Source organism: Artemia sp. Qi Xiang Cuo, chromosome 15, assembly GCF_049724085.1.
Source record: "Artemia sp. Qi Xiang Cuo chromosome 15, ASM4972408v1, whole genome shotgun sequence".
NCBI lineage: Eukaryota > Metazoa > Arthropoda > Branchiopoda > Anostraca > Artemiidae > Artemia > Artemia sp. Qi Xiang Cuo.
In genome coordinates this window covers 19541321-19685499 of record NC_142808.1, presented here as the reverse complement: position 1 = coordinate 19685499, position 144179 = coordinate 19541321, and the positions used below count along the sequence as shown (strand labels likewise).

General features: G+C 35.8%; 1 protein-coding gene across 1 annotated transcript; it reads left to right on the top strand.

Annotated features, from left to right (window-relative positions):
* Positions 1 to 26730: 26730 nt before the first annotated feature.
* On the top strand, positions 26731 to 100379 carry tup (LIM1_Isl and LIM2_Isl domain-containing protein tup). Its single transcript, XM_089101908.1, has 7 exons — positions 26731 to 26986; positions 29124 to 29313; positions 33886 to 34235; positions 62593 to 62739; positions 67339 to 67487; positions 96748 to 96954; positions 98877 to 100379. Exons 1-7 carry the CDS (start codon positions 26941 to 26943, stop codon positions 99072 to 99074), a joined length of 1287 nt encoding a protein of 428 aa, XP_088958034.1. The 5' UTR covers positions 26731 to 26940; the 3' UTR covers positions 99075 to 100379.
* The last annotated feature ends 43800 nt before the right edge of the window (positions 100380 to 144179 follow it).

Genomic DNA, 144179 nt, shown 5'->3' with positions numbered 1-144179 from the left:
CTTTCTAAAATGTATGTTTTAACTGATTTGGATTCTTAAAATTTCAATATAGCCTAATCCTTTTTAGAATTGAGCACCTTGTCGTAGCTATACTTGCCCTGATTAAATTACCTTCATCAGGAGACTTGTAAATGATAATATATGTTGCCTCATCGGTAATATCTTCGCAATATACAATATTTACATGTATTATATGTTTTTAATATATAAAGAGCTTCACTAAACCAACAGTTGACACGTATAGGAACGATTTCTGAAGAGGATTAGTCTCGAAAATAGAAGTTTTTTAACTTGTTTAGGATGGATTTTAGACACTTTAGTTAATCATAGTTGTCAAAATTAGAGGGATTTCGGTGTTATTGCTGGTACCGCGAACCTTATCATTAAAATCATAGGCAGCGTAATAGCGCTGCCTAAATAAAGAACGATGTTGGCACAATGTATTTTTTTTTTCTTTAGACCAAGGCACTTCATATCGAAGGAGTTGTCGTACAAACTTCAAAAAGGGCTCATTCGATAGGAAATTGGAATGGCTAGTGTCCTTCTTAATAGCCGAAAGTGATTGGAAGGGAGCTAACACCCATTCGACGCCCGCCATTCCCCCAAACACACCCAATCGAAATTTTGAGATGGACATGTTTGTTCAACGTAGTTGGAAGATCTGAAAATTATGTTATGAGGAGGACACTCCCCCCACAGCCCTCAGGGCAAGGGTTGTAAGTTATGCCGATCAACATTTTGATATATTCATTTTAGTTGAACGTAGTTGAAGGGTCCAGAAATTATGTTTTTGAGTATGATAACCCCCTCAGAGCCCTCAGGGCTAAGGTTGTAAGTTATGCCCAGGGGGCATATAATATTTTTATAGAAAGTGTTGTCGTAAAAACTTCAAAAAGGAATCTTTTGATTGGAAATTGAGAGGGTTATTGCCCTTTTCAATAGTCGAAAGTAATCAGAGGGAGAATGCCCCCCGCCCATCATTTCCCCAAACATTTCCAATCAACATTTTGATAAGGCCATTTTGTTCAACGTAATTGAAAGGTCTGGAAATTCTGTCTTTGAGGATGACAACCCTTCCCCCATAGCCCTCAGGACAAGTTTCGTAAGTTATGCCCTAGGGGTATAGAAAGTTTTGTCATAGAAGCTTCAAAAAGGGCTCATTCGATTGGAAATTGAAAGGACTAGTGTCTTTGTTATTAGTCAAAAGTGATCAGAGGGCAAATCCCCCTCCCCTCAGCCTATCAGAAAGGTATCGATATTATGTCTTTGAGGATATAAAGTCACCTCAGCCCTCAGGATAAGGGTTGTAAGTTATGCCCTGGGGACATATAGCGTTTTTATAGAAAGTATGGTCATATAAACTTCGGAGGGGCCTCATTTAATCTGTTATCATAAAATTTACTGTTCTTTGTAAGAGTTAGAGTGATCGAAGGGCAGCTACTCGTCCCCATACACACACCTCATATTGTCCCGAAATGCGTCTAATAGAAATTTTTAAATAGCCATTTTATTCGAAATAGTCTAAATATCACATAACAAGGCCTTTGGGGTTGAAACAAACCCCAGAGATTAGGAGCAAGGATTGTAAGTTATGCCCCGGGGGTATTAAACGTTTTTATGGAAGGGATGGTTTGTTTATCTTTAGAAGAGTCTCAGTCTTTTCCTCTGAAAAAGACAATCTCAATATAAAACGAACAGATATTAATCTAAAACAATTTTTGCACAAAATAAGTTTTTCAAAAAAAAGTAAAGAACTCTATTAAACCAAAAATGAGCACAAATAGAATCAAATAATCTATCAAGCATAGAAGTACCACAAATCAGAATCAATAAGTAAATGAAACCCAAAACAAACAGAAATTAAAATAAGTAAAACTCAAAACGAGTAGAAATTAATCGGATTAGGGTTCTAAACCGTATGCTTTCTAAAAGCCAGAAAAAATTTGTACTTTACTGAAAAAAAAAATTCTTAAAAGTTTTCACTTTTATAACTTTAAGAAATCAAAAATTAATTACGACTTTAAGGACTAAATATCAGCATATGTATATCAAACTTTCCGGGTATATCAAACTAACAATGCCTTTTTTTCAGTAAGTTCATTTGCATTTTTTTCAGTAAAGTACAAATTATATTCTGGCTATTAGAAAGCATAGGGTTTAGAACCCTAATCGGGTTAATTTCTGCTCGTTTTGAGTTTGACTTATTTTAATTTCTGTTTGTTTTTGGTTTCATTTATTTATCGATACTGATTTGTGGTAGTTGTATGCTTGATAGATTATTTGATTCTATTTTTGTTCATTTTTGGTTTAATGGAGCTCTTTACTTTTATTTGAAAAACTTATTTTGTGCAAAAAGTTTTTTCGATTAATTAAGAAAAAAACGAAAGATATGTAGCTTAATATTGATGAACAGAATGTTTTCCCATCTGGTAAAGTGGCTCTTAAATACAGAAGGTCTAATTAGTGAACATCGAAAAGGAGAAGTACCTCTTCCTGTAATAAAAATAACTACTGAAAGAGACAAGTACGCAGATTCTTCAGGCCCCATCCTAATTCTCATAACTTCCTCAGACTGCTCTACAAAAATTCTGTGTAGGTTGTCACCTTTTTTTAATGGAAGGGGGAAGAAATGGGGAGATTGACCACATCGACTGCCTGTAATGTATTCCTTCCTCGAAAACTAATTCATGAGTTTTACTTGGCTTAAAGCAACTTCAGGGTCATATCCTTGCAATGTAAGAATTTAAATTCCAACGAAAATATAGCAGCACCAAGGTGACGGCACACCAAGGCTCACACCAAGGTTCTGGAGAAACTCTTGGCTTGGAAGGTGCAACGCATGATGATTTACTGGGAACCCATCTTGGTATTTTGAAATGGTCGGGAATAAAGGACATTTGTTGTCGTGGCCAAAATTCTGGTCCCAAAAACATTGAAAAATAATTGTCTCAAAAATACAGTTTTTCCAGTTTCGGCACTCCTACCCCTAAATAAAATTCTTTTGTCACCCGAGACAAGTAAGAAAAGCACCCACCTCTCAGATAACGCGCACATCATAGTCAAGCCTACAACCCATAATCTTTATATTTACCGCAAGTTTGGCCCCAGAAAGATTGACATTAGTTGCCTACAAGGCCGTGTCCAGATGGGGAGGGGGGTAGGTAGATTTGCCCCTCCCACTCCAAAATTTTGCCCGATTCGTAGAAAGGTGACAAAATGCATATAAATTAATTTGTGATGCGTTTTGTAAAGTTTTCAGTACCCCCTCCCCGAAAAAATAATCTCGGCCCAAACAAAATCCTGGATAAACCCTTGGTTGCCTAAAATGTACTTTTTCCAATTTCGACAGCCTAACTAAATTTTTTAATAGCGCAATAAAAGAGATAAAAGAAAATCTAAAGATATTTTGGGCGTACGATGCACTTGAATTTATGGTAGAACTGAATGTTTTCAAAACACCTTCTGGCATGCAAAAGCCCTCAAATAGTTTCATTTTTGCTCAACTTTGCTTGGATATCCGTGTTTGAACATTGTCGTTCTGCCATTTGGTGGCGTATTTTGTTCCCAGACACTATTACCGCCCTTATCAAGATTACACTTTATATAAACAATACTTCCAATAGATGGAGATAAAGATAAGATTTACTCATGAAGAGTTAAGCACGGAATAATTACGTAACGCTGTTCCTCATGAAGAGTCCATAGCCTATAAAGGAAGGGGAAGACGCACTCTTCATTTAAACAATAGCTGAGAGAAAAAACAACAAAAAAGAACTGTAAGGATTGTGCAAGGTCACTCAGCAAAACTAAAAAGTTTCCAATGAATCTTAGAAAGAACTAAAAAACATTACAAAAATAAAAATAAAAAAACTAGAGAGAAGCCAAAAATTTTTTTGAGAAAGTTTGCATTTTCCCAAGAGGCCCAACGAGAAACATCTTTGCGCTGCATAAGACTTTATTCATTCGATTATTTGACAGGGTTGAATCAGAAACGTATAAAACAGTTTGTGGTAACGAACTGTGAGTAAGTAACGACTGCTCAGTAGTAACCGAGACTGTAAAAATTGAATGTTGATAACAGTAGAGCACATAAAAAAATTGGCGATTTTTGCTGATTCCAAATAAACAAAATTCATTAAGTTTAATGTTACCCTAAAGAAGCTACGAGCCTGAGAAAATTGGACTCATTTTCGAAAAAGGGTGGAAACACCCCCAAAAAGTAAAGGAACCTTAATGAAAATCACATCTTCAGATTCAGTGTGTCAGAAAATCCAACTATAGAGGTTACAGGCTCCTATCTGGAATTAAATAAAAAAACAGTTTTTTTTAACTGATCGTAAGGAGCGACATTAACACTTAAAACGAACAGAAATTATTCCGTATATGAAAGGGGCTGTCCCCTCCTCAACGCCTCGCTCTTTGCGCAAAAATTTTCTATTGTTTTAAAAAATAGATTTGTGATAAATAGTCAAATTTTAGTTTAAAGAGCGAAGCGTTGAGGAGGGGACAGCCCCTTTCATATACGGAATAATTTCTGTTCATTTTAAGTTTTAATGTCGCTCCTTACTTTCAGTTAAAAAGACTTGTTTTTTTTTATTTAATTTCTGAATGTTTTTAAATTAATGCAAATTTTGATTTTGGCTCACCATACATGAATATTTAAAATAAAATTTGCATATTAATTTTACATTTTTTTGGCTAAACGGCTTTCTCGAAAGTTGTTTAATTTTATTTACGAACGTTTTTATTAGTAATAAATATACGTAACTTACGAATTAATTTACTTAACTAACTTATATATTAGTACTATTTTTTTATGTATATTATTAAGTCCCATCACAATAGTTAATAAATAGCTCTTTACGATAAAACTAGTACTGTGTCCAAATTCTCTAAAAATTGACCCCTTAATAACAAATGCTGGTAATTAGAATAAATGACTTCTATCAAAGTACTAAAAAAATTTTAGCATAAAGAGCGAGGTACTGACTAGGGGAGGAAATCAATCATATACGTAATAATTTCTGTTCATTTTAAGTTTTGATGTTGGTCCTTACTTTCAGTGGATTTTTTTTTCATTTCTGATCGTTTTTAAATAATGCTGGGAAATCTGGCACCCCCTTCATAGAAGTGTTCGTTCCTCCATGAAAACTTCCTCCATGGAAAGATCCTCTCATGTAACCCCCGACCTATCCCCCCATTACTAGAAAAAATCCCCCTGAAAACGTCTGTATTCTTCCCAATAACCATTACTATATGTAAACATTGGGCAAAGCTCATAACTTACAGCCCTTCCCCCGGGTACGGGGGTTTAAGTCATCCTCAAAGACACAGTTATTATATTTTTCGACCATGCTGAACGAAATGGCTATCTCAAAATTTTGATCGGGTGACTTTGGGAAAAAAGGAGCGTGGGAGGGGGCCCAGTTTCCCTCCATTTTTTTCACTTAAAAAGAACACTATAACTTTTAAATTCCGTTCGGATGAGCCCTCCTGCGATCTTCTAGGACCACTGGGTCGAAATGATCACCCCTGGGAAAAAAAACCACAAATAAACGCGCATCCGTGATCTTTCTTCTAGCAAAAATACAAAATTCCACATTTTTGCAGATAGGACCTTGAAACCTCTACAGTAGGGTTCTCTGATACGCTAAATCTGATGGTGTGATTTTTATTAAGTTTATATAACATTTAGAGGGTGTTTCCCCCTTTTTTCGAAAATCAAGCAAATTTTTTCAGGCGCGTAACTTTAAATGGGTCGGACTAAACTTGATGAAACTTATATATTTGAAATCAGCATAAAAATTTTATTCTTTTGCTGTATCTATTGGTACCAAAATTCCGTTTTTTAGAGTTTCGGTTACTATTGCGCTGGGTCGCTCCTTACTTACACTTCGTTATCACGAACTGTTTAATATAGGATAAATCAAAGCATTACCACAGTTTGTGTAATATTATGCTTTGATATATTCCCCACATTTAAATGGAGACCGTATTTTAAATGAATATATTTGAAAAATAAAGTTAGAATTATTAAATAATCCGTTGGGCATTGTTTGACATTGCGGCAGAAACCTTAAATTAATTAAAAATCACCAGGGATGTCAATTGGAAGGAAAAATTGACTCTTTAAAGTTTGAAAATTAACTTCCTCTTCTTACCTTTATTTTTAAAAAACAAATTCCATAAATATTACACACAAGTTTTTCTTGGGTAAATCAGGGTATGGAGGGTATACATTTCCAGAGACGGTTACACTGAATATCGTTTTTATGTCTATAATTCCCTTCACAAGCAAAGCATGGTCTCCTAGTGCTGTGTCATAAAACTGATAACAATAGAAAAAGAGAATGGGTTGGTGCTGCTAATATGTACACACAAAATTTCTATATTGCCCCAAAAAATATACATATTTTGTTTAAATTCATTTTATTTCATCCTCAGAAGACAATACAGCATACTGATGCAGAGTTAAATGTCCCACAAGTAGCCCTGGGGCTGTGTGAAATGCGACTGATTCCAGTCATAATTCTTAGCGCATTTATGTCAATTCTTTTTTGGGAGCTGGTTAAAAGAAATATTTAGAAAAGCAAAAATAGCAGGAAGTCAGCATGGTAATGATAACATATAAATGATACCATATAAATGATACACAATTGATATAAATACCAATAAATACATTTCAATTGTTTATTATTTTTTTGACACTTCGCATGGAAGGGGTTGTCATAAAACTTGGAAGGCAGCTTGTTCGATTGGAAATCAATGGGAGCGATTATTATATTTTAAAGAATTTCGAAAGAGGATCCGAATTGCACATTTCTTATTTGGTATCTGATCTCTGTTTAATATCAATATATTATAATATAAAATGTTACCTTTAGTTGTTTTGAATCGTCTATTGGTATAAATAAATCCTCAAATCTGCTTTGAACTATGAAATGGTTATATTTCAGTCATTGAAATTCTTTTATCAATAGTATGTGAACAAAATATACAAAAAATCAAAATCAAGGGAGGTACAGTTCAAGCCCACGCGTCACCAGGAATGAGGATGTATAAGTCGTTTCTGTTAATTTTTATTTGCGGGTAAGTCTTTTCCAGGTAACAGTTCTTCATGTAATTTTTAAAATTTAGCCCATTTTAAGGGCTGAAGTTGACCAGAAGGTAAATTATTACCTATGTATGATGTATCATTATCTATATGACGTTTGTATTATAATTTTACCATATGACATCATTACGTCACAGTAAAATGTCTCTACATATAAAGTAAATTTCAGTAGGTAATTTTACTTATACTTGTAACGACGTTCCTAGTAAATTGCAATATATTCAAAGCAGAGGGTCGTTCTTTACTAGATTAATTTAAAAACTTTTTCCACAAAATAAGCTTTTAAAAGAAAATTAAAGAACTCCATTAAACCAAAAATTAGCAGAATAAAATCAAATAATCTACCAAGAGTAAAACTACCATAAATCAGTAAATCACCATCAATAAACAAATGAAACACAAAACGAACAGAAATTACAACAAATAACCGTGTCAAACCCATAACAAGCAGCAACCAACATGAGTAGGGCTCAAAACCTACATGCCTTCTCAAGACTATAACATAATTTGAAATTTATTGAAAAAAATTCAAATATTCACTTATCTAATTTTAATAAATTAAAATATTATTAAGACTTTAAGGAATAGATATCAGCAAAAAGATGTCAAAACTTTGACAAAAGCGATTTTTTTTTTATAAATGAATAGATATAATAGCATAAATAATACCCTCCACCCCCTCTTGGAAATCCCTAGTTTTTCCAAAATACGGGGTGCTTCTTATTAATCTTGAATTATTTTGCCAATTGTGAAATAGTATTAAGATGGTTTCAAGCGATAAAAGACAAATACCCTCCGCCCCCCCCCCCCCTCTTGGAAATCCCTAGTTTTTCCAAAATATGGGGTGCTTCTTATTAATCTTGACTCTTTTAGTCTTCTATTATTGCTGAACTGCATTTAGTTAATGTTTCTGCGAGAAAGCGGATATTCTTCACGATGTACCATTTCAAATGGATATGTGAACCTGGCGACATCAATTTGTTAAAACGACCATATTACCAGACGGTAAAATTGTTTGTCCTTTCAAGACAAGATGACCAATTTCGCTAAAAAAAAAAAAATATGTTTTTGCGCAATAACCTTATCATAAATTTTTATTTTCATTTCCTGTATGTTTAATTCTTGTTTTTAATTTTAGCCTTGAATTCTTCGTTTGATTGCTGGTTATTTTATTTGTATCACATAATATGACATTTGTTATAGAATTTTTGTAAAAGAAATTATTACGTATATGAAGGGGATTGCCCCCCCCCTCAATGCCTCGCTCTTCACGCTAAAGTTTTTTGACACTTTAAAAAAAAGCTACGCATCGTTCTGATTAAACCACCTAAACCCCTAATCTTTTTAATGCACACTTGAGTTGTGCATTTTATTTTCGGTTAGGTTTTTTCTCGGCTTGTCTTTGATCAGAGAATTATTTTTCTAGATTTAAATTCAGCTGTCAAATTTCAATTTCAGATTTTTAAATTGAAGACGCAAAATAAAATTTCAAAATTCAAAAAATAAAATTAAGAAAACTTGTCCGAGATTTAAGTAAACAAAGATAGCCAACGAATTAACAGCGCGAAGTTTCAAAACTAGCTTTGAAAAACCATGCTTATTTTAACAATTAGATTTTTTCCTAATAGTACTATATCACAGGCGATTTTTATTTGAAAGAACATACTAAAATAAAAAAAAATGTTCATTCACTACTATTAACTTTTAATGTCACATCTTACTTTCAGTTAAAAAACTTGTTTTTTTATTTAATTTCTGAACGTTTTTGAATTAATGCAGGTTTTGATTTTGGCTCACTGTGCATAAATAATTAAAACAAAATTTGCATATTAATTTTATTTTTTGTTAGTTAAATGGCTTTCATGAAAATTGTTTAATTTTATTTACGAACGTTTTTATTAGTAATAAATATACGTAACTAACGAATTAACTTACGTAACGAACTTCTATATTCATATATTTTTAAATACGTATGTTAGTGGGTTTACCCCCAAGTCAATACCTCGCTCTTTACGCTAAAGTTCGAATTTTGTTCCAATTCATTAAAAATGACTCCTTAATAAAAAAAGGCCGTTAATTAGAATAAATAGCTCTTATGAAAGTAATAAAAAAACGTTAGTGTAAAGAGCGAGGTATTGACTAGGGGGCGAACCCAATCATATACGTATTAATTTCTGTTCGTTTTAAGTTTTTATGTTGCTCCTTACTTTCAGTTGAAAAACTTGTTTTTAAAAATCTAATTTCTGATCGTTTTTTTAAATAATGCTGGGAAATTCGGCACCCCCTTCATAGCAATGTCCCTTCCCCCATGAAAACTTCCTCGATGGAAAGATCCTCCCACGTAACCCAGGAGCCCCCTCCCCACTACCAGAATAAATCCCCCCTGAAAACGTCTGTATATTTCCCAATAACCAATACTATATGTAAACATTGGGCAAAGTTCATAACTTGCAGCCCTTCCCCTGAAGACTGTGCGGGATTACGTCATCCTCAAAGACATAGTTATTATATTGTTTGACCATGTTGGACAAAATGGCTATCTCAAAATTTTGATCAGGTGACTTTGGGAAAAAATGAGCGTGGGAGGGGGCCTAGTTGCCCTCCATTTTTGTCACTTAAAAAGGGCACTAGAACTTTCAATTTCCGTTCGAATGAGCCCTCCCGCGATATTCTAGGAACACTGTGTTCCCCCCCTTTTCAAAAATTAGGCAAATTTTCCACTAGGTCGATAAGATCACCCCTGGGGAAACGAAACAAAAAAAACAAATAAATACACATCTGTGGTCTTTCTTCTGGCAAAAAATACAAAATTCCGCATTTTTTCAGATAGGAGAAAAAGAGAATGGGTTGGTGCGTCTAATATGTACACACAAAATTTCTATATTGCCAAAAAAATATACATATTTTGTTTAAATTCACTTTATTCCATCCTCAGAAGACAGTACAGCATACTGATGCCGAGATAAATGTTCCACAAGTAGCCCTGGGGCTGTGCGAAATGCGACTAATTCTTGTCATAATTCTTAGCACATTTATGTCAATTCTTTTTTTGAAGCTAGTTAAAAGAAATATTTAGAAAAGCAAAAATAGCAAGAAGGTAATGATAGTATGATACCATATAAATGATACCATATAAACTCCAATATATTATAGTACAAAAATGTTACCTTTAGGTGGGCGTGAGAGGAGGCTTAGTTGCCCTCAAATCACTTTCGACTGTTAAAAAGGGCATTAGCCCTTTGAATTTCCAATCGAAAGAGCTCTTTTTAAAGTTTCTACGACAAAGATTTCAATAAAAACTTATACACTCCCAGGGCATAACTCTTAAACCTTGCCCAGCAGACTGTGGGGAGTGTGTTCTGCTCAAAGGTATAATTTCTTGAACTTTAAACTGCGTGGAACAAAATGGCTTTCTCAAAATTTGGATTTGGTGTGATTGGTGAAAAGGTGGGAGTGAGAGGTTGGCTAGTTGCCCTCAAAATCACTTTCGACTATTAAAAAGAGCACTAGCCCTTTGAATTTCCAATCGAAAGAGCCCTTTTCGAGGTTTCTAGGACAAAGATTTCTACAAAAACCTTATGTACCCCCGGGGCATAACTTATAATCTTTGGCCTGGAGACTGTGGGGGGAGTGTCCTGCTCTACGGTATAATTTCCTAGACAAGAAACTGGTGCAACAGAACTGCTATCTAAAAATTTTGATTGAATGTATTTGGGGAAATGGTGTGCGTGAAAGGAGTGTTGGTTGCCTTCCAATAACTTTTGACTATTAAAAAGGGCACTAGCCATTTCAATTTCCAATCGAATGAGCCTTTTTTGAAGTTTCTACGACAGCCCGTTCTATAAAATCCTTATATGCCCCCAGGGCACAACTTACAACCCTTGCCCTGAGGGCTGTGTGGGATTCTCTTCCTCAAAAACGTAATTTCTATCTGGAAATCAACTATCTTGAACAAAATTGCTATTTAGAAATTTTGATTTGATGTGTTTGGGGAAATGGTGGGTGTGAGAGAGGGGTTAGTTGCCCTCGAATCACTTTCGACTATTAAAAAGGCCATTAGCCCTTTGAATTTCCAATCGAATGAGCCCTTTTTGAAGTTTCTACAACAAAGATTTCAATAAAAATTTCTATGCCCCCAGGGCATAACTTATAACCCTTGCCCTGAAGACTGTGGGGGTAGCGTCCTGCTCAAAGGTATAATTTCCTGAACTTAAAACTGCGTGGAACAAAATGGCTATCTCAAAATTTTGATTGGATGTGTTTGGGGAAATGGTGGACGTGGAAGGGGTGTTATATGCCTTTCAATTACTTTCGATTGTTCAAAACGACAGTAGCCATTCCGCTTTATATTCGAATGAGCCCTTTTTGAAGTTTCTACGACAACACGTTCTATAAAAACCTTATATGCCCCCAGGGCATAACTTACAACCCTTGCCCTGAGGGCTGAGGGGGGGGGGCTGTCATCCTTAAGGACCTAATTTCCAGAACTCAAAACTACATTGAATAAAATGGCTATCTCAAAATTTTTATTGGATGTGTTTGGGGAAAAGGTGGGCGTGAGAGAACATCTATATTCATATATTTTCAATACGTATATTAGTGGGTTCACCCCCTAGTCAATACCTCGCTCTTGACGTTAAAGTTCAAATTATGTTCCAATTCTTTAAAAATGACCCTTAATCACAAAGGCCATTAATTAGAATAAATAGCTCTTATGAAAGTACTAAAAAATTGTTGGCGTAAAGAGTAAACTAGGGGGCGAACTCAGATCGCATACGTAATAAATTCTATTCGTTTTATGTTTTGATGTTGCTCCTTACTTTCAGTTGAAAAATTTGTTTTTTTTAATTTAATTTCTGATTGTTTTTTTTAACAATGCTGGGAAATGCCCCCTTTATAACTTTCTTCTGGCTAAAAATACAAAATTCCACATTTTTGCAGATAGGAGCTTGAAACTTCTACAGTAGGGTTCTCTGATACGCTGAATCTGATTGTTTTGATTTTCCCCTTTTTATCGAAAATCAGGCAAATTTTCTCAGGCACGTTACTTTTGATGGGTAGGATTAAACATGATGAAACTTGTATATTTGAAAACAGCATAAAACTCTGATTCTTTTGATGTATCTATTGGTATCAAAATTCCGCTTATTAAAGTTTGGGTTACTATTGAGCCGGGTTGCTCCTTACCTATAATTCGTTACCACGAACTGTTTGATCAGACAACTTTTTTCAGGTTTTTAGCTTTTGATGTATAACATTAAACTGAGTGAACTTTATATATTTGACATTTGAATAAAAAGTCAATTCTTTTGATGTACTAGTTATTATCAAGATTCAGTTTTTCAGATTCAGGGTTTTGGTTACTGTTGGCCCGAGTAGCTCCTTACATTCAGTTCATTACCACAAACTGTTTTATTTAAATGTATAGCATACAGACCAAACAGATGCAGGAACTTGTTTCAGAAGTAACCCTTTAGGGTATCCAAGGTGAAGTAAACGCACAAGCATGTGAAATAGAGGAAATACAAATGATGTTTAATAAGAAGAATAGATGTAAAGGGGAGGGGGGTTCATTTCGTACGTACCCAGAATCAAACAGGGAAAATGAAAAAAGCAGGATATCATTGAGAAACAGAAAATCTAGATGGGTACGTTCGGAGTGTTTTTAAATGGACAATAATGAAAAAAACCTTACTAAAGTGTCTCGTTCAAACCTTGAGAAGAGTCAGGCAGACTTGAAACCGTTCAGAATCTTCAAGAAGGGTGGCTCTATAGCCCTATGGCAATCGAATTAAACAAATTTGTTATATAAACACCTTATGTAAGGTAATAATTTCATGTAAGGTGATAGCATGTCTTGACAAATGTTCAGTAAAAGTTCACTATTGGCAATGAACAAACATTCCGAAAAAGAATATCAATATACTTCAATCTTAAGCAAAATCATGATCTATTCAAAACACACCAAAAGTAAAGCAGTTACGAAAAATATTTCCCACAAAAAAAAAAAGAAAAAAGAAACATCGTTCACATTTTATTTCTATCAATCCCACAAACATACTAAAGAAAATAAGTTTAGGAATAAAAAAGAAAGACTTGGAGAAGAATTTTTCCTTTGAGCTTTTTTCGCTTGATCAATAGCAAACAATTGGATCTAGCATTAACAGAACAAAAATATTTACAAGGAAAAAATGGAAATATTTTTCCATTTTAAAGGGAGTTATAAGGAAATACTTTTCAGTAAAAATATCTTTCATTTTGTATTTGACATTTTTTTCCAGTTTGATTTCACGCTGTTTCTCATGCAAAAAAAAAAGAAAACAAAAAACAAAGAACGATCAGAAAATGACATTTTCTGGGAATTCGGAATTTCCTGAAGATTTTCGGTAGTTTTGGTATCTTATTTTGTGGGAGATGGCTTGGAAATTCGGTACATCTCCCAAAAAATCGGTTGAAGTGGTAACAACAAAACAACATTCTATCGAGAAGTTTGGAGGTCTTAATGGGAAAGGGAGGAGGTCTTAATGGGGAGAGGGGGTGAAAATAAAAAAAAATAACCAAAACTTAATTTAATTAAGATTGGATTTTTGCGTTGGGGAAGGGGAGAAAGAAAGCCCAGAAAAGTATGTCTAGTTCGAGGACTCAGAATTAAGTTGGAAAAAGTTCAGAAGAAAGCTTTCGAAACAAAGACCCGAAAATAAGCGAATATTCAAAATTGTTAGAAATTAGCTCCATAATTTTGATTCTTATTAGAAGCAACATTAAAAACATTTAAATGTCAAAACATGCATTCAATTGTTTGCTGTCTACTTAAAAAACGGAAATAGGACTTCACTTTTTTCGATTCTGAACAGCTGACATGTGTAAGACAATTATAAGATTTAATTTTCATGACACGAGTGCTTTTTCAAACACTTTTTGGTAAGAAACTCTAAAAGCAAAGCGTCCTGTGTCTAAAGAAACCAAAACTCCAAAAAAGTAATTTTGATAAAGCATCCGCATCAATGGATTTCTTTTTTTGTGCGGATTTTCAAATATTTGATATTCATTCCTTGGAAATTTATTCATGTACATTTGTAAGCACAAATGTTTGAATGAGTATAGAAAAGGGGGAAGCAAAGCCCCCTGAAAGCTGTGTAATCACCACAAAATTCCAAACATTTAAGAACCTCAAATCTTGGGTCAAAAGCCCCTATCGACAAAAATAAAAACTTCACAGTTTCCTCGAGAACGACGGTCACGGATAGATTTTTATTTAGTTTTTATTTTTGTACGTATTTTTTTTTCTCAGGACTGATATTGTCAAAAATGTGTTCGTAGAGCATGAGAGTATTGCTTCATGAACGTAAACTACAAGTTTTTGTTCCCTTTTTAAGTAACAATGTAAAAATGTCGTAGAAACAAATTGTCGATTTCTGACATTGTTTAGCGCAAAACAGCAGCTGTGGCCCATCGATGGTAAAAATGCTATCAAACGAAAATTTTGAGATTATAAATTGACTTTTAATTTTCAAGACTATTTATATAGCCTCCCAGTTTCAGAAATCGCAATGCCGCGTGGTCTCTTATTCATCCCTAAAGTCAATCCGTAAAAAAAAAGCGATCCATGGGTCCATACAAAATAAACGATTATGTAAAAATAATTTTTGAGCTTTATTTGTCTCATTCAATGAGTCATTTTGTCTCATTTCCTTGAGGCTTCATTAATCCGGACAGAGGTCTCACGAGCCTTCATTAATTTTGCCTTCATTGAGCTAATTGTGAATGCACAAGTTATTAGCACAAAATTATTTGTTCAATTTTGTAAATAGCAGAAATAATTTTCGAAAAGGGGATTAAATTAATACATATTAAAATTAAGTCACAAAATTCAGTATATTTGAGAACAATCAAAATAGTATTTTACGTATTTGATGGGAAAATGTGTCAATTTTCTTTGCTAGTTTTTATTCATTTTTGGGATAGGCGATGTTTCACCTTCGCTTAGATTTTTTCCTAAACTTTAAGTAATTATATTACTTAAAAAAACGGAAATAAAAACAGAAGTTCTAAGTAGCCCATTTTAAGGGCTGAAGTTGACCAGAAGGTAAATTATTACCTATGTATGATGTATCATTATATATATGTCGTTTATATTATAATTTTACCATATGACATCATTACGTCACAGTAAAATGTCTCTACATATAAAGTAAATTTCAGTAGGTAATTTTACTTATACTTCTAACGACGTTCCTAGTAAATTGCAATATATTCAAAGCAGAGGGTCGTTCTTTACTAGATTAATTTAAAAACTTTTTCCACAAAATAAGCTTTTCAAAGAAAATTAAAGAACTCCATTAAACCAAAAATTAGCAGAATAAAATCAAATAATCTACCAAGAGTAAAACTACCATAAATCAGTAAATCACCATCAATAAACAAATGAAACACAAAACGAACAGAAATTACAACAAATAACCGTGTCAAACCCATAACAAGCAGCAACCAACATGAGTAGGGCTCAAAACCTACATGCCTTCTCAAGACTATAACATAATTTGAAATTTATTGAAAAAAAATTCAAATATTCACTTATCTAATTTTAATAAATTAAAATATTATTAAGACTTTAAGGAATAGATATCAGCAAAAAGATGTCAAAACTTTGACAAAAGCAATTTTTTTTTTGATAAATGAATAGATATAATAGCATAAATAATACCCTCCGCCCCCTCTTGGAAATCCCTAGTTTTTCCAAAATACGGGGTGCTTCTTATTAATCTTGAATTATTTTGCCAATTGTGAAATAGTATTAAGATGGTTTCAAGCGATAAAAGACAAATACCCTACACCCGCCCCCCCCCCCCTCTTGGAAATCCCTAGTTTTTCCAAAATATGGGGTGCTTCTTATTAATCTTGACTCTTTTAGTCTTCTATTATTGCTGAACTGCATTTAGTTAATGTTTCTGCGAGAAAGCGGATATTCTTCACGATGTACCATTTCAAATGGATATGTGAACCTGGCGAAATAAATTTGTTAAAACGACCATATTACCAGACGGTAAAATTGTTTGTCCTTTCAAGACAAGATGACCAATTTCGCTAAAAAAAAAAAAAAAAAAATATGTTTTTGCGCAATAACCTTATCATAAATTTTTATTTTCATTTCCTGTATGTTTAATTCTTGTTTTAATTTTAGCCCTGAATTCTTCGTTTGATTGCTGGTTATTTTATTTGTATCACAGAATATGACATTTGTTATAGAATTTTTGTAAAAGAAATTATTACGTATATGAAGGGGATTGCCCCCCCCTCAATACCTCGCTCTTTACGCTAAAGTTTTTTGGCACTTTAAAAAAAAGCTACGCATCGTTCTGATTAAACCACCTAAACCCCTAATCTTTTTAATGCACACTTGAGTTGTGCATTTTATTTTCGGTTAGGTTTTTTCTCGGCTTGTCTTTGATCAGAGAATTATTTTTCTAGATTTAAATTCAGCTGTCAAATTTCAATTTCAGATTTTTAAATTGAAGACGCAAAATAAAATTTCAAAATTCCAAAAATAAAATTAAGAAAACTTGCCCGAGATTTAAGTAAACAAAGATAGCCAACGAATTAACAGCGCGAAGTTTCAAAACTAGCTTTGAAAAACCATGCTTATTTTAACAGTTAGATTTTTTCCTAATAGTACTATATCACAGGCGATTTTTATTTGAAAGAACATACTAAAATAAAAAAAAATGTTCATTCGCTACTATTTCTCATCTTACAAAAATTTTTTTTTGCAATTTGGTAATTTTTATGATTTTTTTTTTGTTAAAACAAATTAGAGGGCACAAGTTGGCAGCAGGTTGAGCCCAAGAAATGAACTAACAATTTTGTTTTTCCTATATCTTCTCCCCAGGGGCGTAGCTACAGTATTTTTATTGGGGCGGCAAGAGGGGATGCTATTGAAGTAGGTGCTACTCAAGTAGTAGTGAAGAAAAGTAACTATTTAACAAACACACTGCTTTGAGAATTTCAAAACATAATGCAATACATTATAAACAATAAACACACTTTAAAAAATCATAAATATAAGTGCTGGTGCTTGGTTTTTACTAAAATTGTCAGCAATGAGCTGCTGCGGACGACAGTAGTATAGCGTAAACAAGCTTTCAGGTGGGCGAAGGGGAATTTTGCATAGACTCGGCTTTTTCAACGAGATTTACAACTAATGCTGCAGTATTAAAACCCCCTTCACTTCCTCCAGCCCCCCCCTCCCGCCCAGCACAAGATGCTCAATCTCACAATCGAACCAAGGTCTATTCAAATAGCCCTGGGTATCGCACTATTCATTTGCTCGTAATTTTGAATGGATTTTGACTCTGTAAGATTTAATTTTGTACTAAACTTGTAATATATGTGACTTAATCAAATATTATTTATGAATTCTTATTAAATTTATTTGCTTGTGATTTCACCAATTTACATTAATAAATAGCATTGATATCAGTAGGCCACATGATGTCGAAACCAAAATCATAGGCAGCGTAATTGCGCTGTCTAAGTAAAGATTAAATACAAAACCAGTTTTTTTAACTGAAAGTAAGGAGCGACTCATTAAAACTGAAAATGAACAGAAATTATTCCGTGTATGAAATGTGCTGTCCCCTCCTCAACGCCTAACTCTTTACGCTAAAGTTGGACTCTGTCTCGCAACATTTAAGTTTTAATGTCACATCCTTACTTTCAGTTAAAAAACTTGTTTTTTTATTTAATTTCAGAACGTTTTTGAATTAATGCAGGTTTTGATTTTGGCTCACTGTGCATAAATAATTAAAACAAAATTTGCATATTAATTTTATTTTTTGTTAGTTAAATGGCTTTCATGAAAATTGTTTAATTTTATTTACGAACGTTTTTATTAGTAATAAATATACGTAACTAACGAATTAACTTACGTAACGAACTTCTATATTCATATATTTTTAAATACGTATTTTAGGTGGTTTACCCCCAAGTCAATACCTCGCTCTTTACGCTAAAGTTCGAATTTTGTTCCAATTCATTAAAAATGACTCCTTAATAAAAAAAGGCCGTTAATTAGAATAAATAGCTCTTATGAAAGTAATAAAAAAACTTTAGCGTAAAGAGCGGGGTATTGACCAGGGGTCGAACCCAATCATTTGTGTAATAATTTCTGTTCGTCTTAAGGTTTGATCTTACACCTTACTTTCAGTTGAAAACCTTTTTTTTAAAAATTTAATTTCTGGTCATTTTTTTAAATAATGCTGGGAAATTCGGCACCCCCTTCATAGCAATGTCCCTTCCCCCATGAAAACTTCCTCCATGGGAAGATCCTCCCACGTAACCCAGGAGCCCCCTCCCCACTACCAGAATAAATCCCCCCTGAAAACGTCTGTATATTTCCCAATAACCAGTACTATATGTAAAAATTGGGCAAAGTTCATAACTTGCAGCCCTTCCCCTGAAGACTGTGCGGGATTGCGTCATCCTCAAAGACATAGTTATTATATTGTTTGACCATGTTGGACAAAATGGCTATCTCAAAATTTTGATCAGGTGACTTTGGGAAAAAATGAGCGTGGGAGGGGGCCTAGTTGCCCTCCATTTTTGTCACTTAAAAAGGGCACTAGAACTTTCAATTTCCGTTCGAATGAGCCCTCCCGCGATATTCTAGGAACACTATGTTCCCCCCCTTTTCAAAAATTAGGCAAATTTTCCACTAGGTCGATAAGATCACCCCTGGGGAAACGAAACAAAAAAAACAAATAATTACACATCTGTGGTCTTTCTTCTGGCAAAAAATACAAAATTCCGCATTTTTTCAGATAGGAGAAAAAGAGAATGGGTTGGTGCTACTAATATGTACACACAAAATTTCTATATTGCCAAAAAAATATACATATTTTGTTTAAATTCACTTTATTCCATCCTCAGAAGACAGTACAGCATACTGATGCAGAGATAAATGTTCCACAAGTAGCCCTGGGGCTGTGTGAAATGCGACTAATTCTTGTCATAATTCCTAGCACATTTATGTCAATTCTTTTTTTGAAGCTATAGTTAAAAGAAATATTTAGAAAAGCAAAAATAGCAAGAAGGTAATGATAGTATGATACCATATAAATGATACCATATAAACTCCAATATATTATAGTACAAAAATGTTACCTTTAGGTGGGCGTGAGAGGGGGCTTAGTTGCCCTCAAATCACTATCGACTGTTAAAAAGGGCATTAGCCCTTTGAATTTCCAATCGAAAGAGCTCTTTTTAAAGTTTCTACGACAAAGATTTCAATAAAAACTTATGCACTCCCAGGGCATAACTCTTAAACCTTGCCCAGAAGACTGTGGGGAGTGTGTTCTGCTCAAAGTTATAATTTTTTGAACTTTAAACTGCGTGAAACAAAATGGCTATCTAAAAATTTTAATTGGATGTGTTTGGGGAAAAGGTGGGCGGGAGAGGGGGGTTAGTTGCCCTCAAAATCACTTTCGACTATTAAAAAGGGCACTAGCCATTTCAATTTCCAATCGAAAGAGCCTTTTTTGAAGTTTCTACGACAGCCCGTTCTATAAAATCCTTATATTCCCCCAGGGCAAAACTTACAACCCTTGCCCTGAGGGCTGTGTGGGATTCTCTTCCTCAAAAAAGTAATTTCTATCTAAAAATCAACTACGTTGAACAAACTGGCTATCTCATAATTTGGAGTGGATGTGTTTGAGAAGAAGATGGGCTTGAGAGAGATTTCAATTGTCCTCAAATCACTTTCGACTATTAAAAATGGCACTAGCCCTTTGAATTTTCAATCGAATGAGTACTTTTTCAAGTTTCTACAACAAAGCTTTCAATAAAAACTTCTATGCCCCCAGGGCATATCTTATAACCCTTGCCCTAAAAACTGTGGGGGTAGTGTCCTGCTCAAAGGTATAAATTCGTGAACTTTAAACTGTGTGGACCAAAATGAATATCGAGAAATTCTGATTGGAAATGTTTGGGGAAATGGTGGAGGTGGAAAGTGTGTTATATGCCTTTCTATTACTTTCGATTGTTAAAAGTGACAGTAGCCATTTCGCTTTCTATTTGAATGAGCCCTTTTTAAAGTTTCTATGTCAACACGTCTTTTGAAACCCTTAAATGCCCCCGGAGCATAACTTACAATCATTACCCTGAGGGAGGTGGGGGGGGGGGCTGTCATCGTTAAGGACCTAATTTCCAGAACTCAAAACTACATTGAATAAAATGGCTATCTCAAAATTTTTATTGGATGTGTTTGGGGAAAAGGTGGGCGTGAGAGAACATCTATATTCATATATTTTCAATACGTATATTAGTGGGTTCACCCCCTAGTCAATACCTCGCTCTTGACGCTAAAGTTCGAATTTTGTTCCAATTCTTTAAAAATGACCCTTAATCACAAAGGCCATTAATTAGAATAAATAGCTCTTATGAAAGTACTAAAAAAATGTTGGCGTAAAGAGTAAACTAGGGGGCGAACTCAGATCGCATACGTAATAAATTCTATTCGTTTTATGTTTTGATGTTGCTCCTTACTTTCAGTTGAAAAATTTGTTTTTTTTAATTTAATTTCTGATTGTTTTTTTTAATAATGCTGGGAAATGCCCCCTTTATAACTTTCTTCTGGCTAAAAATACAAAATTCCATATTTTTGCAGATAGGAGCTTGAAACTTCTACAGTAGGGTTCTCTGATACGCTGAATCTGATTGGTGTGATTTTCCCCTTTTTATCGAAAATCAGGCAAATTTTCTCAGGCACGTTACTTTTGATGGGTAGTATTAAACTTGATGAAACTTACATATTTAAAATTAGTATACAAATCTGATTCTTTTGATGCATATACTGGTATCAAAATTCCGTTTTTTAGAGTTTCGGTTACTATTGAGCCGGGTAGCTCCTTACTTACAGTTTGTTACCATGAACTGTTTGATCAGACAACTTTTTTCAGGTTTTTAGCTTTTGATGTATAACATTAAACTGAGTGAACTTTATATATTTGACATTTGAATAAAAAGTCAATTCTTTTGATGTACTAGTTATTATCAAGATTCAGTTTTTCTTAGGGTTTTGGTTACTGTTGGCCCGAGTAGCTCCTTACATTCAGTTCATTACCACAAACTGTTTTATTTAAATGTATAGCATACAGACCAAACAGATGCAGGAACTTGTTTCAGGGGTAACCCTTTAGGGTATCCAAGGTGAAGTAAACGCACAAGCATGTGAAATAGAGGAAATACAAATGATGTTTAATAAGAAGAATAGATGTAAAGGGGAGGGGGGTTCATTTCGTACGTACCCAGAATCAAACAGGGAAAATGAAAAAAGCAGGATATCATTGAGAAACAGAAAAATCTAGATGGGTACGTTCGGAGTGTTTTTGGCTGGACAATAATGAAAAAAACCTTACTAAAGTGTCTCGTTCAAACCTTGAGAAGAGTCAGGCAGACTTGAAACCGTTCAGAATCTTCAAGAAGGGTGGCTCTATAGCCCTATGGCAATCGAATTAAACAAATTTGTTATATAAACACCTTATGTAAGGTAATAATTTCATTTAAGGTGATAGATAGCATGTCTTGACAAATGTTCAGTAAAAGTTCACTATTGGCAATGAACAAACATTCCTAAAAAGAATATCAATATACTTCAATCTTAAGCAAAATCCTGATCTATTCAAAACACACCAAAAGTAAAGCAGTTAAGAAAAATATTTCCCACAAAAAAAAAAACAAAAAAAACATCGTTCACGTTTTATTTCTATCAATCCCAGAAACATACTAAAGAAAATAAGTTTAGGAATAAAAAAGAAAGTCTTGGAGAAGAATTTTTCCTTTGAGCTTTTTTCGCTTGATCAATATGAAACAATTGGATCTAGCATTAACAGAATGAAAATATTTACAAGGAAAAAATGGAAATATTTTTCCATTTTAAAGGGAGTTATAAGGAAATATTTTTCAGTAAAAATATCTTTCATTTTGTATTTGACATTTTTTTCCAGTTTGATTTCACGCTGTTTCTCACAGTAGACAGAATATACCCAGTAAGCTTATCGCAGATAATTTCTGGTCTTCGTGAACAAAAAGCTCCTCCCACTTATTTCTGCATTAGCGAGAATGCGGGTTAGTCTGTTTCCGTTTTATTTCCAATGCACTTTGATGGAAACAGACGGAAACAGACTAACCTGCATTCTCCGCTAATCTGACTTCGCCTATGTTTATATCTGCAAAAACGTTCTCACGGAGCACTCACACCCACAGGTCCGGGTTTTTTCCATTAATGGGTGAGATAGAGAATGATCATACTGCTAATTATATAAACTGTGCTGTTTCTCAAGCAAAAAAAAAAAAAAAAAACAAAAAAAAAAAAATAACGATCAGAAAATGACATTTTCTGGGAATTCGGAATTTCCTGAAGATTTTCGGTAGTTTTGGTATCTTTTTTGGGGGGAGATGGCTTGGAAATTCGGTACATCTCCCAAAATATCGGTTGAAGTGGTAACAACAAAACAACATTCTATCGAGGAGTTTGGAGGTCTTAATGGGAAAGGAAGGAGGTCTTAATGGGGAGAGGGGGCTAAAATAAAGAAACAACTAAAACTTAATTTAATTAAGATTGGATTTTTGCGTAGGGGGGGGGGGAAGAAAGCCCAGAAAAGTATGTCTAGTTCGAGCACTCAGAATTAAGTTGGAAAAAGTTCAGAAGAAAGCTTTCGAAACAAAGACTCCCGAAAATAAGTGAATATTCAAAATCGTTAGAAATCAGCTCCATAATTTTGATTCTTATTAGAAGCAACATTAAAAACATTTAAATGTCAAAACATGCATTCAATTGCTTGCTGTCTACTTAAAAACAGAAATAGGACTTCACTTTTTTCGATTCTGAACAGCTGACATGTGTAAGAAAATTATAAGATTTAATTTTCATGACACGAGTGCTTTTTCAAACACTTTTTGGTAGGAAACTCTAAAAGCAAAGCGTCCTGTGTCTAAAGAAACCAAAACTCCAAAAAAGGAATTTTGATAAAGCATCCGCATCAATGGATTTCTTTTTTTGTGCGGATTTTCAAATATTTGATATTCATTCCTTGGATATTTATTCATGTACATTTGTAAGCACAGTAAGTTTGAATGAGTATAGAAAAGGGGGAAGCAAAGCCCCCTGAAAGCTGTGTAATCACCACGAAATTCCAAACATTTAAGAACCTCAAATCTTGGGTCAAAAGCCCCTATCGACAAAAATAAAAACTTCACAGTTTCCTCGAGAACGACAGTCACGGATAGATTTTTATTTAGTTTTTATTTTTAACAAATTGTCGATTTCTGACATTGTTTAGCGCAAAACAGCAGCTGTGGCCCATCGATGGTAAAAAATACTATCAAACGAAAATTTTGAGATTATAAATTGACTTTTAATTTTCAAGACTATTTATATGGCCTCCCAGTTTTAGAAATCGCAATGCCGCGTGGTCTCGTATTCATCCCTAAAGTCAATCCGTAAAAAAAAAAGCGATCCATGGGTCCATACAAAATAAACGATTATGTAAAAATAATTTTTGAGCTTTATTTGTCTCATTCAATGAGTCATTTTGTCTCATTTCTTTGAGGCTTCATTAATCCGGGCAGAGGTCTCACAAGCCTTCATTAATTTTGCCTTCATTGAGCTAATTGTGAATGCACAAGTTATTAGCACAAAATTATTTGTTCAATTTTGTAAATAGCAGAAATAATTTTCGAAAAGGGGATTAAATTAATACATATTAAGATTAAGTCACAAAATTCAGTATATTTGAGAACAATCAAAATAGTATTTTACGTATTTGATGGGAAAATGTGTCAATTTTCTTTGCTAGTTTTTATTCATTTTTGGGATAGGCGATGTTTCACCTTCGCTTAGATTTTTTCCTAACCTTTAAGTAATTATATGGGTATCATTTTATTTCTCCGAAAGTTTTTCCCGGATCATAAATTACTTTAGTTTATTATCAGAGCTTTTTTTCAAAAATAGACCATAATATAACAAAAATATATATATAAGATCTTTTTCTAATAGCCTACATATTTTAAATTCTTCTTTTTTCTTTCTTGTATAAGCCTACCATAGTATTTGGTCCATACTGAAGTATCCTAGACGCAACTTCTTTCCTCGTTCCCTCTTCCTATTCATTTTCTAGAAAATAAATTGGTACTTGTGCACTATTTGGTACACACCGCTATAGACTGTATCAAGGAAACCAGACTCGAAACCCGCAAACGGGTATTAGCAATAGAGAAATGGAATGCAAAGCGTGATTTTCGTTGCGATTACAATATTGAAACTGTTGTTTTTTGGGATTTAAGGGGGGAGGTTACCTAGGCAAGGTTAGGTTACGTTTTTAATATATGCTATGCTTTACCCCCCCCCCCTCCCCACCCCCTAATGTGCAAATATATAGCCCAAATTTGTTTCTAAACTATTATATATTCATCCCATTTTTATTTTATTTTTTATTAGCATTAACCAAACTTGACTTCTTTCGTGTGTACCATTTAGTTCACAAGTACCAATAAATTGATCACCTTCATATATTTCTCACGTAGCTTCACTGCATTTCCTTTTGCTACTCCAATCATAGCCCTTGGCAGCGCTCCCTAAATCTTTTCATTTTTAATTTAATCGGATTAACTTAGTCTATTATAGTTAATCATCGTAAATCGAGGGAAATTGTAACAAATGACTATTAGATATTAACGGACATTAAATGGTGAACTACACGATGCGTTTATTTCTTAGTTCTCCAAAATAAGAAATCCTATGTGAGTTTCAAGGTTCCAAAAAGGATTTGCAGAAACAGCAATTATTTTGCTTGGAAATTGAATGGCAAATCAAATGGCACGTTTATCTTTCAGCTAGTTTAGTAGTCAACTCCCCCGAAAATAACTTGTTGCTTGCTCATATTCTATTTTAAGTGAGATTTCGAGAGCAATATAGCCCATTATAGCCCTGACATTATTTTGAGCGAGACTTTGAGACCAATACAGCCCTTTTTATGTGAGATTTCGAGGAAAATATAGCCCATTATGGTCCAAATTATTTTGAGCTGCCTCATGTTTAGTCCTTTAAATGTATATCTTAACCAAAAACAATGTTTAAACAAAAACAACACGTTCCTTGAAATACAATTTTGAATGCTCTATTTACCAAAAATTATTCCCATCATGGTATAAACAATCTTTTCTAAGGGCTGCGAAAACGCATCGTAATTAAGCTTAGCACAAATACTTCATTTCCGAAACTCAGATGCAAATCTAAGGGCCTATGGTGCAGGTCTGTTTGGTCACATTCAATTTTCAAGCGAGATTTAAGAGTAATATACCCCATTATGGCCCTGACATTAGGTTGCATGCCTCATATATAATGCTTAAAATGTACTTGTCGTCCAAAACATACTCTGTCTACAAAATGTGGTACTGACGCGCTATAGCGACCACCCCAAATAGGTGAGGTTAGGCTAATAATAATGAAATATACCTAAATATAATGCAAATATAATACTTTAATAACAAAATTATGGAAAATGCAGCAGAGAATTATGGAAACCAGGCCGCCCAGAACGCATTATATACCTAACTTAACAACATCTATATACTAAATAATTAATCAAAATATACCTGCATAAGATACCGTTTATCTCACTCAGGCTTAGCTGATTATCCCTGAGTGGACACAGAAAAACAGTTTCATTACAGATCAAAAACAAAGTGTGGTCGCTATAACACACCTATGGTAAAGTACCTATGGTTCCAAGTATAGTATTAAGTAAAAAAAAAAGTTTTTTTCAACTGAAAGTAAGAAGCAATATTAAAACTTAAAACGAACAGAAATTATTACTTATATGAGGAGGTTCACCCCCTAGTCAATACCTCGCTCTTTACGCTAAAGTTCAAATTTTGTTAACCAGAAAGGCCGTTTGATTAGAATAAATAGCTCTTTTGAAAGTACTAAAAAAACAGTTTCCTTTAATGTACCTTTGCCTTTATGGTAGTATATGGCCCACTTTTCGTTTGGTCATTTTCACTTGATTTGATAAAATATTCTCCAAATCCCCTCCCCCCAGGATTGTGACGACAATACGCCTTTGATGTCATTCAAATAAAATTCATTAAGAAGAAAGAAATATTTCTCAGAAATAAAATTTTGGATTCATTATCTGCAAACTGAATCCCAAGTCAACAATCCTTTCTAAGGGCTACAACAGTATATCAAATTACAGAATTCAACTGAGCACAAAACTTTATTTTCAAAATTCAGATATAAATCTAAGAAAGTATGCATGGTGTCGAGTCTTATTTACGTGTTTGTTTGATTATACTCTGTTTTTAGCTGAGATTTGGGGAACAATACAGCCCATTAAGCTCTTGACATTGTACTCAACTGCCACATATATTGTACTTAAGATACTTTAAAAGAAGTTTATAGCTCCTTATAAGAAAGATTACTCCGTCTGGTTGGTTCTAAATATCCTTATTGATTTCCCTCACACACACCCAAAAGTTAATGCTTTGATTTTAGCCAATAGAAACCGAAAGACGGCTAAGATAACATGATCCCAAGGGCGGCGCTTTTGAAACCGCGCAAGCCTAAACGGATATGTGTGCCGTCCCTCAAGTGTCTCGGATGAAGAAGACTCATGGCCGACAAATATCAGTCCGACTGTCAACCAGGGTGCGAGCCAAACCTTTTGTCGATAAAGTTTTCTGCGAGTGTGTCCCTGTGGGATTTTGTCGTATCAAGGGAATAACTATTTCAATCGTCCTGGAGTATGGACAAATTTTGATTGTGTTTAAAAATGATGATGACTTCAACCATGATAAAAGAGGAGCTTATTGATACTAGTAAGTTTGGTTTTTGATAGTTTACCCCCCCCCCCCCTTCACCATTTCTACATTTATCACTGGAAAAAAAACCTTTTTCTATACACGGTTCTATAGATTATTCAGATTAAAGAGCAGCTTCAATCAAACAGTGATCGCGGGCATGGGCGCCCATATAAGGGGGGGGCTCTTGCCCCCCCTGGCTGAATGTTACTGCCTTTTTTTTTTATTTTTGTTCTGAGATTTCTATTATATAGCTTTAAAAGTAGCAATTAGACGAAGTTTGCCCCCCCCTGGAATTCAGCTTATGGGCGCCCATGATCGCGGGCCTTATAAACGAGCAACTAATTGAGTATAACACGGGGCTTTACTATGTTATAGTCAGATTTATTTCAACCTTCTACTCCTTCCTTGGGTATGGAATGTATGAACAATGCACGGATTTAATGTACTCTTAGTAATGGTGTTAAAATGATTTCGTAGTGGTTTATCTTGGGGATTAATACTTAATGCTTTTGTAGACTAGCCATTGTAATTTTTCTATCTGAGGGCTAGGCTTAAATAAACAGATGAAGGCGCAGTTAGAATTCAACGAGTTCCGTGTGCCCTCTGAGACTGATGTGTCACTAGCATAAATATTTTATTCATTCCGGACAAATTTTAGTTGCGTTTAAAGTTGTAGTTGGAGTTCGGACAAATTTTAGTTAGGTTTGAAAATAGGGGTCAGTGCAATCACTACAAGAGAATAACTTTCTCCCCCCCCCCAGGGGCGGATTCAGGATTTCTTTTGGGAGGGGGGGGCGCAAAATAGGTTGATCCGATAAACTTGCGTTGGGAGCTAGTTTAACTAACGTAAACTTGCTTTAATTGGGTAAATTACACTACTTTAGACTACGTTCGGGGGCGCGCCCCCCCCTCGCCCTCCCCCTGGATCCGCCACTGCCTCCTTCCAAAAAAACACATACATGAATGATGGTTTAAACCAACGTCCTCATGCCTTTCCTTCCTGAGGTTGAGTTTGAATAAAATAGATGGGACCGTTGGTGAATTGCCGGTAAAGCCTCGGATATTAATTAGATTAAATGCGCTTTTAAGTGTCAGAGAACATTTACTTCGTTCCCTCTGCTCTACTCTTGGCGTTTGGATAAATTATAAACGTATATACGGTTAAATTTTACTTGTAAAAGTCATAATGACTTCCAAAAGCACTTAGTTAAAGAGAAAATTACAAAATAAAATTAAAGTATTTCGGAAAATAGAACGTAGCATGATTGGCAAAGAGCAATTGTGTTACATTATTGGTAAAGAGCAATATATTCGTGATTGGTAAAGAGCAATTGGGTCTCAAGCAAGGATAAAAAGGTTATTGTTAGTAAGAAAAGCTTCAAACTTGAGCCAACTCCTTTAATGATTGTATTCAGGCTCCTTGGTTTCCTTGTATAACATTCAAATTTCATTGCAAGTTATCTTGAATATTAGGACTCTTAATATATTATTTGTTAATATACGCAATAATTAATAAGTCCCAATTATCAATATAAATGAATTTATAATTTATTATAATAAAGGTAATATAATATACGTTTACTCTTATTCCGAAATTGAAATAATATTTTCGGGATATTATTATAATAAATATTTTGAAGTAAAAGGTAGCATTACAAAACTTTGAAATATCAATTCAAACATATTTCGATAACGCCAGTCAAAATAAATTCTTTCAGCCTTCGAAAATATTGACGAGGGGGAGAAAATATTGCCCTTTTTATATGTTTTTGGTTTTCAAAGAAGAATGGGAGCTCTGACTTAAGCCCCCTTCCCTCTTGGGTGCATTTGCATCCAAGATAAGGGGAGGGGCAGAATAAAAAGAATAAAATAAAAGACCAGAATAAAATGGGGGAAAAGTTTAAAAAACCTTTTACTTAGCTTAGCTACGTCGGCACCAAATTTTTGGAAGTATTCTATAAGATCCAACTGTTGGATTCCAAAAATTTTAAGCAGAGTTTTAAACCCCTAAGCATTTGTTCACAGGGAGGATTTCAACCCAATCCCCCTCCACGCCTGCATCTAGAGCTTATGATTTACTTAAAAAAAAAAAATAAGTAATGCATTTGATATCGGAAATGTGTCAACAACTCAGGTTTAATAAATATTTCAGGACTCCGGCGGCAAAGTTTATGCGCTGGTTGTGGGAACCAAATCACGGATCAGTACATCCTACGAGTTTCACCCGACCTCGAATGGCACGCCACATGCTTGCGATGTGTCGAGTGTCGACAGGTCCTTGACGAGACATGCACCTGTTATGTACGAAATGGAAAGACATATTGCAGAACGGACTATCTAAAGTTAGTAGTTGTTTATTTAACCTATTAGTTTTAAAGCTGCTCGATGTTAACTTCAGGATTAGGATCTTAGGACAAATAGTTCAATGACAGGGTATTATCGATATCAAGTGCTAATAGCTTTAAAAAAATTGTGCAAATTATCCATTGTTCTAAATTAATTGAATTGAACCTAGTTATTGTCCCTGATGTATCAGTTGGTGACGCTTTTGATCCAGTTTTTTTTTTCAATAGATTTAATAGGCAATCCAGTTCACCATTTAAAAGGCATTTCAACTCATTTGTGCATGGCAAGTAGTGCATATGACTGTTACTATAAAACAACCCATTGTAGTATTAACCCGTCGGAAGACAATACAGCCGCAGACGTTCTTTTTTTGCCCCAATTACTTGAAAACTCCATTCTCCCTTTCCTTCCGTGAAATTCCAATATCCTTCAAGAACCTATGCAGGGATAAAATTTTTTAGGAGGAGGTCAATTTGAACAAACGTGAAATCTGAAGATTGGAGCCGATACCCATACATGCCTTTCTCCCCTTGCAGGGCCGTATCCAGGATTTTTTGTTCGGGGGTTGTTTTACACAAGTATTTTTCTTGGAGGGGGGCGTTACACAAAAAAATGTCAACGTATACAAAATTTGTTTATATCCTTTTTGTTACGTTTTTACGAGTCAAACAAACATTTTTTTTTGAGGGGGGGGGCGGAAGGCGGGAGTTCAAACCCCCTAACCCCTCCCCTGGATACGGTCTCTCCCCCTTGTATGCTACTAAGCGATACTGTAATAGCGTAAAACAAGTTGCAATAAATAATATCCAGTGCTTGGTATTAAGTAAAGGAGGGAAACATTCGCCAAAAAAACTAAATAACTGGATACATGCGTATTATGCGGACACAAAAGAAATAATCGAACAACTGTAAAAATTCGGTACTTGTGCATTATAACTTAACCAGTGCTATAGACTGTACAAGGAAACCAGACACGAAACCCGTCAAACGGCTATTTGCAAGAGATAAATGGATTGCAAAGCGTGGTTTCTCATTGATTTTACAATATTTAAACGATTGTTTTTTGGGGTTTAGGGGGGGTTACCTAGGTTAGGAAAGGATTTAATATATGCTATGCTTTACCCGCTGACCCCCCCCCCCCCCTAATGTGCAAATTTATAGCCCAAATTTGTTTGTAAACTATTATATTTTCATCCTATTTTGTTTTATTTAATTAGCATTAACCAAATTTGACTTCTTTCGTGTATAGCGCTGGTTTAGTTATAATGCACAAGTACCAAAATTCTTTGGATTTTTTTTTTTTTTTGTAGGGACAAGAACGAAGGTCACGCTTGCTGGCATTTATGTCTTAAAACTAGTAATATAACTAAACGTAGAGGTTACAGAAAAGACTTGCGAAGTTATAGAATCGGAAAACTGAAGGCGTTTTTGACTAAGTTAAAATCTAATTAGGCCTACTGTGTTGAAGCTTGGGTGTTCAAGAAAACACAGAGCAACTTTTTCGCACTATCCTTTTCAGAACATCAGAACATCTTTCTAAACTTTTTCAGAACATCTTCTTGGGGACGATTTTAGGCATAAAGTTGGTGATGTTGACAAAAGGATAAATAGGCCACTGAGTTCGGAAAAGTTTAGACACTTGTGCCAAAAAAAAAATCAAGATGCGGTTTTTATCATAATGTAAATTGTTATATAATTTTGTGAACAGTCATGTATTTTGCACAACTGCGTTGTTTTTCTTCCCCTTTGGTATAGTTTGAAAGTTATTTTATTTCCTAACAACCCTAAGCTTTAGATTACTTTAGTAGCCTATGTCTAAATGTGTATATTACCGTGGAAGACCGAAATTGGAGAATGTCGACATTCACCGGTGAATATCCCAAATACTTTTTTTCTCCTTGGATTTAGTCAGGTTTGCCAGTCGGCTTTGTCAATTTTATGCGAGGTTTGATGGTGACAAGTTAGTTTAGGGTTTCAACCCATTCCTGAGATTTAGCCTATAACCTAATTTAATCTAAGCTAGCTTTCATTTTACCATCAAACCTTGCATAAGATCGACAAATCTGACTGAATCCAAGCAGGGAAAAAGGAATTTCGGACATTCAACGGTGAATGTCGATAGTAATATCTGTATATATAGTACCAGGAGACCAGGTTTTGATCGGTGAACTGAAGTTTAGATGTGGAAATGGTGCCCAGTGTATCCCCCCCCCCGGAAAAATAACCCACTGTGGGAATGCAAACTCCCATACCCTTATTCACACAAGAAAAAACCTTTTTGTGGAATTTATAGATTTCGTTGCGTTGACCTTAATTTTAGTTTTTGTCTAGTCAACAAAATATAAAAGTTGAATCATTAAAAAAAAAAGTGAAAAACATGAGATTCTATCAATAAAACTTACCAGCTGTTAACCTGGTATATATATATATATATATATATATATATATATATATATATATATATATATATATATATATATATATATATATATATATATATATATATATATATATATATATATATATATATATATATATATATATATATATATATTTATATATATATATATATATATATATATATATATATATATATAAATATATATATATATATATATATATATATATATATATATATATATATATATATATATATATATATATATATATATATATATATATATATATATATATATATATATATATATATATATATATATATATATATATATATATATATTATTTTCTAATTGAGTCACAGGTACTTAAAGATTTTATTAAAATGTATGTAATTTTCTTTAAACAAGCCTTTCATCGCCATTTGGTTCGCGATGCCATCAAAAACAAAATGTTAGAAATCAGCAAACTAAGTGTTTAAGCCCGGTGCCATTTCTAGACACTAGAGAGATGGCTGGGAACACACTACGACAGCTTGAAGGCCTTATTCAGGGGAGTGTTTAGGGGGTTTGACCCCTCCCCCGATATAAGTATGCAACTAGTAAAAACATTATAAAATTACATAAAAAGACATTTTTGATGCTTTTTTAAAGGTTTGTTTTAGCACCTTCCCCTAAAGAAACCCCCGCAAAAAAAATACCTCCTCATCCACCTCATCTTCCATCTCCTCCTCCTCCTAATACTCCACCTCCTCCTCCAAACAGAAATCCTGGGTACAGCTCTGGACAGCAATGACATCATATTTAGAAATAACGGTGAATGGTAAATCAAAATCAAGCTGTATATTTATCTTGTAGTTAGCTAATTAATCAATTCTTTGAAAAAATATTTGAAATATTAAGGGTAAGCAGACTTTTCCTTTTTCCTCTTATGGTTAAAAATTCGAGTTTCTCCTGTACAGGTCACCGAGCCTTTGTCGCGATCAGTGCATTGAATCTGTTTGATGATTTCTGTTTTTTTTTTGTTTTTTTCTGGAAAATATACCTTATCTGACTTTTTCTAGCAAGGAAAAGTAATAGGAACCCTTAGACCTTTAGCATGAGTTTAATAGGTTTAAAAAATGTATTAGCGGCAACTTAATACAATGTAAAGCAGCCCATCTGTAAGGTTAAAAAGGTATCAACATATCTATTGCACTCTTTTGGCAAAAGTGGTTGTTCTGTCTTTGATGCATTATAAAGTAAATGTAATGATTGAGACATATCAAATAGACTCAGCTATCGTTTAAATCTTTATATAATTAACTTTATAATTGTTCTGGGTAATTCTATGTGACGCACATTATTTTTTTCTGAGGGGTACCCACTTTCTGCCACCTGGCATACATCTCAGAACGCCACCTGTACCGTACAATTCTATCACATTTGGCACAATTTTCACCACGTATGGCACAATTTGGGTCCTGCTTGGTACTGTTTCCGCCACGATTCAAACACTTCCGCCACCTTCGACATGTACCACCTGATGTGCGTGATTCCTGAAAATGGGCGCCCACTCGTTTCTTTCCCTAGAGGTAAAGTTTTGCGCCCTCTCCTGTAAGCTCTCCTATTATTCGCAAAACATTGCATTAAGGTTTAACTCTTTATCCAGGAAATATAAAAATTGAATCCTTAAAACTTATGAAATAGAAATTAATTGGAAAAATTAAGATGCGCTTATTCTAGTAAGAACAGCAAAACTGCTCCAGCACACAGCTCTAAGGTTTATTTTTGTAGTTTTTTTTATGTCTATATTAGGGTCAATGCACAGCCGCGGCTTTGCGTTTTGGATTTCTTTTTTTGGTAGTTTTTACTTTTGTTGCTATATTTGTAGTTTTATATGTTCGTCGTTTTGTTTCATATTTTTGCTACTTTGTTATTTTCTTACAATTTTGTATGGGGGGTAAAAAAAAAACTGTTATTATTATAATACAATATAGTAAATTATTATAATAATTATAATCAAAATATATTTATAGTTTTTTAAAAGTTGAGTTAATAGGTAAGTAGTTAAGTGGACTTTCGTGCGACCGCAAACCCTTATAGGTTTTCTCCAACGCGAAATTGTTGTTTAGTTTATTTCTTTGTGAATGTTAAAATAAAAACTTAATCTTATTTTTACAAATTTTCTAGATTTTTTGGAGCAAAGTGTGCCAAGTGCGGTGACATCTTTAAAAGGACTGACCTTGTAATGCGTGCACGTTCAAATGTCTATCACGTTCAGTGTTTTCGCTGTACCTCCTGTTCTCGGCAATTAGTTCCTGGTGACGAATTTGCGTTACGAAGTGACGGACTGTATTGTCGTGAAGACCATGAAACGGATATTATAGGAAGTGAGACAAACAATAATAAAACATTTAGTAGTTTGCAGTTGTCGAAACAAGTTAACGGAAGCTCGCGAGGAACGGATTCAGCCCTTAGTGTCGAAACAGGTGGATTAAATGTCAATAGTAGTAATGATTCTAATTCCGGGTTAGATGACGGTAAGCCTTTTTTTTCTTTTTTTATGATAGCCAATTTAGACAATGTATTTTTCTTATTTTTTTGCTTACATATTTCTATAACGTAAACCCAGAAACCCTTATTGGCAGTACAAATTACACCTTGGAAAAGAAACTAAAGTTGCAGCTAAGGCCTGCGGGCAAAACGAAGAATTGTACTGCAAATGCTTACAGTGCTTTCGTAAACATAACCAGAAATCGTCAATCGCCAACAGTTTTTATGGATTTTTTCTGTGAATTTGGGATTTTGTACTCTACAAAAAAATTAATAATAAAATGGTAATTGATCCTCTTAAATTCAAAGTTCATTTTGACTCAGATTTATTTTGCAAAAGTCAAAATTTAATCAGAACTCTGCGACTTCAGAACTGTGTCCTTCTCTGTCTAATACCTCCTAATTTCTATGATATCCCCCATAACTTTCTGTACAATTATTCACCTTGCCGATTTTGTGGTTCTTTTCGAAGTTATGCAGCCCAAAAAATCACCCTCCTTCCAAAGTGAATTCCTGTATAGATGCTTGTTTTTTGTAATCATTTTAGGCAATATTTTAGTTATTCAGAGCAAGGCCGTATCCAGAATTTTCCTTCGGGGGGGGGGAGGGTAATTTCGTTTGAAGGGGGTTTACAAAAACTTTACAAAACTCATTAAAAATGCATATGTATTTTATTACCTTTTTAAGGGTCGGACAGTAATTTCAGGGGGGGGGGTAAACCTAGTAGCTCCCACCTGGATACGGCCCTGATTCAATGTAATTTTAAAAAAAATTAGAAAATAGCCGATTATAAAAAATTATAATGAAGGTCTACTTTAAATGGACTCCATCTATTTTTAGGGACGTTTGTATACCACAAACCAGTAGGATCTCTTAAATACGTCTAAATAATATTTCACTAGTTCTGAGAATATCTCTCGATAGTATTTTGTTGCTCATTTACCGGCCAAAATACTAAAATTCGGCACTCGGCTCTGGCGTTGTCTCTTTTACTACTTAAAGAGATCTTTAACATTTTCGTCCAAATAAACCCCTTTCAGTAATCTGCAACTACTGGTTTAAAACTATCAGGGATGTCGTTTGAGGGAGTAAGGGAAGGCAGTTGCCGCCCCCCTCCAATAATGTGGTGAAAAAATCATTATACACCCCATACCCCTTGGCTATCCGGAGATGGACCCCTCTTGCCCCCCTCCCCCTATGAAAATTCTGGAGATCCACTCCTGGATAAAAATACAAACAGACACGCGCGACCATCCTTCTCGGGAAAAATAAGGGGTTTCTTATTTTTAGATAGGCCCACTGACTTTAAAGTTCTCATATATGTCCAATTTCATTCCATAAAATTAAAAATTATGCAAATTTTCACTTGCTTCAAGGCTTTGACAAAAATTAAGAAATTTTACGCATTTACAATCTGTAAAAAAGAGTTTGTTGTTGTATTGATTTTAATCCAAACTTCACATTACAGAGTTATGGTTTTTATTTACAAGGAATGTTTTTTACTAACAGTTTCTTACTACGAACTGTTAGACCTGGCGACCTAGTGCTGCTATGAGTTTTTAGTCTTATTAAATAGAAAACAAGCTTTTTTAACTAAGAGTAAGGAGCGACATTAAAACTTATAATGAACAGAAATTATTCCGCATATGAAAGGGGCTGTCTCCTCCTCAACGCCTCGCTCTTTAAATTGTTTAAAAAAAAAAATAGAGTTACGAGAAAGAGTCAAACTTTAGCGTAAAGAGCGAGGCGTTGAGGAGGGAACAGCCCATTTCATATACGGAATAATTTCTGTTCGTTGTAAGTTTTAATGTCACTCCGTACTTTCAGTTAAAAAAATTGTTTTTTTTATTTAATTTTTGAACGTTTTTGAATTAATATAGCTTTTATTTTGGCTCACCGTACATGAATAATTAAAAAAATTTGCGCATAAATTGAAATTCTCTTTGGTTAACTGGCTTTCTCGAAACTTGTTTAATTTTATTTACGAATGTTTTTATTAGTAATAAATATACGTAACTTGCGAATTAACTTACGTAACGAACTTCTATATTTATATATTTTTAATACGTATATTAGAGGGTTCGTCCCCTAGTCCAAGGCCGTATCCACGGGTGGGTGGGGGGTTTAGGGGGTTTGAACCCCCTCCTCCCTAAAATGTTTGTCTGACTCGTAAAAACTTAACAAAAACACATATAAGCAAATTTGGTATGCGTGTTTTGAGGTATTTTTGTGTAAGACCCCCCGAAAATTTTTGTTTTAGCAAAACCCCCTCCGAAAAAAAAATCCTGGGTATGGCCTTGCCCTAATCAATACCTCGCTCTTTACGATAAAATTCCAATTTTGTTCTAGTTCTTTAAAAATGACCCCTTAATAACAAAGGCCGTTAATTAAAATAAATAGCTCTTATGAAATTACTAAAAACTCTTTCGCTTAAAGAGCTAGGTAGTGACTAGGGGGTGAACCCAATCATATACGTAATAATTTCTGTTCGTTTTAAATTTTGATGTTGCTCCTTACTTTCAGTTGAAAAACTTGTTTGTTTTTTATTTAATTTCCGCTCGTTTTTTTTAGATAATGCTGGAAAATCTGGCACCCCCTCATAGCAATGTCCCTTTCCCCGCGAAAACTTCCTCCGTGGAAAGATCCTCCCACATATCCCCCCGACCCATCCCCCCTGAAAACGCCTGTGTACTTCGCAATAACCAATACTATATGTAAACATTGGGTAAAGTTCATAGCTTTCAGCCCTCCCCAAGGGACTTTGGGGGACTAGGTCGTCCTAAAAAACATATTTATTATATTTTCGACCATGCTAAAAAAAATGGCTATTTCAAAACTTTGATCGGGTGACTTTGGCAAAAAATGAGCATGGAAGGGAGCCTAGTTGCCCTCCATTTTTTAGTCACTTAAAAAGAGCACTAGAACTTGTAATTTACGTTCTAATGAGCCCTTCCACAATATTCTAGAGTCACTGGGACGATACGACCACCCCTGGGAAAAAAAATAATAATAAACACGCATCCATGATCTTTCTCCTGGCAAAAAAATACAAAATTCCACATTTTTGCAGATAGGAGCTTGAAACCTCTACAATAGGGTTATCTGATACGCTGTATCTGATGATGTGATTTTCATTAAGGTTATCTTGCTTTTAGGGGGTGTTTCCCCCTTTTTTCAAAAATCAGGCAAATTTTCTCAGGCGCGTAGCTTTTGATTAGTAGGTCTAAACTTGATGAAACTTATATATTTAAAATCAGCATTAAAATCTGATTCTTTTGATGCATCCATTGGTATCAAAATTCCGCTTTTTAGAGTTTCGGTTCCTATTGAGCTGGGTCGCTCCTTACTTACAGTTCGTTACTACGAACTGTTTGATTAGTAGTAGTATTAGTTTTATCCAAGTCTCTCTTAAATCTGAAAAAGGCTACCACTCCCTCCTAAAACCCCCTTTTTCATTGAAGTATAGTATTCGTAGAACAGTATGTCAAGGGTGATAAGAATCCTGATAGAATTATTTCCCTTCAATCATTTCTCAGGAATAAGGGGGGGGGGCTAACTAATTGAAACGGGTCTTAGGATCATAATCATTTTCAAAAGGGATTTGTTTGAATGTTTTTGTAGCGATTTCACCCGTTGATGCCGGCAAAAGGGAGGAACAGGTGGCCCAGCATCCCCCTGGAAAACCAGAAGAAATGTATAAACTAGGAAAATGACAATTATTCCCATTTGAATTTTGGTTTAGCATTTGCCCCTCAGCAGCATTCATAATACCCTCTCTACCCATCCCCTCACCTATTTGTGCAGGTAAGTATGTGAACTTAGTTCATATGCTTTTAGGGAAGCTCCCAGCGCCCATATTACTGGCTTCCAAAAATATTCCTCGAGATGAAAGGTGATTAAAAACTGAATTCCAACCCCCTCTATTCCTCCTTGTCAACTTTATCTGAAGGCTCACTGAATGTTGAAGGGTTGGGATATAAATGTACTTTTGAGATGTCAGGCAAACTACCAGCCCCCACAAAGACCCACTCACCCTCCAGGGTAATAGCTAATGCACATTCTACACTTAAACAACATTTTGTACCAACTACGTGCATCTTTAGGGACGAATGTGCCGCCGGAGGTTAATATGGCCTCTGAGGCTGGGAAGCTCGATATTTTCCAAATAAGGTTCACAGAATTCTAAATCAAATCACTATATCAGAACTCTACCTTGATAATTTTGTTAGACTACATTGATTTTCCATTTACGAGTATACTTAACCTCCGTTTAAACCCAACGCTATTTTGACCCTTTTATTCTACCCAACCCCATTATTCCACCCCATTCCATCAACCATGCAATTCAAGTGTGCTTGGGTCCTGGATATGAAAATAAAAAAAAAAAACAAAAAAACTTCGGTCCAAAGAGTTCTAAAATAATATTATGGTAAAGTTAACGAGAATTTAAGAAAGTTTAAGAGAGAAAAACGGGTTTAATTAAAATCAAGCAGTGAACAAAACTGCTTGATTTAAATTAAAGCCGTTTTTCTCTTTTGAATTTTCATAAATTCTCGTTAACTTTACCATAATATTATTTTAGAACTCTTTGGACCGAAGTTTTTTTTCTTTTTTTTTCTGTTGCATTCCAAATTGAGAGAAATTACCGCTTTGCTGTTGTCGAATCTCTTTTACTTCTTAGAATAATGTAATAGAGTTCTCTGAAACACTGAAGATGGTGTAACTTTCATTGTTCCCATTTCTTAAAAAGTAGGTCATATTTTATCAGGCTCGTAACTTTTACTCTTTCTTCAAGCATGTATTACTGTAAAATCTCCTTTTTTTAGAGTTTTGGTTACCATTAGCCAGAGCAACTCCTTACTTACAACTTGTTCTTATACGGATTATTTGACACAAGCTTAACGCCATATCTCGAAGAAATTTCTACGTACTAAACCGTTTTGTAGCTTAACCCTTTCAGACCTGAACATTGAAGGAGGGCTTGAAAAATTATGAAACCTTGCAATAATAATCAACATAAGCTTCGTTTCATCTTAATTTCAACTTCAATTAATTATTTCATTCACAAACTGAAATAGAAATGGTTACCATATGGCCACCTTAGGATAAAAAAGATTCATTTCACTTAATATGAAAGTTCATAAAACAGTTTCTGTCTTCATTCAGACAAAACCGAACCTTACATTTAACGCAGAGAATTCGGCTAGTTGCAACCCTTGCACATTTTTCGTACCGGCAGCATTCCTTTTCTGTTTCAGGTCCATGGCTAGCAGTTTCATATCGCACCAATTCTGACGGCATGTATGCTTCTATAGTTTTTGTTTTTAGCTATTTAGGAGCACTGACAGAGGGTCTACCAGCACGTGGACCATTGACAACTCCTGACACTATCGAGCATCTTCAAAAATCCATCTTGAAGTACATCAAGGACATATGCAGCTTACCCAGGTCTTCGCACTCTCGCCTATGTAGAAGCCAAGCATTATTCACAGCTAAGTCAAGGAAATAATACACTATCTGCATGTACCATTTCTTGGACCGTATGTCAATGTGGTAGAGCTCCAGAAGCATATCAGACAATTCTACGCCACCCATTGACTTGTTGTACTTATGGGCACACATGGTTGATCTACAACGACATGGCTACGAGTATTTCCATCCCGCCTTTGACACTGGTCGACTGGAGCTACGGCACAGAACGATGAGGCCGTATGCACTGGTTTATTGTCAAACCGCTTTACAATGGAGACTTCTGTGTGCCTCTCAATTCTGTAATCATAGCTTCCACGCCCTTTCTTTTTCAATGTTGCATCACTTTCCGAAACTGAACCTTTCATACCATTACTTCTTATCATCCCACATGATTCAATCCCGTGATTGGTGCGTAAGGCATGAATAAGGTGAATAGATGTGTAAAAATTGTCTAAGTACAGCTTAAAATTCATTCCCCGTGGCATATTTTCTATAAGTTTCAGGACAACGTCAGCACCCAGCCAAAAGGACTAGCCGGAACTGAGCCTTTTCCTGTGTAGATTTCTACGTTACAGACAATACCACTCAAACCCGCTCTAGTAAACCCTTTAACGTCCCATGACTGAGGCGCATCTTTCAAGTACTGTTTGAAACTTAGCCGACCCTTGAAAGGAATCATTTGTTTGTCCACACTTTGTCTTTCCTCTGGCGGTATGCTTTTTCGATTTTCTCTGAGCTTCTCATACATTGGTCTGATTTTGTGCAGCTTATCATGACCAGTTTGACCAGATGGCACTGCTAAGCTATCGTCATTGATATGAAAAAACTGCCGAATCATGAAAAATCTGTCACGGCTCATAGCCTCTGTGATTGGAGTGTATCGGAAAGTGCGCTCCCAATACATTCTCAGAGCTGGTAGCTTTGCAATACTCATCAGCATCTGTACTCCAAGCTACCGATTCATCTCATGCTGGGTTAGCTTTAGGGCAATCCCAGCGTTTGTTTTCCTCGTTGCGTGCAGATTGGTTTGGTCAACTAATCCAGCAACGATGCTATCTGTGATGAAAGTTCTGAATAAATCAATGGGTAAGTGCATTTCTGTTGCTTTTGGGAGGGAAATTTTCCAGATGATATCATTGGGATCACTTTTTTTTCTTACGCGCTTGTATTCTTTTGTGGCATCTTGGTTTTTCATTTTTTCGGTGGGGACGGTTTAAGAAGAAATAGGTGACGAGCTTGTCGATTGGATGGGAGACGGTTGAGCTTCAGTAGTAGGGAATGTAGTGGCTTCTACAGCATCAGATTGGTCATCTACAACCGTAAAAATTTTGAAATAGTTCAACATGCTGAGAGGTAAGTCTTCTGTAGGATTATCAACCGGCTGAACAGGCTGCAGGGTGTCATATGTGAAACTGGCACCAGGGGTTGGATTCCATAACGGATGAGACTCGTCGTCATCATCAGACATGATTTCCATCTCAGATTTGCTGTATGGTAGGAGAACCATCTCTGCAGCTCACTCTTGGGTAAGCTTCTCTCTTACACGTCTGCTCCTCTCTTTGAAAACATTTTCTTCCTTTTTTTCTTGGTTTTGAGTTTTCACCGGAATAAGAGAGGCTCGTTGTCTCTGGAAGAGAAAATTGTGATCAGACCAACGGTGCATGGGTGCTTCTGCTTCGTCAAATTAGAAAAATCATAATGAAGTGCTTCATGAACAAAAAAAAATTAAGCAAAAGAAAGAATATAGAGCATAATCAACAAGTATAAACAAAATAGTACATGAGAAGCACCTTTAAAAACTAGCCGTCTCCAAACCTAAAGTTACCATATGGTAACTGTAAAAAGAAATGGGAGGTGAAAATAAAAATAAATAAGATTCGTATAAATACAGGCTTAAAGTAAAGACTTTAAGGAACAAAACAAGATAATAAAAACTAAAAAACTCACCTGCATCATTTACATCATCGCTGTCAAAATCAGCTAATTTTCGCATGGCAAAAAACTACGGTTTTCCCTGATCAGCTGACGACTTACAGAGCCATCTTGGAGAATAAAAAGTATCGCAACACGGAGGGCCGAATTTCTACTATCTGACGGTTTTTAAATTCGATAACGGTATCTGAACCATAAAAGAAACTAGGTACGTGGACGGAATGGTTACCATATGGTTAATTACGGAATGAATGGGTTAATTATTTTAAGAAGATAAGGGAATCCCTGAAATAATAAGAAGTGAACACTTTTCTATAAAATGTTAGAAAAGTAGCACTTTCTTGAGCTGGCACCACCAGCTCATGAAAATGTAAGGGGGAGGGGGTGTGTTTTGAAAATCAAGCGTTGAGGCAAATTTGTTGTTTTTCGATTAGTTTTCAATGACAATACCAAAAAAACTGTACTTTTGAACTGAAATACCTAAAAAAGCTATTTTAAAATCGAACGCATGAAGGCCAATTGACGTGCCTAAAAAGTAGTAAGCTATATTAAAATTTGAAGCAAGCCGAAATGGACTCACAGAAGCAGTCAAGCTAAAGCATACCGTGATCAATATGAATAGTGAAGCAAAATTAAACCGAAAGCTCTTATGAAATAGCTCTTATGAAAGTACTAAAAAATCTTTCGCTTAAAGAGCGAGGTAGTCACTAGCGGGTGAACCCAATCATGGACAGTACAATCTAGGGACAGTAAAATGTAGGGGAATCTCTAACCCTCCCCCTAAAATAGAGTTGACACCCCTGAGATTGTTTGAGAAGTAATAAAACATTAATGAAAATTAATTTTATATTAAAATTCTTTTAAATATTTCTTTTTCTTTAGAATTCTTTCCATAGCTTTCTTTGAAATTTTCGAAATTTCTTCCTCTCGAAATACTTCTTTGAGAGAATGAAGTGGAAGTTCAGACAATTGAGCTCACATGATTATTCATATAACTTGTAGAATCAGCAGTATTACTTCCAAACAATTGACCGACCGCAGAACTGTTCCGAATCGATGTCCTCTTTCTTTTCTATCCAATCAGAGTTCGTTAGATTTCCTATGTCGGGAAAAGTAATCTTCCTAAAAGCTTCCTCGCATTTCCCTTAGGAGTTCATATTATTCTCCGACATACACGCTAAGGAAAAACATAAGGGGGTTGGAACTCCTAGGCTAGACTGACTAAAGAGATATAAATACTAATGCTGGAACTGTTTAGTGAGTTTTTTATGATCAACAGGTCAGGGCTATCTACATTTGTTTTTTTAGAACGGCATATTACCTCTGTTTTATGGGCTCAAATTTTGGAATTTGTCACAAAAGAAAATTTAATAAATGAAGTGAAACATAAAATGCATTTAAGAAAGTCTATTAATTTTGGTTTTATTCTTTTTTACAAGATTTTTAGTCTCGTTCAGATTACGAAAAAAAATTTATTTTTTCACAAATTTCACAATCCGTGAATTAAACAGAAATGTTTCATGTATCCAATGACATGATGAAACTCCTGATTTGACCAAACCCAAAGGATATACTCAAATTCCTGACAAAAACTTTTAACTATTTTATTTTTGACATATACCATGATTTGTTTTTAATAGTGCCTTTAAGCGTGAAATTTTACGAAATTTTTTTTTCTTAATTTATTATTATCGTTTGTTCTTTCTGAGCAAGTTAAGCGTTAAGTAATTATAACATCTACCAATAGTTATAACATATACAGGGGTGATCAAAATTTTGCATTCAAAGAAAATATATTTGTGTAAATTCTCAAGAATAAACCTCTTCTGTATAATTCGAGTGAGTCTTTACTGGGGACATCCAGACTTCGCCTAACCAAACCTAATCTAACCTAACCCAACCTCATCATCAAACCTTGCAGTAAATTGAAAAAATTGACTGGCAACGGTGACTAAATCCAAGAAGAAAAAAAGGTATTTCGGACATTCACCGGTGATATCTACATTAACAAATTAGCGGTCATTCACCGTAACATATATATATGTGTGTGTGTGTGCATGTGTGTGTGTGTTTCTGTGGGCTTCTGTATGCATTTCAAAGCCAGTAAAGCCGTACACAATAAAACCTCATCCATGGATCATGGATCTTCTTAAAATTTTAAACCTTTTTCTTGTGGATAGCCAATTCCTTGAGCACTGTTTCTGGGATAAATTCTGCCCTGAAACTCCTCACCGTAGAAGTACGTATATACAGTGCTTCAGCTAATATTTCGGGTGAGGGGGCTTAGCGAATAATGTTCTTGTGTGTTGGGGGTATGGCTAGAGAAAAGCAAATATCTTTGCATACTATTTAAGGAGCCGTGGAAGAAACGGTCTGTTTGTGAGGACCTTAGAGAAAATATTTTGCTTCCTTTTTCAAACACAAAATTATAAATCCTTGTATCCGCGGTTCCGCTCCTAAAAAGTCTTCCTGAAATTATCAGCTCAACTCGCCAGTCTTGAGCCAGAAGTATATTATAAACTTTGACTGTAAAACTAATCCGGAGAATATTGGCTTCAGTTACACTTTATATACCTCACGTGATGGGCTAGGCGTTATGGGCGCTTTCCAATTCTATAAAGTAAAATGGTTATTTGTATAAAAACATTGTAGCCTGGCCTTCGACACGAGACAAATAAATTTTGATATTAAAATCTCAAAATCCGAACAAATTTTACATTTTTGAAACGCGTCTTGGAAGAAAAAAAAGAAGATAGCAACTGATTAGAAACCAAAATAAGATACAAAAATGTGGCTTGGGTCAACTAGTCGATTGTGTTTCGTTAAATAAGATCAATCATAGATAAGAATAATAGCAGCGACATTCGATCCTCTTATTTCCGTTACTACGGAACCGAAGAATAGTGAAAAAGTTACACTTCCTAACAAGGCCGTATCCAGGGGGGGGGGGGTTACCCGGTTTGAACCTCCCCCCCCAAAATTTTTGACCGACTCGAAAATAAGTCGAAAATTAGTAAAACCTAGGTAAAAATCTGTAAAATTAGTCGAAAACTGAGTCAAAAATTAGTAAACCCCCCCCAAAAAAGTCAAAAATTAGTAAACCCCCCCTGAACAAAAATCCTGGATACGGCCCTGCCTCCTAAACGTTAATGAGGCTTTAGGTGGTCACAGACGGCGTATCGGCATTTGTCGCCTTTCCACGGTTCGATTCGTTTGTTTTGTCATTAGTTTTTGTGTGGTTTATATTTTTGATGAGTTCGTGTCTTTTCCAATTTCTCTGTTTTGCTTAACTTTTTATAATCCATTATTTTTGTTTTTGATGTATGCGGGTAATGCATAAATGTAATTATATATTATTATTTAAATTGTCCCTGCTGTCTTTGGCAATCCTCTCTTAGCCCTAGAAATATAAGCAACCTTGCTCCTATAAACATTTCCAAATCTGGAAGAAATGTCTTCACAGTTTTTTTTTCCAATTAAAAGGCCTAATTGTTTTAAGGAAACTGGTTAAAAAAAATTATGAGCATAGTTTTTCTTAGCCACATAAAAAGAAAGTCTTTTTAGCTATAAATATACGTAGTATTAAAAATATGATCAGTTTTGTTCCTAGAAATAATCTCAAATCCAGAAGGATCACAAAAAGTGAAAATCTCCCCACACATTCGCCGTCTTTTTGAGACAAACCTCTCTATTTCTTTGAAAAGCGAACAAGTTTACATACAGAGATCGATGGGGACGGTGCAGCCTGAATCAATTAGGTTAATGTTTTAGGAACTCAAAGAAGAATCTCCCCGATCCCTCTTAAAGGGATACTCCCTCAGGAGTGCTTCTTGAAAAGTGAATTAAAAGGATTCAAATGTTTTAGGGGCGGGACTGAGAATTCTAGGGAAAATGATTAGAAATGGAAGTGTGAAATGTAAAGGGGAGAGTCATTTCTACTACATTAGGTCTTTATGCTTGGCTAACTTTTGAAGTGAATTAGAAATTCTGTATTTTTATCAAAAACAAACTTTCTTAAGAAAATGAAACATCACAAACCTAAGAGACCATGTGTTTTCAATTTTTGAAACTTGGCTCTTTTTTCTCAGGGACTGTCCATTGCAAAACATTTACTAGTTTAACCCCATTTTAAGAAAAAGACTCAAAGGAATGACTGTTGGATGTCAGCTATTTATCTCAAATTTCTCTTTTTTATTAAGTGAATAGTGAAAAAAAATTTGACTATACTTTCCATTTGAAAAAAACTTACGATTTTTGTAATAATTTTAACCAAGATGCTTTTTTCTAAGATTTTTTGGAACTACCATAATGGATCACTGGCATATCTTGAAATTTGATAGAGGACGGGGCTAAAAACATTCATTCCGAAGTGAATGGAACAGTTTGTTTCCTATTGCGCCTGGTTCGTTTTGTATTAGTGTTTTAGAAAAGGGCTATGAAATCAACTGGATATGATTTTAAAAGTTGGAGATTTTGTATTTCGTACATCTTCAAAAAAAAAAAATTATCAAAATAGGCACTTTATTCAATTCTCCATAGTAATTAAAAAAAAGATGATTATTAATCCGAGAGTTTGCTACAGTCCAATATCTATTCACCCCTGCCATTCGTCTTTATCTCGAGGATTACTTTGTATATTCCTCAAGTTCTTCCATCACTTCTGTAAGATTTTAAAAAAATAAGTCCTTACAAAACAATAAATTTTTATTCTATTTTTGAAGGAATCTTTTGTCGCAAATAGAACACAGAGCCCTGAATAGGATAGGATCCGGCACTTGACCCTTGAAGTCCAAACCGGCGGTACTGATCTCCGTTTCAAGGCTCTTCGGCCAGGAAGTACAATGGGGGGTTGTGGGCCAGAAATCCTGTGCTTTCGCAAACCCTTCATGCTTACCTTCCCCAGATTTCTCCAGGAAAACCTTTAGAGGTGGGTCGACTCTGGCTAAGCTTACAGAGTCACGCCACTTACCACTGTCTCAAATCAAATAAACAGTCCCGCCACACCAGGAATCAAACCCCGCCCCTTGGGTAAAGGATTCCAAACCTAGCAGAATCCCGTCTCAAAAAGTACTAAGCATAAAAAACAAAGAAGTCAATTGTGTTGGACAGACATGCACCGTAGACGTGATCTTCTGGCCCAAGCTTTTCTGAATTTTAAAGTTTTTACGATTTTCCAGTGATTTTCTATGACTTTCATTATAATTCACTTGCGTTCTTCATTTTCTCAACTTGGGATCTACAAGGTTTTGTCCCTTTCTCGAGTTTCAGCGTACATGATTGGTTCAGCACCAAAAAAATTCAATCACATGATTGCTTAAGCGTAGATCAAAAGGGAAAGCCAAATCACCCCATCATTTTCAACCATTGCCGTATTTTGCCGTTGTTTCTATGTCAAATTTTGAGCCAAAATGCAAAACATGATTGGTTCTTCTGTTTTTGACGTTAAGCCAGTAAAAAGAACCAAAAGTTTTTGAGTCACAACATTTCTTACAAGTAAGTTATCTGTTTCTCAATAAAACTTTCCCCGCTACACTCCATTTTTAATCATTAATTAAAGTGAATAAGCTTTCTAGGAAAAAGCTTTCTAGGAAAACCACATGAAGGATTAATGAGAATTTATAAAATATATTAAGAGCTTTAAATTTTGACTTAAAACTTGTGATCTTTATGCTTGCCAATTTGAGGGGGAGGGGCATGGTGTCAATTGTACATCCTAGATTTCGAAAAATACCTTTTGGAAAAAAGTAAAATTGCCCCTCTAAAGTTTGGAAAACACTTTCTTGTAGGAATGAGGTAGAAAATATGTTTTTCAATACCTAGAGGTTGGCAATTTTGTTTTGTTTGAGGTTGGCAATTTCACTTTGCTTTAATAGAAAATACCACAAGGCCATTTTTCAATGAAAATATAAAAAAAATCAGAATCTAAATAATTAATTTTGACAGGGGGAGGGGGTGATAGAAAAAACCCTCCACTGTTTGCCGCCACTGGTGCTAATACTCTCCATCGCTTATGGATAACCATTTAAAGGTAGGATTTTCTTTCATAGCAATTGTGAAATAAGTCTAAAATTTTAATTTATCTGTTCAATAAATTGCTCTGAAAAAGTGACACATTGCTTAATGTGGTTTACCAAATTGTCATCAAAAACAAATATGGCTAATTTGTGAACGAACGTGTGAGTCTTGAGTAAATGACTTCTTTTTCAAGCCCTTTAAAGAAAAATTCTACAGGCTTATGTTTTCTAGACATCTCTTAATAGTATTCATTCCCATTATTTTTCACTGAAACTTTTTTCTAGAATATGAGAAAAAAGGAATAGGCTCGCTAAAGCTATAACTCCAATTAGCTATTGATAAATTAAATATAATGACCAAAAAATTAAGAGAGATGAACAAGAAGAGATAAAGCCCCTCTAGCAATAAATAAATCAATAGCAGGATGTATTTAGTGCCGCATCATGATGGTTTAATAATGGTGTCAACGGTACCCCCTCTGTTCATGAAAATAGATCGCCATCCAAGATAAAAAGGATGTTTGATTAATTACCTAAACGGCAACTTCGTTTTTCATAGTTTTATTTCACGTCAGTGATTAATTAGTTGTCTGATAAAAGTGTTGGGGAATTTTTAGATGCAAAATTTGAAAATTTATTTATCCGTGAGCCCTGTTTTAAATACTACAGTCCATGATGATAATAAGCGCAGAGATTGATTCCTACTGACTGGTCGACAATGAAGTTCTACTAGGATTGTAACTCTTTGATTGTTTGATAAAAACTTAATTGAAATGAAGAAAGCATAATAGGGGACTTTTAGGCCTCTGTCTCTAAAAGATAACCCACAATAATATCCTATTTTGTATATTTCTTATAATGAATTTGTTTCTCGCATCTCTTTTTTAACTTGAGTCTCGCCCTCTGGTCTTCCTTATCCAGCCTCTCCACCCCTTTCCCAGGAAAAAAAAAACAAGCCTCGCAAGAAGAAATTTTTCCAATGATATCTTTTGGTACTTGTCTATTATATAAGACACACCAAAGTGAAGTTTGGTGAATGCTAATGAAATAAAACAAACTATGATGAAAATACAATGCTTTAGTAACAAAATTATCAAAACTACCACAAATGATTATGCGAGGGGGGACGCCTAGAGCGCATAACCTAAAATGACCTAACCTAACCAAAATACCAACTAAGTATTTAATTAAAAAAAAAAGCTATAACGTGGTTTCTCAACGAGCCGAAGGTTATTGTCTGGTATAGACTGCTTGAAAAGCCGGGTATTCGCAATACAAGTTATGAGTGTGTTATATATTTTAGACAAGTACCTATCCTTTTTACGCAATTCACCCTCTTGTACCCTAGTTCAATCCCCCTAAAAATAAGTTTTTGCAAGATTGTCTTTTGGAATGTTTCACATATTTCTTAGGTGTGTGTTATGGTCAATGGTGCTTTGGAAAAAGAGGTAAAAATATATCTTTTACCTTATCTGACCTTACATTTTACCCATATCTCTTACCTTACCTTATCTTATGTATTTATATTTATCTGTGATGTTAATACGTCTGGTAGTGGCGAACTGCAACGTGTCCATGTTTTAATTTTTGGCAGTGGATATAAGAAAATTTTTGGGGAAACACTTCCAAACAAGATGGTATCCAAGGGAGGGGTTAGGGGGTCCGAACCCCCTACCCACCGAAATATTTGTCTAGGTCGTAAAAACATAACAAAATGCATGTAAAACAATATTTTTGCATATTTTAAAGTTTTTTGCACCCCCTCCCTCCTCAAATAAAAATCCGGAGGCCCTGCTTTTAAATGTGCAATATTTTGAAAAGAGGCCTCCCCTGGAAACAAAGAAAGGATGTCATAAATCTTCCTATGGGACAAAGAAAGATTAAAAAAAAAAGTGAAGTACCATGCTCATACGATAGGCCCGTGGTTCTCAAACTGAGGTACGTGTACCCCTTGGATATACGCAAAAATCTTAAGAGGGTATGCGGCCGCTATAGTTTATAGCTATAGTATATAATTTAGCTATAGTTTACTTGGTACTTGTGCATTATATCTAACACAGCGCGATAGACTCTACAAGGAAATACTACAGGAAACCAGTCAAACGGGTATTTGAAATGTATAAATGGATCGCAAAGCGTGATTTCTTATTGCATTTACAATATTTAAACTGTTGTTTTATGGGGTTTAAGCGGGGGGTGAAGAGGGGGGTTTAAGATATGCTATGCTTTACCCCACCCCCAACCCTAATGTGCAAATATATAGTCCAAATTTGTTTCTAAACTATTATATTTTCATCCTATTTTATTTCATTAGCATTAACCAAACATGATTTCTTTCGTGTGTAGGATATAATGCCCAAGTGCCTTTTACTTAGCGCCGGTAAGTGAGAAGGGGTACCTAAAATGTTTTGTGGGTAACTGTTTGTGGGTACAGTGTCTAAATAAGTTTGAGAACCACTGCAATAGGCTATTGATATATTCTATGCTTCGTAACTGTTTTGGCCTTCCTGGGTGTGAAGACACTTCCCGTGTGCTCTTCCAGCTATTACCCTTGTCAATAAACTATTGAGACATTAGTCAGGCACGTACATAGGGATTTTTTGGGGGGAGAGGGGAAATAATAAATTGGTTTCAGCAATTTGGATAAGAAGTGCCCAGAAATGCGGGAAAATCTACAATTTCTGCGGAAGGTCTGGGCCCTGTGGTCCCCTCTGCGTACATCTCTGATCTAAATATCTTCACGAAAGTTTTCACGAAATTTTATTTATAGTTTAGGATTAAGACAGACTTCTTTCGCCTGTTTTGCTTCCTTTATTATATAAGCTGGGCAAATCCTTAATAGCTAAGAAAACAACTCTTGTGTACAGATGGGGTGGTCACATGAAAGTTTACTTAAAGGGGAGTAACTTTCTACCGCGATTAAATAAACTGATTGTCAACACCCTTTTAGCCGAAAATTCCGGAGCCTGTCTTTCTAGTTTACAAAAGAAAACTGGGGCTCTTAAAATATTTGATTTGACAAAAAGTAAAAAAAAATTATTTGAAAAGTCAATTAGTTTTTGGTAAAAAAAAACTTGTCTTTTTGTTCATCGAACAAAGACTTGTACATAAAAATAAAACCTGATTCAGGAATGACTGAATAGCAACGTCAAACACTTGACGATGCTCATTCATTTATACAAAAGCTTTCTTTTCCATATAAATATACTACAGATATGTTTAATATGATTGTAAAGGGGCAGTCGCCCTGTGGCAAAGGGAGCAGAGTGGCTTCGTCCTCTGTCGAAGCAGGGGCTAAAACCTCAACCTTCCACACATGATATATTTGCTTCCTTACTATATACTTAGCTGCGTCCAAACATCTGAAATAAGATACCATGATTCTATTTTTGTTCCAAACCTTTTTCTAGAAATCTTTTTCCTACCATAGACGACCCAATATCCTCACTTCAGCCAAGAGGGCGTAAGTCCACTTTCTGGCGAAAACGAGGTGAGTGTAACAATGTTTGCTTCCTGTTAAGTTTACACTGTGCTCCAACTGTCAGGATAATAAGCGCGCTTTATTAGAGATTAAATAAAAAAAAACAAGTTTTTAAACTGAAAGTAAGGAGCGACATTAAAACTTAAAACGAACAGAAATTATTCCGTATATGAAAGGGGCTGTCCCCTCCTCAACGCCTCGCTCTTTATTCCGTATATGAAACGGGCTGTCCCCTCCTCAACGCCTCGCTCTTTACGATAAAGTTTTACTCTGTCTCACAAATTTTTTTTTAAACAATAAAAAAATTTAGCGTAAAGATCGAGGCGTTGAGGAGGGGACAGCCCCTTTCATATACGGAATAAAGAGCGAGGCGTTGAGGAGGGGACAGCCCCTTTCATATACGGAATAATTTCTGTTCGTTTTAAGTTTTAATGTCGCTCCTTACTTTCAGTTTAAAAAACTTGTTTTTTTTATTTAATTTCTGATCGTTTTTTAGTTAATGCAGCTTTTATTTGCATAAAAATTTTACTTTTCTTTTGCTAAATGAATGTCTTTACAAATTAACTTACGTAACTAACTTCTATATTCGTATATTTTTCTTCTGGCAAAAATTCAAAGTTGCAGATTTTTGCAGATATGAGCTTGAAACCTATGTAATAGGGTTTTCTGATACGCTGAATCTGACGTTGTGATTTTCATTAAAATTCTTTCACTTGTAGGGGATGTTTCCCCCTCTTTAAAAAATCGAGTAAATTTCCTCAGGCTTGTTGCCTTTGATGAGTAATACTAAACTTAATAAAATTTATATATTTAGAATCAGCATTATAAACACATTCTTTTGATACATTTATTGACATCAAAATTCCGTTTTTAAAAGTTTCGATTACTATTGAGCCGTATCGCTTGTTTTTTTATTGTTTTTTTTATTACGTATATGTTATTACGTATATGAGGGGGTTCTGCCCTTAGTCAATACCACGCTTTTTACGTTAAAAGTTAAAAAAAATTTGATTCACAAACCCCTGAATCACAAAGGCCGTTTAATTAGAATAGATAGCTCTTTTGAAAGCACTAAATAAAAACTGTAGCGTAAAGAGCAAGGTATTGACTTGGGGGAGAACCCCCTCACATACGTTATAATTTCTGTTCGTTTTAAGTTCTAATATTCCTTCTTACATTTCAGTTCAAAAAACTTGTTTTTTTTAATTTAATTTCTGATCGTTTTTTAAATAATGCTTGGAAATCCGGCGCCCCCTTCATAGAAATTTCCCATGCCACAAATAAACATCCTCCACTTACATATTCTCAAGAGTAACTCCCTCCTCTCTCCCACCCTCCCGACCAAATCCTGCCGGAAAATGGTTTTATACTTCCCATTAACCAATAAATAATGCTGGCAAGTCCGGCGCCCCCTGCATGGCGCGTTCCCGTCCCCCAGGACCACTTCCTTCATGACCAGATCCTCCAACAGAACCCCCGACCCACCCTTCCCTCCCACTAGCAGAAAAAAACCTCCTGAAAACGTCTGTATACTTCCGAATAACCAATACAATATGTTAACATTGGGTAAAGTTCATAACTTTTAGCCCTCCCTCTGGATACTTCGGGGGATTAAGTAATCCTAAAAGACATATTTATCTTATTTTTGACCCTGTTGAACAAAATGGCTATCTCAAAATTTTGATCGGGTGACTTTGGTAAAAAAATGAGCGTGGGAGGGGGCCTAGTTGCCCTCCATTTTTTTTGGTCACTTAAAAAAGGCACTGGAACTTTTAATTTCCATTCCAATGAGCCCTCCTACGAGATTCTAGGACCACTGAGTCGATACGATTACTCCTGGAAAAAAAAACAACAAACAAACAAACAAACAAATAAACACGCATCCGTGATCTTTCTTCTGGCAAAAAATGCAAAATTCCACATTTTTGTAGATGGGAGCTTGAAACCTCTACAGTAGGGTTCTTTGATACGCTGAATATGATTGTGTGAATTTCATTAAGGTTCTATAACTTTTAGAGGGTCTTTCCCCCTTTTTTTGAAAATCAGCCAAATTTTCTCAGGCGCGTAACTTTTGATGGGTTGCACTAAACTTGATGAAGATTATATATATTTGAAATCAGCATTAAAATCTGATTCTTTTGATATATTTATTGGTATCAAAAACCCGTTTTCTAGAGTTTCGGTTACCATTGAGCCGGGTCGCTCCTTACTTACAGTTCGTTACCACGAACTGTTTGATTTAACATAACTAATAAAGGAAAAAAAAACAAAGCAACTTGTCACGGACACCTACACGGTTTGATTCGAGGTTGCCTGTAATATCACTCCTCTTGGAAGAGGAGGGCTAAAATTGAACAGAATGTGTAAAATGTGTAGCATTTGTAGAAAATTATGGCGGCTTGCATAAGAATAAAATTCAGACCTTCTCCCTCCCTCTACAAAAATAGATAAGGATAAAACACGAATTAAATAGGGAATAATATATCGTTCGGGTCCCCCTTCAATGATCTTTATAAATATAATAAGCCGTGCTCTCTTAATTTCTTCCCACCCTCATCCCCTTCCAAACAGGACTGGGTATAGAACTAAGCCATATACAAAAGTAAAATGTTTTTGGAATTTTTTTTTTCAAATTGGCTTTATTTAGCGTTATAAACCAATTCATGGTAGATAATAGGCACAAAAGATAATGACAAACCCATAAAACAAGAAAACTTTTGTACATAGCGTAGGTTTATATCTGAGATGGAGAATATTACGAAACAACTATAAAAATAACTATTTTTGGTCTTCTAAAGGACCAAATTTTCACCAAATATAAATTCGTTTTAATTTTAAGTAAATAGGGCGTTTTTTAGCCAAAATTAATCTCCAAAACCTCTTCAGAAAATTTTGTTGACGCTTGCCACCTCCTGAAAAATTTCCCGAACGTCCTTGCGACATACCAAAATTTCATGACCATCCTTGTGGCGTACCAAAATAAGACTATTTGCAAACTATTTAAATCTTTTCATATATGTGGATTTGAGTAAATTCACTGGTTTCATTATGTAAGTCAAAGCCAACTATGCACTATTTTGTGAAGGAGTTGGTTTCAGCGGAGGCCAAGATTCAAAAATTGTAACGACAAAAAAAAAAAAAAAAAAAAAAAAAAAAATGGCGAGTTTCCTAATATCCTCTCTTTGCATGTACGTCAGTTGCGTCTATTCACGAGAACAAAGGGGGGACAAATCGTGTTTTTCAAGACCTGGCAGACAAAATTTTGTTGTTTTTTGCAAGGTTTTCAACAAAAACACAAAAGAAGTATTTTTAATAAGAAAATTATCTTTTAAAATTTGGATGCGAAAAGTTTAGAGAGGATATGCATACCCCGTCACCCGTATTTATGCCCTCAATGTACTTACAAGGTGGTGCATCCTGGTCTTCACGTAGCAATTTCTAATTCGTTGGAGATAACAAAAACCAAATTTATACTCTCCCGAAAAGTATTGAAGGTTAGTGTTGCTACATTTTGCCTGAATACCTAGTATGGTCGTCGGGGGGAGGGGGGTCAAAACTGATAGAGAATCCACCAGGTAATGAGTTTCCCAAGAATCTTTTGTGAAGAAAACGAGCAGCTCCTGTGCCCATAGCTGGATATCTTGATATACTTGGTGGAAAAAATAATGTATTAAGTTTTAATATAGTGCTAACTTCAAATCTAGCGTAGCTGACCAAAATCAAAACACATTTATATCATTTTTTGAAACTTCGAATCAGATATACAACACTTATTGCTGTGATCAGGGGAGTAGCTCTAGCATTTTATTGGGGAGGGGGAAAAAGGGGCCCATATCCGGATAGTCAAGGGACTTGGGCTATATAATAGTTTTCTCCAATTATTGGTGGGGTGGGGGGGGCAACTGCCCCCACCTTGCTCTCCCCAAACGACACTCTTGGGTGTGAGGGCTTATTTGACGACCTATGAAACCTGATGAATCATTTGACAACTCCTTTTGATTTATTTTTATTAATAATCGCATGTTAATTCAAAATCATCGCACACTTTTTCATTAAACCAAGCAACTTGAAGCTGTAGTTCGCCAAACCCTTATTTTTTACAAAAAAAAGGTGAGGAATTGCGGGAAAATTGCAGACAATTTTAGCATTTGCAAATCCTAGGGGAATTAACTTGAGCCCATTATACTCCTCTTTTTGGTGTATATTTCAGAAATACTTAAACCTTGGTGGGGCGAGGTAATCCTTCCCCTTCATACAATAAAAGTTTTGATTCCGGGTGTCTAGTGGCGTCGTTTTTTGATGACAAAGAGGGCAGTTACCCCCCCCCCCCCAACAATTTGGAGGGAATTTATTATATAACCTATGCCCCTTGACTCTCCGGATAAAGACCCCTCTTACCCTTCAATAAAAATGATGGAGCTACGCCCCTGCGGGTTTCCCTTCGCCTATTATAGTTATTAGGTTGTCTTTTTCTTACGAACTAACTATGCAGAAGTTTTTATATCGATTGTATCCAACACATGCTACTTTGTTGTTTTTCGCTTATTGAGACGGTATCTTTCAATTACTGTCAATAAATTCCGTCTTTTTTTTATCACACGACACGGTAGGGGTGAGACGCTTTTGGATTAACACTTGGATATGAGTGCAATGATGCAGAAGAACTATTCCATAGTGTTTAAAGTGGAGGGTCGTCAGTCAACGTCGACTGGAGCAAAAAAGCATTAAAAAAAAATTGTTTTTAAGCTTAATAGTGTCCGTAAATTTACTCCATAGATTACAAATTTAAGTTATGGGAGGCTTTCCCCTCCACCTTTCTTCAAAAAAAAAGAAGAAGAAACTATTCCTTGATAAGATAAAAAACAAATCCCAAATTCTAACAAAAAAGCTTTGTTATTGTTTGAAAGTAGTGCAATGGGGAAGCTATTCCCCTGAAGTCCGAAAAATTAAAAAAACAAAATTCAGCAATTATAGCTTTCAATTTTATGTATATATATATATATATATATATATATATATATATATATATATATATATATATATATATATATATATATATATATATATATATATATATATATATATATATATATATATATATATATATATATATATATATATATATATATATATATATATATATATATATTATATATATATATATATATATATATATATATATATATATATATATATATATATATATGTGACACGAAATTCTCGCTGTAATTGCACTACAAAAATCTAGTGAAACTAAACTTGCGCCAGATTGAACTACAAAGCTTCAAGAAATAGCTTGTCACCCCATTTTGTCGATATTTCCGTTCAAAATTAACAAGAAACAAATAAATGAAAGGCAAAACTTTGAAAAATCGCCAGCACCTAGAAATATCCAAAAAAGTAATTCTAAAGCATATTTTTTGCCCAAAACGATGAGTTTTTTATCTCTCTAGTTGGGCCAGATTCCCTATTCCGCCAGAAAATTCCTGCCTAGGAATTTAAAAAAATCCCCGTAAAGATAAAGTCTTAAAACCTATCCCAGTTTCTCATTCTCCCTTCTTCGTATTTTACTCTAATTTTCTTTACATTTTCTAGTTTTTCTTTACATCCTTATCCTTGTTTTTATTGTTTGGCTTGCTCTTCTTCAACCGTAAAAAGAAGTGTTTATGAGAAAAATATTTACAAAAACATTTTCAGTTTATGATTTCAATGGCAACGACAAAAGTCATTTAGGTACTTTCCCATTATCCGGGCCTCTCGGCTTAATCACTATGGACTAGGCAATGATAAAACCCGTTTTTGACGTCTTAACTGTTATAGAGCAGGCAATGACAGCAAGGTTTTCATTGCGTATACGATATTAAACAGTGGTTTTTGGTATTTAGGGGGGGGGGGGGAAGGTACCTAGGTTAGGTTAGGTATTTAATATACGCAAGGCTTTATCCCCCCCCCCACCCCCTAAAGTGCAAATATATAGCCCAAATTTGTTTATAAACTATTATATATTAATACTATTTTATTTTATTTCATTATCATTAACCAAACTTGACTTTTTGGAGAGGCCCGCATAATGGGATAGTACCGTTTAATCTTAGATGCCAGAAACACATGAAGGCAGGACTAACTATTCTCTCGGCCCCTCAAAATCCTAAGATTCGTATGATTTCAGTTCGCCTCTTTTCCAAATTTCTTCAATCTCTAAGCATAGGGGATTAATAATAATTCCCTTTATTTGGGGGAGGGGTTTCTGATGGATATAAAATTTTAATTTTTGACATAAGTGTGTTGGGACAAAAATAACTAGGAGTGCCCTACTGCCTAGATTCCTCTAAGTATAAATTACATTGTAATTATCTACCATAGAAGTTATTTTAAATTGTATCTACGAGAATTCTGCCCATTCCCTATCCCATAGTGTGTGCAAGTACAGGGGCAGATCCAGAGCGAAATCTTAGGGGGGGGGGGCAGTTTAACAAGGGTACCATTAAGCAAAATCTTTGGGGGGGGGGGTGTACTGTGACGAGGGTGCCAATAATTGACCAAATTGACAATTTTTTTTGAAAAAAAAAGAAAAAAAACACGAATGAAGGCGCAAGAATAAATCTTGGAGGAGGATCCGGGGTTTCCCCTCGATCCGTCAGTGTTCAAGCATGAGTCGTAATCCCCCCAAAATATTAGACTGTTGTAATAGTCTCAAAATACCCATTGCGTGCAACTTAAGTGGCCCCAATGATAAATTTTGATTAATTTGAATTGTAATAGTCAACCGATAAGGTCCATAAGTATGGGTTATTAGCTCTAAGCAAAAATGATTGGCACGATATACAGCAAAACAAGAATGAGATAAAGATCTCAGTATGACATCAATGCCATCTGTACTGTCATAATCAGTATGACAAGCCATCAAGTGGTCTGCAGCTGATCTCAAATGGAGCGAGACAATCTGGGCGAATTTAGTGCAAAAAGTCAACAGGGGGGCTACGTTTGTGATCGCCCTTGCGAGACCCCCTTCTTACTCAAGCAGGCTAACAGATGTTTGTGTGTATATGAAGGATTTACAGTATTAAATGTCATAGAGGTTGCTCTGCTTGTTGACTTTTGTGTCCTAATGTCACCCACAATGTGGCTTTTTGCTTTTCCGGATTTCCATAATTTGGATATTTTTATTTCTAGCATGGCTGCTTCACAAAAGAGTTAACCAGCCGAGTAATTTTGTGGTATTCTGAATTTTTCAGATCATAAAGCTGCGGAAAAGGACACAATTACATCCATGTGTTAAAAGGACAATGAATTGATTTAACACTAATATCAAAGGATTTACATTTTCTATTCAATTGATAAATAGAAAAAAAAACACCCAAAACTTTATGCCTATTCAGCCATGGTATTTGTCAACATATAAAATTGTTTCAACTTAATTCATATTAAACAAAAGGGAAATAAGAAATCTTACTATGGTAGAAACAAATATGATTGCATAGAATACATCTTCAAATGGCTTTATTCTTAAAATTTCTTAACTTTAATTTGAACAATTGGAAATGGGGACGTGGATATTTTAAACTTGTTTAGTAGTTCTTTTTTCATTTGTATGAAAAAACCGGCATTTCGGGTGGAAACAAAATAATGACATTGAAACTTAAAAAGAACCAAAATTACTCCGTCTACAAAGGGGTCTACTCAACCCCTCACTTTTTACACTACAATTTAGCTAGCATTTAATTGAATATAAATTACTCTGTGTATGTACATACCGTGGCTGTAGAAGTCTTTAAAAAAATACAATTTTCTATTTTAACGTTTTAAAAGGTAATTGGCACATAAAACACATTAAATTACCCGTTAAGTACAGTTGTTGCAATCATGTTTATGCCTTCAGTAAAGCACTATGCAACTTTAGTGTAAGGATTGGGGGCAGCATACTTATGTACATAATACCCACTGGTCCTCTAATTGTGCAGCTTCTGGCAGTGTCACTTTCAATTTCATAAAATAAAACAGGCATTCTAAAAGTTATGCATGGGTTTATTTTCAATCAGTGATTCTTGAAAATGAATTCAATTTTAGTGGTTTTGTTAAAGTTTATCTTTTGCTACCTATTTTAGTGCTTTATACTTCAGAATTGTTTTTTAACCAAGTGTATAGCAAATAATTGTTTTTAGCTTTATTCTTTTCCTTCTTGCATTAACTTAGCAGCAGATTATTATCATGTACAAGCAGTTAAAGCTGAAATACTATTTTTGCTATATATTGCGATACTGCAGTGGGTAGGGACACGCGAAGGGTAAAGCAGTTCAATCCTGGGTGTCGTAAAGAAGCTCTTACTAAGGTTTAGAAGGCTAGGGCACGATGTGTGAATGAAAAATGACGGATTGCCAAAGATTGTCCATGTCGGCCAACCATCTAGGGCCAAACGAAAAGCAGGTCGTCCCCGAATGGGGCGGAAGGAGTTCGTAAAGAAAGACTTAATGAAGATTGGAATTTCTTGGAAGGGTGTAAAGAAGAACGCTATGAATAAATTAGGATGGATGAGGAGCGTGTACAGCTGTGTTGGCCTCAGGTGGCTTGGTGCTGTAGTGAGTTATTAATAGTAGTAGTAGTATATAATCAGGGGATTTTCGAATTTGGATTTTTTTTTTCTGTGTATTTTGCTGCTGCATGCAAAACTGTTATATATAGTGAAAAGCATAGAAATGCAATGTTACTATTATGCTCTGGAATTTTTTATGAAAAAAGTGGAGCAAGTAATTTTAAATTTATCCCATTTTTTAAATTTATGAATCCCGTATTATGTCTATATTATCTCATAATAATCACGTACGATACGTACAATTATCATCCAAAAGGATTTTAACTTTAAAAAATGTCTTAGTTTGCGAAGAGTCTCAAGTTTTGACTGTTTCTGACAGTAATCTGAATGTCTCTAGGATGATATTTTTGAGAAAAAGTTTGGGGAAAAGAATATTTATATTTGTCAATTTTCACCTTATAAATCTAAAAAAACATTCGTTTAAGATATTAAGGAGGGGGAAACCCTTCATATCCGGAATAAATCTGCCAAGATTAGCCTAATATACAAATTTTGTTTTAATTTCTCATTTACGGTGAGCCAAATTCGAACCTGCATTAGTTGAAAAACGTGCAGAAATTAAACTAAAAAAATAAGTTTTTCTAACTGAAAGTAAGGAGCGACATTAGAACTTAAAACAAACAGAATTCCGAACATAAGTTCCGCATATGAAAGGGGTTGTCCCCTCCTCAACGCGTCGGTCTTAACGCTAAAGTTTGACTTTCTCACAACTCTACTTTTTAAAATAATAAAAAAAAATTTAGCGTAAAGAGCGGGGCGTTGAGGAGGGTAGGCCTACAACCCCTTTCATATACGGAATAATTTCTGTTCTTTTTAAGTTTTAATGTCCTTACTTTCAGTAGAAAAAAGCTTGATTTTTTATTTAATACCATACAAGGATAGGGACTGTCAATGAAGATCTTCTGTCGGCTGAATTCATCCTTGGTCCGTCCATGGATACAGGGTTTAAGTAGTGCGGCCAAGCGTTCATAGCGACGTCGCTTTTTGATATAAAAAGCCTGGAAAGAAGAAAGATAATCTAAAATTTGAGCTTCCAAATGAGACTTTAAAAAGGGTCTTATCAACAAGGGAGAATTTTATGCCACTTAATGGGTGGAGAAGGAAGTATTTAGGGACGGTTAAGTTACGGCGTGACCCCTTCTCTTGTCTGATGTGTGAAGAGTCTTAAGTTTTAGAACATTTTATGTGTTATTGTGAAGAACTGAAGGTCCTTAGAGGGGAAATTTTTGGAGGGATGTTATGGATAGAAAGTGCTTAGAAAATAAAATAGGGAGTAGTTGCAAATTGGATATTAGAAATTTGGGAAATTTTGCTAGTCTGGGGATGAGACATAGGGAGGATTTTCTATTGTAGTGTTATTTTCAAAAGTGTTTGAAATTATTATTATGTTTTATGCGTTTTCTTGTTTTTGTATTATCCATGGCCCATGGGGCTTTTGTAAGAAATGTATCTATATCTATGCCCAAACGAAAATATTGCCTACATTTTTTTTTGCATACCCTAGTTTTCAATATTTTGGAAAAAAAATTATTAAGAAAATAACATTAAATATGATTCCTTGCGACATGGAGGATCGAAGCTAGATCCCAGACGTTCCTTGGCGTAGCGTTAACCACTCCGTTGTCACAAGGTGAATATGTCAGATATTTAGATAGTAAATGAAATAGATACGGAAGATCAGCAGCTTATCTCTGAGAAAAAAAATGAACATAGATTACACAGGAAAAAGCGCTCGGCTTATTCTTAGCAAAAACGTAGTAACTAAAAGTAAAGAGCGAAATTAAGACTTAAAAGAACTGGAAACTATCCTGTATACAAGGGATGGGGGAGAGATGGAAGGAGATTCTTGTTGTGTATATATTGCCTTTAATATATACATTTTAAAAGCAATTACTATTTGCATGAAAAACTATTTATAGTTCGCTACCACAAATTATTTGATAGGTTTAATTTTATCAGGACAAAGCTATGATTTATTAATTTACTCTTACGTATTATTTCGCATTAGCTCATTATAGCCTACTCATCAAATAAAAAACATGTAAAAAATTCCAATTGAAATTAAGGAGGAACATTAAAACCTAAAAGGAGCCAAAATTACTCTGTATATGAGGGGGACTGGCCCTTCCCCAGTCTTTGCTCTTTGCGCTAAATTGTTATATGACGTTAAAAGTGCTTCTCAATCAAATTCAACGTCCCTTGTGTTTGAGCAGTCTTTCTTAGAGAAAAAAAGTCAAACTTTAGCGTAAAAGGAGGAAGGCCCCCTTATGTGGCAGCCCCCCTTATGTGGACTAATTTTTGTTCGTTTTAGTTTTTAATGCTGCTCCTTACTTTCAGTTGGAAAAAACTTGATTTTACATTTAATCAGTTAAAAGATTGGAGACCTTCAATTGACCCTCTGTACTTCAATATTTATTAGAAAGCGCCTGTTCTTAGAATTTTCAAATGCCACCACTGTTTGAAGGGACTTCGAACCAGACAAAATAGAAGGAAGTACAATAGGGCAAACCACGAGATCAGATGTGAACCCCTTACCATAGCCTAATCCCTTGCAGTTTTAAGGTTAAAGGGTTTTTCACCTGCATTTTTACGACCAGTTCACGAGTCAGAGAAATATTTTGAGGGGAGGGGGGATGAACCAGGATGGTAAGGGGACCAGGATGAGGAGGGATGGTAATAGCCTCTTGTATGTACCCCTGATTAAAGGGCTTCAGTCAGTTTATTGAGATCTGACTTAATTCAAAACTAGCTGTATTAGCTTATCTTATTTCTTAAAATAAACGAATTACAGGAATTAAGGTGAGTGTTTACTTGATTGGAAAGTGCAGCTCTTACATAATTACGTTTCATTTCAGATAGTTGTTCAGAAACAGTGATAAGTCCAAAATCCTTAAAGGATGGATCCAATAGAAAACATGGTTCTAGTAATGATGGCAAACCAACTCGAGTTCGAACAGTATTAAACGAAAAGCAGCTACACACACTTCGGACCTGCTATGGAGGTTAGATACTCAAACACTATCTTAACTCAGTTTCAACCCCTAGCCCCCTAATAATTCATCTCATGTTTAACTTTTTCTTCTGTCAGTGTTTTTCGTGTTTGTCAATTAAATTTGTTTGAAGTTTTTCATGACATTTTTATATTAATTGAAATATTAATTAGAAATTTTTAATATATTTTTATATTAATTGAAGTTTTTCATGAAATTTGTGCTAAGAAATTTAATTGGTTTTGCTGGTGCAAGTCAAAGAGGTTATGGTGGAAAGTTCCGGCAAAAAATTCAAAATTCTACATTTGTGTATAGGTATAGGAGCTTGAAACCTCTAAAGAGGAATTCTCCGATATGCCTAATCTGATGGTATAATTTTTATTAAGATCGCTTGACTTTTGGGGGTGTTTTTCCCTTTTTCAAAAAATTGATAAATTTTCACAGGGTCGTATTTTTGAATTAGTAAAATCAAAGTTAATGGATCTTATATATTTGGAATCAAAATAAATTCTTTTGATGTATTTTTTGTTACCAAAATTCTGTTTTTTTTAGAGTTTCAGTTACTATTGGGACGATTTGTTTCTTACTTACAGTCTGTTACCACGAACTGTTCAAAAAAAAAAAAATGTTTTGAGTGCAAATTGTTGAATAAGTAGAGAGAAATTCAAATTTATTTGAATTATAAGCTTCATGACGCCATCGAATACTTGTTTGAAAACCTTGTTTGAAACTGATGTTAAGACTTGCATATAAAATAAGTATTTTTACACAAGTGGATTATTTGGATAGTTTTTCCTTTTTTTGTTGTCGTTATGGTGACTCCAGTAGTAACTCAGCAAGGAATTATGTATTTTATTTATACACATATACATATATATATATATTTTTTATATTGTCAGTATTTCTGGTATGTTCAATTTGTGCTATAAATTAGTACTAAAATTTTCTCTTTTTTTTCTATTCCTGGCACGCCCCTAGGACAACTTGCCTTAGCAAGTTCATAGGCAGGCTAGAAGATTTAGTTGAAAGAATTGTTTTTTTTTTCATGTATTATATATTTACATACATGTATGCATTTTGTTAATTTCTATATTTTATTAATAAACTAAACTAACTAAAAAAAAAACAACTAACTAACTAGGATCTATTTTAGGTATATTATAAAATAGACCTACTGGTCTATTTTAAAAGTTAAATAAACTTAAAAGCAAGCTTAATGTAACCAGGAAAAGATGTGTTTTAATTGTTCAGATGTAGCTTCAACAGTTTAATAAATGTAACCAATCATAATTTGAATATTAAGTAGGAGAAGGCTTTGAAAGCAGGCAATCTAGGGTCAAACAGAAAGCAGGTCGCACCCCAGTCAGGGGGCGGGTTGTGGTATGGAAAGCTTTTAGGGAAATAAGAACGTCTTGGGATGGTGAAAAGAGAGATGCTTTGAATAGATTGAGATGGAAGAGGAGCGTCCGTAGCTGTGTTGGGCTCAGGCGGCTTGGGCCTACAGTGAACTGTTGTTGTTAGTAGTAGTAGTAGAGGGCTTTGAAATTCAAAATGCAAAGCTTTTTTGTCGCAGGATGGTATTCATTTCAGTTGAAACGACTATGTGATGATTTTCCTAGAGTTTGAAAGGGTACTAGGCAGGTCCGTATCAAGGATTTTTCGGGGGGGGGGGAGGTACACAAAAAAACGCTCAAAAATTGTTTATATTCATTTTTGTTACGTTTTTAGGAGTCGGACAAGAATTTCGGGGGATTCAGATCCCTATTCCCCCTGGATACGGCCTTGGTACTAGGACACCATCTTCTGTTTGGATTGTAAAAGTGTGCGCTTTCTTATATGAACAGCCTAAAAGACCCCAATCGGAAGGAGGACCATTGTGGCTATGCCTCTTCATGCATGCCAAACCTCTTTTCGGGGAAAGAAGGTTGGAAAAACTTATAAAATGCTATAAAAGTGATTTGCCTAGAATTTATAAGATAATGATAGGGAAAATGTTTCAAAGCCGAATTCTATGTGAGGGGGCAAGGGCCTAAAGACTCTCCTGCATAACTTCCTGTAATAGTCGAGAACTCTCTAAGAAAATTCTCAATTATCACCAGAGGCATAAGGTTAAAGAAAGTAGGGGGCAATGCTACACTCAGATGGTTTTCAAAAGGTTGTACTATCCCTAAGAGATCAGTACAGTTAATTATCTTCAGGCTGATTCAAGCTAAAACCAGTTACCTATGGCCCGGAAAATTTTAATATGGCGCCCATATTTACGACTGCTATAAATATATAGGATCAACTTGAATAAATCATTCCTAAACATCTTTTCAAAGTCAAACCAAGTCATGCAACTATAAAAGAAGGATTAAAGAATCAGACAAAAAGGGGTAATGTGAACACAAAAGGAAGGTCAGGGGTTTCTCTTTTATATTGAAAGAATCACCTGTTGACTTGAATGTACAAGACATGAACTTGGCAAGTTAGTCAGTATATAGAATTCAACGTTCATAGACTCCGAATAGACGTATTTAACATGTCCGATTAACATGATAATGACAGAAAGGAATGTGAAGCCAAGGACAGAACATGATTTCTTCCTGATAAAAGTAAGGAGAGCTCTAGCCCTAGTTTGGCTTACAAAAAAAAGATAGAAACACTTGAGAACACGACTCTAAAAAGACAGTTGAAGGGCTTTTAAGCTACGGCAGGAAATCACTTAACAGGATTTTGGGGCTTCTACTGTTTGAGATTTCTAAATTTATGCAATTTCTCTTGTAATACTACTACTACTGCTAATAAATTACTTCAGTACCAAACAGCCTGAGACCAACCCGACTACGCACGCCACGTCCATTCCAATATGTTATGAGCTTTGCTCTTTACCCCCTCCCAAAAAGTTCCAATTTCTTGTAAATCCTTCCTTACAACCTCTTTCCACTCCGTTCGGGGAAGACTTGATTTTCGTGTGGTCCTAAATGGCTGAAAAGGACAATATTTGGCAACGGTGCTCCCCATTCACCAGCTACAAATGAAAATAACAAAATTAGAAATCTACAGCCGTTCTAGTTACATTGAAAGTTAATGGTGTTGCATTTAATTTAATTTTGTTTAAATGTCTTATGTGTCAATTTCAACAGGGTTGTGGGTATGCCAAAAATAGGACATGGTGGCGTATTCCACTAATTAATTTCGATGAGAAATTGGCGGCTTTACTGGCTGTGTTCCGACACTGAAAAATTATTTCAAGTTTTACATTCTCTTATATAGGGCAGTTGCACCGATTTATACAAATTTAAGGGGGAGGCGGGGAGTGAAACGTGTTTTTTAAAATCTAGGAAGGGGAGAAATTCTGGTGTGTTTGCAAAAAAAAGGCATTTTTCACTGTAAATACAAAAAAAAACATTTTCAAGTAAAACATTTTCAAGCGAAAAAAAGTAGTTTTCCAAATTTTTAGGGCGCACACAAATCTATAGGGGATGCCGACTGACCCCCCCCCCTCGATAATCCTAATACTACGTATGATGGTGCTTATTTAGTTGGCGCCAGTAAGTAATGGGTCTGCAAGGGATACAAGCAACACGAATACTAAATCTCAGACATGATTTATTCTTTTGATCCACGCACAGGTTAAAAATCAAAAAATATTTGAGATTTACAATTCCGCTAGTTGTATTGAAACTTGTTGACCTATTAACATTCGTTGAGTTTTGTTTAATAGTTTTATGCGCCAATTTAAACAGGGTTTCGGGCATTTAAGAAATAGAACACAGTCCGTATTTCGCTGATAACAGCAGGCGAGAAGAACGCTTTATTTGGTTTTCAAAAAGCGTCCGAGACCCCCCTGTAGAAAAACATGCACCGATTTTCTTTCGAGTCTACCCAAAATCTATTGAAGCGACGTTCGTCCTACTTTCGAAAAAGAGAAATAGAAGCACTCAGTGTGTTAGTATATTCAACCTAATGTCAAGAGACATTAAAATGTTACGAAAAACAGAAATTTACGACTTCCCTGTTTTGGGGCTTGTGACAATTTCTTTCCTTTCTCTCCTTTATTTTAATGAATTATCGTCCTTTTTCTAGCTTTGTTTCAAGTTTGGGTTATTTATTTGTATCTTTCTTCTATGCATCAAACTCTTGTGCTCAAGTTCGTTGAAATGGCAGACCGTAAGTGCAACTCGGGTAATAAGTCGAAAAATCTAATGCCAAGATACACTTAAATGTTAAAACATTATAAATTTTAACTCTCCTGCTTTTAATTTTTAGGGATCACTTAACTCCACCCTACACGTTTTTGAATTGGTGATTTGGTAAAAAACTTAGTAATATAGTCTTTAATTGTACTTACTTGTTTGCATTCTATTTTTTGTGCCACAAACGCCCATCTTGATGCTCTTATGAACGAACAGACTGTTGAAATAAGCAATCTTGTTCCCTGGGCTTTAGTTTAAAATATCCTGCATCTAGATGTATTAATATACTAAAAAGCACAAATTTACAAGTCCCTTTTTTGGTGGCTCTGCTCTCCGCTTTTAATAATTTCTCAGCTTTTTTCTGCTTGACCTTGAATTTAGTAGCCTTGTTTTGAGTTTTAATCATTGATTTTTCTTCTCTTTTCTTATGCAGCAAACCCCCGTCCTGATGCCCTTATGAAGGAGCAGCTTGTTGAAATGACTGGTCTTAGTCCTCGGGTGATACGAGTCTGGTTCCAGAATAAAAGATGTAAAGACAAAAAAAGACAAATCCTAATGAAGCAAATCCAGCAGCAAGATAAGGTAAACTTTATTGCCTGAATTTCTAAGTTAGCTGCTAGGTCATGCAAGAATTATGCCCAGACATATACACGATTTAAAGGTCAGAATATTTTATTTGGAAATAGCCTAGGAGTTTCCAAGCCTGAGGAACTTGTTTTTTTTATCAGGTTTCTCGGTTTTATCACCTAATGAAATACTGGTTGTCCTGGAAATCATCTTTTTTCTATTAAATGTTTATAACACCGTTTCTCAAAGCAACTAAGATAAGGTTGTTTGGGGATGTCTTCTACGGAGAGGTCGTTCAAGATGACGACGGTACGGCGAGCAAAACTCTTGTTTAGGTACTTCTGACGGGTGGTTGCCTGCTTCAGAGAGTCCAAACAAGCTGTACTTTGTCGAGTGTACTTCATCGACTTAACTCGTCCAGATATGGGTTACCGCTGCTCCTCTGATGGAGGATTATGCACACATTTGCATGCATCAGACCCTCCCTTAATAGCTACGCAGGGATTGTAACGTATACTTGCCAGATGTTGCTGCTCTGACTGTTTGATTTTGGATTCATTGGAGAGGAGCAATCCGGACGGCCTAAACAGTTTAAAACAGTTTAAACATTGGAGAGACGGCCGGAGAGGAGCAATCCGGCCGGCCTAAACAGTTTAAAACAGTTTAAACATTGGAGAGACGGCCGGAGAGGAGCAATCCGGCCGGCCTAAACAGTTTAAACATTGGAGAGACGGCCGGAGAGGAGCAATCCGGACGGCCTAAACAGTTTAAAACAGTTTAAACATTGGAGAGACGGCCGGAGAGGAGCGATCCGGACGGCCCCCTGCCCGAGGGCACTTGAAACTTGCGAAGTGTTGTATTAAAAGACATAAATTTAAGAGAGCGGGAAAACGGTGTTATCTTTTTTTTAATGCTATTAAAAGCTGCAAAAAACTATTTACTGCTGTGAAAAACGGCCCTTTTATGCATCCACAGAAAAAATCTATATCAAAACGCCATTTATGCGTTTTGATTAACTATTATGATTTAACTATTTTTGCGACTGAATAAAGAGGATAAAAAGACTTAGAAATATTTTGATAAAATTACCACAGTCAGAAAATGAAAGTAAAAACTCTTTATCTTAAAAGTATCCAAAGTATAAATGACAGTGAATATGAAATCATTGGAATTGTTAATTACCACATATATCTAAAAAAAAAAGAAGAAATCGAGAATTCAATTTTGTTGAAGAAAACTTCATACAAATTATGCCGTTTTTGGTAGTAGCAGGTGCCAAATTTGAAAAAAGGAAAATGGGGTTAAAAATAAGCGAAAAAATCAAACTAAAATCATATGAAACCAAACAGCTTAAGGAGTTGTATTCTTCCTTTGAAGGCGCAGTTGGGTTTGAGAATCATCAATATTAATGTTCAGTTTTTACGGTTGAATGTCCAACTTAAAGAATTATTTTCGTGTTGCAACACTGACAAAATTCTGGTGCTTTCCTAAAATCTTAATAATTATGAAAGAACCAAAATTTAAATTTTAGAACTTCGTCGTCTTTGGGCATTAATAGACCAAGGATGGCTCCAGGAGACAAAAAAAGTTTTTATTTTGATGCCCTATGGGCTCTAATAAATCATAGTCAATTTGTAGAACTGGTTAAACGCAAAACCTCGCTCAAAACAAGTTTCTACTTAATCAGATCAACCAAGAATCTTACTTGTTAAAACATTTGCTAAACTTACTGCCAGAAAACATACTTAGTTATTTGAAAGAGTTGCTCACTATATAAACTCATATACACCACACATATTGAGGCAGTGCTCGATGCAGAGATATTGAACCAGATGCAGGCTTAGAGGTGGTTTTATGAATCAAGAAGTCGGTGGTGAGAGCACTTCTGGGAGTCATAAAATCTTGTACATCGGAGAAGGCAAGTGCGTAGCTCCTTGACTTATCTCTAGTTTACGACAGCCGTTCTGACGAGGTACATGTCGATCAAGTATTGTTTCCTACCTTCATTTCAGTCAATTTGAATGATAAAGATCATATCAGCAATGCCGGATATAAGGCAACAATTTCGGTTGAACGTCTTTCAATGTTCATCGACCACGCCTTATTTAAATAAAAATCTCGCTTATTCAACGAATAGAAATTAGTTTTCTGTCAAGCTAGGTTGAAACCACAAGATAATTATCATGAAAGGTGTCATTTAATATTGATGGCTCTTTCTCTAATCCAATGGTTAGACAACATAATTCTTATCCACGTGCTTCTTGTGTTCACCTGACTACTAATAGGAGAAAAAGAGATCGTGGACAGGGTTGGAAGTTTAGGCCAAATATCTCTCAAATAAATGCTTTAGTATGCGTTTACATCTATAAAGTTGTAATAATACACTTTGGAGTTAAGTCATTGGGAAACCCTCACGTGATGCCTTATTTCTGACTGACTTACGCTGAATTTGAAGGCCGGACACATGTAACTCTTTTCGGCACCGGATTCAGCAGCCAAGTGGTCAAACGATAGTGGTACACTGGCATTTGTGCGAGGTTTTGATAAACTAAGTATGATGGACACCAATAGTTACAGATTGATCTCAGCTTAGTTCTTTTGATTTTCCTGCTGGAGAGAAAGAAACGATTGATGATTGAAATACCTCAGGAAGAACCTTTTTTTATGATCACGATGAAATTTGGCGCCATTTTATAAATCGGTACCGAAAACTGGGAAATTTTTAAAGCTTGAATTGCTGTCGTTTTCTTTGCAATTCGGTGCTGATTTGGTAAATCATTGCCGAAAAAAAACTGTGTCCGGCCATTCAGTTTGTAACTTATTATATACTAGCTATTACCATATAAAAGGTTGCCAGGTTTAAAATCCTACAACTTTCTTTAGGTGGGTTCTTGATTTCAACAGAGGTTTCAAATTCAGAAAATGCAATAAAGCTGAAATTTCAAACAATAAAAGTAATCAGGGACATATTGCTAAATCTAAAATCCATGGGGCTGCTCAGTCCTTTTTAACTACGGAAGTGCATGTGAGGAACCAAATGTGTGTTTACGGGAGGGAATGGGACCTGTTTAAGAAACTGTTTAGAATAGTTTTTTTTTTGTCCCCAGCTAAGGATAAAGAATCATTGATTATCCACACAATACGGTGAAGTAAGGGGAGCTGAGGAGCTAAATGGCATTGCTTTGCCAAATGTAAATTGTTATCTTTTTAACCTTTATATATATTGATTTGATTTCCCCTTTATTGAGGTCTAGTAAAAATACATAAAAATTTGTACAAAAATTCAGATATTTGCTAATAAATCCTGAAAAGGCTATGTTTTTCTAAGTTGACGTTCCAAAAAAAACAAGAAAAATGGAAAGTTTAAACCCTCTAAGTCCATTGTACGGCATCCATGTGGCTGTGTGCGGTTCAGATTTTCCAATTTTTTTGCTAAAAATAGAGCTTTCATTATTTAATGATAATTAAAAAAAACTTTATGTATTATTAATTGACAGCGTAGATTTTCATATAAATTTATATAAAACAATTTCTTGGGAAATCCAAATTTTCAACGATATTTTCTGGCAACTATTGTTGGCAAAACTTGTTCAGAATCGAGATAGCTAATATTTTTCACTTATTGGAATATTAAGTTTAAAAAGCTGAGAAAAGTTGTATCTTTGGGATCATTATTTCTGGGATCAGGGTTAGAAATCTTTCTGAAAACAAACCCAAACATACCCAACTTGCTTTAATTCATTTATTTGAGGTCTGACCACAGAGTAAAAAATGAATAAATCAAGAATACGGAAAAGTAAAGGATAAAGAGCAAGGGGGAAAAACTACTATTCTTCATGGATATATAAGAATAAAATCCGGTCAAAGCCCCATTTTTTTTCGGGGGAGGGCTACAAAAAAACGCATTAAAAATTTGTTTATATGTATTTTTGTCACTTTTTGCGAGTCAGACAAAAATGAACGAGGGGGTTAAGACCACCTAATCCCCCCCCCCCCGTAGATACGGACTTGGAACCTGTTTTTTTTTTACTTTTTTTTTTACTTTGAGTGCCCAGTATTGTCAATAAAGAGACCCTTTTGGTGTGAAAAGAACTGTTTTGACCAAAATTCATCTTTTTCTATCATTCAAAGAAAAAATCATATTGATTCAAATGAACAAAAAGTCAATGCTTTGAACAATTTGACCTGCCAGTAACTTAAACTGCACATATTTAGTAATAGGGTTTTGTATATCCAATTCTAAAGGTTTTAAATCTGACCCGTAAGCAATGAGAAAGCCAACACAAGCATAATTATTTTAATTTTGTGTTAGTTTTGGCAATTTGAAAAAACAAAAACAAAAAACGTTGGGAAAATATAAAGATAAATTGTATTTTGAAGTTAATTTCCATAAATTTAAAATTGAAAAGGCCTAAAGTGGAACAAATGCAGATGCTGAGTCAAATCATCAACATTATATAACTGCCACTGAAATTAATGATCGGACATAGAATTGTATCAAATTTATTTCACAATCAATCACAAAACAGTGTGGACCAAGTCACACAAATTGAGGGAGTACATTATCCGAATGAAATGCGAAAAATCGATTTGGGGTTTCAATTCAGCAAAATGCATTCATTTAAAGAAATGATCTGTGGTGGAAAACATCCATCAGCTAATCGACAGCGTTTTGTAGCAACCGTTGCAATTAGACTTCTAAAATTGATGAATAGTGTATCTCATTCAGTGTTAGCACGAGAGGGTTTCGCTTGAATGATTCTCACAACTGGACAGGGGCTATCGTATTCCAGATCATGCTATTTTTGCATGAGTGAACTGCAAATGTTTAATTGCAGCTTCCAAGCTTGTTTGTCCTATTATAACATCGGTCATGGCGAACCTAGGACTTTACTCCAACCTTTGGGATTCTACCAATAGTTTTTGTGTTTTCTTTAGAACAGGAGAAAACGGAAATATATTGTAAGATTATGAACGCTTTGGTTTGTGTGAACGGTACTTATGTATTAGCCATTACACACTCGAGAAGTGAGGTTAGGTTAACCCTAATGAAATATACCAAAATATGATGAAATATAATATTTAGTAACTAAACTATAAAAACTACAACAAAGAATTATGGCAGGGGGCTGAACAGAATGCAATATATTAAATACCTAACTTAGTCTAGCATAACCCAACCAAAATACCATCTCTATATATTAAATATCTAATAAAATAAAGTACCTACAACGTAGATTTCAACTGAGCCTATGCTAATTTTCTTTGAATATTGACTGGTATAAACCGGTTACTATCTGATCTGCAGACCCAAGTTCTCGAGTGTGTACTGAATAATACAAAAGTACCGCGTGCACTTGCTCAGTATTCCGCCTACTGTGGAAAGATAGCACAAAGAAGAGTTAACTACCTACCCCACGCGAAATTGCCTCTTTGGTGTATACGCTGTAAATTTTTTTTTTTTTTTGTCATTGGCCTAGTTGGCATTTCGCTGTGTGGTTCAAACTAAAAGTGCACACAGTTTTACGGACAACTCCAAAACCTTAAGTAGTTCCACTTTAGACCCATTTTTATTTCCCAGGGAGCGGGTGCATTTTTAACCAACCATTGGGCCAAACGATTCTCTACCCAGCTCCTCTTGTTTCCGGGTATGCCTCTAGCTAACCTAACAAATAACTGTTCACGCTTAATTTAAAAACCAATCAAGATATTATGGCCATTAGCTTCTACAGACACAAGCATCACCATTTAATTGCACCAGTAGACTTTGCGTGGAAGTCCCTCATTAACTGAACAGGTGATGTTCCACTCTGCTCATTTGGAGTCACAGAGGGAAAAAGATCTCCTAATCCCGAAAAGTTCTCTTTTGATGTCAAGCAAACAACAACTGAAATGCCATAAATAATAGCTCATATTGTGCTTTCAATGGTTATCGTTGTATAACATCTACCGCATGCCGTCTCTTGAGACTAGGGAGCTTAAGGGCCACCGGGAATACATGAAATTAAACGTAAGAGGAGGATTATGATTACCCGACCGTATGACTCGCATTTTCAGATTAGCACGCACTTAAATGCAACCCGATACTAAATTTGGACAAAAATTGGATCTTCTGACAAGAATTCGTGGAAAAACTAATGAGGTTAAGCAAAAAAATAGTTTTAAATTTCTACTGTAAATATAAAAAGTCAGTTTATGGCCAATAACAGTATTCAATCTCCCCACCTCCTCTAGTAATTTTTGATGCGGAGCTGTTATACTTTAATAGAAAAAGTCACCAAACAATAAAACTCACAAAACAATAGCCTATCCTATTTTTCGGGTCTTTAAAAACATAATACGGTTCTGAATAAAGAGGTCTAATCGCCTTCTATAGTGACGTTCTTTTACTCATCTTTGTGCTAAGATCTTGCATCTTTTGACAAAGAACGCTTAAAAGTGAAATCTTAGGACTAAGATCTTACATCTTATAGCGTTCTTTTGCAAACGTCATTCATCATTCTGCACTGTTCAGCGGTCTGAGAACAATGATGAGTATATTATCAACGTTCTCTCATCATTGTTCTACATGGCAGAAAGATGGCGTCTTTCACACTTTTTGTTAACATCAGTGAGCTGTAAGATCTTAGAACAAAGATGAGTTAAAAGAACGGAAATCTTTGCAGAAAGACGTGAGGTCTTAGTGCAAAATAATGGCCCTTATCTTCTTTTTTCTATGTAAGACAAAAATACTTTATAACCATTTTGCAGTAATGGCTTCTGACATGATTTAAGCAAGACACTTCCTATAAATTAAACCCTAATAATCCATGCACGCTCTGGCTTTGGGTAGGCCCTAACGTGACACAAAATATTGGATCTTCGAAGCTGTTTCTGAGACGATGCAGATGTCATGTTTTGATAGCTTAGAATCCTTAGATAAATATAGCTTCCTATGGCCTACATCTCTCGTTCACCAGAATCATATTTTAGACCAAAAAGGACTCATAGTATCCAAAATTTTTATCGAATTAGAGGCTTTCTGTTTAGACCTTCCGTTCTACCTAGATAGCTCGCTATATGGTTTCTTTCTATTTATTTCTGCTTACCCCAAAGTAAAAATTCAAGGTATTTTTCCATCCTCTCTCCTCAACACTCCCGGAAGATCTCTGCTCGATACTTAAAATTGTTCCTGAGATCTTGTAGATGCGCTATTTTTATAACTTTGTTTCACGTGGCTTCTTTCGGTCTATTACTTACAGGATATAGTTCATTAATCCCTTTTATATATTAGTCTAGTTTATAAATCGTGGCTCGTAGAGATAAAGCTTCATATTTGGTTCCAATCTTATTTAGTATCCCCACCTGCCACGAGGAAAACACGTCTCTGCGCCAACTGATGTGCCCACTGAACAAAAACTTGCAAGGAAAATACATTTCAATTCCAGATTTGTTTTTCTTAAAGTATCTTTATGCAGAACAACACGCAACAGGTCTTTGTTTAGATTGCTTAGACGTTTCATTACAAAAAAAAACTCAATGAAAGTAAAGAGCAACATTCAAACTTAAAACGAACAGAAATTTTTCGTTACATGAGGGGGGCTGACCCCGGCCTCTTTACGCTAAATTTGGCTTTTGGCCTAATTCTTTAAGAACGACTACTCAAACACAAGGACCGTTGAATTGGAATGACAAGTATTTTTAAAACAGTGTAAAACTTTACCGTAAAGAGGGGGGTTGATAGCTTCCAGGCTTATTCAGGCGTAGTCTAAATAAAGGGATATAAGAGATATTTCCTACCCCTCCCCTTCATATCTCTTTTTGTATGTATTTGAAGGATCAAAGAAAGTTAGAAAATTTGGGTATTGGAATGTTCTCTTTGATGCATCTGGCACCCCTTACAGAGAGACTCTATCCGTCTTCTTCTAGCTGATGTGCATTTATACATCATTGTACATAATTCTATGAACAATCAAGTGAATCAGCTTATCATTATAATAAGCATTCTCATAGTAAATAAAGTAAATAATTAGCAATAAAATTAACCATTTGTCTTATATGGGCTGCTTGATTTCAGGAAGGAATGGGCCACCCTGTAACATTAATTCCTCTTTAACTGGCAACTTTAATGTGTAGTTTTCCGATGGTTTTAAATCAATTAGCTTTGTCACAATTTTCAATCGATGTCACAATTTTCTTGGTCCTCTTTGAGGCAATTAAATAAAAAAAAGGTTTGTTCAACTGAAAGTAATGAGCAACTTTAAACTTAAAACGAACAGAAATTACTACGTATATGTAGGGGGTTACTCCTCCACAGCACCTCGCTCTTTATGCTAAGGTGTTTTAGTACTTTTAAATAAAGCTTCTTATTGTTCTAATTAAACAAACATAGTGTTTCAGGAGCCGTTCTTAAAGAATTGGGACAGAACTCAAACTTTAGTTTAAAGAGCGAGGTGCTCTGGAGGAGTAGTCCCCTTCATATACGTAATAATTTCTGTTCATTTTAAGTTTAAAATTGCTACTTACTTTCAGTTGAAAAAACAGTTTATTCTGATCGTTTTGTAAATAATGCCAGGAAATCTGGCTACTCCTCCAAGGAAAAATCCCTCCTCCCCAAGAATTTATTTTCTAGACAATTCAGTCCTGGTAATAATTTACGTTGGGCAATTGCCCTTAACATCTCCATGCGTAAAATTGAGTCGGCAATGAGAAAGCAAGACATAAGAAGAATTTTCTATAGGAATTCTGGCAAATTCCCCCAGTGTAAAAATTTCCCCTGACAACTTCACCCCAGTGAAACTTCCCTCCCCATAGAAAATTATCCCCGTGGAAAATCCCACCATCACAAAATCTCCCCTGAAAAATTTATGCATACTTCCCAATAACAAATACTGTACATAAACAATGGGCAAATTTTGTAAGTTAAAGGCCTTTCCTCTGGGGCTGTGGGGGTCATAATATCTCCAAAGGCATAGTTGGTCAGCTTTTCAACTATGCTGAACAAAATGATTATGTCACTTTTTTGATAGGACGATTTTGAGAAAAAGGGGGCGTTTGAGGGGCAGTGACGGAGCCAGGGGGGGGAGGGGGCCCCGCGCCCCCCTAGCGTAGTCTAAAATAGTATATTTTATTAAATTAACTCAAGTTTGCTTTAATTAAACTTGCTCCTAACGCAAGTTTATTAGATCAACCTATTTTGCGCTCCCCCTCCTAAATTTTTTTCGGATCAGCCTATTTTGCCCCCTCCCCCTAAGAAAATCCTGGATCCACCCCTGGTGAGGGGGCCTGAATACCCTCCCATTTTTTTTGATTACTTAAAAAGGGCACTAGAACTTTTGATTTCCATTTGAATAAGCCCGTCCACGATATTCTAAGACACTGGGACTAATACGATCACCCCTGGGGGAAAAATAGCATAAACACGCATCCGGGATCTTTCTTCTGGCAAAAAATACAAAATTCCACATTTTTTTCAGATAAGTGCTTGAAACCTCTATAGTAAAGTTATCTGATTCGCTGAATTTTATGGTGTGATTTTTATTAAGATTCTATGACTTTTAGGGGGTGCTTTCCCCTGTTTCAAAAATAAGGCAAATTTTCTCAGGCTCATAACCTTTGATGGGCAAGACTAAACTTATATATTTGAAATCAGCATAAAACCCCGATTCTTTTGATATACGAGTACCTCGTATCTATTGGTGTCAAAATTCCGTTTTTTAGAGTTTCGGTTGCTATTAAGCCGGGTCGCTCCTTACTTACAGTTTGTTACCACGAATTGTTTGAAACCGTAGTTTCGTGCTATAAAATGGAAGAAAGCGCCGCTTTCTTATGGCACTATCTCTTTGGCCATTTAAAAAGGGCTCGAAACTTTGAATTTTAGTTCGAATTCAAGTTTTCTAGGACTATTGGTTCATTATGATCACCCATGAGAAAAAAAGAAAAATAAACACACATCTATCATCTTTCTTCTTGGAACAAATGCAAAATTCTATTTTTTTTTCTAGATTTGAGCTTGAAACCAAAGGATTCTCTAACACGATTAATGTGATGTTGTGCTTTCATCAGGGGTGCTCGCCTATTTGGGGGTGTTCTCCTCTTTTTTCAAAGATCAGGCAAAGCTTCTCAGGCTCGTAGCTTTTGACGGTCAACTCCAATTTTAATGAGATTTATATATTTGGAGTCGGCATAAGAAGCTAATTCTTTTGGTTTTTTAATTGAAATTAAAACTCCTTCTTTTAGAGTTTTGGTTACCATTAGCCCGAGTCACTTATTACTTGCGGTTCATTACCACAGCTTGTCTGATAAATTTTATTTCGAAAATTAATTTTTGTTTTACATAAAAATATAGAATAAAAATAAATATAAAAATAATTTAAAATAAATTAATTAAAAATAAATTTAAGTATAATTAAAATATTATAAAATATAAAAATAAATAATTTAAAATCAATTAAAATAAAATAAATATAAAAATAAATTTTTATTTCGAAAATTATTTTTTCGACAACAAATAACGGATTTGTGTATATTCTGAAATGTAAATAGTATGGATCAAATAAACTAGTATATTTGAAAAATATTATCAAACTCAATAATAAGTTTCTTTAATAGAATAATGACATGGGAAATACGAAATTAAAATAACACAAGATTATGTTTTAAAGGAAATTGCAACTACATAGTAGGGAATAAAGAATGAAAATTTGAGTGGTGGAAGAGCAGGATGCGTTTGGTAGATATCGAAGGATAATATCGGTGAAATCTTTGAAATAAGGATTGACAAGACAACACCTAGTGGAGAGGGAGAATTGGTGAAAATATGAAAATAAAGTTGAAAAATAAAAATTTGTCAAACACTTTAATCAAATAAGGATATAAAGGGGTAAAAATCAAAATATAACTAAAAACAAGAAACGATTTTGATGGTTCAAAGGCGGTTTAAACTTTAGAAAAGAAGAAGGCAAGATCAATTACTGAGAAGCTCCGTAAAATACGGTAGCAAATTGTTCCCAATATTTTCCCGTGCCGGTGTTGAACAGGGAATAAATAAGAATTTCAGAGGAAACTAGCTGAGGATATTTGAGGTTGACAGGAATATAACTATTGCCCTACGTACCTCTTTACCTAATCTGTATTATCAAGAACTTAGTTGCAATCTTGCCGAAATTAGTTTTTCTTAATGTAATTTTATATCCAAAATACAATTTGGTTCTGGTACCAAAAATCCCTATTTAATAGGAATCAGGACAAAGATCCCAATGGTAATATTGACCTGAAGAAATACTCCTCACAATTATCTTAATTACCGCAAGTCAATTTTCGACCATGGTAGCCAGGTGGATCACAATAATGGTTTTTCGGTCATGTATCTAACCTTTGATACATCATAATACATTGAGGCCAGGGCCGTATCCAGGATTATTTTCCGGGGGAAGGGGATTTTACAAATAGAGTTCTGTTCAAAGGCGGTGTTTACAAAAATAGATCTAAAAAGGCATACAAAATGGGTTATATACATTTTTGTTACGTTTTTACGAACCAAAGAAACATTTTTTTAGGGGGGGGGTCAAAACCCCTAACCCCATCTCCCTATGGATACAGTCTTGAGTGAGGCAATAACGGCATCATTTTGAAAATGTTAGGAAACATATGCTTCGTAAGAACGTTTTTTTAAACAAGCAAAACGACCCTTTAAATTTACATGAACTGAATTTTTAAAATGAGCTAAATTCAAGCAGAATTTTAAAAGTATTCGCAATATTTAGCACGCTATAAAAAAATTCGAAGCGTCATATCCTGATATTTGTTGTTGCTTTTTTAACAACTATAACAATCCTTTATTTAAAAAATTGTTTGAATCTGTTTTCAGTTGTTTGAATCAGTGAATCACTTTTAAGCTTCATTTGATTTCGTAAAGAATCTCTAATCTCAAAACAATCTCTATGTTTGTACTGAATCTAGAACCCATTTCTTAGTAAGGAGATTCATCCCCAACCAGTAGAACATAAATTATATGGGCAAAATTCCATACTAATCAAGCAACAATCCCCTTGGAATTGGCCGAATCAATCATTATCTGAATCAACAGTTTTGGCGTTCAATTCAAAACAGCTCATTCGTTCTTTTATTTAATTATGACGATTAGTTCTGTTTGCGGCTGGACTGGCTGTCTCCTATCTGGTCGCGTGGCTTTGCCTAATTTCATTAGCAATATTGGAAAAGTGTTCTATCCCTTAAGTCTCTTCTCAGATATATACTATCAAGCAAGTTTGGCAAGCTATGATATATGTCTTCATTTAGAAAGGGAGGCCGGGAAAGATAAGAAAATTGATTTGGAAGGAGGTAGACATCGCATAGTAAGTAAAAAAGGTTCTAAATTTGAGAAGGTCGTTATCTCAAACAGAAGAGAATTATAAAATTTTAAGTTAACAATATGCTTGTTTAGGCTTGAAGTTCAGTGCGAGTAAGAGCGAAGTAGTGAAAATTTCCCAGTGAAATTTCAAAAACCATCGGCCGCAAATTTGTGCCTACTATGCGTTGTCTATTTATTGCCGATTTCGTCAGATTTGAAAAGTACTCATGTTGCGGTTTTTGAAAATTAAATAAAAAAAAAGTTTTTATAACTGAAAGTAAGGAACGACTTTAAAACACAGAAATTATTGCGTATATGAAAGGGGCTGTCCCCTCCTCAACGCCTCGCTCTTTACGCTAAAGTTTTTTATTGTTTAAAAAAAATAGAGTTGTGAAAGTCAAACTTTAGCGTAAAAAGCGAGGCGTTGAGGAGGGGACAGCCCCTTTCATATACGCAATAATTTTTATTCGTTTTAAGTTTTAGTCGTTTCTTACTTTCAGTAAAAAAAAACTTTTTTTTTTAATTTTTGAACATTTTTAAATTAATGCAGGTTTTGATATTGGCTTACCGAAAATGAATACTTAAAACGAAATTTGTATATTAATTTTACTTTTATTTGGTTAAAGGGCTTTCTCGAAAGCTGTTTAATTTTATTTACGAACGTTTTTATTAGTAATAAATATAGGTAACTGACGAATTAACTTACGTAACGAACTTCTATATTTATATATTTTTAATACGTATATTAGGGGGCTCTTCCCCTAGTCAATACCTCGCTCTTTAAGCTAAAGTTCGAATTTTTTTCCAATTCTTTAAAAATGACCCCTTAATCACAAAGGCCGTTATTTAGAATAAATAGCTCTTATGAAAGCACAAAAAAATCTTTGGCTTAGGCCTAAAGAGCGAGGAATTGACTTGAGGGTGAACCCAATCATACACGTAATATTTTCTGTCCGTTTTAAGTTTTGATATTACTCCTTATTTTCAGTTGGAAAACTTGTTTTTTTTTATATTTAATTTCTGATCTTTTTTTAAAATAATGCTGGGAAATCCGGCGCCCCCTTCATAGCAATGTCCCCATGAAAACTTCCTTCATGGAAAGATCTTCCCACATAACCCCCGACCCACCCACCCCCCTAATACCAGAAAAAATCCCCCTGAAAACGTCTGTATACTTCCTAATAACCAATACTATATGTTAACATTGGGTAAAGTTCATAACTTTCAGCCCTCCCCCCGGGGACTTCGGGGGATTAAGTCATCCTAAAGGACATACTTATCATATTTTTCAACCGTGCTGAGCAAAATGGCTATCTGAAAATTTTGATCAGGTGACTTTGGGAAAAAAATGAGCGTGGGAGGGGGCCTAGTTGCCATCCATTTTTTTTGTCACTTTATAAGGGCACTAGAACTTTTAATTTCCATTCCAATAAGTCCTCCCGCGATATTCTATGAGCACTCGGTCGATACGATCACCCCTTAAAAAAAAAAAATGAAAAAAAAAAAAAAAAAAAAAAAAACACGCATCTTTCTTCTGGCAAAAAATGCAAAATTCCACATTTTGTAGATTGGAGCTTGAAACCTCTACAGTAGGGTTCTCTGATACGCTGAATATGATGGTGTTATTTTCATTAAGGTTCTATAACTTTTAGGGGGTCTTTTCCCTTTTTTTCGAAAATCAGCCAAATTTTCTCGGGCGCGTAACTTTTGATGAGTAGAACTAAACTTGATAAAAGTTACATATTTGAATTCAGCATTGAAATCTGATTCTTTTGATATATATATATTGGTATCGAAAACCCGTTTTCTAGAGTTTCGGTTACCATTGAGCCGGGTCGATCCTTACTTACAGTTCGTTACCACGAACTGTTTGACTGTAAGATTAGAAGCACTTATGGATCTTTTATAAGAGCTAAAGCTGTCTATAACCGTACTGTGTTGGGGTGCCATTATAATGCATTTGCGGTCCCTTTATTTATAGGCCCAAGAAAGACGGCATGAAAGAAGAACAATTAGCACTTTTGATAAAAATTAGCAAAAAACTACTCATAAATTAAATTGAAGCGAAGGACGCAAGACACATCGGTACTTGTGCATTGTATGTTACACACGAAAGAAGTCAAGTTTGGTTAATGCCAATGAAATATAATAAAAAAGTAGGAATATATATTAGTTTAGAAACAAATTTGGGCTATATATTTGCACATTAAGGGTGTGGGGGGATAAAGCATAGCATATATTAAATACATAACCTAACTTAACCTATGTACCTTTTTTCCCCTAAACCCCAAAATACGACAGTTTAAATATTGTAAAAGCAAAGACAAACCACGCTTTGCCATCCATTTATCTCTTGCAAATACCCGTTTGACGGGTTTCTATTAGTAGCTCCTTGTACAGTATATAGTGTTGTGTGCCATAAAATGCACAAGTACCAAACATCTAAAATTGTACCCATATCACCTGAAATAATGTTGAATAATATTTAAGCCCATTGTTTTAATGCAATAATATATTGGGCCCATTGGTGAGCCCACAAATGGGCTCATAATCAAACGGTTAACCGTAGATATACAAGATCTGACCCGAGTCCCGCCGTATCGGAGCGTTCAGTAGCTTTTCGCAATTCGCTTAATCCGAATGACAGGTTTTTCAATGCAATTGTGTGAATTGTTGTGTATATGTAGGCACATGTGATTGTTTTGTTCTTTCTTTTTCTTTGTCCTCCGCAGTGTAATATTTTTATGTTTTTAGTGGGTAATAAAATTAATTATTACTACTACTACTGTAGGCTACTTTGAAAGAAACACATGATTATGCACTATAAAAGTTTTGTAAACAATATAAAACAATACACCCAGAATTAATTTTTTTTATAAAGAAAACCGATGTTAAAAAATTATTGCACAAAAAAATAAGAGTACTTTAATCTGATTACTTTTTCTTATTTAATGTAAAATTTCGTATTATAATTGTATAGTTCCATCTAGAATTCTATATTGTTTCTGATATAGATACGTTGATGGAGATATATATGAATACACGGACACACACAAATAGAGATATATATTTTTCAATTGACAGTCCTTTTATTTATCTATTTAAATAATAAAATATAATGATATATATGTATAGATATGCAGATACATAAAGATGCAAATATCGCAGTTGCAGCAATCAAGGCCGTATCCACGGGGCTAAGGGGTTTAAACCCACTCCCCAAAATGTTTGTACGACTTGTAAAAACGTAACGAAATAAAACAAATTTTGATTCGTTTTTAAAGTCTTTTGTACCCCCCCCCCCTGAAAAAATCCTGGATCAGGCCCTGGCAGCAATCACTGCAACTAAGTAAAGAGCGAAACAAAGCCCACAATAACCGACACATTTTTAGGTTTTCTTTATAAAATTTACAATTTTAAAGGATTTCTATCCGATACTGATCCTGGAATGATGACTATTATTAATCCCTATTTAATTAATTTTGAATAACTAATTAAATAATCAATAATTAATGTAACTAAATGATCACTAAATTTTACATTGCTACTGGAAAATTATAACTGAAACAAATTTATGGGAATTCTTAAAAAGAGGTTCAGAACCCTTGGAAACGACGGTTGATCGCAAGGCCGTATCCAGGGGGGGTTACCCGGTTTGAACCCCCCCCCCCCAAAATTTTTGACCGAGCCAAAAATAAGTCGAAAATTAGTAAAACCCAGGTAAAAATCAGTAAAATTAGTCGAAAACTGAGTCAAAAATTAATAAAACACCCCCCGAAAAAGTCAAAAATTAGTAAACCCCTCCCCCCCTCCGAAAAAAAATCCTGGATCCGCCCTTGGTTGATCGAAGTGAAAAGTATTGTTTATTTACAAACAATAAATGCAAAATTAATCTTTCTGTCAAATGAGTAAATAAAGTAAAAAAAAATATCAGGGTTAATAACTATAAATTCCATTAATAAATTTACAAAATGTAAATATAAAACAGAAAGCCATGCTAAATTATGTATATCATCACTAAAAGAAAAATGTACTTGTTACTAATCATGTTATTCAGTAAATTGTCACTTGTGTTAAACCTTAGGGGCTTAAGAGCTAATCACAAAAAGTACCCACGCATAAGGAAAAACAGTTATAAAAACCTTAAAATGATCAAATAATATTAATAAAATAGTAGTAGAATTAGTAAGACTGGATGTATTATTCCAGTCTTATATATTCTACTATAATCCAGCCAAAATTTTCCCGTTTTAGTAATTCTGGAGACCTAGTCAGACTAGATTACAGTTAGTAAGACTGGATTACTTTAGTAATTTCTGTTTGATATGGATATCTTCACGTTTAAATAGCTATCCCGTCGCCAGACTGGTGACGTCATCAATCCTTGATTTTTTAAAAGAAATTGTAGAATTGAAATATGAAAAAGGCAACAACTGTCAATTAAAAGACAGATTGACTGATTTCTCTTCTCCTAAAGTTCATATTTGTCTAAATATAAAGACAGGGTTTATTTTATCAGTAGCCTTGTTGACTAATCACTGTTCCTGTCATTTGAGTATAAATTGTTCTATTGTTTTATGAAAGTTGATGCCGTCAAAGATCCTGATAGTACAACATGATTATTTATGCTACTAAATAATGCTATGGAAATTAATCCCTGATAAATACGGAGACCGAATTATAAAAGGAGTGAAAAACGTTCTTTCTATTAGATATAATTGAAGGAACTAGAAATAATTGGATATAGTTGGGAAGTATATCTACCTTAGATAAGAAAACTTCTTGAAAATTAAGTTTTTTTTTTTAATTTAATACCTAATTGATTTACTTTTGATTTTAATTTTAAGTTAATTAACATTAAATTGTATTGTGTTTTATCAAAAATTTGGAAAGTAATATTCACCTTCACTAATATTTTAACTCTTCTAACATTTCTCTCTTTTAGTTTGCATAAAGATTTAAAAAAGTATATTGAAAGAAGTAACTACCGTACTTGGTAAGGCCTACGTAATTGTTGTGTACTATAATGAAGCCATATTGTTATGAGCTCGACCAGTAAATTTGTCAGGGTTAGGGGGTAACAATGTCTGCTTGTTTCTAAGAAGTAGGGAGGCATTTCTTCCTTGGCGGTATCCCTGTACCTTATTCTTTTACATACCATTAAGTTTGTATGTATTTTCTTCTTCAAGTCTTCGAGAAAATGTTTCCATGAAATGCTTAAAAGCTCTGTTCTTGCTATCCTGTGAAATTTTAAAAATTGACTTAACCCCTCAGACCCAGACGCAAGAATTCATTCCAAGGTGGGGGGGGGGGTTGACTATGAAGGAGAGATACAAATTTGGGCAAGCAGCAAATTAGAGAAAACTGTATTCAATAGAAAATATAGTAAAAATCTCAAGATTTGGGAGCAGCATGGGCAGGCCAGGATTATCAGTAGGCCCAGGCCTAGGGACGCACAATGCCAGGGGGTGCAATAAATTATCACTGAACGATTTTTTTTAACGAAAACTGGACTGATGTGATCTACCTCCAAAATGCCAGATGCACCCGCCACCGCGTAAATCACACCTCAGAAATCACGAAGCATGCAAGTGAGCTATTGAGTTTTTATCTCGACTACCTTGAGCCTAACATTGTATATGAATGCTTACATTTGAAACCCTTCTTAAACCCTCACCTACTTAATACCCCCAACGTACAAATGTTTGATTCTTAAATTATCATCATAATTGTTTTATGTTGCGAAAAAGTAAAAAATTGTCATCATAGAGATTATTCTCTTAAGGAAGATTGACCCTCCCTCCTATGGTATGAATACGGAGCGACAAAAACGCTTGGGCCTAGAAGCGTTACAGCTTTGAATCCAGGACTGGGCCCAAAAGCCCCCTCCCTATGGAAGAGCCCTGAACGTCAATGTGCAGAAGGGTAAAGATTTGATTTCCTGATGTTAAACAGTTCCGAAGAAAACAAGAGGAAAGAGAGGATCAGTCAGATTATTGGGTTTGACAGAACCGTTGGTCGGCAACTTAACTTAAGGGATTAAGTTTTGACTGGCTGACTAGCCGAATCATCTTGATCTCTGTAAAAGATACATGGTGATAAATAATCAAGAAGTTAATCCCCTGAGATTAGTCTCAAATTTTTGCAAACAGACTGGTTGCAAAGACTGACGTCTCTCAAATCAAATGACGACTCAACAAGCTGACAGCTATATTCGCAACTAAATCCATCATTATACGACCATCCCATCATCGTATGCCAAAGCAGGTATTTTGTTACAGTACACAAGACAGAGGATGTAGGAAATTTGGGCAAGCCAAAAATCACTTTTGGCTCAAAACTTTGCTCAATTCTTAGACTCCATGCTTTTTTTGGTATATGGCTTTGGAATACACTTGTATGTCTAAGCATATTACGATTACACATACACGATACATGTTTTGTATATACAAATATATATGAAATATAAAATTCACTTTTGGCTCAAAATTTCGCTCAATTCTTAAACGGTATCCTTTTTTAGTATATGGCTTTGGAATACATTTGTATATCCAAGAATATTACGTGCACATACACGATGCATGTTTTGTATATACAAGTATATGTGAGATTGGATTGATCATTTATATTCTGTCAAGAAATAATTTGAAGCACTTGGATGTTGTCTATTTAGTTGATTGTTGTCGAAATAGTGGCTTATGTGGCGCTGTTTAAAAGTGCTGCTATTGTTAGTATCAAATATACTTTTTAGAAGCCGATCAGACAAAATCCCTTCCTTTACATTTTTTTGGTACTTGTGCATTATGCGGGCCCGCAATAGAAGTCAAGTTTGGTTAATGCTAATGAAATATAATAAAATAGGATGAATATGTAAGAGTATAGAAATAAATTTGGGCTATATATTTGCACATTAGGGGTGGGAGTGGGGGGGGGGGGGTAAAGCATACCATATTTTAAATACGTAACCTAACCTAGGTACCTTTCCCCCCCCCTAAACCCCAAAAACAACAGTTTAAATATCGCAAAGGCAATGAAAACCACGCTTTGCATTCGATTTCTCTATTGAAATACCCATTTGGTGGGTTTCGTCTCTCGATTGATTTCATTAAAATAAGTATTAATTAAAAAAAAAATGATAAAGCCTTCTTGCCATCAAAAATTTATGTTTCGTACGCAAGTCACTTTGAATAAATCTATTCTAAGGTACATTTTGAAACATAGTTTATGCTCGAGCACATAAAAAAGACTAAAAAATCATGGATACAGTTAAAAAAAAAGACTAAAAAATCCTTGATACAGTTTCCACCAAATGATTGGTGAGTTAAAAACAAAACCAGTAACGAGTCCTATCTAATTTATGGCCTTTGAATGGTTCAATTTGCGAAAAAACTTATAATACTTTGCACATTTTTTGGGGTGCTACCATTTCAAACCACCGTCACAAGCACCAAACGTCATTTCGTCGACAAGGAAAATCCGTCAGAAACACTAACCGTCAGAACGTCAACAGTCATAACATCGACACGTCAGTTCATCGACAAATCACAATCGCTACCCGTCAGAACGTCGACAGTCATAACATCGACACGTCATAACATCTAAAATTTTTTGGATGTTATGACTGTCGACGTTCTGACGGTTAGTGGTTCTGACAGATTTTCGTTATGAAAAAAAATTAATTTAATTTTATATAATTATAAATTTATATAATAGTAATAAGTATATAATTGTTTAGGAACAAATTTCGGCTATATATTTGTACATCAGGGGGTGGGGGTAAAGCATAGCATATATTAAACACGTAACCTAACCTAGGTACTTCCCCCCCCCCTAAACCCCAACAAACTAAAGTTTAAAAATTTTAGATGTTATGACGTGTCGATGTTATGACTTTCGAAGTTCTGACGGTTAGTGGTTCTGACGGATTATCGTTATGAAATTTTTTTTAGATGTTATGACGTCTCGATGTTAAAACTATCGACGTTTTAACGGGTAGCGGTTGTGACTGTCGATAAACTGACATGTCGATGTTGTGACGGTTAGTGGTTCTGACGGATGTTTTGTCGATGTTGACAGATTTTGTCGATGTCCTGACGTTAGTGATCCTGATGGTTTAATGTTATGACGCCTTCCCCATTTTTGCAGAGCGAAGGAAAGACAGCTATACTTAGCCAGTCATCAAAATTCTATTAGCGAGTCCAAAGACTGCTTTTTAGACACCCGTACAGGGACCTTCGCTTTTAATCTAAATTCAAGAAATATTCCTTATAACATCCTAATATTTTAGTATAAATTTTACTTTTTCTGGTTTTCAAATTTGAGCCTTGGTTTTCAGGCTGTCAAATTTGGAGCCCCACCAAACATAAGCATGGTGGCGGATCTGTAGCCGGGAAAGTAGGTAATTTTTTGCCTGAGGGAGGAAAAAAATTAGAACTGAGGGAAGAAATGAGGGACTGAGAACTGAGGGAGGAAAAAAGTGAGGGATGAACTATATTTTGGAAGAGGGAGGCACAGATCGACAAAAACAGAAAATGTGCAGAAAATAGCTTTAAAATTGTTAATGACGTTGTTCTTTTTGTGGTACACTGATGCAAAGTTATTATAGCAAAATGGTCATTCTGAAGACTGAAGTGTATTCAAATAGTACATAAAATGTAGAGGGTTTTAGTATTTTTTTCCTTTTTTAAGACAGAAAATTCAGGATATGATTGATTGGGTTGTAGGCTAATCGCTCAATCTTTACTAATAACTCAAAAGCCCTGGGGTATTTGTTTTAAGACCATACTGCCATTCTATGACGAACATATTTTATTACTTTTATTATAAACATTATTTTTTACTAATTGTTAGTACAAAAATTATACAGAATTTTGAACTTTTATTTATTCTTCAAAAGCCTTATTTTCATGACTCGTACAACATTTAATAAAACGTTCCAAGCTTCTATGTATGCATACACATATCTAGCTTTTAAGGAGATATTTAAAACCCCCTTCCCCCGAACTTCTTTCCTTGTGGCTGTCATACTGAAAACTTGAGCTTCTTATTCATTATTGTCAGACAAGATAATAAAGGCCCTATAACTAAAAAAAAGATCCTCTTTGATTCCAACGCTTTGCCCTGTATTTTCAAAAGCACCCCCCTCTGTACATCTGTTATTAGCAGAAAATTAATAGAAGATTGACAGATCAAAGTCGAATGATTCTTTTTGTCCTCGGTTTGGCTTTGTACCTTCGAAATCAATAAATTTAGTTTACTCTGATTTTTGTGACAAAAGGACAGGTTTGCACAGTTATGACAAATGGGGGTGGTTTGTTTGTTACGAACATATAGGCTAAAATATAAAAGCTATTGTTAAATGAAAAAGACCGTATGAAGAGGCGTAACCGCTACGAAAATGAAACTAGGAGTATAAGGAATGGCAGATGATAGTGATGGTCAAGATTTACTGGAGTGGGAGTGTCAGCCAAAATGTTTCTCCTTTATTTAGAACTGTGCATATCCGTACTTGTAGGAAGCATAGGCATCCGTAAAATTTAGAGTAATTAACCCACCCCAGAGGGGTGGGGAAACCTAGCCAAAACTTATCCAGGAGGGGCTATGGTTCTTCTTTTTCCGAATATTAATATTTTGGCAAATTCTTCTTAAGGGACTGGGCACACGTAGCTGATTTCGGGAACTGATTTCAGCATCAGTGGACAAACGTTAGCTGTAAAAAATTGTTGAAAGAAAAATTTATTGCGCGAGATTTTCAAAACAAAACATCATAGACACAAATAGTCAACCGGAGTTTATTAATAGTTGCATGATTGATCTCAGCTTAGTTCTCAGTTTAGTTCTCAGCTCAGTAGCACGGTATTTCACCACATACATCTCTGGCTGACTATTTATTTGTATCCCTATTTTTTTTGTGATGATTATGATGAAAATCGGCTTTGATTTTGTAAGTCGGCGCCGAAAACTAAAAAATTTTTCAAGCTCAAATCGAAGCCGATTTCTTTTAAATTTGGCACTGATTTGGAAATCAGTTTCCGAAATCAGCTACGTCTGCCCATTACAAACGAACCTTTACATGCCTTTACAGCCCATTACAGGCCTTTATTACAGACGAACCACGGCTGCTAGCAAAGTTATATGCAGTGCAGAGTGTAGAAGTTTTAAGCCTTCGAAAGAACTGGATCGTCTAAGCTTGTCACATACCTTTAAATTTTCCATAGAGATCACGAACGACTTTAGGGGGTAGGGTGTTTTCTGTAGAAGCACGAAAAAAGTCTTAAACTACATAATATTAAAAGCAAGCTTAAAGTGATCAGCAATTTCGATTAAAGGCAAGATTACTACTTGAACAAAAAAAATAATTGGTTACTTTTGGTTCTTATTTTCCAAGACCAGTAATCAGGGCCATATCCAGAATTTTTTTGGTGGGAGGGAGGAGGGTTACAATTTTTTAAACACATCCAAATTTTCTTTACATGCATTTTTGTTACGTTCTTACGAGTCGGACAAGCTTTTTGGGATGGGGGTCAAATCCCCCACTCCTGGATACAGTCTTGCCAGTAATAATCAAATTAGAGCCATTTGTGATTAAAAACTATAAGGTACTTGTCCAGAACCCGGTAAGCACGCGAGAATTCTATTGCAAAGATCAGATATGTATTACCAGGAAATTCATATGAGACGCTGTATAGACAAAGGATTTCTCATTCCGGAAACTATATTTAAACTTTAGTTTTTGGAGTTTAGGGGGATTAAAAGGTACCTAGGTTGGGTTTGGTTAGGTCACGTATTTAATATATGCTATGCTTTACCCCCCCCCCCCCTTAATGTGCAAATATATAGCCCAAATTTATTTCTGAACTATTATATTTTTATTCTATTCTGTTTTATTTCATTAGCATTATCGAAACTTCACTTCTCGCGTGCTTACCGGATTCTAGACAAGTACCAATTATAATAGCTCTCTAATCAAAGCTCAGAATAATTAACCAAAGAAAATAAAAGTGGATTTAATTAACTTTTGTCTTGAACTGAAAAGTGACATTTTCCAAGTAGTCAAACATAAATTGCAAGAATGAATTGATGCTTTTTTCACGGATGTACTAAGCACATTTGGTTTACGTGTTTTTGTGTGTTGGCCCATGGTATTGTCTACATTGTATATATTAGCTGAATTGTGTGTCGGCACAAAGGTACTCTTGCAAATTCAAAAATCTCAATTCCCTACAGTGCTGTAACCAAAAACAAAAAACGAGATACCGATAATGAAGGAATCCTATCTTGAGAAATACCACTGCCGTCTATAGTCCTGTGGCAAAATGATATTGCAGCCACGATAGGGTGCAGCATCAATCAAGTTGATTTAAAACTGCAAGCTTTTTTGAGGTGTAATACTACCCGCAATCGATGTAATACCTTGCCTTATTTTAATCGTACTAGCCCAGGTACCTGCCCAATTTTTTCAGGAGAAGGAGAATACATAAGATAAGGGGACTTCATAGGAAATATTGGAACATATTAAAATCAGTGGAGAAGGGTAATGCTAGCGCCCTTGTTTTTGCACCTGCATTGCCTACAGGACGGAGCTCAAGTCGGCTATTTTCGCTTTACTAATAGGAGATATTAAATTCCTAATTTTTGTTTTATTTATAATTAAATATTCCTTGTAAGCTTGACGTAAACAGGGATTTTCCTCATATACCCTCCTCGGTACTTGTGTCTTAAAGCCACCACACACAAGTGCTCTCGAGATTTTGTATCGCGAACATGAGACAATGACCGGTTTTCATTGTCTTTATACCAGAAAAATTAGGTTAGGTCGTATTTAATATAATGCGGTCCAGGCAGCCCTTCATCCATAGTTCTTTGTTGTAGTTTCCATAATTTTGTAACTAAACTATTATATTTTCATCATATTTGGTATATTTCATTATTATTAACCTAATTTCACTTCTTGAGTGTGGTGGCTATAAGACACAAGTGCCCCTCCTCTTTAGATAGTCATCATAAGCCTATTTTTGACCTACAAAAAGAGGACTGGTCATAAGAATACATTTTCGCTCTAATGATTCATCAGTAATTTAGTGTTCCAAACAGCACCATCTATTATTGGCACAGTTACAACCGCCTGATTAAAGGAAGGACATGTTCACACGAAAAGGACAGACATTTAGCTAGGGAGAGAGGATATTAGAAGATCAGATAAGTTTCTGCCCAAGGATGTGTTTCGGGTTGTCACTCGTACGTCACAGTGCGTCAGGCACGACTACTAATTTGAAGATCACCGCGGTCTGTTCTTTTGTGTCGGTACCTTTTTATGTCACCATGACAAGCTAGCAGGAAAGGTTATTATATGCTCTACCATGCCATGTTTGATGACTCCTTTATTAATGATGCAGACGGTTATGGTGTTGTTCACTTCATCAAGAATCAATTGAAGTGAAATGTTTTTTGTTTTTTTTAAGAAATTACAAAATAAGTTAAGGAGGCGTTTTTTCCCCGTTACACGGGCTACTTTAAAACGCATTAATCAGACCACTTTACATTATTTAATTAAATTTTGTGCAAATGGTTTTTCTTCTGAGCTATTTGTAATCCCCAACATATGCCGTTCATGACACTCATAAATTTTATAGTTCATTCTTGAAAGTAAATTTAGAGGCTCAAATCGAAAGTAAGCTTTTTTTTTATTTATGGTTCTTGTGTCGGTCTTTTATGGTAGAAACAAGTTAAATATATGGTTTATATTTTCCTCATCGACTACTTGTCAAAGAAGTTGGGCAATGCATCATCTTTGGACTATTTGTCAGAGCCATCCCTGAAAGTCCTGCTTGGTGGAAAGACCCTACAAAATCCCACAAACGTTTACCTTAAAATGCATTTAATTTGAATAATTACAAAGTTAAGAGTCTCAATTCAATGAACTTTTAGGATATTTCTTGAGATAAGTAAAATATCTTAAAAAAGTGATACTTGTCTATTATATAAAATACACTCGAAAAGTGAAGTTTGATGAATGCTAATGAAATAAAACAAAATATGATGAAAATACAATGCTTTAGTAAGAAAATTTGAAAACTACCACAAAGAATTAGATAACGGGGGCCGCCTAGAGCGCGTAACCTAAAATGACCTAACCAAAATACAAACTAAATATTTAATTTAAAAAAAGCTGTGATGTGGTTTCTCAACAAGCCGTTGGTTATTGTCTGGTATAGACAGCTTGAAAAACTGGGTATTCGCAACACAAGCTCTCAAATGTGTTTGAAATTTTAGGCAAGTACCAAACAAGTCTTACTGAAGTCCTCTAACGCTGAAGTCCTCTTCAAAGAATATAAATGGGCTACCATGCGTGTAGGGGAAAGCTTCCGGCCATCCCATGAAAAGTGATCTTATGACTTTCTCCTAGAGCTCCTTACATACTCCATGTAATGCGCTTATTAGTATATTTTGTTTGTAATCTCTCCTGGATACGTCAGCCGATGACATTGACCAGCAGGTTACTCCCTTAATTGCCCTCCTTCAGGAAAATTTAACGCGTTGACTTTCGAGTTTGTTTGTTGTTTTTTTTTTGTTTTTTTTTTCAGTTTTCAAACTTACTTCCAGGCATGACTATAAAATTATTATGCCAAAGTTTCATCTACAAGAAATTCATTATGGTCATCACAGCCAAGGCCGTATCCAGGGTGGTTAGGGGGTTTGAACCCCCCCCCCCCTCCCTGAAAAAAAAATTTTTGTCCGACTCGTAAAAACGTAACAAAAATGAGTATAAATAAATTTCTTATGCGTTTTTGAAGTTTTTTTTGTAAACTCTCTCTCCACCAAAAAAACCTTTTTGTAAACATTCCCTTATCCCCGAAAAACATCTTTTTGTAAACATCCCCTTACCCCCGAAAATAATCTTTTTGTAAACATCCCCCTCCCCCTGAAAAAAAACTGGATACAGCCCTGATCACAGCCATGCCATAGAATCATTTTCAGCTTATTAAAAATTGTAGCCTTGGCAGCATATGCTGGTAATAAGGGACAAATTCCTTTTACCCCCCCCCCCTTCTATGTAAGAATATGATTGTGAATAACGAGAAAACTACCAACAATAAGTGCATGATCGCATTTCCTATTTACAAACAGGGAAATCACAAGACAAAAAAACTATGAAAGCGAATGACAGCCTTAAAAAAAACTATCGGGTCTCAGGGATGAATTAAAAATTCACCCCCCCCCCCTCAATTGTGAGCATGACTCCAGGCCCCTAAAATAGCTGGAATTTTGAATTTAGATATCAAAATAGCGTTTTTCTCATCTTGAAGGCCAGAGAAAAATCTTGTTTGTACAACCAACAACTGTTGATAACAGTCCCAACAAAATAAAGAAGTTTAACATCCACAATTCTAGGGACAATGACAAAGCCTACGTAAATGGTGGACTAGTAAAATATTGACTTTGAGACAATAATTTTCTCTTATAAAATAAATATGAAATTTAGAGATTTAAGACATTAATGTTAAACTTGAAGTTGCAGCTACAGTCTTGGTAATTAATTTTTAGCCAATGAAAAAGGGTATTCTCTGTCTTGACTGTTCTTAGGTATGTTCAAGCCATGTCATCATTTGCCTTATTTAGTCACATTTGAGCAAATAAGATCAAAATTGGTAACCAACAAAGGTACACGTCCATAGAAGGAGGGTTGTTCCAACTTCACGCGACGTGCACTTTGATTGATGATGGATTTTTACATCAACTTTACTAAAAAGTCTTACGAAGATGTGGCTATAGTTTACGATGGTTTTTGGTCTTTCATAGAGCTTAGTTGCCAAATAAACGACTTAGCCATTTTTTGGAAACGAAGCTTTATTTTCGCGGATCATTTACCTATCGATCTCCTCTATGTTGCAACAGAAAAATAACGCTGAGAAGAGTAGAAAAACAAACAATATTTTACAATACTGATAGAAATCTTTTCCTTTTTTGCACTGGCGGCTGTCTCTGTGTACTACTTATAAACCTAATTAGTTGATCCTTGAAAGAAGACCTCAACAATAATTGTCAAAGAATGTACATGATTGAGCACTTTCTCAATAATCTTCGCTTATACAGCACTTTTTTTGCTGCAATGCTTTGGTTCTTTGCGGCTTTGTGATGGGAAGTATGTCAACTTAAAGATGAACCGTCACCCAAAAAGCACATATTTTCGTCTTTATTAATAGCCACTGTATTGGGCAGGTTTCAAATATTATAGAATGAAGCTACCAAAGAGTTATTAATCATCGGAACTGATGCTACAAGGGCAATCTTGACATTCAATTCGATCAGGAGGGGTGACGGATGGGGCTAGTAGTTCTTTCTCCGGGTCTGATAGTTCTTCATTTCCTCCTCATTCAGCTAATGCAGCAAAAGGGTTGTGTTTTATGTCATTAGAACGTATATTTAAAATGCGCCCAGCAGCCGAAGATTCCCGCAAAACGAAAACAGCAGCCCTGTGATCATAGCCTTATAAAAAAGGGCAGACACGCTTTGGTGGATTTTGTCGAACGAGATTGAAGAAACATTACTTAGGAATAAAGCGAGATCTTAGAAATGACAAGAAACTTAGGCATTAAACTCAAAACAACCTTAAGAGACAGTTCCTTCAAAACTCTTTTCATTAAAAAAAAAGACTAGTCTTTGACGTAAATCATGCTCAAGAACTCTATTATAATATTGAACATCTATTTATAATTCGCAGTTTGGACATCCAGTCCAGATTTTGGACAAATTAAGTGACAACTTGGTCTTAGAGACATAAAAGTGACCTGGGGCATTTCAACAATTATATGGAAAAGCGGCAGGCTGTTCCTACCGTCTTGTACAAGAACTTAGTTTTATGCTCGCTTTGAGGCTTTTCTTGGGTTGAAGGAGTTTTATAACAGCTCAACGCTCACCCTTGCTGTCTAGCTATGTCCATGTGGCAGAAGTAAAATCATACACTTACTCAAATTAGTTTTAATTAGTAAATTATCACTGTATTGCCTCAACGTGGCTGGTTTGAGATATGAGAAGGGGTATTTGGAGCTGTTATTGAACACCTGCCAAAGGGGATCCTCTGAAGATCTTACATGTATTTACTCTTTTAAGCAGACTTGATTATTAAACGCTACTAATTAAAAAAAAAACTTTTTCCACAAAACAGGTTTTTCAACGAAAAGTAAAGAGCTCCATTAAGCCAAAAACGGGCAGAATAAAGTCAAAAAATCTTCCAAGCGTAAAGCTACCACAAATCACTATGAATAAATAAATGAAACTCAAAACGAATAAATAGCCGAGTTAAACTCAGCGAAAATTAACATGAGTAGGGCTGATAACCCCCATGCCCTCTCAAGACCAGAACATAATTTGTGCTTTACTGAAAAAAGACAAAAACAAATGACCGCGTATTGTCAGTTTAATGGACATATACTGATATTTATTCTTTAAAGTTTTGATATTATTTTATTTATGAAAGTAAAAACATGAAAACATTTAAAACGTATTTTTTCTTCAGTAAAGTGCAAATTATAATGCTTCGAATAAAAATAAAATTTCGAATAACAAAAAAGTAATTTGTTGCGAGAAAATTTGACAGAAGGTAGTCATAGACCAATGTTCAGAAAAATTCGTCGTATTAATTTATCTAGGCTATTTGGTTATTTTTTTTTTTACTTTTATTATTGTTATTACTATTTATTATTATTAGTAATATCATTTTTGTGCATTTTTGTCTTCCTGGTTGGTGGACAAATCCATAATTTAAACAAGCCTGATGACATGGCACAGGTCCCGTTGAAATTATTGGTTTAAAATCGCTTCGGTAACCTGCAAATTTAAGATTACGTTAAGCTTAAACACCATGACGGATCTTAGCTATATATCTATACTATATACTATACTATATAATACTCTATTGCATTGCTATATTACATTATATTTCAGGAAGGTAGGAAACTCGGCTTTACATCTTTGAGTGGCGTTCCTCTTGTTGCAACAAGTCCTGTGCGGCATGGTAGTCCTCTCGATATAAACCCAATTGAAGTACACAGTTACCAACCCCCATGGAAGGCTCTTTCTGAGTTTGCCCTTAATGCAGATCTTGATCGACTTGATCCCAGTACTCCAGCTTACCAGCATCTAATAAATCAGGTAATTATTGAAAATCAAGTTTAACACAAGAGTTTTCTGAGGTTTCAGCTTATCAGCTTCTAATAAATCAGGTAATTTCTGAAAATCAGATTTAACCAGAGGGTTTAATTAAAATAGGGGTAGTAAACAGAGTAAAGGTAGAATAATAAAGCGGAGATTTATGTAAAAGGCAAGTTTCTTAATGTAGATTCACGAAGCAAGGCCTATCCAAGGCTGGTAACGGAGTTTGACCCCCCCCCCCAATAAAAAATATTTTGGTGACCCGTAAAAATGTAACAAAATGCGTATACAGAAATCAAGGAAATTTGATGTTTTTTGTACCACCCCCACGAAATAAAGAAACCAAAATCCTGGATACGACCTTGTCAGAAAGTGACATAATTTTAATTCCTTACATTTGGCTCTATTTTTCTTTGGCTAGAAACCAACCCTAAATCCCCATTTTAAATGGAAAAGTACGGCTTTAACTTATTGGTAAAGAGCAACCAGCTCACAAAATTAGACAAACAAGTTAAAGCATAATAATGCTCCCAAAGACATCTAAATTCTAACATATTTTTTTCAAAGAATTTAAGGTGAACTACCAGGGGTGCTAATTGGAGAGCGCAGGGAAAAATTTCACCCCTAACTCCAATTTTCCCCTACATCAAAAAATTATCTTTTTTATTTAAGTCAGAGCCCCCTCCCCTATATTTGAAAAATATCTTTTCCCTCGTCCCCAGCATTTTTGTGAAATGGCGCCTCTATTGGTAACTTGAAAGCTTATGCTAAGGGCCTCGTAAGCCTTCAAATCAAGACCTTTAGGCTTGACCCTTGAGTAGGGTCTAGATCTCATTCAAGTGCTTATCTATCTTAATTACTGAAATAGGAAAACAGTTTTTTTTCTCTCACCGAATAATTACCTTTAGCACATTATATGCGTATTAAGCTAGTTTGCATGCTAGTGCCATTTTCTCCCTTTACTCTTCCGTAGTTCATTTTTTTTATTTTTTGTTCATTTCTTGTCTAATTCTTTCAAACATTAAGCTGTTATATTCATAAAAATATCAAAAAAAGTTTTCATATACTTCAGGAGTCAATCTAGAAATATAAATGACTGTCGAAGGAATGAGATTCAAATCTATGTAGTTCAAGTAGTGTTACATACCGCCTTTTGAGCTACTACAGTCACAGTCTTCCTACCGGCATAACAAACTTTCTCGTATGAAATAAGGAACAATCAATATAAAATCAATTAGACTAAGTTCAATATTACACTGGAGGGGAATGATATTATTTATTTTGGAAATTTGTGTCTATTTGAGTCTCTTGACAATTTTTTGAAGTTTTCAATCCTTCATTTTGTAAATGGCTTATAATCTTATTTCGAGCTATTTAAATGTTGCTTTAAAAAGTTCTTCAAATGAAATAAAACCAAGTAAATTTGGTTTAATTCTTTGAATGGAAATAAAATTTCTATTTTGAAAGTTGTCTTTATTTGAGTCTTATACTCATTGCAAAAAAGATGGCCCAGATCAAAGTGAGTGTTTTTAGCAAGAGTGGTTTTATTCAATGTATGTAGTTCAGAGTTCTTTTTCCAACCACAACAACAAACAACACATTTGGTCAAATAGGAACAAGTTCACCGTAATATCCCTACAAGGCCACATGGCCAGGGTGATTCTCCAGCATTTTTATTGGCGGGGGGGGGCAAGAGGGGTCTATATCCGGATAGTCAAGGGACCTGGGATATATAATAATTTTTCCATATTATTGGCGGGCGAGGAGGGCAACTGCCTCATTGCCCCCCCCCCTAACGACGCCCCTGCCCATGGCCAGAAATGCAGGGATTGGAGCAAAATATGTGTCTTTCTTCTTTTCCAAGTAGTTATGAACGTTCTTCGGATATCAGTCGTGAGTCTATTCCTTTTTTCTTTTTTTAGATGCACGGTTATGACCTGACCCGTCCTCAAACCGACCTAGGAATGATATCTTATGGTGCTTCACTTAGCGAATCAGCACAACTGTACGGCTGTCCACCTCAACTCCTACCTTTACAAAGGACAATGCTGGAGAGTCATGATAATTATCACGGACTTCTTGAAAGTGATGATAGCCTCCATGGGGAGCCAAGCCCGTGAAGCCTATAAGTTAAACAACCAAGTTTGTGTTATTTGCCCAAATATGCATCACAGTGTGAAGTCTGGTCTGAGTATGCTGAAATATCACAACACAAAATTGTGGGATATTAATGTAATAAAGAGTTAAAGATAGACAAGCTAAAAAAGCTCTTATTCAAACTTTTTTTTATTATCAAATTTTGTATTGGCGTTGTGTTGCGTTCAAACTGTCACCATTTCTCAACAGGGTTGCCAAAGGGGCACTTTTTGTGCTTTTCTTATACTTTTTCGCCGTGGGTGATACCAGAATAATTTGAGATCTAAATAAGCCACTTTCTAAAAAAAAATCTTTTTGCTTTTTTTCCGATAAAATCCTCGTTCGTTTTGATTTTTGCTTTCGTCTTGTGAAATCTGTGCTTGTGTTTTGCTGGCCCATATTTTCTTAATAGTTATGTGAGTTTACCCAGTCGGGATGGTGTGGTCCTTTCCATAGCTTTCCGTATGATGGCACTCCTGTCCAAAAATTTAACTATGATGAAACACGTTTCTGAATTACTAAACAATGTTAGCAAGCAGCTGGAACTAATAGTCTAGAGTTTGAGTCAAGCTGACCTGCCAGTTTTAAACTAGCCAGTATTTGAAAGGATACTAAAAATGTTAGGCCGTCCTGGCTAATTGGATGTGCGCTGGGTTGAGAATTCCTTGTCCAAGGGGCACGGGTTCGGGTCCTGGTGTGGCCAGTTATTTGGGTTTGAGACGCAGGTCAGTGGTGTGACTCTGTAAGCTTAGCCAGAGTCGACCCAGCTCTAAGTGGGTACCTGGAGAAATCTGGTAAAAGTAAGCAGGAAGGGTGTGCGAAAGCACAGGATGGCTGGCACCCAGCTAATTGAACTTCCTGCTGAAGGGCCACAAAACGGAGATCAGCACCGCCGGTTTGGACCTTGAGGGTCTAGTACCGTCATACTTACTTACTACTTTTTTTTACTTTATAAACATGTCCATTTTTGCTCATTTCTGTATTTCTTTGACAAAACAAAAGTTTTGGCAACCCTGTTTCTGAATGTAGCTGAAGAACGTTTGAAAGATAGGTATTGTACCTTCGATATTGTCACGTGTGCGGTTCTACTCTTTGAATACGTTTTATGTAGGCTACTTAGACAAGTCAAGTAACCTACTCTACCTCAGGAACAAGCTACCCTGTGCAACTTTCAAGAAGTATCTCTTTTTTACTTCCTATCTTATTTAGTTGATGTATTGCTGTTGAAATGTTTTATGTATTTGTGTTACACTGGAATGTATTTTGGACAAAATGAAAATAATATGTGAACTAAATGTCTTGGTCGTAATTAGTTAGTAAATTACAGTTGCGGTACGTTAGATAGCGAGTTGCAACACACAGATAGAGAAGTAAGTTTAATTCTGACAGAAGGTAGTATCTTGTATTAGACGTAAACGTGAAAGTGACTTCTCAAATGAAAAGAGAAAGTAATGATCTTCCTAGAAAACATTTTGGTGAAAAAGCTCTTTTAAATTGATATCCAGGAGCAGAGATGCCGATTGGTTGGGGATTTTAAAAATGAAAAAAATACCCCTGTCCAGGAAGGAATAAGTTAGCAATAATAAAATTATCTGCAAGAGGTAAAATTCGGTTCCTACTCGCTTAGGCTAAGCAATAGCGTAAATGGGTTTGATTTGATTAATTGTATTGCAGCTCAAATAGCATGGGTAACTTACCCATGCTACGGGTAAATTATGTATGGGTTAACCACAGGTTTGCCACTGCGGTCAGTTCCTAAAGTGCTAAAATTGCGGCCGCGGGTCGCGGCCGCGACACGTCTCTTCTTGGTCGCTTCTCTCGTCTTTCTCACTCTCTCCTGTCTCTAACTTCACTCGTGAGCGTGTTTGAGAGAAAAAACGAGATCTATAGTTTCTGACTGCAAAGATATCGACAAATTGTGAGACAGACTAAAAACTTTACTGACATTAACCATAGCTGCAACAAAACCGCATCTCTCAATAACAGATAGCAAAGAATAAGCTTTGCTTGAAGATTCATAATCTGAATCAAGACGTTCTTCCCTCATAGCCTTAGAAATAATAGTGAACATCTCTTTTAACAACACGAATGCTTGTAAGTGCTCCACCCATCGGGTCTCGCAAAGTTTGTTCAATTTTGTTCTTTTTGTCCCTGTGATAGGATTACTTTCAAAGTTCCTAGACGATTTCTTATAACAGGTAAGTTGAACGAATGGCACAAAGCTTCGTTTAAGGAGTGTCTTGAACAGTGAGCGTAGACTGCATGGGGAAAACATTCACTGACTGTAGCAGCACAACCTTGAAACTCATAGATGAAGCTCCCTCATAACCTTGCCCCCTTAAATATTAAATTGATTTCCATTTCATGCACCCAAGGTTTGTATCAACCAACTAAAACCTGCTATCAACCAATTGTTTCTTTTTGAAAAAGTTTAACTGTTGATTTTGGTTTTGACATGATGGACGATTAAGCAGACAGTTCGTGGTAACGAACTGTAAGCAAGGAGCGACCCAAATAGTAACCGAAACTCTAAAAAAGGGAATTTTTATATGAATAGATACATCAATAGTATTGAATTTTTATGCTGATTTTAAATATATACGTTTCATCAAGTTAAATTTTAACCATCAAAAGTTATGAGCCTGAGAAAATTTGCCTTGTTTTTGAAAAAAGGGGAATCAACTCATAAAGTTATAGAATCTTAATGAAAATCACACCATCAGATTCAGCGAATCAGAGAACCCTATTATAGCAGTTTCAAGCTCCTATTTACAAAAATGTGGAATTTGGTATTTTTTGCCTGAAGAAAGATCACGGATGCGTGTTTGTTTGTTATTTTTCCAGGGGTAATCATATAGGCCCAGTGGTCCTAGAATGTCGTGAGAGGGATCATTCGAACGGAAATTAAAAGTTCTATGCCCTTTTTAAGTGACCAAAAAATTGGAGGGTAACTAGGCCCCCTCCCACGCTCATTTTTTACAAAAGTCACCGGATAAAAATTTTGAGATAGCCATTTTGTTCACCATAGTCGAAAAATCTAATAAATATGTATCTGAGGACGACTTAATCCCCAACAGTCCCCGGGGGAAGGGCTGCAAGTTATGAACTTTGCCCATTGTTTACATATAGTATTGGTTACTGGGAAGTATACAGACGATTTCAGGAGGGATTTTTTTCTGGTGGGGGGGTCAGTTGGAGGGGTTTACATGGCAGGATCTTTACATTGAGAAATTTTTCATGGGGGAAGAGAATTTACATGAAGCGGGCATTGGATTTCCCGGCATTATTTAAAAAACAATCAGAAAAAAAAAAAAAAATTCAACTGAAAGTAAGGAGCGACACTAAAACTTAAAACGAACAGAAATTATTACGTATATGAGGAGGTTCGTCCCCTCCTCATTACCTCGTTCTTTACGCCATGGGTGCCCATAAGTGTGGGGCAGGGGGGGGCGGCCCCCTGGCTGAATGATGCAGCCTTATTTTTATATTTTTGTTCTGAGATTTCTATTATATAGCATTAAAAGTGCTAATTAGACGAGGTTTACCCCCCCCCGTTACTAGCTTTTCCTCCCCCTGGAATTCAGCTTATGGGCGCCCATGCTTTACGCTAAAGTATTTTTAGTAATTTCAAAAGAGCTATTTATTCTAATTAGGCATCCTTTGTGATTCAGGGGTCATTCTTAAAGAATTTAAAAAAAATTTGAACTTTATCGTGAAGAGCAAGGTACTGACGAGGGGGCGAACCCCGTCATATACGTCATGAAATTATACGAATATAGAAGTTCGTTACGTAAATTAATTCGTAAGTTACATATATTTATTATTAATAAAAACGTTCGTAAATAAAACTAAAAGTTCTAGTGCCCTTTTTAAGTAACCAAAAAAATTTGAGGGCAACTGGGCCCCCTACCCCAGTAGTATGCTTATATTGAATTCTATAGAGGCCATAGGAATTACCATGTTATTCTATAGAGGCCATAGGAACCACGTTCTATAGAGGCCATAGGAAGACGTTTCTATGGGACCCCTACACCTTTTCAAAGAGATTCAGAGCGATAGACATTTGCAAAAAAGGGGTAATTAGTGATTGGATAATTTTTTAACGTGAAATCTCTGAATAAAATATTTTTGGAGCATGTACTTGACGATGGATAAAACGGTTAAGGTGATTAGCAATTACGAGCAAGGATCCCTCCACTGGTTCCTGGCAGTAGGCTACGCATATCAAATTGCTGTACTGTGGGTTAGGTAACATGATTAAACACGCTTTTACAATCGGAATTCATTGATTGACATTTGCAAAAAAGGAGTAATTAGTGATTGGATAATTTTTTAACGTGAAGGGTCAATTTTGGAGGGAAAACCAAAAATACTCAGAATCGAAAATAAAAGGGATCTTCCTCAAGGGCAAGGCTCAGAGGCCCTTCGTTTCCCCATTTCTGGGGGCAGGGACGGGGGGGGTCAATTTTGGAGGGAAAATCAAAAATGCGCAGAATCGAAAATAAAGCGTGATCTGCCTCAAGGGGAAGGCTCAGAGGCCCTTCGTTCCCCCATTTCTGAGGGCAGGGGAGGGGGGGGTCAATTTTGAAGGGAAAATAAAAAATGTTCAGAATCGAAAATAAATGGGATCTGCCTCAAGGGCAAGGCTCAGAGGCCCTTTGTTCCTCCATTTCTGAGGGCAGGGGGAGGGGAGGGGTCAATTTTGGAGGGAAAACTAAAAATACTCAGAAAGTTCATTTTGAATTTCTTTCATTGAAATTCAAGAATTGGAATATTTCAGTAGTGTTTTGTTGTGCTTTACCTTGTCACAGTTACATTCTCATGATTTTAATAGTTCATTTTGAATTTCTTTCATTGAAATGCAAGAATTGGAATATTTCAGTAGTGTTTTGTTGTTCTTTACCTTGTCACAGTTACATTCTCTTAATTTTTCAAAGTTCATTTTGAATTTCTTTCGTTTAAATGCAAGAGTTGGAATATTTCAGTACTGACTTGTTGTGCTTTACCTTGTCACAGTTACATTCTCTTAATTTTTCAAAGTTGATTTTGAATTTCTTTCGTGAAATGCAAGAATTGGAATATTTCAGTAGTGTTTTGTTGTGCTTTACCTTGTCACAGTTACGTTCTGTTAATTTTCATAGTTCATTTTGAATTTCTTTCATTGAAATGCAAGAGTTGGAATATTTCAGTAGTGTTTTGTTGTTCTTTACCTTGTCACAGTTACATTCTCTTAATTTTTCAAAGTTCATTTTAAATTTCTTTCGTGAAATGCAAGAATTGGAATATTTCAGTAGTGTCTTGTCGTGGTTTACCTTGTCACAGCTACATTCTCATGATTTTTCAAAGTTCATTTTGAATTTCTGTCGTGAAATGCAAGAGTTGGAATATTTCAGTAGTGGCTTGTTGTGCTTTACCTTCTCACAGTTACATTCTCTTGATTTTTCGAAGTTCATTTTGAATTTCTGTCGTAAAATGCAAGAGTTGGAATATTTCAGTAGTGACTTGTTGTGCTTTACCTTGTCATAGTTACATTCTGTCGATTTTCATAGTTCATTTTGAATTTCTTTCATTGAAATGCAAGAATTGGAATATTTCAGTAGTGTCTTGTCGTGGTTTACCTTGTCAAAGCTACATTCTCATGATTTTCATAGTTCATTTTGAATTTCTTTCATTGAAATGCAAGAATTGGAATATTTCAGTAGTGTCTTGTCGTGGTTTACCTTGTCACAGCTACATTCTCATTATTTTTCAAAGCTCATTTTGGATTCTTTCGTTGAAACGCAAGAGTTGGAATATTTCAGTAGTGACTTGTTGTGCTTTACCTTGTCACTGTTACATTCTCTTGATTTTTCGAAGTTCATTTTGAATTTGTGTCGTTAAATGCAAGAGTTGGAATATTTCAGTAGTGTTTTGTTGTGCTTTACCTTGTCACAGTTACATTCTCATGATTTTTCAAAGTTCATTTTGAATTTCTGTCGTGAAATGCAAGAGTTGGAATATTTCAGTAGTGGCTTGTTGTGCTTTACCTTGTCACAGTTACATTCTCTTGATTTTTCGAAGTTCATTTTGAATTTATGTCGTAAAATGCAAGAGTTGGAATATTTCAGTAGTGACTTGTTGTGCTTTACATTGTCACAGTTACATTCTCTTGATTTTTCGATGTTCATTTTGAATTTCTGTCTCGAAATGCAAGAGTTGGAATATTTCAGTAGTGTTTTGTCGTGGTTTACCTTGTCACAGCTACATTCTGTTGATTTTCATAGTTCATTTTGAATTTCTTTCATTGAAATGCAAGAGTTGGAATATTTCAGTACTGTTTTGTTGTGCTTTACCTTGTCACAGCTACATTCTCATGATTTTTCGAAGTTCATTTTGAATTTATGTCGTAAAATGCAAGAGTTGGAATATTTCAGTAGTGACTTGTTGTGCTTTACCTTGTCACAGTTACATTCTCTTGATTTTTCGATGTTCATTTTGAATTTCTGTCTTAAAATACAAAAGTTGGAATATTTCAGTAGTGTTTTCTTGTGCTCTACCTTGTCAGAGTTACATTATGTTGATTTTCATAGTTTATTTTGAATTTCTTTCATTGAAATGCAAGAACTAGAATATTCCAGTTGTGTCCTGTATTGGTTTACCTTGTCACAGCTATATTCTCATGATTTTCATAGTTTATTTTGAATTTCTTTCATTGAAATGCAAGAATTGGAATATTTCAGTAGTGTCTTGTCGTGGTTCACCTTGTCACAGCTAAATTCTCATGATTTTTCAAATTTCATTTTGGATTCCTTTCGTTGAAATGCAAGACTTGGAATATTTCAGTAGTGACTTGTTGTGCTTTACCTTGTCACAGTTACATTCTCTTGATTTTTCGAAGTTCATTTTGAATTTCTGTCTTGAAATGCAAGAGTTGGAATATTTCAGTAGTGTTTTGTTGTGCTTTACCTTGTCACAGTTACATTCTGTTGATTTTCATAGTTCATTTTTAATTTCTTTAATTGAAATGCAAGAGTTGGAATATTTCAGAAGTGTTTTGTTGTGCTTTACCTTGTCACAGTTACATTCTCTTAATTTTTCAAAGTTCATTTTTTAATTTCTTTCGTGAAATGCAAGAATTCGAATATTTCAGTAGTGTCTTGTCGTGGTTTACCTTGTCACAGCTACATTCTCATGATTTTTCTAAGTTAATTTTGAATTTCTGTCGTGAAATGCAATAGTTGGTATATTTCAGTAGTGAGTTGTTGTGCTTTACCTTGTCACATTTACATTCTCTTGATTTTTCGAAGTTCATTTTGAATTTCTGTCGTGAAATGCAAGAGTTGGAAAATTGGGGTCTTAGTTCACCAGCCTGAATGGTGGAAATCCACTAGCTCAGTATTGGGGTCTTAGTCCACCAGCCTGAATGATGGAAATCCACTAGCTCAGTATTGGGGTCTTAGTCCACCAGCCTGAATGGTGGAAATCCACTAGCTCAGTATTGGGGTCTTAGTCCACCAGCCTGAATGGTGGAAATCCACAGTTTTACCTTGTCACAGTTACATTCTCTTGATTTATCGAAGTTCATTTTGAATTTATGTCGTGAAATGCAAGAGTTGGAATATTTCAGTAGTGTTTTGTTGTGCTTTACCTTGTCAAATTTACATTCTGTTGATTTTCATTGTTCATTTTGAATTTCTTTCATTGAAATGCAAGAGTTGGAATATTTCAGTAGTGTTTTGTTGTGCTTTACCTTGTCACAGTTACATTCTCTTAATTTTTCAAAGTTCATTTTGTATTTCTTTCGTGAAATGCAATAATTGAAATATTTCAGTAGTGTGTTGTCGTGGTTTACCATGTCACAGCTATATTCTAATGATTTTTCAAAGTTCATTTTGAATTTCTGTCATGAAATGCAAGAGTTGGAATATTTCAGTAGTGACTTGTTGAGCTTTACCTTGTCACAGTTACATTCTCTTGATTTTTCGACGTTCATTTTGAATTTCTGTCGTGAAATGCAAGAGATGGAAAATTGGGGTCTTAGTCCACCAGCCTGAATGGTGGAAAACCACTAGCTCAGTATTGGGGTCTTAGTCCACCAGCCTGAATGGTGGAAATCCACAAGCTCAGTATTGGGGTCCCAGTCCACCAGCCTGAACGATGGAAATTCACTAGCTCAGAATTGGGGTCATAGTCCACCAGCCTGAATGGTTGAAATCCACTAGTTCAATATTGGGGTCTTAGTCCACCAGCCTGAATGGTTTAAATTCACTAGCTCAGAATTGGGGCCTTAGTCCACCAGCCTGAATGGTTGAAATTCACTAGCTCAGAATTGGGGTCTTAGTCCACCAGCCTGAATTGTCGAAATTCACTAGCTCAGAATTGGGGTCTTAGTCCACCAGCCTGAATGGTTGAAATTTACTAGCTCAGAATTGGGGTCTTAGTCAGTGTTCAGATTGGAGCGTTGGGGTACGACTATCTGGGCTTTATTTGTCAAGGCCTGAATGCTAAGCGACGGACATGAGCTCGATTGGGAGCCCCACTGTGAAAATGGAAAACAAAAAACAAAAATATATTGTTGGTATGTGTGTAGAGCATGGCATGGTTACCGCTAGGGCAACAGTCTAACCGTTGACGGTTTTAGGTATCCGTGAATAAGTTATAAGGCAAGAGTGGAAGTTGGGACAAATTTTTGGAGGTGCCCGCCTCACCTGCTCAGAGTCTCAGGCAAGTAACCCTAAATTTGAAAAAGTGGAAATTGGCTCAGATTTTCTAAACTGAGCTGAGACAATGAATAGATACTATTGGGAAAGTGATTGGAGACGCTGGACATCCGTGAACAAGGGCTAAATTGAGAGAGGAATTTGGGACAATATTTGGGGGCGCTCACCCGCCCAAAGTCTCCGGCAGGTGACCCAAAAATTCAAAAAACACACAGAGACGACAGACACAAAGAGACGAATCACACACAGAGAGGACAAACACACAGAAACGACACATAGAGACGACACTTTCACAGAGACGATACACACACACAGAGAAGACACACACACAGAGCCGAGACACACACACAGAAATGACAAATACACATAGAGACGACACACACAAAGAGACGACACACACACACAGAGACGACACACACAAAGAGACCACACACACATAGAGACAACACACACACACAGAGAGACAACACACACACACAGACACAACATCCACACAGAGAAGATACGCACACTCAGAGACGACAAACTCAAAGTTACGACTTACACATAGAGACGACACACACACACAGACGACAAACACACAGAGACGACACACATAGAGAGAGGACACACAGACAGAGACGACACACTCAAAGTGACGACTGACACATAGAGACGACACACACACACAGAGACGACAAACACACAGAGATGACACACATAGAGAGACGACACGCACACAGAGACGACAAACACACGGAGACAACACACATACAGATACGAAACACACAAAGAGACGACACACGCACAGAGAGGACAAACACACAGACACCACACACACACACAGAGACGACACACACATAGAAACAACACAGACATAGAGATGGCAGACACAAAGATACGAAACACCCACAGAGACAACACATGTACAGAGACGACACACACACACAGAGTCCACTCACACAGAGAGAGGACAAACACACAGAGACGACAGACACAAAGAGACAAATCAAACACAGAGAGGACAAACACACAGAAACGACACATAGAGACGACACATGCACAGAGACGATGCACACACACAGAGTCAACACACAGAGACGACACACGCACAGAGAGGACAAGCACACAGAAACGACACACACACACAGATGACACACACATAGAGACAACACAGACATAGAGATGGCAGACACACAAATACGAAACACCCGCAGAGACGACACATGCACAGAGACTACACACACACAGAGTCCACTCACACACAGAGAGGACAAACACACAGAGAAGACAGACACAAAGAAACGAATCACACACAGAGGGGACAAACACACAGAAACGACACATAGAGACGACACATGCAAAGAGACGATGCACACACACAGAGTCAACACACACAGAGAGACGAGACACACACACAGAAATGACAAACACACATAGAGACGACACACACAAAGAGACGTCACACACACACAGATACGAAACACACATAGAGACGACACACACATAGAGACAACACACACACAGACAACATCCACACAGAGACGACACACACACACAGAGACGACACACTCAAAGTGTCGACTTACACATAGAGACGACACACACACAGAGAAGACAAGCACACAGAAACGACACACACAAACAAACACAGAGACGACACAAACATAGAGACAACACAGACACAGAGACGACAATCACACAGAGACGACAACTCATAGAGAGACGACACGCACACAGAGACGACAAACACACAGAGACAACACACATACACAGAGACGACACACACACATAGCGACGACACATGCACAGAGACGACACACACACACGCAGAGCCAACTCACCCACAGAGAGGACAAACACACAGAGACGACAGACACAAAGAGACGACTCACACACAGAGAGGGCAAACACACAGAAACGACACACACAGAGAGACGACACACACACATAGAGACAACACAGACACAGAGACGACACACACACACACACACACAGACGACACACACACAAAGACGACACATACACAGAGACTACACACACAAAGAGACAACAAACATACAGAGAAGACACAAAAACAGAGACGACACACTCACATAGAGATGACACACACACACACATACACACACACACACACACACACACACACACACACACACACACACACACACACACACACACACAAACACACACACACACACACACACAAAGACAACAAACACAGAGAAGACGAAACACACACACAGATGACAAACATACAGAGAAGACACACAAACCCAGAGCTGATCCACCCCCGGAGAGGACACATACAGTGAGAGGAACCACGCAAAGACATGACACTCAAACATAGTCATAGTGTGAGATATATCCAAAAAGTTGGCATGTTCTAAGTTCACTTGGAGGGGCGCGCCACTCTAAGTGAACTTAGATCAACCCAACTTTTGGATATCTCTCTCACTATGACTCTGTTTGTGTGTCGTGTCTGTAGGTGTGTCGTCTCAATGTGTGTGTCATCTCTGTTGGTGTTTCGTCTCTGTTTTTGTGTCTTCTCTGTATGTTTATCATCTCTGTGTGTGTGTCGTCTTCTCTGTGTTTGTTGTCTTTGTGAGTGTGTGGGTGTGTGTGTGTGTGTGTGTTTGGGTGTGTGTGGGTGTGTGTGTGTGTGTGTTTGTTTTTGTGTGTGTGTGTGTGTGTGTGTGTGTGTGTGTGTGTGTGTGTGTGTGTGTGTGTGTGTGTGTGTGTGTGTGTGTGTGTGTGTGTGTGTGTGTGTGTGTGTGTGTGTGTGTGTGTGTGTGTGTGTGTGTGTGTGTGTGTGTCGTCTCTATGTGAGTGTGTCGTCTCGTTTTTTGTGTCTTCTCTGTATGTTTGTTGTCTCCGTGTTTGTGTCGCCTCTGTGTCTGTGTCGTCTCTGTGTGTGTTTCATCTCTGTGTGTGTGTGTGTGTGTCGTATCTGTGTCTTCTTTGTCTATATGTGTGTGTGTCGACTCGCTTTGTGTGTAGTTTCTGTGTGTTTGCCCTTTCTGTGCGGGAGTCTTGTCTTTGTGTCTGTAGTCTCTGTGTGTTTGTCCTCTCTTTGCGTGAGTTGGCTCTGCGTGTGTGTGTGTCATCTCTGTGAATGTGTCGTCTCTGTGGGTGTTTCGTATCTGTGTGTGTGTGTGTTGTCTCTGTGTGTTTGTCGTCTCTGTGTGCGTGTCGTCTCTCTATGCGTTGTCGTCTCTGTGTGTGTGTCGTCTCTGTCTCTGTGTTGTCTCTATGTGTGTGTCGTCTCTTTGTGTGTGTGGGTGTGTCGTGTCTGTTTGATTGTCGTCTCTGTGTGTGTGTCGTATATATGTTTAAGTCGTTTCTTTGTGTGTGTAGTGTCTGTGTGTGTGTCGTCTCTGTGTGTGTGTGTCGTCTCTGTGTGGATGTTGTCTCTGTGTGTGTATGTGTTGTCTCTATGTGTGTGTCGTGTCTATGTGTGTTTCGTATCTGTGTGTGTGTGAAGTCTCTTTGTGTGTGTCGTCTCTCTGTGTGTTTGTCATTTCTGTGTGTGTGTCTCGTCTCTGTGTGTGTTGACTCTGTGTGTGTGTATCGTCTCTGTGCATGTGTCGTCTCTATGTGTCGTTTATGTCTGTTTGTCCTCTCTGTGTGTGATTCGTCTCTTTGTGCCTGTCGTCTCTGTGTGTTTGTCCTCTCTGTGTGTGAGTGGACTCTTTGTGTTTGTGTCGTCTCTGTGCATGTGTCGTCTCTGTGGGTGTTTCGTATCTGTGTGTCAGCCATCTCTATGTCTGTGTTGTCTCTATGTGTGTGTCATCTGTGTGTGTGTGTGTCGTTTCTATGTGTTTTTCCTCTCTGTGCGTGTGTCGTCTCTGTGTGTTGACTCTGTGTGTGTGCATCGTCTCTGTGCATGTGTCGTCTCTATGTGTCCTTTCTGTGTGTTTGTCCTCGCTGTGTGTGATTCGTCTATTTGTGTCTGTATTCTCTGTGTGTTTGTCCTCTATTTGTGTGAGTGGACTCTGTGTGTGTGTATCGTCTCTGTGCATGTGTCGTCTCTGTGGGTGTTTCGTATCTGTGTGTCTGCCATCTCTATGTCTGTGTTGTCTCTATGTGTGTGTCATCTCTGTGTGTGTGTCGTTTCTGTGTGTTTGTCCTCTCTGTGCGTGTGTCGTCGCTTTGTTTGTTTCGTATCTGTGTGTGTGTTGTCTCTGTGTGTTTGTCGGCTCTGTGTGCGTGTCATCTCTCTATGTGTGTCATCTCGGTGTGTTTGTCGTCTCTGTGTGTGTGTGTCGTATATATATGTATGTCGTCTCTGTGTGTGTGTCGTCACTGTGTGCGTGTCGTCTCTCTATGTGGGCCGTATGTGTATTTGGGTCGTGTCTGTGTGTGTGTCTTCTCGCCGGGTAAGTTGTCTATTCGTGTGTGGCGACTCTGTGTGTGTGTGTCGACACTGTTTGGAGGGTTTCTCAGCGTTTGTGTGTGTGTCGTCTCTATTTATGTGTGTGTCGTCTCTATGTGTGTGTCGTCTCTATGTGTGTTTCGGATCTGTGTGTGTGTGACGTCTCTTTGTGTGTGTCGTCTCTATGTGTGTTTGTCATTTCTGTGTGTGTGTCTCGGCTCTCTCTGTGCGTTGACTCTGTGTGTGTGTGTATCGTCTCTGTGCATGTCTCGTCTCTATGTGTCGTTTCTGTGTGTTTGTCCTCTCTGTGTGTGATTCGTCTCTTTGTGTCTGTCGTCTCTGTGTGTTTTTTGAATTTTTGGGTCACCTGACGGAGACTCTGGGCGGGTGAGCGCCCCCAAATATTTTCCCAAATTCCTCTCTCAATTTAGCACTTGTTCACGGATGCCCAGCGTCTCCAATCACTTTCCCAATAGTATGTATTCATTGTCTCAGCTCAGTTTAGAAAATCTGAGCCAATTTCCACTTTTTCAAATTTAGGGTTACTTGCCTGAGACTCTGAGCAGGTGAGGCGGGCACCTCCAAAAATTTGTCCCAACTTCCACTCTTGCCTTAGAACTTATTCACGGATACCTAAAACCGTCAACGGTTAGACTGTTGCCCTAGCGATAACCATGCCATGCTCTACACACATACCAACAATATATTTTTGTTTTTTGTTTTCCATTCTCACAATGGGGCTCCCAATCGAGCTCATGTCCGTCACTTAGCATTCAGGCCTTGACAAATAAAGCCCAGATAGTTGGACCCCAACGCTCCAATCTGAACACTGACTAAGACCCCAATTCTGAGCTAGTGAATTTCAACCATTCAGGCTGGTGGACTAAAACCCCAATTCTGACCTAGTGAATTTCCACCATTCAGGCTGGTGGACTAAGACCCTAATTCTGAGCTAGTGAATTTCCACCATTCAGGCTGGTGGACTTAGACCCCAATACTGAGCTAGTGTATTTCCACCATTCAGGCTGGTGGACTGAGACCCCAATACTGAGCTAGTGGATTTCCATCATTCAGGCTGGTGGACTAAGACCCCAATTATGAGCTAGTGGATTTCCACCATTCAGGCTGGTGGACTAAGACCCCAATTTTCCAACTCTTGCATTTCACGACAGAAATTGAAAATGAACTTCGAAAAATCAAGAGAATGTAACTGTGACAAGGTAAAGCACAACAAGTCACTACTGAAACATTCCAACTCTTGCATTTCACGACAGAAATTCAAAATGAACTTTGAAAAATCATGAGAATGTAGCTGTGACAAGGTAAACCACGACAAGACACTACTGGAATATTCCAATTCTTGCATTTCACGAAAGAAATTCAAAATGAACTTTGAACAATTAAGAGAATGTAACTGTGACAATGTAAAGCACAACAAAACACTACTGGAATATTCCAACTCTTGCATTTCAATGAAAGAAATTCAAAATGGACTATGAAAATCAACAGAATGTAACTGTGACAAGGTAAGGCACAACAAAACACTACTGAAATATTCCAACTCTTGCATTCCACGACAGAAATTCAAAATGAACTTCGAAAAATCAAGAGAATGTAACTGTGACAAGGTATAGCTGTGGATTTCCACCATTCAGGCTGGTGGACTAAGACCCCAATACTGATCTAGTAGATTTCCACCATTCAGGCTGGTGGACTAAGATCCCAATACTGAGCTAGTGGATTTCCATCATTCAGGCTGGTGGACTAAGACCCCAATACTGAGCTAGTTGATTTCCACCATTCAGGCTGGTGGACTAAGACCCCAATTTTCCAACTCTTGCATTTCACTACAGAAATTCAAAATGAACTTCGAAAAATCAAGAGAATGTAACTGTGACAAGGTAAAGCACAACAAGTTACAACTGAAATATTCCAACTCTTGCATTTCACGACAGAAATTAAAAATGAACTTTGAAAAATCATGAGAATGTAGCTGTGACAAGGTAAACCACGACAAGACACTACTGAAATATTCCAATTCTTGCATTTCACGAAAGAAATTCAAAATGAACTTTGAAAAATCAAGAGAATGTAACTGTGACAAGGTAGCACAACAAAACACTACTGAAATATTCCAACTCTTAAATTTCAATGAAAGAAATTCAAAATTAACTATGAAAATCAACAGAATGTAACTGTGACAAGGTAAAGCACAACAAAACACTACTGAAATATTCCAACTCTTGCATTTTAAGACAGAAATTCAAAATGAACTTCGAAAAATCAAGATAATGTAACTATGACACGGTAAAGCTGTGGATTTCCACCATTCACGCTGGTGGACTAAGACCCCAATACTGAGCTAGTGGATTTCCACAAATCAGGCTGGTGGACTAAGATCCCAATACTGAGCTAGTGGATTTCCATCATTCAAGCTGGTGGACTAAGACCCCAATACTGAGCTAGTGGATTTCCACCATTCAGGCTGGTGGACTAAGACCCCAATTTTCCAACTCTTGCATTTCACGACAGAAATTCAAAATGAACTTCGAAAAATCAAGAGAATGTAACTGTGACAAGGTAAAGCACAACAAGTCACTACTGAAATATTCCAACTCTTGCATTTCACGACAGAAATTCCAAATGAACTTTGAAAAATCATGAGAATGTAGCTGTGACAAGGTAAACCACGACAAGACACTACTGAAATATTCCAATTCTTGCATTTCACGAAAGAAATTCAAAAATGAACTTTGAAAAATTAAGAGAATGTAACTGTGACAAGGTAAAGCACAACAAAACACTACTGAAATATTCCAACTCTTGCATTTCACGACAGAAATTCAAAATGAACTTCGAAAAATCAAGAGAATGTAACTGTGGCAAGGTAAAGCACAACAAGTCACTACTGAAATATTCCAACTCTTCAATTTCAATGAAAGAAATCCAAAATGATCTTTGAAAAATCATGAGAATGTAGCTGTGACAAGGTAAAGCACAACAAAACACTACTGAAATATTCCAACTCTTGCATTTCAATGAAAGAAATTCAAAATGAACTATTAAAATCAATAGAATGTAACTGTGACAAGGTAAAGCACAACAAAACACTACTGAAATATTCCAATCTTTGCATTTCAATGAAAGAAACTCAAAATGAACTATGAAAATCAACAGAATGTAACTGTGACAAGGTAAAGCACAACAAAACACTACTGAAATATTCCAATCTTTGCATTTCAATGAAAGAAATTCAAAATGAACTATGAAAATCAACAGAATGTAACTGTGACAAGGTAAAGCACAACAAAACACTAGTGAAATATTCCAACTATTGCATTTTACGACAGAAATTCAAAATGAACATCGAAAAATCAAGAGAATGTAACTGTGACAAGGTAAAGCACAACAAGTCACTACTGAAATATTCCAACTCTTTCATTTTACGACAGAAATTTAAAATGAACTTCGAAAAATCAAGAGAATGTAACTTTGACAAGGTAAAGCACAACAAGCCACTACTGAAATATTCCAGCTCTTGCATTTCACGACAGAAATTCAAAATGAACTTTGAAAAATCATGAGAATGTAGCTGTGACAAGGTAAAGACAAGAAAGCACGACAAAACACTACTGAAATATTCCAACTCTTGCATTTCAATGAAAGAAATTCAAAATGAACTATGAAAATTAACAGAACGTAAATGTGACAAGGTAAAGCACAACAAAACACTACTGAAATATTCCAACTCTTGCATTTCACGACAGAAATTCAAAATGCACTTCGAAAAATCAAGAGAATGTAACTGTGACAAGGTAAAGCACAACAAGTCACTACTGAAATATTCCAACTCTTTCATTTCAACGAAAGAAATTCAAAATGAACTTTGAAAAATTAAGAGAATGTAACTGTGACAAGGTAAAGCACAACAAAACACTACTGAAATATTCCAATTCTTGCATTTCAATGAAAGAAATTCAAAATGAACTATTAAAATCATGAGAATGTAACTGTGACAAGGTAAAGCACAACAAAACACTACTGAAATATTCCAATTCTTGAATTTCAATGAAAGAAATTCAAAATGAACTTCGAAAAATCAAGAGAATGTAGCTGTGACAAGGTAAAGCACAACAAAACACTACTGAAATATTCCAACTCTTGCATTTCAATGAAAGAAATTCAAAATGAACTATGAAAATCAACAGAATGTAACTGTGACTAGGTAAAGCACAACAAAACACTACTGAAATATTCCAACTCTTGCATTTCAATGAAAGAAATGCAAAATGAACTTTCTGAGTATTTTTAGTTTTCCCTCCAAAATTGACCCCCCCCTCCCCTGCCCTCAGAAATGGGGGAACGAAGGGCCTCTGAGCCTTGTCCTTGAGGCAGATCCCATTTATTTTCAATTCTGAGCATTTTTTATTTTCCCTCCAAAATTGACCCCCCCTCCCCTGCCCGCATTAATGGGGGAATAAATGGCCTCTGAGCCTTTCCCTTTAGGCAGATCACGCTTTATTTTCGATTCTGAGAATTTTTGATTTTCCCTCCAAAATTTACCCCCCCTCCCCTGCCCTCAGAAATGGGGTAACGAAGGGCCTCTGAGCCTTGCCCTTGAGGCAGATCCCATTTATTTTTGATTCTGAGCATTTTTGGTTTTGCCTTCAAAATTGACCCTTCACGTTAAAAAATTATCCAATCACTAATCACCCCTTTTTTGCAAATGTCAATCAATGAATTCCGATTGTAAAAGCGTGTTTAATCATGTTACCTAACCCACAGTACAGCAATTTGATATGCGTAGCCTACTGCCAGGAACCAGTGGAGGGATCCTTGCTCGTAATTGCTAATCATCTTAACCGTTTTATCCATCGTCAAGTACATGCTCCAAAAATATTTTATTCAGAGATTTCACGTTAAAAAATTATCCAATCACTAATTACCCCTTTTTTGCAAATGTCTATCGCTCTGAATCTCTTTGAAAAGGTGTAGGGGTCCCATAGAAACGTCTTCCTATGGCCTCTATAGAACGTGGTTCCTATGGCCTCTATAGAATAACATGGTAATTCCTAGGGCCTCTATAGAATTCAATATAAGCATACTACTTACCCCGCCTCTTTTTCTCAAATTCGTCCGATCAAAATTTTGAGAGAGCCATTTAGCGAAAAAAAAGAAAAATTAATATGCAAATTTCGTTTTAGTTATTCATATACGTTGAGCCAAATTCAAAATCTGCATTAATTGAAAAACATTCAAAAGTTAAATAAAAAAAACTATTTTTTTCAAGTGAAAGTTAGGAGCAACATTAAAACTTAAAATGAACAAAAATTATTCCATATATGAAAGGGGTTGTCCCTCCTCAACGCCCCGCTCTTTACGCTAAAGTTTTTATTGTTCGTGAGAGTCGTGAGAAAGAGTCAAACTTTAGCGTAAAGAGCGAGGCGCTGAGGAGGGGACAGCCTTTTTCATATACGAAATAATTTCTGTTCGTTTTAAGTTTTAATGTCGGTCCTTACTTTCAATAAAAAAAATTGTTTTAATTATTTAATTAACAAACAGGGGCGTAGGGCGTAGAGTTCTATGTAAAAACACTGAAAAAGCAAAGGCGTGATTTAAGCGAAGTTAAACAATATTAGGTGTCCGGGGTTATAAAAGCACGTGGCTTACTTGGCGGCAGCCTGGCATTGTTTTCTACTGCATTTTCAAAAAACAAAAATGTTCGTGTGGAGAATGTCACACACTACCTACTTATTGTGAATACATTACTTTATATCAACTGGATTAAAACTCATAATGAATTTGGTTAGTTTTTAAGAAAGTTTTGTTTAAACTCCTTTTTATAAAATAAATAAATATTTCATTTTTCATTCTCGTTAAAATAAGATTTGCAGCGTACATTATTATTTCATATAAGTCAATATCTATAAGAATGTTGACCCTACTGGACAAATTTCCCGAATTTCAGGACGGGGGTGTATGCCCATTATCCCCCCCCTCTTGGGTTTACCCCTGTTGGAAGTAGGTAATTTTGAAGACCAAACTGCCTTTTCATGACGATAAATAATATATCGAATAGGAGTTAATTCCTTTATTAGACATTTAACAAAACATTTATCAAATCAACATTTATTAAAAATATATAGGATATTTCGATCATGTGATCGAAATATCCAGTAAATTTTTAGATTGTTTTGTTGACTGTCTAATAAAAGGATTTATCCCTATTCGAACTATTATTTATCATTTCTAAGTCTGATATTTCTTTTCTATCTAAATAAGATCAACCACCCCGTTAGAATTATTCAACATAGAAGAAAAAATAAGTGTCTTAGATCTTTTATGCCAAAGAGAGCAGTATAGGCCAAGGGCATGAACCACAAAGGGTAATTGGGACCAACAAAACGATGACCAAAATCAGGCACGTAAGCAGAGATTTCGTTTCCAATGTATCTCAAATTTGGAAAGACTACCCTATATTAAAAGCAAAAAACGCCAAAGTAACATTAAAATATGAAGATTAAAGAAAACTAAAAATTTTAGAATTATGGGAGTGGAAAGGGATATGAAAACTCTTTTCCCCCTCTCTTCTGTGCAAAGACAGATTAGGTGTTTTTAGCTAATTAGACAGAAGCTGTAGTTTAAAAGCTTTAAAAATGTATATGTGAGAAGCTGAAAGAAAGTATCAAAGGTGAGATGGGATCCAAAGCAGGGGCGGATCCAGAATTTTTTAGGGGGGGGGGGGCAAAATAGGTTGATCTGACAATTTTTTTTAGGAGGGGGGCGCAAAATAGGTTGACCCGATAAAATTGTGTTAGGAGCAAGTTTATTTAACGCAAACTTGAGTTAATTAAGTAAATTACACTATTTTAGATTACGCTAGGGGGGCGCGCACCACCCTGGATCCACCACTGATCCAAAGGCACTTTAAGTTAATTTATAATTAGGTTCTGGAAAGTTAGGACATTTCAGCTTATTCCTAACTCTTCAGACGTGAAGTATCTATCTTCATGGCTACTTAAGTTCACCACCGCTAATCAAACAGTTCGTTGTGACGAATTGTAAGTAAGGAGCGACTCGGCCTAATAGCAACTGAAACTCTAAAAGAAAGGGTATTAGTGATAACAGATACTTCAAAAGAATTTTTTTATGCTGATTCCCAATATATAAAATTCATTAAGTTTAACTTTTGTGTCAAAAGCTACTCGTCAAAAGATACAAGATTCAGAAAATTTGTCTGGCTTTCAAAAACAGGGGAACAGGCCCGAGGGTCAAGTGATCATAATGAAAATAACACAATTAGATTCAGCATGTCCAAGAACCCTGGACTAGAGTTTTCAAGCTCCTATCTACAAAAATGTGGAATTTTGCGTTTTGGGTCAGAAGAAAGATCAAGGATGCGTGTTTTTTCTTCTTCTTCTTTCAGGGGTGATTGTATCGAACGAATAATCCTAGAAGACCGAGAGAGGGTGAATTTGAATAGAAATTAAAATTTATAGTGGCTTTTGTAAATGACCAAAAGGATTGGAGGGCAATTAGCCCCCAGTCCACGCCCCTTTCTCCCCATAAGTCATGCAATTTGCCTATGTCTACATATACTATTTGCTTTTGGGAAATATTACAATTTTTGGAAAGGAGGGGGGGGGGGGTATGTAGGGGATTACCCATGGGGAAATATTCCACCGAGAAGTAATCTTCTGGAAGTAATTTTCTAGAGGAAATTTTACACGGGGGGGGGGGGATAGCCTGGTATGATTTGAGAAACGGTTGGAAAATAAAATTAAAAAATTTGTTTTTTCAACTGAAAGTAAGGAGCAACGTTAAAACTTAAAACAAATAGAAATTATTCAGTATTTGAAGGGGCGGACCCTTCCTAACCTTCCTCCTCTATACGCTAAAGTTTTAGTCGCAATTCTTTAAAAACGATTCCTGAAACACAAGGACCATTGAATTTGACGTATTTTTATATAACTTTAAGACTATAGCATACAGACAGAGGGCTGAGGAGGGGGCAGCCCCCTAAAATGCTGAATAAATTTTTGTTCAGTTAAATTCGGATGTTGCTCTTTGCTTTCAGTCAAAAAGCTTGTTTTGTTTTTTTCATTTAGTTTAAGTAAGGCTAGCAACTTGAGACTCCTATAGCCCACTCCAACAGTTGGTAACATTACTTTTAGTAACCCGATATAGTTTTAGGTTCCTCGTGTGTAGAATGTTTTCTAGAATTGTAAATACATTCCCCCTGAGCTAATGGGTATTTCAGGTTGTATATTTGTATATTTATGATGTATATTTTTCTCATCTAAGGTCGATTAGGCTTGTGCATGAGATGCATGTTACCAACAAATACAAAATACAAGGTGATTGCTAAATATCGATAAGAATGAGTAGATTAGCACATATGATCCGGTACTGGCTAAAAGTTCTAAGTCTGCCATAAGATAGGTTAGCAAAAGCAGCTTATGTGGAGATGCTACGGTCAAAACGTAAAAAATCGTGGCCGTATCAAATAAAAAATGTTTTAGATGGATTAGGACTATCCTATATTTGGAATGAGGGGCTTGGACCCTCAGATCAGGTTGAGCCGTTTTTGGCTAGGATTATAGAAAGAATAAAATACCAGGAAGTCCAAATGTGGACCCAGGCAGTTAAAACATCTGAAACATTGAAGTTTTATTCCCAAGTAAAAGAGATATTTGGATTTGAATATTATTTTAAACTATGATTACCGGGGGAGACATTGAAGATTTGGTTTCGGATCCGAGCGAATTGCCTGCCACTAAAAAATAGAAAAAGAGTATTTGAAAGAAAAAGGGTGGCCCCAGATGCAGATGCGGGTTACTCTTGCCCCAGATGTAACCTAGGTATTGAGGATGTGGCCCAAATTCTCACCGAGTGCCAGCAACTTTCTCTTTTAAGGGGAAAGTATTTTGAGGGTGGTAACTTGGAGTTCCCGGGGATCCTGAAAACGACTGTAGAAAGGACAATCAAGAAGTTATGTAAATATGTAAATGAAGCGTTGACATCAATGAGTGAAACTTAATATTTATGTTATTTTTCTTGTGGAGTGTAATTAAGAATATTGTTCTGTACGACCTGTTTTTTTTGGCTTATAATAAATTATTATTATTATTATCGTCATTTGGGGTGTATGGCGTTTTAGTGCAATTGGCTAAGACTAGCTTGGCTGCTTCTTCTTCATTGGGTAAGAGGGTTTTAGTTGTGCATTGAAAGAGACTTTCATAGATGAAAGTGATTATATTATTATATAGATATAATGTATTTTTTCTATTTTTTCTTAGTAACTTTTTCCCTATTTTTGGCCTAGCAATAACTGTATTTCAGAAAACATTCTAATTAATAATCCTCAGAAAATATGTCAAATAGTTCAAAGTAACTAAATTTAGATCTCGGTAATACACCTGAATTCGCAGAGTTCTGCCCTTTCGATCTGCCAATCAGCAAAATCGTCATTGGTTCGAATAATAATTGGTTAGAACTTGGTGATTCTCACTGTACAGGTGGCAGGAAAGTTCAATTTAGGACAGCATTGTCACATGCTAATTGATGGAGAGGCAAGTCTATCCTATTTCAATTATTTTTTGGTGGCCATCCATTCCCATTAATAATCTGGTTTTCCTCACTCGTTGGTGAGGATTTTATTTGGTTTTCAAGGATCATAGCTAAACTTAGGTTAGATGGCATTTATAGATAGCACCCTAACCTCATACTTTCGACGGCAATGAACTTAAAGCCTTATCAATAGCTTTCACAATGAAAGATTAACCGCTGCTTCAAATTCTCATTAAATAAAAAAAGTTTTCAACTGAAAGTAAGGAGCAATAATAAAACTCGAATCCAACAAAAAATTCTTTATATGAAGGGCTTGGCCCCCTCCTCAAATAGCCTACCTTGCTCTTCACGTTAAAGTTTTTTTTTATCTTTACTTATTCTAATCAAACAACCCTTGTGTTTCAGGAGTCGTTTTTAAGAAGTTGGAACAAATAGTTAAACATTAGCGTAAAGAGCAAATTATTTAGGAGGGGGCAACCCCTTCATATACGAAATAATTTATGTCCCCAAAATTATCAGCATAAAGAATCAGAAAAACAATGTAATTGCTCCCCTCCTAGATTTTAGAAGATACACTTCTGATGTCTTCATTTAAAAGATAAAATCTAAAATATTTGCCCCCCCCCTCAATTTTCATGAATTGGCACCCTTGAATGCTCTTATGCATTTTTAAGCTGTTATGATATCTAAGTTAGATAATGTCACATTGAAACAAATCAGAATTTCACAGCTTTAAAGCGACTAAATTATTCAGTAATAGAGACATAACTTTCATCTTAGTCTGTCGGAAAGAGAAATGAAGGGGTGAGACTTCCAGCTGTCCATTTCTCAACCTTACATGTCTGTCAAAACTACTAAGCCACTTTGAAAATTTAATACGCCTTAGATAAAGATTAAATGCAGATGTCAAACGCTTTTTAAAATCCGCGATCTTTTTTTAAGGGTGCGCGTTTAGTCTATATGGATGTAATTAAAATACAGATGAACCTTTCGCAAATTGAAGTGAATGGAGAAATACTACTGCTACTATTTTATTGGATCTATGATTAAAAAAGGCCAAGCTATTCTATTTTTTCTCAACTGCTTGGCATTGAAGGCGTGTTTTTAGAAAATTGGGAAGGGACTGATTCGATCTGAAATTAGAGTTTATAGTTCCACTATTAAGGGCTTTTGTTGACTGTTAAGGGCTAAAAGTGATTGGAGGATAAGCAGTCTGTTCTTGTCCCCTTTCCTCTCCCCGGGACATGGGCACCGCTATGGTATTATATAAAAGTTTAAAGACAACGGCTTTGTTCAGAATAGTCGAAAGATATAGCTAGTATTCCTCCAGGGTCACCCAGTTCTAAATCAATAACCCTAATTTACGTGAATTATCCAGGGTGGGTGTGTTTCTTCAAATTTTTATCAAAATAGTGAATTTAAAATATTTCGGGTTCAGTCTAAGGGATTGAATTGAAACTTTCAGGTAATTGAGCTAATCGCGCTTCAAATTTTGTGTTTGAGGAGGGACTAAAAAACTGTCTGACCCACTCGCAAGTTTTGACACTACACACTCCTGTGGGACTAGAATCTGCTTATGCGGTAAAATAAGTATTAATGCCAAATGGAAGACAGTATATGCACCCAGGTTATCAAAATAGCGTACCTGCAATACCTTAGCCACGATCCGGGGGAGGTAAAGTTAAACTTTCAGAAGATTTTGGGCGTAAATCAATAGACATAAAATGTGTCCAGGTGAGCAAAATCGTATATTTTCAATATCTCGGAACGGCTGCAGGGTGGGGGGAGGGGTGAAGTTGAAACATTAAGAGTGTTTTCAGGAGGGAAGCGAGGGGAAATCACTTCAAATTTTGTGTTTAGGAGGAGTAGAGGGGCCCAAAGAATTGAATCTCTAAAAATTAGACTTAGACTAAAAATAATTTTTTTTTTGTTCAATCATTTCGCACCGTGCCCCTCAGTGGGACTCAGAATGAATTCAATTCAATTCTATTCAATTCAAACTTTTTATTTCCTCCAAATACGAAGAGTAAAAATAAAAAAAAAAATAACCGCTAATCAACAGGCCATAAAATTATTTTAAACTAAATAACAACAAGTACGCAAAGGCCTTCAATCAAACTTACCACACAAATTACAACTTTATTCAATAAATAACAAATTAACACTTAAAATTAACACTTTACAAATTAACACTTCATTCAATAATTAATAAATCCAAAAAAAAAAAATAATACAAAAAAACTAATTAAGCTTCATGCGCAGCTTTATATAAATTATGAGAAAGAAGAGGTAATTTGGATAAAAATTGCTTTTGCTAATTCTCCAAAACATCAACAGGGTTTTTTATTTTATATGAATTCATTAAAAAGTATTTGATTCAGATTTAGAAAAGCGGCAAAGGAACTAAGCAAAATTAAAAATGTGTTTTTTACATGCGCAATATTACTAATTCTAAAAAACGGAGAAGCGATGAAAAAACTAAAATCTGAGGCAAAGCGACAGTATTATATACCTGAGCTAGTGATTTCCGAGAAAGAAGATCGCGAAGACAAATTACTGCCCCGAAACTAGACGCTATTCTACTTTTAACTGCTTTAGAAATGGAAGCACGGCATAGAGCTAAAGTTGTACACTCAAATCATCAGGTAAACCAAAAGATACATGTAAGTCTAGTTTATCAAAATAATTTGCTTATAATATCTGGGGGACGGCTTGGGGGATTGAGTTGTATATTTGATGAACCGTTGGGCTGGGATAAGGGAACTTCAAATCTTGTGTTTGCTGGGGAGATGAAGTGGTTCAAAAATCCTTCCTAATCAGCCTAAAGTGCTAGCACTGTGATCTCCTGTGGGATTTTTTCACCGTCAAGTAGCAAGGCAAAATTAAAAAAACAGGCTGTTAAAATCGCGTATTTTCAAATATCTTGTGAACAACTTGACTTGGGAGAGAAAATTGAACCTGTCAGTGAGTGTTGGTGCTGGAGGAGGCGATCTGGAGAAGGCGCATGCTGAGAGGAGGGGATCCTAAAACATTTTGTCTCCAAAATAAAGTTCTAGCCAAAAATAAGCCGCATAAAACAGCCTGCAATTTTTCTGGATATCTTGAAACTTATATCTCTGCGCCAAGGAGACCCCCTATGCATAGAATAAGCTTAAAAGACACTTTTTGTCCGAAAATGGACTAAAAGCTTTTTATTTGGTTGGAGATTGTAATATTCTCTTTTCTAGACCAGACTGCTGCCAAAATTATATTCGTAAGTTCTTGGGTCGGGTAGACCCATATGAAGAAAAAACGAAACTAATCTTTCGACTGTATTGATTGGTGACACCCAAAATGGAGTCCAAAATTTGTTTCGTCTCTGATAGTCTTGAAACTTTCAGAGTATAAAGACGGCGTCACCTCAATGAAGAGAAATTAATTCAAAGTTCTGTTGTAGCGATGTGTGACACCCACCTGAAAGTAGGTCAAAAAAATTTGTTCCCTGCAATTGGCTTAAACTTAGGTACAAAGAGACCTCAAAGCAAGACAAAAACATTATAAAAGATATGAAAATATGGATTCCAGACACCCAAAGCGACTTCAACTTAATGGGTATGTATACTGAGTAAAACAAATCTACCGGTAGAACAAATTTTGAAAATGATTGGGTTGCATCGATTCGTTACAACCAACATAGGCTGAGAATTATTTCCCCCGATTGGCCTATAAGTTTCAGGGCAAAGAGGCTGTAAATTGCTATACTGTTGTAAGTACTGCACAGTACTACAATAGTACTGCTACTACTACTACTATTACTACTACTACAAACAACTCACCGCAACAACAAGCCGCCTGAGGCCATCACAGCTACGCACGCTCCTCCTCCATCCCAATCAATTCAAAACCTCCCTTTTTACACCCGCCCACGAAGTTCCCATTTCCTTTAAACCTTTATTTATGACGTCCTCCAAGCCCAGACGAGGACGACTTGCTTTCCGTTTATCCCTAGACGGTTGGCCGAAAAGAACAATCTTGGGCAATCTGTCATCCTTCATTCGCACAATGATGCCCACCAAAACTACTATTCCATAGATAGAGCTGCTGCTGCCTTGACTATTAATAAGACGACTCCTACCACAACTAGTTTTGCAACGACTACTTCTACAACGACTACTTTTAATGCGCTTATTTCTCAATAACTATTCCTTCTTGGACCTCCCCTGCCATAACTATTTCTTTCTTAATTACTACTGCTATGACTACTACTACCATTACTATTTCTACTCCTAACAGGAATACTACTACCACAACTAATACCACTGTTACTATTTTAATGACAAAAACTACTAATTACCCTTCCTCAGCTACTAATACAACTCCCATTCCTATTAATCCTACTCGAGCCCCCTCCAACGCTAACCTTGTATAGGAAAACATTTAAACCTTTTCGAATCAAAGCCGTTTAAGAGTCTTCTAGAACATGTTAATCTAGTCGTTAGATTAGTTAATCTAATTGACTGATTGACTAAGTCTAATTCCTCTTGATTATCAGTGAATAATTCAATTATTAGATATATTCTAATTTCATTAATCAATAAAGAAATGATTAAACAACTTTTTTCTCGACATTATTACTCTGCACCCTGGGAAAACAATATGCTGGAATCAGTGGGGTTATGCGGACCGAACCAATTCTCCTTCCAGGTTTTTAAATTACAGCTATTTCAAATCCAACAGCCATGGATCACAAAGAAAATGCTAATGTTTGCCTTTTTTCACTGATCATATAAATAAATTCAACCAGTTTGATTTAACGAATTATTAAATTACTTATTAAATAGCCTGCATTAAAAAAAAAAATCAAGGGAATGTATGTCGATAGTTTGAATCTATTGACTATCTTAAAGTGTCCGCTGAGTAGCATTTTGGTCCTTTCCGGGCCAACATTGTCATTTTGCGCCTGGTCAATTTGTGGCACAATATCACTGTGTTGGTCTGGAAAAGGCGAAAACACTGAAGAGCGGAAATTCTGAGATAGGTTACCAATCCAAACTATCAAAAATTTATTTATATAGTTTCCAATTTCAAATTTATTTATGTAGCTTGCAGTCACGGGCCATAATATCAAACGGCGATGCATTCGTCCCAAACATGCAGGCAATCCATCAATGCGAAATAAACAGCCATTCTGAACAAGCTTCATTTGACTGACTAGGTTCATTTGGGGCTTCATTAGCTTATGTACGGAGCTACCTTGTACGCCCCAGCTATTGGGGAGCAGTTCTGGATATCTTTCTTTTAGTGGCAGAGCTTGGGGCTGTAAAAATGCAAAATTTCTGATTTCATAAATAGAGGCTTGAAACCTGCTCTAGAATTTTCTACTTAAGATATAATGAACTTGATGAGGCTAATGATTCCATTATTAATTGCATCTTCTGTTTAATTTACACCCTCCCCCTTTTTTGTGAGGAAAAAAATGGTGAAATTTGACCAGGTTAGGCCACTGATCGTTGAAATGATAAAAAAACAACACTCTGGTTCCAATTTACAATCTCCATGCTGATCGTCATTGAACTGATTAAAAAAACAAATGATACGGAAGTAGAAAAAGAAAATCAATTTTATAAGCCTTTGTACAATAGAGGCAATTTTCAAACAAGAGGAACTGACTTTTATTCCCCTCAAATGGCGACACATGTTTGACTTTGGAATCTAGATATGGTTTCATGATTCATTAGAATTCTGTACTCTAACCCTTAATGTTGATTTAAGTTTCAATCGGATGATCGATTTTATAAAAGCCCACTGAATATAATTAGAAAAAACGATTGCAATAATGTTCATTGCTGATGGTGGTGATGGTAATGAAGATGATGGTGACGATAATAAAAATATTGACTTGAATAAAATTCTAGAGAGAGTGGTAGGAACTAGACCTGCAGTGCCCCGCCCCCAAGAATTTTGCGGACACTCTGACTCGTTGTCCGCAATCGTAAAGCGAAAACGGGAATGGGTGTAATGGATGTGAAAGTGAACCCTCTTAGGTACAAAAAAATTCTAGCCGTTAATCCCTACCAATTTCAATGAGTTCCCATAGACTATTTTTATGGATGCTGCTGACAATAATTTAGCTCTTCCTCCATAGAGGCATGGGTGTCCTGAGGGGGGGGGGGGGGGGGAGAGGCATGCCGCCCCTCAAATCGTTTTGGTATTCGGAAAAATTTTCACCGAAGGCGAAAATTTCGACAAAAATTTGGCAAAATTGCCCAAAATTTAGCAAAATTCTTGACTTCTGCTGAAAATTCGGCATAAACCAGGTAGCGATTCGGTAAAATTTACGAAGATCCCCCACAATGAAATGAGTCTTGGGACGTCCCTGCATAGAGGTCCGACCGAACACGGACACCCGATAGGTTAAGATATCCAGAAGGGATAAGTGAGACACTAGCTCCTACTTCCCACGAAGTTTCGTTAATATCCAACAACCAATGTGGGCAAATGCCCTGATGACAAAAGCCTAGGGATCCTCCCACATAATTTGTTTTGGGCGCGAATTCCAAAAAAGGCAGAAGGAGACCGCATACCCCTACTTCCTACTAGATAAAAAAAACAATTTTTTTTTACTGAAAGTAAGGAGCAAAAGTAAAACTTAAAACGAACAGAAATTATTCTGTATATGAAGGGGGGTTACCCCTTACTCAGCCCTCGCTCTTAACGCTAAGTCTTGAATTCCTTTAGAATTGCTTCTAATTCAAAATCAACGGCCCTTGTGTTTGAGTTGGCTTTCCTAAAGAATCAGAACAGAAAGTCAAACTTGTAATATCCAACAACTACTTTTGGCAATTGTCTTGAGGACAAGCACTTCGGAACCACTTCCCTGAATGGGAGCAAAGTCCCTTAAGCCACAAGAACGACAACCTATTCTAATTTTCCACTAATATTGGCCGAGCCGCGAATCTTCTTGCTGGTAGATATTAAATAAAAAAAAACAAGTTTTTTTTAACTGAAAGTAAGGAACGACGTTAAAACTTAAAACGAAGAGAAATTTTTCCGTATATGAAAGGGGCTGTCCCCGCCTCAACGCCTCGCTCTTTACGCAAAAGTTTTTTTATTGTTTAAAAAAAATAGAGTTGTGAGAAAGTCAAACTGTAGCGTAAAGAGCGAGGCGTTGAGGAGGGGACAGCCCCTTTCATATACGGAATAATTCCTGTTCATTTTAAGTTTTAACGTAGTTCCTTACTTTCAGTTAATAAAACATGTTTTTTATTTAATTTTTGAACGTTTTTGAATTAATGCAGGTTTTGATTTTGGCTCACCCTACATGAGTCATTAAAAAAAATTTCATATTAATTTTACTTTTATTTGGTTAAATGGCTTTCTCGAAACTTGTTTAATTTTATTTACGAACGTTTTTATTAGTAATAAATATGCGTAACTTTCGAATTAACCTACGTAACGAACTTCTATATTCATATATTTTTAATACGTATATTAAGGGGTTCACCCCCTAGTCAATACCTCGGTATTTAAGCGTAAGTTCGAATTTTGTCCCAATTCTTTAAAAATGACCCCTTAATCACAAAGGCCGTTAGTTAGAATAAAAAGCTATTATGAGAGTACTAACAAATCTTTGGCTCAAAGAGCGATGTATTGATTAGGGGGTGAACCCAATCATATACGTAATATTTTCTGTTCGCTTTAAGTTTTGATGTTGCTCCTTACTTTCAGTTGAAAAACTTGTTTTTTTTTTATTTAATTTTTGATCTTTTTCTTTAATAATGCTGGGAAATCCGGCGCCTTCTTCATATCAATGTCCCTTCCCCCATGAAAACTTCTCTCAAGGAAAGATCCTCCCATATAACCCCCGACCCCCCCCCCCACCTACCAGAAATAAATCCCCCTGAAAACGTCTGTATACTTCCCAATAACCAATACTATATGTTAACATTGGGTAAAGTTCATAACTTTCAGCCCTCCCCCTGGGGACTTCGGGGGATTAAGTCATCCTCAAAGACATAGTTATTATATTTTTCGAGCATGCTGAACAAAATGGCTATCTCGAAATTTTGATCGGATTACTTTGGGGAAAAAATGAGCGTGGGAGGGGGCCCAGTTGCCATTTATTTTTGGCCACTTAAAAAGAGCACTAAAACTTTGAAATTTTTTTCCAATGAGCCCTTCCATGATTCTAGGACCACTGGGTCAATACGATCACCCCTGGGGGAAAAAAACCCAAAAAAAACAAATAAACACGCATCCGTGATCTTTCTTCTGGCAAAAAATGCAAAATTCCACATTTTTGTAGGTAAGTGCTTGGAACCTCTACAGTAGGGTTCTCTTATACCCTGAATATGATGGTGGGATTTTCATTAAGGTTCTATAACTCTTAGGGGGTCTTTCCCCCTTTTAACTAAAATCAGCCAAATTTTCGCAGGTGCGTAACTTTGGATAAGTAAGACTAAACTTGATGAAACTTATATATTTGAAATCATCATTAAAATCTGATTCTTTTGATGTATCTATTGGTATCAAAATTCCGTTTTTAAAAAAACCACGAACTGTTTGATGATGACAAAAGGAAGTCATCTCCTAATGAGCTCAGAATGACAGTAGACCCCCAAAGTCAAACCCAGTAAACTAACTCCCCTTAAATCAATACTCATCAAGAACAAAATATTTTTTATAAGAAATATTTCTTCACGTCTTAAAAAAAAAAAAAAAAAAAAAAAAAAAAAAAAAAAAAAAAAAAAAAATCCTGTGAATGTTTGTAAAAACGTCGAAACTTAGAATGATTAGAAATCACCTCGTACGACAGGGAAGCAGCTGCCCCCTCAATATCTAATTAAATATGCGATAAAAGTGGTTTTTTAATAGACGATTTACGCAAGGCCGTACCCAGGATTTTTTTTCGGAGGGGGTTTACTCAAAGATTTTTTTCGGGGGGGGGAGGGGGGTGGTTTACACAAAAAACTCAAAATCGCATACAAAATTTGTTTATATTCATTTTTGTTACGTTTTTACGAGCCAGACAAACATTTCGGGAGGGAGGAGGGTTCAAACCCCCCTCCTCTTTCTGGTTACGGCCTTGGATTTACGTGTTCCAAGGGATGTCATACAAGACATGCTTAAAGCTGCGAAACGGATGCATAAAATCAGAAACTTTCATAAATTTTCTTTCTCAAGGGGGGGGGGCAATTTCAGAACGGGGAGTCTTGCATGTTGTAGTGATTTTATAAAGGGGAAAGGTTAAAACGTGACTTAAGCCAAAGATAGCCATTTCATTCAACAGAGTTGAAAGGCCCGATAACTATGGTTTTGGGTATGACATGGCCCCCATAGTCCCTGGAGAAAGGGCTGTAAGTTACGTAATTTGTCCACTGTTCACATATGGCATTTACTATTAGAAAATATTCGCAAGTTTTTTTAGGGTATTTTCTGCGGGGTGGGGGTATTTTAAGCGGGGAGAAAAACAGCTAAAAAGAGCAATTTAGACAAATAACAAATATTGGCAAAAGGTTAAAACTTCATATCTAAAATATTTTTGTTTATTTACTTTTTTTGCTTCCTTGAAATATGTCAAAACAAAACCATAGACTACACATTTCTTCTTAAAATTTGGCTACTGTATGAGTAATATTTCAGTGAGAGGTATATTATGCATTACGTAATTCTTACATTTTTATCCTTTCCTTTGATTAAGCGCTGGTTTCTACAATTGAAAAAAATTACATTTGTTTTCCAATAACAACGCTGACACGAAATATATTCAGATTTAATAAGGCATTAGAAAGGACGTTGTCATAAATAGCAATTAACTGAAAAGGGCTAAGAATCTGTTCCAGTCTAGTTGCTCAAGTAAAGCTATTCAAATTAAATCAATGCATCAAACAGTGCCAGATGTTATATTTTAGATTTACTACAACGCGTTTCCTAGCTGCACCTTCTATCAGTAACTTATCGCCCCGGGATTACACTAAGTAGTGGAGGGTCAGATGGTCGAAATGGGACGTAGATGATTGAATTGACGCAAGAGGGGGTTTGTGGGGAATAGGACACGTGTATATGAATGGATCTCCAGCTGGGAACAATGGGAAAATGAACACGACCCCCTGCTTCACTGACATAACATTTGGGTTAGCTGATAGTCTAAAGTTTGGAGGGTGTAATCTGCTCTGCTAATATTCCAATCTGGCTTTTTCATCTGATTCTATTTGCGAATAAAGGTGTTTGATTTGGAAGAAGCAAGTGGATTACTTAGCAGCGTCGTAGTATTGGGGTTTCTCTCCCTTGAGGGAAGAAAAATGTGTCACCCTTTACCGAAAGTGATTTGGCCACCCCTTTTCTAAACTCCTATATACCTTTAACTTCTAAAACAACAAATTTTTTATTTATGCTTGTCTTCGGTTTAATGTAGCTCTTTGATTTTCTTTGAAAAACTTCTTTTGTGGAAAACAATTTTTTTAATTAATTTCTGCTCGTTTTAATTTAAATCTATTTTTATTGGTGCAAAAATGAATATTTATTAAGTTTGTTTTTAGTTTTTCTTCTTAAGAATAAAGATTTTGACTGGCTATTTATATTTTAGACAAAATTTTGTAACAAAGTGTATTACTAGTCGTACTATTGACCTTCGGACAATGGCAGGGAGAATGTTGTTCAAATAGGTGGATAGAAAATCTGCATAAGATTTGGTCTTTTCTAGGGCTGATGCCATCCTTATCACCTTCACGTTACTACCTCGAGTCAAGATAAAGATCTACCAGATTCATTGCTGGCACATATGGCGTCGAATTTATGTTTTGTTTCTGGGTCATTTTTACAGGGACAAACAGCAGGCCCATCACCCAACCTTGCTAAACTTACAGCATAGCATGAATCTTCCGTGGCACAGCAGGACAACCTTGAGTGGAGACGGATACTGACCTAACATCAAACAGTCCATGGTAACGAACAGTAAGTAAGGAGTGACTCGGCTAAATAGTAACTGAAACTCTAAAAATGGAATTTTGATAACAGTAGATGTATCAAAGAATTTTATTTTTGTGCTGATTCCAAATATTTAAAATTCATTAAGTTTAATGTTACCCATCAAAGGCTACGAAATTGACAAAACTTGTGTGTTTTTCTGAAAAGTGGGATAAACTCCCCCACAATGTCAATGAATTTGAATGAAAATTGCACCATCAGATTCAGTATATCAGATAACCCTATTGTAGGGTTTGCAAGCTCCCATGTGCAGAAATGTGTATTTTGTATTTTTTGTGCTTTTTTTTATTTTTGTGCTTTTATGTGCTTTTTTGAATTTTTGTATTTTTTGAAGCAAGATCACGAATATGTTTTTTTTTCAGGAGTGATTGTGTCGAACTAATGGTCCTAGAGGATCAGGAAAGGGCTCATTCAAACGAAATCTAAGTGCTAGTGCACTTCTTAAGTGACAAAAAAGATTGGAGGGCCCCTAGCCCCCCACCCAAACCTGTTTTCCCCAAAGTCATCCGATCAAAAATTTTGAGATAGCTATTTTGTCACTGCAGTAGAGCCCAGGCTCTAGAGAAAGGGCTTTAATTTACGAAACTTGCCCTTTGTTTAAGTATATTATTTGTGGGATCTATACAGGTATTTTTTGCGGGGGGGGGGGGTATTTTCTGCGGCGAGGGGGATTTTCCAGAGGATAATTTTTCCATGGGAGGGAAGCTTTTTAGGGGCCATTTTCCAGAAGAAACTTTACGTGAGGGAATTTGTCAGGACTTCAACAATAAATTAATTTTATTTATCTCAGTTTCTCTTTGTCGATCAAAGTTTGCATGTGGAGATATGCCGGGGATTTTTGCCGGGGGAAATTTTCAACTGGATTTGAATTTATTACTATCAGTTAAGAAATTCTATTAAAAGAGTCCTACTATGGTGGTACATTTTGTTGCAACTACTTGTTTGTTTCAATAAATGCATTTTGAACTCATTTACTAAAAATATTTCTGACTCGTTGTTTTAGAAATAAAATTAAACAGGACACGAAGAATCAACGCTACCAGATTTGTTGTCGATTTCAGGTTCGCTTGATGTCAAAGCTTTAATGGAGGTGTCTTCATAGTCTGAAATTTCAAACAGATCAAAGCAAGAAAAAAAAATATTTAAGATTATATACATTAAGATTAATATATTAAATATATTAAGATATATTATAAAATATATCTTAAAATATATTAAGGTTCAATACAAACAAAATTTTCTCGAATTAATCCTGGAAAGCTCTTCTTGGTCCTCCCAAATCAAAACTTAAAATCTACTTAATCGAATATTCCCTCAAAGTTTCAGCTGAGTCCCTTACGCTGTTAATTTATAGTCGTTCCTAGATCCCATAAGCCTTACCTGAGATATTGCAGGTACACAATTTTGACAACCTGAATGTAAATAGTGTCTTTTGGTATAGTTCAACATCCCCTTTAGCACTCCCTCAAAATTTCATTATTATTCCATTAGTTCCTGAGGTATTGCAGATTTGCGCCCTCTAAAAGCCTGAATGCACATTGCCCATAGTTATTTTGGTTTAGTTCAACATCCCCCCAAAATTTCTTGAAAGTTTCAACTTAAAACATTAACCGTTCCTTAGGCTATTAAATAAAAAAAACAATTTTTTTTTAACTGAAAGTAAGGACCGACATTAAAACTTAAAACGAACAGAAATTATTCCGTATACGGAAGGGACTGTCCCTCCTCAACACCTCGCTCTTTACGCTAAAGTCTGACTCTGTCACACAACTTTATTTTTTAAAACAATAAAAAACTTTAGCGTAAAGAGTGAGGCGTTGAGGAGGGGACAGCTCCTTCCATATACGGAATAATTTCTGTTCGTTTTAAGTTTTAATGTCGGTCCTTACTTTCAGTTAAAAAAAAAACTTGTTTTCTTTATTTAATTTCTGAACGTTGTTTTTAAATAATGCTGGGAAATCTGGTGGCCCCCGTCAAAGAAATGTCCCTTCCCCCATGACAATATCCTCCAAGGAAAGATCCTCCCACTTAGCGTCCTCCTCTGACCCCCCTCCCCAACAGAAGAAATCCCACCTGAAAACGTCAGCATACTTCCAAGTAACAAATACTATATGTAAACAATGGGCAAAGTTCATAACTTGGAGCCCTTCCCCCGGGGACTGTGGGAGATTAAGTCATCCTCAAAGACATATTTATTAGGTTTTTGACTATGCTGAACAAAATAACTATCTCAAAATTTTGATCAGGTGACTTTTGAAAAATAATGAGCGTGGGAGGGGGCCTAGTTGCCCTCCAATTTTTGGTCAGTTAAAAAGGGCACTACAACTTTTAATTTCCGTTAAAATGAGCCCTCTTACGGTATTTTATGAACACTGGATTGATACGATCACCCCTGGGAAAACAAAAACAATAAAAACAAACAAATTAACACGCATCCGTGATCTTTCTTCTGGCAAATAATGCAAAATTCCATATTTTTGAAGGTAGGAGCTTCAAACCTCTACAGTAGGATTTTCTGATACACTGAATATAATGGCTTGATTTTTATTAAGATTCTATCACTTTTAGGGGGAATTTCACCCTTTTTTTCGAAATTAAGGCAATTTTTTTGTAGCAACTTTTAATGGGTAAGACTAAACTTTTGATAAGTAAGACTTTAATATTTGAAATCAGCATAAAAATCCGATTCTTTTGATGTGTCTACTGGTATCAAAGTTCCGTGTTTTATAGTTTTGGTTACTATTGAGCCGGGTCGCTCCTTACTTGCAGTTCGTTATCACGAACTGTTTGATTCATTGCAGGTACGCTATTTGATAACATGGAGACACAATTTGTCTATTGATTTAGTTCAACTTTCAATTCAATTCAATTTTATTCAAGAAAAAACATAACACAGACATCAATAATAATAAAGATCCTAGAAGATAACTTGTTAAGGACCAAAAAAAGAAAAAATTAAAGTAACACTGAAAAAAAATAGAAGAATAAAACATGGGTAATTAAAGCCAATTGGTTAATAATAGAAAGATTAAATTATATTATCAAGTTTTGTTATATTTTTATACAACTTTCAGAAACTTGTGGCTAGTTCCACACTGGAGGGTGTTTTGCTCTATTGAATAATAGATTTGTAAATGGGAGAATGCTGGGTAGCACTAGAAACGCATTTAGGAATTTTAAAGGCTCTATTGGGTGAACGGAGACAGTGGGCTTCCGAATTATTAATATTATAATAGGTTAGTAGTTGAGGTGAACTTTATCATGAAACTTTCAACTTAGTACTCTTTGCTGTTCCTGAGATATTGCAGATATACTATTTTGCAGCCATGATGTCCTTGGTGTCGTTTAATTTTGTTTATCCCCCCTCTACATTCTCTAAGATTTTCAGCTTAATAACCTTCCCCGTACTGAGTCATTGAAGGCACGCCCTTTTGACAACGTGATGACACATAGTGTCTTTTGATTTAGTTCAATACCCTTTGATAGTTTCAATTAAATACCGTAAGCAGTTTCTGAGATATTGCAAATACTCCCTCTTGACAACTCAGATGCATATAGTGTCTTTTGATTTAGTTCCGACATCCGACTCAACTTTCCTTGAACATTTTAACTTAATAACCATCGCTGATTCTAAGGTATTGTAGATTTGTCAGTTTGACATCTTTGATGCAGTTAGTGCATTTGGATTTAACTCGATACCTTTCCCTCTCCTGGTATTATGCGCTAAGAGTTTCAATTTACAACCACTACCCGTACTAAGACACTGATAACATGCCCTTTTGACGATTTAGATGCACAGAGTGTCTTCTGATTTTGCTCAACACCCCTCTACCATTCCCTGAAAGTTTTAAGTGAATACCCTTAACCACACTGACATATTGCAGTTGCACCCCTTTGACAACCTGGATGTAGATGAATTAGTTCGACATTCCCCTCGACATCCCCTCGTGGTTTCAACTTGATACCGTAAACCGATCCTGAAACATTGCTGATACACCCGTAAGACAACCCAGATGCATATAGTATCTTTTGATTCAGTTCAAAGTGCTCTTAACTTGCGCTGAAAGTTTCTACTCTTAGCTACTTCTGAGCTAGTGAAGATATACCTTCTGGGCAACCTTAATGCAATTAGTGTCTTTTGATTTAACTCAATATCCCCGACATACTTTGCCAGTTTCAGCTTACTACCTTGTGCAGTTCCTCAGATTCTGCAAATGTTTTCTTTTGATGACCCTGGATGCACATATTGTCTCCTGACTTTGCTAAACGCCCTCTCCGCCTTTCCCCTGAAATTAATTTAGTACGACAGTATTTATTGAGTTTGATTTATTACAATATTCCTCTCAAAGGTTTTTCAAAAGTTTCAACTTAATAACCTTAGCCGTTCTGATATTTACAAATTAAATAAACACAATTTCTTTTGATTTAGTTCAACATGCCAAAAAACATTCCCTAAAAATTTCTACGTAATGCCCTTAGTTGCTCCTAATATATCGCACACGTGCGGTTTTTACAATCAGTAGACACATGGTGTAACTTGAATTAGTCTTACATTCCCTCTACTTTTCATGAAAGTTTCACTTAATACCTTAAGCACTCCCGAGATATTGCATATCGTCGTTGTCAAATGGAAACCACGTATTTCCCTTTTTCAATATTTTTCAGGGGGTGAAAAAAACATAATAACTTTTTCCTGTTAGTAGTTACACTGTTCAAACCTTTGCATTAGATAGGCAACTTTTTATGGCAGATCCCATGAGAAAAACAAAACCAACTCAACTAAAGCAGTTTTAACAGAAAAGCCGATACGTGGTTTCCGCTTGACAAAATACCCAACAGCCTACGACAGAGTGTAAAGCGGAAAACACATATCTCGGGAAACAATGTAATTCAACTATATTGCTTTTATCTAAACTCAAGTATAAAAAGTACAGATTACAAATCACTTATCAATAGGCTATTCTTCTGACGATTCGTCATTTTCTTTGTCTTCATCGGTCTCAAGAAAGGTCTCTTTCATACCCTTAGAAGTTTTCAAACTTTTTTATTCGTGATGGAATAGTGGTTGACTCACCTTCTTCTTGCAGAGGGCCACAAGTAACTCTTCTTCACTTCTGAAACAGGAATTTCTTCACTATAAGCTACCTTCAGCGCTTGTTTCTTGCAGCAGAGTTCAAACTGCCTTTCATCTATTTCTGTGTGAAACTTTACAATGGATGAGTTTCTAGTAAACCTTACCGACCTCAGTTTACTCCATGGAATTTTAAGTTTGTTTTTATCCCACACGGTAGAAGTGATGGGTCTTGGGCTGCGTTACAGTCTGGAAAGTCTTTGAACGTCAGTATTTCGACAATATAGGGAACTGAATTTTTACTTGTAGTTTGGATTAGTCAACCATTGGCTGTGTGCATACACTGTGATACCTCCTACATTGTTTTCAATCGCAGAATGTATGCTGTATACGGTCATTAGCGAATGGCCCGAAAAAAGGGAGGTCAGCTCTATTTTCTGAATACTTTTACGGTTCTGAAGAATTGAAAAGGGCATTGCAAGCATTTGGCGGTTTCTGTTTTGACCACCACAACAGTCACAGGACAGGCTCACTGTCTTGACAGTGCCTCTTCTCTACTTCTCTAATCCACTGTGAAAGACAAGTTGCAATTTTATTTGCCCCTCGGCTTCCTTTCTTTTGCTCCCAGAATAAGCAGTACACATTCTTGGTCACATTCTCGTAAACCGTAAAATTGTAGCTAGCATATTTTCGAGAAAACCCATCCGTGTGGTTTTCCATTCCCTGAGGAAAAAGAGGAAAACCCATTCCCTCTCCGTGTGGTGTGCTAAGTACTTTTTCTGAATCAAAGTATGCATCAACGTGACACTGCTCTGTTTCAGCACGTTGGCGGGTGGTTTCCCTGTAATACCTGGTTGCTGTCTTGTCTATTATGTGATCTGTATATGCCAACTTTTCACTTTCTGTCATATTCTGAGCAGACAGCACCATTTCATAGAACACGCATTTCTCCTTCCTCGGTTTGTGGAAGCTGAAGTCCAACTCAAAGAGGATGTTAATGAAGGTCCCCCGCTGGAGGATAGGCTTTTCAATTTTTTTCTGCAGTGGTCGGTGTAGAGCCTGAAAAGGTTTGACTTGTTTTTGAAGTTTTGAGGCAGATACTTCTTCGTTGGAGAAGAACGACAGTAATGGGATTCCAGAGCAGGTAAGTCTTTTATCCACCTTCTTGCATGCTTTTACCCAGGGGTTCTCTTTCATACTCTTTTCCTAAATCTCTCAAGATTGTTATTTCCTTTTTTTTTATTTGCACTTTTTTTTAAGCGGAAGACCGACCAATCCTTCTAAAGCAGATTTAAACACTTTGTGTGGAGCTTCTTCCTCGTCTCTGGTATCCTCTCTGAATTATTTTGAAAAATAAAATGTCTGCTTCTTTGCGGCTTCATTGTAGGTACCTCCGCCACTTGATACACTAGCTCCAGGTAAATCTAAGTTTACCTCAGGCAGGAGTTCTTTTCTTCCAGCTGAGATATCTCGGCTTCGTCGTGATAACTGGGAATATAGTCAGGTTTTGAAGGATTGTGGCTAAAATCCACAGAGCTGCTCTCAATCTCCGTCAAAATCTTCAGTTCCATTTCGGTTAATCAGGGCTTCTTTGTTCTAGAAGTCATGGATACAAAAGAAAAAAAAATAACTTAATAACTTTTGTTAAAAATAACAAAAGAAAAGAATAAAATAACCAATAAAAATAAATCAAAAGCCCACGGTAAAGCTATAGAATAACGGTTTTCCGGAGCGAGACATACGAGAAAAAGGAGATATTTTTTTTTCAATTTTAAGCCCACTTTGATAGTTCTGTTTGCGTTTTTGACAATTATTCTCTAGCACTCCTAGCCCACCGCACCCTAAAGTTACTTAAAAACATGGATGATAATGGTTAAAACAGGAAATATGTCTAAATGATACTTGCTGCATATTATATATAATAAGAATTCGATAATTTTTTATGTTAGTGTTTTATTTAGCCTATGACTATATACGAGGCATTACGAGGGGAGCCGGGCTTAATTGTCAATTAAAGGACTAAAACCATGAAAATGGGCATAAAATTATTAATTTAAACATGCTTTTTTTAAATGTCCCTTCCAGGAGAACCCCTATTCTCCACTTCTACTAAACACATTATTGTAACATGCAACAAAATCATCATCGCTATTAAAGGATATTTTCACTGAACACAGCCTTTACTGTTTTAATTTATGTTTAACTGATGCTACCTGTATATTATAAAGTAAAAATTTCAGATGTTTTCTTGTTAGGTTCTATGTAGCCTATATATATTAATATATATATATATATATATATATATATATATATATATATATATATATATATATATATATATATATATATATATATATATATATATATATATATATATATATATATATATATATATATATATATATATATATATATATATATATATATATATATATATATATATATATATATATATATATATATATATATATATATATATATATATATATATATATATATATATATATATATATATATATAAGACATTAGGAGGGGGGCAAGGGATGAATTATCAATAAAGCGTCTAAAACCACAAAAGTGGGCCAAGGGCGCCGGCATAAAATCTTCCAGAAGGGGGGGGGGGCAAACGCCAAAATATCAGTAAAATGTGACTAGGGCCAATATTAACCAAAACTAAAAATGGAATTCTCATGATAATTGCCACACCGGCAGTATTGGCTTTTTATGCTGATTCTAAATATAATCAATCCTTTCAGTTTATTGTTACCCACCTAAAACCAAAAATCTGAGAAAATTTCCCTGATTTTTGAAAAAAGGGACCCCCCCCCCCCAAAAAAAAAGCAAGCGATCATATTGAAAACCTCTTTATTAGAAGCATCATATCAGAGAACCCTTCCGTAGAGGTTTCAAGCTCCGATTCTCAAAATGTGGAATTTCGCTTTTTTTCAGAAGAAACATCGTCGATGCACGTTTATTTGTTTTGTTTTTTCCCAGGGGTGATTGTACCAAACCGAAGGTCCAAGATAATTGTTAGGAAGCTCATTCAAACGTAAATTTAAAGCCCTTTTTAAGTGACTATACAGATTGGACCAGGGGAAAGTCTTGTTTTCTTGCTATTTTAGGGCAAAAACTACGACTTTACCCCGAAGAGGATTAATTTGCGATAAATTTAAAATTCTGAGAAGCTAATTGATTTAAAATTATGAATAAATATATTTTTGGCCTTCCAGTTGTAAAAGAAGTAATGCCACACGGTGGCAGTACTGGATTCAACCAAGTTGATTAGCTTTATTTGTAATACAGTTAGGCTACGCGTTTGGCGATCTGTAATTGCGGATCAGCTATAAGGAGGGGGGTGAGTCATTGTCTAGGTGGTGGTAGGGTAGATTCCTAAAAAAGTACATTTTAATGGACAAACTGCTTAGTCTTCACGAGACTTCAGATAAATGTTGAAAGAGGTAGGGGGGAGTAAGAACTAATTAAATTGTTTCGCTATACAGCAAAAATGTTACATTCCCATTTCTACCAGCACAGACGTGGAAAGCAAGGCAGTTCATCATCAGCCCCGCCAGGAAATTTCTTTGGGGTTGCAAATACTGCAAGGAACTTAGTTTTCAGCAATTTTAAATGGTGTTATTTTCTTTTTCTATTTATAGAGGTATTTCAATAATTGCTTTATTTGTAATGAAATTAGGCTGAGTTTGGCGATCTATAATTGCGTATCAGCTATATTGATGGGGGGGGGGTGAGTCATTGATTAGATGGGGGTAGGGTAGGTTCCTAAAAAGGTACATTTTAAAGAACAAACTACTTACTCTTCACGAGGCTTCAGATAAATGTCGAAAGAGGATGGGGGAGTTGGAATTAATTAAATCACTCCTCTATACAGCTAAAATGTTACACTCCCATTTCTACCAGCACAGAGGTGGAAAAGGCAAGGCAGGTCATCTTCAGGCCCGCCAGGAAGTTTCTTTGGGGTTGCAAATACTGCTAGGAAATTAGTTTTTAGCAATTTTAAATGGTGTTATTTTCTTTTTCTATTTATAGAAGTACTTCAATGTTATTTAAGCAAATGTATCTAATGTATTTATCGAGAAGGAAATCCTATTGCAGAGGTTGTGATGGCTTCAGTTATTTAGAAGATCAAAAGTTTCACAGAATTTCCATCCATACAAATCATAATACTCCTTTTCATCCAACTGAAATGCTTTTGTAGTAATATTAACAAGGACTTTTTACCAAAATTAATATTCATCGCCATTTTTTAAGTATATTCTAATTTTATCCAAAATTATAATTGAAAATTGAAACGTAGGACAGCACTAATACATGTACAACTATTGATTTACACATTTTAAAAGCGATTAACCAGGGATTTAAGGGACAGGTACCTCAAATTATATCTTGGTTAGGCCTGAGCACAGTTTATAGAATTAGCAGTATGATCATACCCTATCTCACCCATTATAAAAACCTGGACCAAGGTGCGAGTGCTCCAGAGAACGTTTTTGCAGATATAAACATAAGCGGCATTAGATCTTTTCACGGGTAGACAAGTCAGATTTCTCTTGGACACGAAACAAGTGGAAACCCGCTATTACGAATAATGCACTTTGTAACCATTTCTCATTGATTGACGGAAACAGACTAACCCGCTAATGTAGAAATAAGTGGGATGAGCTTTTTGTTCGTACCGAGAATGAAGACCAGAAATGATCTGCGATAAACTTACTGGATAATTCTATAAACTGTGGGCCTGAGTATGATTTGGAAAACAATCAGAACTTAAATAAAAAAAGAGCTTTGAAGGGGACTGTATCCTCGTTAGCTCCTTACTGTTTATTGTGAAGTTTTGATTTTCTCCAAATTTTTAAGAAAATTCGCAATTGGAAAGATGAGGTTTTTCAAAGCACTAAAAATACTTTTGTTTAATGAGCAATGTGTTGAGAAGGGGGCAGTCCCCCTTATATACAGAGTAATTTATATTTGTTTTAAGTTTTAAACTTGCTCCTTACTTTAGTTGAAAACCCTTTTCTATTTGTTTAATTACATTTCATGAAACAGTAAAGTTTTGTAAATACAGTACCTTTGGTAACACAAGAAGAACGGTCAATATTTCAATGATCTCTGTTTGGATTTTGATGGGTAATCAGACACTTCGTGGTAATGAAGTGTGTGTACGGAGCAACCGGGCTCAATAATAACCGAACCTCTAAAAGACTGAACTTTGATACCAGTTCATATATCAAAAGAATTGGCTTCTGATTCTGATTCCAAATATATAGGTTTCATTAAGTTTAGTTTTACCCATCAAAAGCTACGAGCCTGAGAAAATTTGTCTGATTTTCTTAAAAAGGGAGAAAGACCCCGTAGAAGTCATAGAATTTTAATGGAAATCACAACCATCATATTCAACATATCAAAGAACTCTACTATAGAGGTTGCAAGCTCATATCTGCAAAAATGTGGAATTTTGTAATTTTTGCCAGAAGAAAGATCAGGGATGCGTATTTTTTTTTTCCCAGGGGTATTCGTATCGACCAAGTGGGCCTAGACCGTTGAGAGAGGGCTCATTCTAATGGACCCCTCCCACGCCACCTTTTTCCCAAAATCGACCGATCAAAATTTTGAGATGGTTCTTTTTTTCTTCAGCATAGTTGAAAGGCCCAATAATTAAGTCTTTAGAGGTAAAATGACAGCCTACAGCCCTTGGGGGAAGGTTTTTAAGTTATAAAACTTACCTATTGTTTTATTTATTATTGGGAATATGCATACATTTTTCGGGTTTGGGAGGGGAGGAAGGATTTTCTGCTAGGATGATTTTACACGGGGAGAATTTTCCATGGAGAGGGAAGTTTTCAGGGGGCAAACTTTTCAGGGGAAATGTTACACCTGGTGAATTTGCCACTAAGTGTTTTTTCTTTACCGATTCCATTTTAGGCGTGGAAATGTTATTGGTAATTGTCCGGGGTAAATTCTCGCCAGGATTGAATTGACCAGATGACATTTTTTCGTGGAGGTGGAGCCAGGAATCCTGGCCTTATTTAAAAAATGATCGGAAATTAAATTAAAAAAAAACAAGTTTTTCAATTGAAAGTAAGGAACGACATTAAAACTTAAAACGAACATAAATTACAACATTTATGAGGGGTGATTGCCCCCTCCTCAACACCTCGGTCTTTACACTTAAGTTTAAATAGTGTCCCAATTCTTTAAAAACAACTCCTGAAACACAAGGGTCGTTTAATAAGAACAATAAGTAACATTTTTCTAAATTGTCGAAAAACTGTGACGTGAAGAGTGAGGTATTAAATTAAAAAAACAAGGGAAAGGAAACCCCCCTTATATACGTAATAATTTCTGTTCGTTTTAAGTTTTAATGTTACTCCTTACTTTCGGTTGAATTTTTTTTCTATTTAGTGAAATCTTA

Bases quoted from the DNA above. Each gene is read 5' to 3' on its own strand.
- tup (XM_089101908.1), top strand. From the start codon at position 26,941: ATGATGATGACTTCAACCATGATAAAAGAGGAGCTTATTGATACTA. The intron at 29,314-33,885 runs GTTAGTAGTTGT...CAAATTTTCTAG, and splicing joins TGCAGAACGGACTATCTAAA to ATTTTTTGGAGCAAAGTGTG. The intron at 67,488-96,747 runs GTAAACTTTATT...ATTATATTTCAG, and splicing joins AAATCCAGCAGCAAGATAAG to GAAGGTAGGAAACTCGGCTT.